The 144,179-nt window shown below is 40.6% G+C and overlaps 3 protein-coding genes across 3 annotated transcripts in view; 2 read left to right on the top strand and 1 right to left on the bottom strand.

The window, feature by feature from the left end:
* E2F8 (E2F transcription factor 8) overlaps positions 1-14,798 on the top strand; it is a 15,250-nt gene extending 452 nt beyond the window's left edge. Inside the window, exons 2-12 of the mRNA XM_040980002.1 lie at positions 1,362-1,643; positions 2,022-2,178; positions 4,029-4,343; positions 4,569-4,730; positions 6,173-6,310; positions 8,226-8,429; positions 8,720-8,801; positions 9,051-9,582; positions 13,059-13,191; positions 13,304-13,698; positions 14,055-14,798. Of these exons, the coding sequence (XP_040835936.1) occupies positions 1,362-1,643; positions 2,022-2,178; positions 4,029-4,343; positions 4,569-4,730; positions 6,173-6,310; positions 8,226-8,429; positions 8,720-8,801; positions 9,051-9,582; positions 13,059-13,191; positions 13,304-13,698; positions 14,055-14,237 (2,583 nt within the window). The 3' untranslated portion in view covers positions 14,238-14,798. The remainder of the gene's footprint in view (positions 1-1,361; positions 1,644-2,021; positions 2,179-4,028; positions 4,344-4,568; positions 4,731-6,172; positions 6,311-8,225; positions 8,430-8,719; positions 8,802-9,050; positions 9,583-13,058; positions 13,192-13,303; positions 13,699-14,054) is intronic.
* Positions 14,799-38,671: 23,873 nt separating this feature from the next.
* Positions 38,672-59,435, top strand: CSRP3 (cysteine and glycine rich protein 3). The gene is made up of 6 exons (XM_040980275.1): positions 38,672-38,783; positions 47,377-47,515; positions 51,661-51,829; positions 56,094-56,226; positions 57,632-57,725; positions 59,120-59,435. The coding sequence occupies exons 2-6, from the start codon at positions 47,404-47,406 to the stop codon at positions 59,194-59,196; spliced, it is 585 nt and encodes a 194-aa protein (XP_040836209.1). The 5' UTR covers positions 38,672-38,783; positions 47,377-47,403; the 3' UTR covers positions 59,197-59,435.
* A 6,216-nt stretch (positions 59,436-65,651) lies between these two features.
* ZDHHC13 (zinc finger DHHC-type palmitoyltransferase 13) lies at positions 65,652-117,379 on the bottom strand. Its single transcript, XM_040980001.1, has 17 exons — positions 117,303-117,379; positions 101,773-101,918; positions 99,229-99,351; positions 97,250-97,327; positions 96,015-96,159; positions 94,664-94,728; positions 92,965-93,127; positions 92,620-92,745; positions 89,470-89,603; positions 85,327-85,427; positions 79,901-80,025; positions 79,032-79,094; positions 78,251-78,344; positions 76,943-77,026; positions 72,970-73,127; positions 70,636-70,733; positions 65,652-66,219 (listed from the first exon to the last, which is right to left on the bottom strand). Exons 1-17 carry the CDS (start codon positions 117,327-117,329, stop codon positions 66,081-66,083), a joined length of 1,869 nt encoding a protein of 622 aa, XP_040835935.1. The 5' UTR covers positions 117,330-117,379; the 3' UTR covers positions 65,652-66,080.
* Positions 117,380-144,179: the final 26,800 nt, after the last annotated feature.

The raw sequence follows: 144,179 nt of genomic DNA, 5'->3' as shown, positions 1-144,179 counted from the left end.
ACTGGACAGGATCTGAGATTGGGTTTCTTTTCAAGGTAGTTTTCTCCGAAGTTGTCAGCTTTCTTTTAACTGTTGGGGCCTCAAAATGCTTTTCATGATGTAAACATTTTGTTGAAGTATAGAAAAATTCAGTGAGGCTGGGTAGATTGGTGTCCAACCTCTGATTGGTTTTTTAAAGGGTGAAATTATAGACATATGTTCTGAAAATTTAGATATTAGCCAAATATGATACTTACAGTTTCTCCTGGTAGTCTGAAGCACAGGACAGCGGCTGTAGGGAAAAAAAAGAAACCATCCTGGGGTCGGTGACCTGTTCAAGGATCCTCCATGAGCTGCATCACGCTGGTTCCCACAGAAGCCCAGGTCCGAGTGCCAAAGGATCTCTCTCAGTCTGGATGCTCTCTGCCTTAGAATAGGAATGAGGGATGCAATTAGAAACACTGCAAAATGGTCCCAGTGATGCACATTCCCAAAACGGTTTCACTCATGCCATTCCAAGGGCTTTCTTTAAAGCAGATACGGATAGGAGTGGGTGAGTTCCCTAGTGTCCAAGAGTGGAAGGAACATGGTCTCCGTGGACCCGCTAGGGCTTTATTCCTTTCCTGGAGGCCAGCTCTGCGACTCTGGCTAGCCCATTTCACTTCTCTGGGCCACATTTTCTCCGTGTGTGAAGTGAGAGGCTGGGTATTCAGAGATGAGACTGCTCTAGTAAGAGGGCCTGCTTCTAGGCACTCCGGTTAGTCTGATCGTATGCTAAGCCTCACCTTATCTCCTTGAGCCCCTGACTGTTGCACGTGAGTGGTGGTTTATTGAGCACCCAATGCACACAGCCACCGGGCAAGCTGGATAATGGTTTCTGCCCTGGAGGCCATTGCTTATTATAATGTCTGGACTAACAGTCACTTCTAAGCAGTTCAGGATCACTTGCATCAGGTCTGTTTGGGCTAGCTGGATGAAGGGTATATGGCAGCTCTGTACTATCTTTGCAATCCTTCTCTAAATCTAAAATTGTTTCAAAATAAAGTAAAAATTCATAACTAATTTGTTTTTTTAATTCTTATTTTCCATTTTACTCTTATAGGGCTTCCCTTCAATTTTTTTTTTTTTTTTAATTCTTACAACATGAGATGGAAACATTTGGGCCCAATTAGGTCTGGAATAGTTAAAAATATGGGGATATTAGTATTAGCACAAACAGTGTCAAACAGTATTGGAATGTACATAATAACATTATCTTTATAACCTCATTAGACATTTTTGTTCTTATCCATAGTCTATTTGTTGTATAATTTCTAGAGTTAAAAACTGATAAATCCTGTTTCACAATTGATTGTTTGGTTATTATTTGTCTTCTAAACCAGGAAAATCTCTTTTTTGAGCCACATAAAAGGGGATTAATGAAAACACCTCTGAAAGAATCCTCTACGGGAAATATCGTGCTGGCTGAGCTCCAGCCCGACTTCGGAGGCTCCTTGACTACGCCCACCAAGCCCAAGGAAGTCTCCCAGGGAGAGCCATGGACGCCAACAGCCAATCTGAAAATGCTTATCAGTGCTGTGAGCCCTGAGATCCGAAACAGAGATCAGAAAAGGGGGTTATTTGACAACAGAAGTGGATTACTTGAGGCCAAAGACTGTTTACATGTAAGTTTTCAGAAGACCAGGTAGAGACTGGAGGGAGGTGGCAGGGGTATGGAGGGACAGTTGATTGAGGCTTTTGTGGGTGCTCGCATTTAAAGCATCACCACCGTAAGCTGATAGCTAACCCCCACCAAATATAGCAAGGGGAATTCAGAACCTTCGAGTTATTTTTCATCTCAGACTTCCTCTCTCCCTGCACCGAGAAGTTTTATACCTGCTTTCTCCACCTTCCTCCCCACCCCACCCCTGTCCCCCCCCAAACCTTGCAGCTATAAGAGGCAAGATTGTATGTATGTGGGTAGACCACCAAATACAGATGACCAGCACAAATGGGTCACATTTTGTTCCTAAAGAAGGCATGCTTTACCTCTTCCTTTGTAGGAACATTTATATGGAGATGAGTATGAGAAATCCCAACCCAGTCGAAAAGAGAAAAGCTTAGGACTCCTGTGTCATAAATTCCTGGCACGCTATCCCAACTATCCCAACCCAGCTGTGAATAATGACATCTGTCTCGATGAAGTGGCTGAAGAACTTAGTAAGTACCACATTCCCTGAAATGGATCAGTTAAGACTTAACTCCTTCATACCAGTGCTCACCTAACCAGGGCTGTAATGACACAAATAAGGACATGTGGATATTATGCAGTCTCTGAAGTCCGCTTAATTTGTAAATAAAGATAAGTAATTTCTAATTGTGTAAATCTCAGGTGATAAAAAAGGTTTAGAAGGGAGGTTTCTCTCATAATAGATTGTTTCTGAAATGTCAAGGAAGGCAACATTGTTTTAACAACTAGTTTCACAAAGAGCCGCAATCCTGGGCCTCTCCTTAAGCAGCCAGGTTGCTGAGTGGCATCTCCACATGCTAAACTGAGGATCAGCTAAACTCTGTGGTGCAGACTGGAACATCCCTGGCCCTGAGCTACTGTTTCTGAGCTGAGTGGTTTGTGTTTTACCCCTCTTATACCATCCTTCTTCAACCTGAATCTAGTTACAGCTAAAGGCAGGGAGGGCAGTTAAGACAAATATGGGCCACCTTTGGAGTCATGGAATTGTCTTTCTTTTTTTTTTTTTAAGGATTTGTTTATTTGAAAGGCCCAGTTCACACAGAGAAAGGGAGAGGCAGAGAGAGATCTTTTGCCAGTGTCCCACCTTCCTCCCCACCCCACCCCTGTCCCCCTGGATCATAAGTAGAGCAGCTGGGGTGCAAAGCAATGCTCACACAGGATGCTGGTTATTACAGGTTGCAGCCTCATCCATTGCACTAGAATAATAGCCCTTAAAATTAGCTTGACCTAAAACTGAAGAGATGAGCTGAATAGGATAATGCATTTTAACACACAGCTGTCACCCTACAAAGAGAAGTTTTACCCTTCTTAGGATTATAAATATCAACTTTCATGTTTTAAGAATGTGCAATCTAAGCTCATCTACTTGACACACATATTTAATCCTTTAGCCAGGTAGGATATACTCTTATTTGCAGATATCTCTTGGTCACCTATTAGTGCCAGGCAATGTTATACATTAGCATACATCCAGAACAAAAGGGAGACATCTCTTCTCGTGGGAGTTCCATTCTAATAGGGTGGCAATACTGAACAAAGAGGGTAATGCATAAGTAATGAGCATTGTGTTAAGACAGTGTGCCGTGGAAATAAGAAAATGTGCAATGGGGTTACAAGCATGCTGGACTTTAAATTCAGGTGTGAGATCAGGCCTCACTGAGCTGTGCCCAAGTAGGAATGTGAAAGAAACAAACCCATGTGTGAAGTTGACATGGTGTGGAGTATCAGAAACCCAAGTTGAATAGAGTCAAGGAAGACACAGAATTACTGATACATTAATGGTAGCTAAAAAGTAGCTGAAATTAGAGATGCAGACCTGCATATATGTGAGGGCTTTCACAAAACCACGTGGTTTTTGCACTTTTCTGAAATCTTAGCACTTGGTACCTTTTGTAAAGCTGTTCTAGGAGGATGTATGTGTGTCTCTGTGTTGCAGGAGTTACACAGGAGTGGTTTAGAAAACATGGGATTTGGGATAGAAAAGGCTTGATTTTGCCACTTTTTGGCTCTGTTCCCTGGGATAAGTTACCTAGCTGGTCTGACTCTCTAGAGGGCAGATAAGAAGAGCCATCTCACAAGTTCAGGGTGAACAGTTCCTAAAGCTGTTTGGCACATGCTGGGTTTCATTATTTTTCATCTTCTTAATTCATGTTAAACCTTATTTGTATCTTTGGAGAGCAGGGTCAAGGCTGTGACCTTCTCAGTTTGTAGTGTGTATGCTGTTATAGAAAATTGAGTTCTATGATCCTCTAACACACTGAATTAATCTCCATCCCAAGCCTCTTAAAAAATCTGATGTCCAGTTGCATGACCTTTGTAGATGTGGAGCGACGACGAATTTACGATATTGTGAATGTTCTCGAGAGTTTACACATGGTGAGCCGCCTTGCCAAAAACCGGTACACTTGGCATGGGAGACATAATCTCAACAAAACCCTTGGGACTCTGAAGAGTGTCGGGGAGGAGAATAAGTACGCCGAGCAGATAATGATGATTAAAAAAAAAGAATATGAACAGGAGTTTGACTTCATTAAGAGTTACAGTATCGAGGATCATATCATCAAATCAAACTCGGGCCAAAACGGACACCCGGACATGTGTTTTGTGGAACTTCCTGGAGTGGAATTTCGGGCAGGTGAGAGATGGTGGGGAAAAGCCCCTACAGCCTGGCACTTCTCCTGGGTCTAAAACTAAGGTCTTGAGGTACAGAACATTGCCCTTGAGCTATTGAGGCCATTCCTGGTAAAACGGTGCAGTTGTCGGCTGTGTGATCAGGTGGTGATATTTTTAGCCTTGTTACTTTAGAAGTCATTTGTCCCTTCATGAATTTTAATTCCCTAATCCTCTTTCTTCTCCAAAGCCTCTGTGAACAGCCGCAAAGACAAGTCTTTAAGAGTGATGAGCCAGAAATTCGTGATGCTGTTTTTGGTGTCAACGCCTCAGATAGTGAGCCTGGAAATTGCTGCCAAGATTTTAATTGGGGAGGACCATGTAGAAGATTTGGATAAAAGCAAGTTCAAAAGTAAGTGTCATTGGGGCCCTGTTATTAAAATCTTAGTTGAGGCTGATTTCCGAATGCACCTACCACGCAAGCAGTTCTCTACTCTTGGTTTGTTATGTCCTCTTTTCCTGAAGCCAGGGTGGTCTGGACCTGGCGAACAAACAGAACTCAAAGATTTGTCTCGGTATCCTCATTCGCCTGACCCTGAGACTTCATCTGGTTGCCCCTTTCCACATGAGTAGAATCAGTTACTGTTTGACATTTAAATGAAAAGAAGAACATTGTGACGTGGGGCTGGGACCCATGTCTCATTCCACTGATACTGACACAAGAAAGAATAAATAACTCAGTCCCCTGAAGCAACCCGCAGGCTGCCATTCTGCCATTTAGAAGGAATGGCTTTGGCCGGATTCCCTGCTCTAAGTTCTGTAAGGACTGTAAACTCGGTTCCTGATCCAGGGCTGGAGCCTTGCAGCTATGCAGGACCAGATGTTGCAGGACCCACCAGGAACAGAAGGAGGAGAGAGGGAACAGGTGTAGAAAGTGGGGCTCAGCAGTTGAGAGGTCTGCTGCAGGTGAGCCTAGATGGGGCCACTTTTAGGAACTGTTTTGGGAACTCCTGCACCCACGTGCTTCCATCCTGGGAAGTTTTACTAGTCGCATAGAGGTGTGTCTGGGTTGACAGAATGAAGTAAAGGCTGGAATGCTGGCACGGGACCTGGGTGATCCCAGGAGGCATCCTGAGCCTCCTGATGAGTTGTCTACTTTTTTGAGTCTGTAGTTTGCAGCTGTCTCTGTTTAAGTGGTTTCTCACAGCCTTGGAGAAGTATTCCAGGAATTACGGATGTGTAATTTCTTGAATTCCCCAGGGATTTTAGAACTGCCCAGCCTGGCTATGGAGAGGAAGGGCTCAGTTTGTCAATTTGTGTTGTTAACGTGGAAGTAAACACAAACTTGTATAACAGTACGGAAGATTTTCAGCATCAAGGAATCTACCTTACATGGTCCATAAGACCAATATAAAGTTTTACACATTTTGTGAAGTATAGTGTTTTTGGTGTTTATGGTATAAACTCCATCTTGTTAAATTATAGGGAGCAAAAAAGCAACGCAGCTATCACTAATACTTTGTTTCTGTTCATAACATCGTGCATGTCATCATTAGGAAGCAGCTGGAATCTGTAGCATGGGTCTCAATAGCATCTTTCAAGTCACTGTTGCTTTTTCAGCATGTTTTATTGTCATCTCAAAATCCAGGACTAGCAGTAAATAAGTCTTTTAAATATTCAAAGCTATTTTATTTGTCATTTTAATTAAATCAGTAGCATAACTTAAAAGGAGTTACATTTCTCTGACATTGACGGTTAGGATACTCTTAGGATATGTCTGAAGTCCTTAGGAAGCAAAATCCTTTGATCTTTGATGATTCCCTTCAGTGGTGTGTGTGCTTTCTTTTTATCCAGCAAAAATCAGAAGATTATATGATATAGCTAATGTCCTGAGTAGCCTGGATCTTATCAAGAAGGTTCATGTTACAGAGGAAAGAGGTCGAAAGCCAGCTTTTAAATGGACAGGCCCGGAAATTAGTCCAAATACCAGCGGTATGTGTTTTTGCTTTTGTTGTAGTTGTTTTTAACTCTTTCCTTCTCTGCTTCATTATTTTGAACTGATGCACATTTGGAGATGTTCTCCCCTTCCCTCCGCCCTATGCCCCCCTCACAGAAGGGGCATAGAAAAATGGGTGGAAAGATAAAGAGTGCGGGTATAGAAAGTGGGCTACTTGCTACATCATCACCTGTGATCCGTAACCACCCCCAGGCTGTGTCCAGGAAGCAGAATCGCATAGGAAAGGACTGCAAACATAAGTTGTGATGCTGTTGTTATCCTGCTGCTCATTGTCCGGGCAGAGGACATCAAAGGTGTCCATGCTAGTCTCCAGGCAGGGATTCTGGTCCTCATCTCAACTTTGTGATGCTGGCATTGGGCACTCTACCAAGGATCTTCACCCAGATTGGTGGAAAATGGCAAGAATGTGGCCACAGAGGCAGAGGAACTTAGGTTCTGGCCTCAGCTGTGCTGCTTACTATCTGTGTGCCTTGGGCTTGTTGCTTCTTTGAAATTCTTCTCTGAAAAGCAGCGGCCGGCACCTTTGTAGGGTGGGTGTGGTTGTGATTTTGGATCTAATTTCCAAGAGGGAGAGTCTTGAGTGGAGGCTGTGAGGGCCATCCTACTCAGGCCTACGTGCTGCTGGCTGAGACCTTGACAAGATGTGAAATGCACAGCTTCTGCAGCACTCAGAAAAAGAAATGCCACACAAGTACACTGGAGCAGAGCATGGTACTGGCTGGAAGACCCCATCTGCCAACTGTGCCCCTTGAGTTGCATATTCATGGATTCAGATATATCCTTGGCTAGAGCTTTTTTTTTTTTTAATTTTTTTATATTTTTAAGATTTATTTATTGGAAAGTGAGATTTACAGGGAGAAGGAGATATAGAGAGAAAGATCTTCTGTTCGCTGGTTCACTTCCCAAGTGGTCACAAAGGCCAAAGTTGAGCTGATCTGGAGCCAGGAGCTTCTACTGGGCTTTGGGCCATCCTCCACTGCTTTCCCAGGCCACAAGCAGGGAGCTGGAAGGAAAAGTGGAGCAGCTGGAATTCAAACTGGTGCTCATGTGATCCCAGCAGATGCAAGGCGAGGACTTTAGTCACTAGGTTATCATGCAAGGCCCAGGAAATATTTTTTTTAAATTAATGTCTGCTGAACATGTATAGATTTTTTTAAATTGGAAAGGCAGATATATAGAGAGGAAGATCTTCCATCTGATGATTCACTCCCCAAGCGGCTGCAACGGCTGGAGCTGAGCCAATCCAAAGCCAGGAGCCAGGAGTTTCCTCCGGGTCTCCCATGTGGGTGCAGGGTCCCAAAGCTTTGGGCCTTCCTCTGCTGCTTTCCCAGGCCACAAGCAGGGAGCTGGGTGGGAAGCCTCTGGGATTAGAACTGGCGCCCATATGGGATCCTGGTGTGTTCAAGGCGAGGACTTTAATCACTACGCTATCATGTGTTTTTTTTCCCCTTGTCATTATTTCCTAAACAACTCAGTTTGTCATTTCTGCTGCATTTGCACAGCATTTACACTGTATGAGTTATTAGAAATAAGCTAGACAAATGATTTAAAGTGTGTGGAATGATGTGCATAATTTATACGCACATAGCTTGCTATTTTATCTAAAGAACATGGGCTCCCTCAAGTACTGCAGGGGTCCTGGAAGCATCCCTACAGGTACCACGGGCTGACTGCAGGGCACATTCAGACATGTTAAAATGGGAAATTCTTGTGTCTTAAGATTTGTTTAATGGATAAATAAGATGATCCCTACTAAGCAGCACCTGACACCTAGTCAGTGCTCTGTAACTATTGCTACACTATCCCTAAAAATGTCTTAGGATTGCACTTTTCTTTTCCTATCTCAAATGCAGCTGAGCCACCCCTGTCATGGTCCCTTTTCTGTTTCAGACCCTAGCCCCCTCATTCCTTTCACGCCCTCAGACTGGGACGTGAGGCGTACTGCAAAAGAGAGCTGTGCCAAAAACCTCTTCTCCACATGCGGCAAAACGAACTTTACCCGACACCCATCACTCATCAAGCTAGTGAAGACTATTGAGAGTGACCGCAGGAAGATCAATTCTGCTCCCAGTAGCCCTGTTAAGACTAACAAAGGTAGGTTGTTAGGCACAGCCAGGCTCTGCTGGGTGGTACTGCTTTTCACTGGAGGGTTGGCAACTTTCTTAGTCTCAGCAATCCTTGTGGGAGAAATGTTTTAATTTCCATCTGCCCAGATTCCCTTGAATGTGACTTAGGTATAAATTGAAGGACAGAAAGCAATTTTGTGGGGGTTGTCACTGAATTGCTATGTGACTTTGGGGTGCATGTTTTCTGTTCCTTTGACTTTCAAGAGACCCCATCTCCTCAGCTTTAACCAGTTCCCGCTTCCTCTTGTGTTCCAGCAGCCGAGAGTTCTCAAAATTCTGCACCCAACAAAATGGCTCAGCTCGCGGCTATTTGCAAAATGCAGTTAGAAGAGCAATCAAGGTAGGCTGGCACTGTGCTTTCATAACTGTATAAATTACTTTTGCATTGGGCTATTAGGATTAATTTATGCGAGAATAGGCACTAGTCTTGGGAACAGGAGAGATAATCTTTTCCATCTCCTGTTCAATCATTACAGAAACTATCTTGCCAGTTTATTAAAAGCTTGGCTTCAATGTGAGGCTTAAAGTAGTTAGGCATTACAGAGACGATGTATTTCCATTGTGTCATGTTTTAAATCTTATCTTTTAGCGAACCCAGAAAGAAAGTGAAAGTACAACTGGCAAGGTCAGGGCACTGCAAACCAGTGGCTCCTGCGGACACCCCTGTGAACGCTGAGTTGGAACTGACGGCACCATCCCTCATCCAACCTCTGGGTGTGGTGCCCCTGATCCCTAGCCCACTGTCATCAGCGCTGCCCGTAATCCTACCTCAGGCCCCTTCAGGTTCATCTTATGCCATCTACTTGCAACCTGCCCAAGCCCAGACCATGACACCACCCCAGGGCCTAAGCCCAACCATCTGCCCCACCCATTCTTCTAAAGCTTCTGCATCAAGAGACTCCACAGACACCACCACAGAAAAGGCAGCTGGCGATGCCACAAAGACCAGTGCATCCACCACTCCTGGAGGCTTGCTACCAGCCCCAGAGCGACAAGGGACAAAAAGCCGAAGCAGAGAGTCGGCTGGAGAAAGAGGCTCCAAGAGGGCAAGCGTGCCCGAGGACAGTGGTTCCAAAAAGAAATTTAAAGAGGAACTGAAAGGACTTGAAAATGTCTCCACAGTAAGTACAGCCTTAAATTGTGCAAAGCTTTAGCAATTCTTTTGCTGACTATTGGAGATCCATGATGGCTTGTGAAATCGACCAGAGTAAAGAGTGGATTCTCAGAAGACAAGGAGATTTACCTTAGCGTTTTAAAATCCAAACGAAGCACCAGAGAGCTCATGTCTTGGCCGGGATGACAATAGGAATGTTTTTCACCTTGGGAGGAAAGGATTACTTTTTTTAAAACACATGGGTGGTTGTCCCGTTTTTTTTCTCACTGGAATGGGAACACCTGTCACACAAGTGTTGATTTGCAAGCCGGTGTCACCCCTAATTAATAGATGCATGCATGGGCTTCCTGTAACTCCTGCTTTCTGAGTCATTACCTCATGTTCGCTTGATGTCATGGAAACTGCCCCTCTGTTGCCTGGCAGCTGGATGGTTTCCCCATTTGTAAGTTCAACAGAAAATTTAAACCACAACTTTTACTCCATGTAAATAGATCAAAGTGATGTTAGTGAATTGTAGATCTATTTGATGCACTGGTTTCTAAAGATTCTCCTATTCTATATCCTCCTTTCTTTCCCCGGATGGAAATTAGTTCAAGAAACAATTAATATGTGTTTGATGTATACCCACAAACCAGACCTCACAGGTATCAGTACCATCATGTATGAAAGATGGTATCATCAGATAAATATTACTAACATGGAAACAAGTTAATCTCTCATTTTGCTTCCCCACATCTTCCCTGCATCCATAAGGTATTTTTTTTCATCATTTTTTCCTGATGAGTTACTGTGCTGTGGATCACAGCTAACCCAACCCGTGGTGTCTTTGGTGGCGGCTGCTTTTGCGTGCTTGCCCCATGGCTGTATTAGCATTTTTGCAGGGTTAAGTTAATGTATTGCATGATGGTATACATAAAGGAGTTTGTGATCCTTTTAAGACGCCCTATGAGCTGAAGGGTATTACTTGTTACTGTTGTTATGAAAAAAGCTTTAGAGTGTCTCAAATCTTCCCTGAGGATAGTCTCATGGTAACCATTGAAAACATCTATTATCTGACATAGTATCACTTTGCACTTAACATACATGCTAGGGGGAGCTCACAAGGCTTTGGCTTGATTCCATTTTCTGGGAGGTCCATAATCTCTTTGGGCCAATGGGTATGATTTAATAGTGATCCCCTATTGCTCACTTAGTTATTCAGGATTAAGGTTTTCTGTGGATAGATTTTCCAAATCCTTTGCTTCTTTTCTTCCTCTCTATGGATGCATTTTGACCATTTCCTTTAGTGTGGACTGGGCAAAACAAAGAACATGAGAGAGTCCTGTGCTAATCCATTCAATAAATGCGTGTCGACAGTCTGCTTAAGGGTCAGAGGAGAGACAGGATGTGGATGAACAGCAGAATGCTGTGATAGGAAGAGCCATAAGAACACTGTCCAGACCAGATGACATTTAGGCTGAACGGAAGTATGGTGAATTCACTGCTTTTGCTAACTGAAACAAGATTGGCTTTATAGGTTAAAAGACTTTGTAATGAATGTAATTTGTTGAAAACTGAGAAATGATTGTTATTAGAGTACTGTAGGCTTTCCTGAAATCTTGAAAGTGTTAAACCAGCAATCAGATTAACTTGTACCCTAAGAGTGTGTGACTAAAGCAAGCAGAGAGTAGCTACTTGTAAAGCACCTAAAACATTCTCTATTCCTGCTGCTTTCAAGGCAACAATAATACCGGGCACTCAAAAGCAAAATTAAGATCTTGGGGTACAGTTTTAGCCTTGTGGGTTCTGAATTCGCTGGTTCCCGAAGAAAAGACTTAATAACTGATAGATCAAAGGACTGTTGTTTTGACAGTGGAGAAAAAAAAGATCAGAAGGAAGATAAAAGGAAGGTCTCTTAGTATATAAGAGCTGCTTTTGGCATCTGCCATTCCTGTGCAGGGGAAAGCTAAAACAGACCTTTCAAGCTGCTTAGCCACCCATGCAGATGCCTCCAATTTGATAAAGGACAGTGAATTAACAGGCATGGTGGGAGGTGCATGTTCCCAGCACTTTTTATGTTTACTAGAAAGGCAGATTTACAGAGAGGGGGATATTCCTCCACTGGTTGACTTCCCAAATGGTCACAGTGACTGGAGCCAGAAGCTTGTTTCAGGTCTCCCAAGCAGGTGCAGGACCCCAAGACTTTCGACCATCCTCTACTGTTTTCCCAGACCATTAAACAGGGAGTTGGATGGGAAGTGGAACAGCCAGGATATATGGGTCCTGCACCTATGTGTGATTCCAGCAAAGGGAGGTTTAGCCTACTGGGCCATTATGCCAGGCCTAACTCTGGCCTTTTCTACGTGCAGTGTAATATGATTGCCTAGAGCTCCTGCTCCACGGCACATGGCTCTCTACTGTGACTCATCACTTCTCTTTCTCATCTGTGATTTTTGAACTGTGGTGAACTGCATTTGCATATTCTAAGAATGCTTGGTGTCATTATGGCAAAGAGTATTAGAAAAAATACCGGGGGAAACTGTACTTGTTTAAGTTTTTATTGTGAAACAGAGGTCTGAAATCTTTCTGTACAGGGATAAAGAGCAAATATTATTGGCTTTATGGGCTATATATTCTCTTGCAGTTATTTGACCCTACTGTTTTAGCAGGAAAGCAGTTGCAGAAAACATAAAGGGATCAGCATGGCCATGTTTCAACAAAGCTTTATTGACCAAGCTAGGCCAAGGTTGGGGTTGGCTCATGGACCATAGTTTGGCTATTGCCTTCTTTAAATCAACATTTACTTGAAACATTTTCCTTAAATATTAATCCTTAATAGGCCACAAAATCAAGGTTGTCCGGTGGTCTGGAAAATGCTGCATGTGCATACCTCACTTGAAGATTTATCACAGCATCACTAAAATCTCTAGAAAATTCTCTTGCAAAAGCCACCCTTTTACCTCTGCTTAACATGGTCATTTCCCAAACACATTTAATCATGCATCAAGTGATACCTGTTTGCATCATGTAACTATGGTCCCTTAGAATATTCCTTGGGTAAAAACATTTCACATCATTCAAAAAACAAACAGCTAATAACATAGAGGGCCATGGTTGGTGTTCAAGCACATTAAACTTGCCTCTAGGAATTTGCACCAATCATCCATAACCAGGAAGTCTGAGAGCATGTGTCAGGGTGTCAGTGTCAGGGTGTCGAGCTGAGTGAATCATAAACCTAAGCAGGCTTGGTGGTTTTCGGACATCTGCCCAGATTACCGGTGGCATTGATCAAGTGGAGTGTCTATTCTCCAGGGCAAGCATTGGAATGGGTGGGAAGATACTGTTCTCTAAGAGCGAGATGGCTAGCCTGCCAGTGGCCTGTACCATCGGAAGCTCTGGTCCGAGATGAGACAACAAGCAAGGAATGTTAGTCCTGGAAGAGGCACATGGCCATTTTTATTCCTGTAGTATTTGTGTGTAAAATAAACCCTTCTTGTTTTCTAGACCTTGTTCCCATCAGGATACCTAATCCCTCTTACCCAGTGCTCATCCCTGGGGGCAGAGTCTATTTTGTCTAGTAAAGAAAACTCAGGTACACTTTCCCCAAACCATAGGATCTACAGCTCCCCAGTTGCCGGTGAGTATATGCAAAACACCATTCAAATGCAGGCTAGCCTAAGTTCACTTAGGCTTGCAAATTTCTCACAAATATGTTTGGGATTTTAAGATATCCCCCTTTTTCTTTCCAGGTGTTATTCCAGTGACATCATCTGAACTTACTGCTGTTAACTTTCCCTCTTTTCATGTAACACCTTTAAAGCTAATGGTCTCACCAACATCTGTGGCAGCCGTGCCTGTCGGGAATAGCCCGGCTCTTGCTTCGAACCACCCACTTCCTGTCCAGAATCCAAGCTCAGCCATTGTAAACTTTACCCTGCAACACCTGGGACTCATCTCCCCTAGTGTACAGGTATCGGCCAACCCTGGGCCTGGAACCATCCCTGTGTCTCCAAGAATAGAGGCTGTTAGTATCATACCAGAAAATGCAGGTACTCAACAAGGAAGGGCCAACAACTACGATTCACCAGTCCTGGGCCAGAGCCACCTGAATGGACAATCAGTTGCTGTGATAGGGACACAACAGGTGAGCTTTTCATCTCATACAATTTTTCCTTCAATGATTACATCTGAAGTATCTGTGTCATGGAAGCTCTCTTGTTTCCTTGCTTTGGAGAGGGAAAAGGGGGTCAAGTGTTCACCTTCCTTCCAGAACCCAGGAAGAATACCCAGCAAATCCATAATACTGGAGTATATGAGACTTTTTTTTGTCTTCACAAAAGTAGTGAGAATGTAGACTTGTCAAGACTTTGCCAGATGATCCCAGGATTTACCAATTTCCTTATATACAACTCATGAATCTTATATAATCTTGTAAATATCCTGACATTTGTATCCATGTGGGTTTGACTTACTTTTTCCCATTCATCTTTTCCCAACCAGCCTGTTCCTGTGACACCCAAAGGGTCACACTTAGTGACTGAAAATTTCTTCCGTACCCCAGGAGGACCAACCAAGCTGACGGGCTCCTCCTGCGTGGATTTTGATGGTGCTAATAAAACCTCCTTAGGAGCTCTCTTTATCCCTCAGCGAAAACTGGAAGTTTCTACAGAGGATGTCCACTAACTGACTGATGAATGCTGGCTTAGGCTGATTTTCTGAAGAGTTATTTAATACAGAAGATGTATACAGACTGATTTGGAGAACACTTTCTCTGAAAATACTGTAAAAGCATGGAAAGTTTACTCAATGTCAAGCAGATACTTGTTTTTCTACCTACATACAATTATGTACATCTGTGTGCACATGGTATAAACAATGCCATTTGCCTGTAGGGGTATATACAAACACACACACATATACATTTGTATAAAGCTAAGTTCATCCTTCAGTCCTATAAATGTTAAACTAAGATATATATTAACTTCTAGGGAGAAAACAAATGACTTTTTCAGCTGTGCCAATAATATTATGCAAGGTAACTGTATTAAAGTTTACATTCCCCTGAGTAAATGTGTTTGACACGGATAACACAGCATTCTTTTAAATTTTTTTGCACAAAGAAAGCTCTGTGTGATATATAATGTTGTATTTTTTAACAGGAGGGCTGTAGTTATGTTTTTTGTAATTTCTTTTAATTTGTTGTTGCAGTATGTCTTTTTGTAAAGTTTGCAACAATCCTCAATCAAGTCTGGAAAAATTATTTATAAAATGTATTTTTAATCATAAATTGTTCAAATTAAACTTTTTAAAAATGTATTTAACACTTTCGTTTGCCAGTTAGGGCACTGTTGGGGAGAAAATTAGAGTGTATCTATCTCATCTCAGAAGCCAGTCCTTGGGGAGGAGAATAAATTTATCTTGAGTGTCCTTAGCTATGCACAGTTTGCAGAACATTCCTGTGTCATTTTTGCCCTCCACTTTGCATGGCTTTCTCAAAGCTTTGAGATGCTTTGCTTGTCCAGGACACCCAGCTAACGTTCATATGCATTCTACATCGTAGGAGATTAGAAATGAAAGGCAGGAGCAGGGGTGCTCCCTTTCTTGGCCAGCACCACCTCTCTACGAGGCTGCTGTGCTCCAAAGGGGGAAGTGTGCAGCCAGCATGGTCCATCTCCAGGGACAGGAAAAAAGCAGTCAAGAGTGATTTTCTTGACACCCAGGAAACTGAACTACGACACTACACTCATGTGAGCTCAAGAAAAGGAATGAACTGCTAAAAGCAATGTATCCATCCCTTTCCATCCCTACCACTTGTTATGGGATGAATTGCACCTTGAGAGTAGACAAGTACTTTTCCTGGTCATGGTCTTAAAGGGCCATCACAGTCTATTTTCTACATGTTAACTCTATCTAGCACCATGTTACACCTATTAAGGACATGATCACTGCAGGCTGAAGTCACAACCACAAGCTGGTGCATGTAACGACTCAAAACAGCTTCTGGACAAGGTATTTTCAGTTAATGTATATAGCTGTGAGAGGTAGTGATAATTCATAAGAATTCAAACCTGTGTTGACAAGGTCAGTATTCAATATGTCTGTCCCCTTAACCATTTATTATTTCTCTGTGTTGAGAAACTTCAAACTCCCCTCTTCTAGTTGTTTATAAATCATTGTAACTTATTGGTGCTATGTAACTGTACTGTTGTACCTATTATCTGACCTTCTCCCCACCGCTGGCTCATTTCCTAGCCTCTAGTGATCACCATTCTACTCTGCTTGCATGAAATCAACAGTTTTAGGGCTTCATATATAAGTAAGAGTATCTGATGTTTGTCCTGCACCTGGTTGATTCCATTTAAAGTCTGCCCATTCCATTCAAGTTGCTGCAAATTAAGAATCTTGCCTTTTTTATAGGTGCATGGTATTCCTGTTGGATGATCTCCTTTCCATTGCCCATTTACATCCAGATGCATGCCTAGCAACTCTAGTAGGGCCAAGCAAGCCTTTCAGGGTAATCAGAAAATCATAAGGTCATTAAATTACATGCTTTGCATAACCAAGTGTAACTAAGAGGGCAGACTTTCACATTTACCCACAGACCTATTCTACTGAGAGCCTGATATAATCAATTTCTTCCAAAAAGCTTTTGTTTTCATTCTTATCCTACTTTGGAAGACGTGATTTACCTTTGGTATAGGAAATGGCCCTTTTCTTTAAGATGCTTGCAATATAGTTAAGAAAGACAACATTTATACATGAATAAAGCAAGCTGCCAAATGGTAGATCTAGGTACACTAGATATAGTGCTTAGAGGCTATCAGACTCAGTTGCATACCTATAGTTGTGAGAAGCATTAATACAGATTAACTCAGGAGGCTAGCTCCTTAAATTCCAATCCTCTGTAGAGCTCAACTAGAGTGGAGGAGGGCAGGGTTTCGTATTCCCTCATCAATTGTCTACAGATGGGGTACCTGCCAGGGGACTCACACCTATAGGAAGAGGTGAAGTGCATCAGATTTTGAGGCAGCTCTGGAGATGATCCCTCCCAATTCTGCCATCCTGACAGATTGCCCCATTGTCTCAGGATCACCACTTCCTGGTATTCAGGTCCTTGTGTGAGGTAAGATTGGAGATTGCTTCTAATCAGTGGGACATACCAGCGATGACATGGTGTACAGGATTATGTGGTTATGTTACTACATAAGATTGTGATGCCCAGCTTGCAGGAGTCACCTTTGCTAGCTTTGAAGAATCTGAGTAATCATATCAGGGGACCCAACATGCAAGGAACTGGAGGCAGCCTGGCAGAGAAGAAGGCAAATGACAGCCAACAACCAGCAAGGAACTGAAATCCCATATACAGCCAAAAAGAACTAAATTATGCAACAACCGTGCTGAGCTTGGAGCAGCTATTTCCACACTTGCCTCAGATGAGACTGCAGTCCCAAATGCTACCTTTATGGCAAGTTTATGAGACTAAGCATAGGATGCGCTCATGCCCATGCCCAGATGGCTGCCCCACAAGTGTCACAGCTATACTGTCAAGCAGCAATAGGTAATCTACAGCCTCTTATTTCACTGGTGTATACAAATATCTTCTTCCAGTTTGTCCTATTACTATTTGTTAGTTTTAAGACATCCAGAGTCTGGGACATCATAACACAGAGTCTTAAATGGAAGAAGCCCTTTCTATTTTTAAAGTCAGAAGAAATTTTAAAGATACTAGGTAGTAGCACAGCAATGGACAAAAGTTTTCTGCACAATGTGCAGTTTCTTTTTGAAAATTGCCTTCTTGCCTCAGCATAAAGTACTACCACATTTCCCACATTGGATGGAACACAGTGGGCTGTAATTAGGGGCTTGATTCATGTCCAGCAAAAACAGTGGACGTGGCATCCGGCCTAAGCCAGCTTCCATGGAGCTTGAGGTCCCATTTCAACCCAGTGCTGCATTCTCTGCATTCTGCTTATACCGCAAGACTGTTGATGGGGTCCCTGTTCATGGGCCTCAGGAAAGGCTATAGCACCTGCCCATGTTCAAACTTGATGTCTAGGCACTCCTGATGTTGTGGGTGTTTGCTATCCTTCCAATACATTTATTTTGCTTCATTTGACAATCATTTCTGTGAGTGGTATCCAAAGAACCCTTAAGAGATCATGGAAAGAAACCCAGAGCTGAATCCTTCCCATTCTCAAACCAGCTAGCCACCTGATTCCAGGACTTGGCAAAATTCAATAGAAGATAAAATGGAAAAGGCTTTTAGAAATGCTTATCAGAAAATGCAGATAACTTACCTGTGTTCCTGTGAATGGAAAGAGGCACTGCAATTACCTGGAAGGGAAATAGTTGAAATATGAACTCAAGAAACCTGGAACAAAAGACTTTACGAAAAATCTTTACAACAAGTTGCCTCAGCCTTGTCCCCGTCGAGTGATTTGTGTTTCTGTAAAAAAAGGATACGGGGATATTCAGAACTTAGAGCAAATAAGCTGTCTGAGCAATCCTGTTAATTATATAATAGCATGGCTTGACTGAGGATTCTTTACAACATTTATCACCGACTGGTAGCCTTTGAATCTTGAGGTCCTAAAATAAAGGAAAATCTTGAAAGGAAAGTGTCACCCATTTAGGCTGAGGAAAAGCAGTATCAACCTCCTAATCAGCTCTTACAGAAGAAATTCTTCATCTCAGTGTCCCAGTTGAGTGAACTCAGGTCAATGACTTGCTCAGATGAATCAACAGTTAAATGAGGACTTTTCATGATTAGAAAAAATTAAAGTAGGGAATATTTTTCACCATCCTTGAACAGCCAAGTAATCTGCTACATTTTTGCAAGCTTATATGTCTAATTATACTTTTTAGAATTGTTAGATTTATATAAAATGAGCAAATCTGATGCATTTCATAAAAATTATTTAACAGCATAATACTTGCCACCCTACTCTCCCCTCAGCCCATGCTCCTAACCTCCTTTCTCCTACCTGTCTTATTTTTCTTTTAATGTTTACAATGACATTATTTTCAGCTTCTTTTTGTAGTCATAATCTTAACCCTGCACTAAATAAAATAATTCAACAAGTACTAAAAAAACAAACAAACAAAAAACAAAAAGAAAACCTTTGTTCCTTAAGAATGTTCACAAGGGATGAAAATGTCCATTTTGCTCATACTGCACAAATCAGAGAAAGCATATGATATTCATCCTTTTGGGAATGGCTCATTTCACTGAGTGTAATGGTTTCCCATTTCATCCATTTTGTTGCAAAAACAATGAGAAAAATCGGGTTTCATTCTTTGTTTATAGTTGAGTAGCTGTCAATAGTGTATATATACATTTAAGTACCTATTTAATTTTAACCATATGTTTAGCATTGTGTTGCATAAAACAATGCTATGATACTACTTTAATAAAATATTTGCTGTGTGTCTGTCCTCTAGAAATTTACCATGCATGAAAATATTCTTATTTCAGAGATAAAGGATCAAAATACTTTCAGAATGATAGCTCCCTAAACACTAATATATCATTATAATTTAGAATGACAATATGACTCCCTAAACAATGTCTTTAAAAATCTATTTGAAAGAGCTACAAAGAGAGATGTAAAGACAGAAAAAAATATTTTTCATCTGCTAGTTTACTCCCCAAATGGCCACAACAGCCGGGACTGTTCTAGGCAAAGGTAGGAGCCAAGAACTTCTTTTTGGTTTTCCACATGGCTTCAGGGGCTCAAGCACGTGGACCATCTCCCATTGCTTCCAAGGCACATTAGCAGGGAGCTGGATCAAAAGTGAAGCAGCTGATAAGTGAATGAGTGCCCATAAGAGATTCTGCATTGCAGACAAACACTCAGCATACTATACCACAATGCCAGTTCTCACACAGAAATACTCCCAGAGGCTCTTGAAGGGGTGAGTATATATATCCCCCTAAGAATTAATAGAATAGGGCCCGGTGCGATGGCGCAAGTGGTTAAGGTCCTCGCCTTGCACACCTGGGATCCCATATGGGCACCGGTTCTATCCCAGCAGCCCCGCTTCCCTTCCAGCTCCCTGCCTGTGGCCCGGGAAAGCAGTCCAGGACAGCCCAAAGCCTGGGGACCCTGCACCCGCATGGGAGACCCGGATGAGGCTCCTGGCTTCGGATCGGCATAGTATCAGCCGTTGTGCTCACTTGGGGAGTGAATCATCGGACGGAAGATCTTCCTCTCTGTCTCTTCTCTCTGTATATCCGCCTTTCCAATAAAAAACAATAAAAAAAATAAATCTTTAAAAAAAAGAATACAATATTATGCTTTCAAATTTTATTTTTATGATTCTGTGCCTCCGTTCACTTCTACTTACTAAAAAAAAAAAAAAAAAAAAAAAAAAAGGATTCCAGAGGTATAAACAATTCCAAGTTAGTAGATTTCTGTCTAAGTTCTTCAGCAAAACTCCATTCCTCTTCTGTGGGGAGAAAGAGCATCCACTCTTTCCAACTGTTTCCTTTACCTGTCAGTGGTCTCTCTGTCCACATAAACCTAAGCCAGAGGGCACTGGGAATCTGGGACCATGATGGAATTTCAGGAATATTGACTATAAATAACACAAGCATATTCATTAGCAAGATGAAGCACTTAAACAAAAAGGGAATTTCCATAAGGAGCTATTCTGAGGAACAGAACAAAGCTTAGATGTGCTAGGGTACAGTAGGAATAGAAGACAAAAGGAATACTTTTTGTTTGACATCTACTATTATTGATACTTCTAAACAATATCAGCCCCATTTCAAGGACACTAACATTGGAAAGCTTAAGGAACAAGACCCATCCACACAGTAAATGTACAGATCAGCATGTGAGTGTATACATACACGCTGGTGACAAAACCCATGCTGATTCTCCCCCACAACACTTCAGAGCTCACTCATCTAAGAGCTGGGGCCCATATTCAGAGCCTAGCAAAACAGGTTGGTTCACGATTATTTGTGACAAAAGAGAAGACAGATACCCTAACATTAATCCTAAACTATCTGCTTGCAATGATTTCTTTTGTGTATCAAGGTATATAGTCCAGAACAAACTTTTTATGCTATAGCTGTAATTTTAAGTTGGCCAAAGGAACAGGTTGCACTAGATACTAGGTGGGTGAGAAATTACACAGCCACCACTGCTCCCTGGAAGCCATCCATTACAATTTGAATGGTCATGGACTCTATCTTGCATTTGTTCTTATTCACTTATTGTCTACTCTTCTGCCTGCTGATAGGTCCAATGATGAGTATCAGCTCAAGTCTGTCACCAAAAGTTTCCATGTGGACGCACAGAGGTAATAACTCTACTTCCACCTCCTTTGCAAGCCCTCTGTTGGAATGCCACCATTTGGTTTGCCTGGTTTATCTGGCAACTTGTCCTTTCAAACCACTTCTGTAGCGGCTCCCATAGTTACTTAAGGACTAGTTCCCTCAACAAAATCCCTTACTTTATTCATCAAAGCCTCCCAGTTTCCCAACCCTAACTATACAATTTTATGTGGCATTGTTGAGAGAAAATAGAGGAAAACGTTCCAAAAATAGCCAAGAGCCATCCACTTTTCAGTGCCCAGAGAATGGGATGTGTCAGCAAACTGTGGAGGATTTTAGTTGCCAGTATTTTCACAGCTGCAAATCTGGGAGCTGAAGCATTCCTTTTACAAACGAATTGCATGGAGCTCAGCCACCACTCGCTAGAGCTCTTTGACCCGGCATGGTTATGATGCCAACAAATTCCACATCCAAGATCTCATTTGACTCAGTTCCATGAGATGGAAAATGCACAGTCTAGGAGCCTGTCCTCTGGTCCCAGCTCTAGCTAAATAAAGTGTTGAACCTATTGGAGCTGGTGTCTATTTCTGCTATTAGAGAAGTGATTTTAAGGAGAACATATCTGAAAGTCCTTAAAAAACAAATTTTTATGAAAAATAACTACAAATCACACTAGTGATTCCTGGCACAAAAGCAGAAGCTGCATTCAACTAAAAGAATCCTATCCAATGTGTGAGCAAAGGTCAATCCTCGGGAGGAAAGCAGGCTTTTAATGAAACCACTAATCCTCAGATTTGAACACACATGATACTCCTCTTGGCTAAGACCACATGAAACGGATTTAGGAAAGGACTGCTGCTGTTATTGCAACAAGTTGTTACTTCCATGAAATTAATTCTACAGTTTGGGAGTCCATTCTATACTGGCATGGCTTATCCATTCTATTGTTTCTGGTTCTCTGAGTTTAAAAACGTGAGGGAAGCGAACAAGCTAACACTTTGTTATAGGAGGAGAATTAGGCATTCTGTACAGTACAGAGGCTCAGGATCTCAGGGTTGGAAGGACACTGGATGTAATTTAATCAAGGGCTTACAAACTCCCAACTTCAACCCTAACTTTGGACCAAACCAGTTGACAAACTGCTTAAATCAGAAACCCTGAAAGTAATTTCCATAGAGAAAGGCTTAAGTTGGGGCCCCTGAATCTATTTTCAAAGAAAATCTAGGTAATCCCAGTTTGTTGCCAAATTTGAAGAATAATAACTTAGGGTAACTTTCATGTAGTATTCATGATAGAACTTTTGGTGCTGGCCAGACAGAATTAGTGCATTGAAAGTTTTGTCTTGCATCTGGCGCAATGGCTCAGTGGCTAAATCCTCACCTTGCATGCGCTAGAATCCCATACAGGTACTGGTTCGTGTCCTGGCTGTTCTACTTCCCATCCAGCTCCCTGCTTGTATCCTGGGAAAGCAGTAGAGAACAGCCCAAAGCGTTGGGTCTCTGCGCCTGTGTGGGAGACCAACAAGAAACTCCTAGCTTCTGGTTTCAAATTGGCCCAGCTCCTGTCAATTCAGCCACTTAGGGAACAAATCAGTGGACAGAAGATCTTTCTGTCTCTCCTCTCTATAATCTGTCTTTCCAATAAAAATAAATCTTAAAAAAAGCTATGTCTTCCACAGATGATAATAAAAATCACTGGACAGAATGCAAGAACAACCATCTGAGAGAAGAGCAAATGCTATATCAGTGATCTTTCTGGGTTTTCTTCTCCTTTTCTTTCACTCCTTGCTCTCTTCCCCCCCCCCCTTTTTCTTCCTTACTTCCCTCAATTTCACAGCACCACCCTCCGTCCCTCTTTCTTTCCTCCCTCTGTCCTTTCCTCCCTTCATTCCTCCCTTCCTCCCTCCCTCCCTCCTTTCCTTCCTTCCTTCCTTCCTTCCTTCCTTCTTTTGCTCTTTCTCTGCTTTGATATTGGACGCACCACCTTAGAATGCAAGATGCAACTGAAATTGTGTATGAACCAAACCAGGTTGATTGCCTGCTAAAATAGACAAACAAAGGAAAATTAACACTCTCCAGAAATTTTTTTATTGTGCTCCAGAATCTTAGAATATTTAAAATTCCAAAACAGAACCTGAAACTACCTATATACAAAAAGGTCTATATCAGTGGTGGGGTGGGGGTGGAGATATGCCTATTTAGAGGGAGGGACAGCCCATAAATGTCAAACTCGAGGTTGCCCAGGTGTTAGAATTGCAAAAGATTCTAAAGTGATTATTATAGTCATGCTCCATAGGGGAAAAGCAAATGCCTTGCAATAAACAGAAATGCAGAAATTCTCACCAGAATTATACCAACTAATAAAAAGAACAAAATGGAAACTTTGGCCTCAAAAATACTGCACCTGGGATAAAAATAAATCATTGAGTGGGCTCACTAGCACAAACAAAAATGACCATTCTCCAGAGACTTTAGTAGGTTAAAAAGCCAATAGATAATGAGGCCAGCCCAGCAGCACAGTAGGTTGATGCTCTTCCTATAGTGCTGGCATCACATATGGGATGGACTGTGTCCTGGCTGCTCCACTTCTAATCCAGTTCCCTGCTAATGTGCCTCAGAAAGCAGTGAAGGAGACCTGGAAGAAGTTCCTGGCTCCTGAGTCTGGGTCATTTCAGCTCTGACTGTTATGGCACATGGGAAGAGGATCAGTGGATGGAAGGAAGATCTCTCTCTCTAATTCTACCTTTCAAGTAAAAATAAATAAATATTTTTAACAAATAAAAACAAAAATATTAATAGAGTTAAGTGAGTAAATAATAAAAACTATAAAAATAGCGCCATGTAACTGCAATCAATTAGAATTTTTTTTCTAGCAAAAGTAAGAAGACTTTATATTGGACAAAGTCTTACCAGAAAGTAGTGATATAATAGTTGTACATCCATACACACACATATACACAGTGAATCTCAAGCTATATCAGAAAAATCAACTCAATGTGGATGGCCTATCTAAATATAAAATATAAACACATGAAAGATTTCGATGAGAACATATAAAGAACTCTTAAAATCTCCCAACAAAACAATTAAATTTATAAGATTAACTAAGTATTTGATCAGTTGCTTTACTCAAGAAGACACATAGATGTCAAAAAGGCACATGTAAAGATGTTTAACATCATTATTTACCAGAAAAACACAAAATTACAATAAAATATCAGACACAGTTGCTATAATGAGAATGACCAAAATTTAAATAATAAACAAAAATTAACCAGACTGGGGCCCGGCGCGGGGGCGCAAGTGGTTAAGGTCCTGGCCTTACACACCCCGGGATCCCATATGGGTGCCGGTTATATCCCAGCAGCCCCACTTCCCTTCCAGCTCCCTGCCTGTGGCCCGGGAAAGCAGTCGAGGACAGCCCAAAGCTTTGGGACCCTGCACCCACGTGGGAGACCCAGAAGAGGCTCCTGGCTTCGGATCGGCATAGAATTGACCATTGAGCTCACTTGGGGAGTAAATCATCGGACGGAAGATCTTCCTCTCTGTCTCTCCTCCTCTCTGTATATCTGCCTTTCCAATAAAAAAAAATAATAATAAAAATAAATCTTTAAAAAAAAAATTAACCAGACCACATGGTGGTGAGGAGGCAGGGCAAGAAGAATGCTCATGAATTTGGCAGTTTCCTATAAAGTTACAGGACTAGCTAGCACACAACCCAGAAACTTCTCTCTGAGACACTTCAAAAATAGTTATCCATACACACAGACACAAGTGGACTAATAGCTACAATGTATCTATTTGTAATTTCCCTTAAATGGTAACAAATGAGGTAACAATACATTCATTTTCTTGGTATTCTCTGAGCTCCCCAGATCTGTGATTTCATGCCTGACACTAATTTTGAAACTTTCAGGCATTATTTCTTTAAATGTTTCTTCCTTTCCTTTCTCTCTCTCTGCTCCAGTAATCCCATCATTCATATTCACACCTTATATAAGCTCAGATTTATTGAATGTTCTATGGCCTTTATTTCACTTTGTAGCTTAGAAAGTTCCCGTCAACATAAGCTTACAATCATTGCTTCTTTCTTCAGAGAGATCCAGTTTCATTATAGACCTTTCAAAGGAGTTCTTCATTTTCTTACATAGTGGTTATTATTATTTTCTTAATCTCTAGCATTCCTTTTGGTTACCTGGAATTTGCATTTCCTTCTTACATTATTTATCTCTTCTTAGGTACTGTCCACTTTTTCTAGTAGAGTCTTCAGTATATTAGTTGTTTCAAATTTCCGAATACATAATTCCAACATCTGAATCCGATGTTGATGCTTTCGCTATCTTTTTAAACTATGCTTTTTGCTAACTGGCATGCCCTATAAATGTATGTTGTTGAAAAACAGGTATTATGTCTGGTTAAATTAACCTGATATTGGTTCCAATCAATATTCTTCCCCATTGTCTTTCTGCTCCTTTGAATGGTAATTCTTGGTAGTAAGTTGTCCTGTGATCTCAGCTTTTTGATGGCACCAGGAAGTTGCTGATTTCAGTTGGTTCTACTTTCAGTTGCTGGATTGCAGTGATGACTTCCAAGCTCTTGAAATAACTGGCTAGAAGGCAACAGTTTCTCAGATACTAATCGGCTGTTGAATCAGTGGATATCATGATGTATCCATATAGTAAAAGAGCTATTATCCACAAAAAAAGGGCAGACCATGAATGCACTGTATTAAGTGAAAGAAACTTGACTTGAAAATGTGTGTATTATCTGATTGCACTTACATGACACTGAGAAAAGCAAAACTGTAGGAACTGAGAACAAACTGATGGTTGCCAAAGAGTAGGAATGAGGTTGGATGTTACTTCAAAGGGGCAGCATCCAGGAATTTGGGGTATTGGTAGCAAAATTCTGTGTCTTGGGTATAGTGAGACAGAATCCATAAATTTGTATATTAAAGAGTATATGCATTATAGTGGGTTCCAAGAGCGACCTGACAGCCCCCTTAACAGGAGGTCATATGCACAGAGCAGAGGGGACCCCCAGTGGAGCAGGAGGACAGGAGCAGGCTTGTATCCCAACCCTGAAGACTCCCGGATCCTCAGCAAGGACAACAAGTATGGGCGCCAAGGAGACCACAGGGAATTGGAGTGCCTTCGCAGGGAGAGAACTCTGAGGTCATCCATTCCCTATCAGGTCTCCCATATTGGATGGAAGAAGCCCAGATCCTTCCTCACAGGATCTAATGTCATCAGAACAACAGCCAGGAGCCCTGAACACTCCTCAGAAACAGAAGAACAGTAAACTTCCTTTGGAACTAGGGAGGGGAGACCAATAAAGAAAGCTTGAAACAGACAGGAAACAGTCAGTTTGGACTCCCATATACCTAACTAGGTAGGACACAACGATTGGTTACTCCTCACTAAGGTATTGAAGATTTCTCTGCACACCCCTCCTAAAACTGTTCTGCTCCTCAATTGTTAACATATGGCTTGTTTGAGGTATAAACCTGTTTGGACTATCCTAAATTTCACATAGTTCAGTAGAAATCATGCTTGAATAATCTGCTAAATATATAAATGAAAATAGACATGAGACAGCTGAATAGTACCATATAACTATTTTAAGGTATATAGCAGCCAATTGTGTATAAACTATAATTGAGATGTCAATGAAGTAGCTACAGGATGTGGTTAAGAAATTGCATTTTCTGACATACTGGTCACTCAATATCATGTCAATTAATTTCATGATGTTGTAAATTGTTGTTGAAATTATATAGGGGCTTTTCATTGGAGGGGATGATATTCTGCCAGCCCTACTTTCAGACAAGGGATAGTTTCCCAATGAAACTATTGAATTTATGTGAACAATAAGATGTTGGATTCTCTGCATGGTCCATGCCTGCAGTGAAGGAATCATGACTAGTTCTGATCTGTACTACTGTAACAATATGGAGGAATTCAATGTGGGAGGAGGGTTTAGGGAGGGGTTGGGGGAATCCCAGAGCCTATGAAAACTGTGTCATAAAATGAAATAAATGTAGTTTTTTAAAAAGAGTATATGCATTTAAAAGCATTTTTAAAAGACTTGTTTATTTTTACTGGAAAGGAAGATTTACAGAGATAGAAAGATCTTCTATGCACTGGTTTACTCCTCAAGCAGCCGCAATAGCCAGAACTGAGCCAATCTGAAGCCAGAAGCTTCTTCTGGCTCTCCCAAGTGGGAGACCCAAGGCTTTGGGTCATCCTCTACTGTTTTCCCAGGCCACAAGCAGGGAACTGGATGGGAAGTGGAGCAGCCAGGACACAAACCAGCACCCATATGGGATCCTGGTACTTGTAAGGCAAGGATTTAGTCACTGAGTCAGTGCCGAGACCAAAAGTTTTTTTTTTTTTTTAATTGCTATTTCAACACTCCCATCTAAGTCTTAGTTCCTAGTTCTCATTTGAAGGTGTTCTGTTATCAGAAATTACTCATCCCAGAACCCTGATGCTACTGAGGGTTTCCCAGTATCTATACTAGGGATGGGTTCTAGGTTGTCAGCATATTAATCTTCTCAACATTCAGGCATACTCTTTATCATAATGAACTACAAAAATTGTTTCATATTTGACCCTTGCTCCAAAAGGAAAAAAGATGGTGCAAGTGTGGTGAGCTTATACTCTGCCTGAAGTGCTGGCATCCCAAAATGGCACCAGATCTAATCCTGGATGCTTCACTTTCAATCCAGCTTCCTTCTAATGGCCTGGGAAAGCAGGAGACATTGCCTAAACTCCATGGGCCCCTGTACCCACATGGGAGACCTGGACTAAGCTCCTGGTTCCTGGCTTCATAGAGTGGCTCACCTCCAACCATTGTGGCCATCTGGGGAGTTAACCAACAGATAGAAGATCTTTCATTCTTCCCTCTCTCTGTAATTCTTTCAAGTAAATTAAATAAATCTTTTAAGAAAACAAAAGGAGAAAATATGTACTCCTTTAATAAATAGCTCTAATATATTTTCCGTTTTATTATCTAAATTTTTTTAAAGATTTATTTTATTTTTATTGGAAAGGCAGATATACAGAGAGGAGAGACAGAGAGGAAGATCTTCTGTCTGATGATTCACTCCCCAAGTGAGCTCAATGGTCAATTCTATGCCGATCCGAAGCCAGGAGCCTCTTCCGGGTCTCCCACGCGGGTGCAGGGTCCCAAAGCTTTTGGGCTGTCCTCGACTGCTTTCCCAGGCCACAGGCAGGGAGCTGGAAGGGAAGTGGGGCTGCTGGGATATAACCGGCACCCATATGGGATCCCGGATGTGCAAAGTGAGGACCTTAACCACTGTGCCATCACGCCAGGCCCTATTATCTAAATTTTTTAAAGATTTATTTATTTTTATTAGAAAGGCAGAGGAACAGAGATAAGCAGAGACAGAGAGATCATTCTTCTGGTGTATCATTCCCCTCAAACAGCCAGAATGAGCCTATCTGAAACTAGGAGCTTCTTCTGGGTCCCCCACATGGGTACAAGCGCCAATGGACTTGGGTCATTCTCCATCACCATCGCAGGCCACAGCAGGGAGGTGGACTCAAAGTAAAGCAGCTAGCACTAGAACTGGTGTCCATATGGGATGCACGCCAGATGTGGAGATAAGCTTATTGCACCACCATGCCAGCCCCTATCTAAATTTTTAATGTATTTATTTTTATTTACTTGGAAGGCAGAAAGACAGAGACAGTCTAAGACAGATCTCCCATCTTGCTAGTTTATTCCCAAATTTAGTGAAATTTATATCATAATTTATGCCTTTATATATCCAGCAAAATATTCATAATGCAGTTTGTCTTTGAAAACTAAAGATATCACAGGACACTCTGGTCATTAAATTTTGTGTTCTATATATACTTGCTCTATAGCTTCCAGGAGTTCTTGGAGCTCACTTTTTAAAAACAACTTTCTAGAAAAAACCTATAGACTTGAAGCATTACCAAAAAGTCAACAATGACTCAATTCCTAGCACCAAATCTCCACATCCATAAAAAGATGCACAGCTGTTGCACCATATGCCTGGCTAGTTCCTAGCATTATGTCATCTTGGGACCAGAGCTCCCTGTTGCCCTGACCATTTTTTCCTTAAATACTCAAGAGACCAAGCCCTGGAACCTTCCAGGACAGGAAACTTGTCTCAGGTCTAGCCAGTCTTCTCAGGAAATGGAATTCATATTCACAGAACCGCTCAGTATCTACTAAGCCCACACTCTAGCTGACAGACATTACCAAAATAGTATGGAAACTCAGTTAAAAAAATTTCTCTCAAGAGCACTTCTGGAACATAAGTTGAAATCCCTTAGTCTATGATATTAGATATAACAAAAGTTGATTTAAGAAATACAGCTGAAGTCTGTCACCTCCAAGCCATGAAAATTTCAAATACACATTTCAAGTTATAACTTAAATTTAACAAGATGCTTTTTGCCTTTGAATGTGTTAATTTCTGAGACAAAGAAATGCAAATAAACAAGGCCTATTTCTGTAGGATAGACAGAAACTGGTAGATAAGTGAGATTTCTGCAAAAGCAATTTAAAAGAATTTCACTTGAATAGGTCTATAAAAAGTGGGAATAACAGCTTTGCAGAGTTCTACAAAGGAAATTGCAACCATCCTACAAAAGAGATCGTCAAAGTAATGAGATGACAAACCACAGACTATAATAAAATACATATCTAATAAAGAACTATTATCCAAAATAGACACAGAACTCACAACTCAACAATTAGAAAATGAAACATGTTAAAAAATAGTCCAAAGAGCTGAACAGACACTTGGGGGAAATGTGTAGAGTCAGCAAATAAACATGTAAGATTCTCAAAGTCATCTGTATTTAGGAAATTGCTAATTTAATTAAAATCATGAGACACCATGGTTCATCTATTAAAATAGTCCAAATATAAAAACACTGACAACACTAAATGTTGGTGAGCATATGGAGCAACACTTTTTGCTGATGGGATGATGGAAAGGCACAGGTATTTTGGAATAAGTTTGATAGTTATTTACAAAACCAAAACTAAATACAGTATACTTTGACGATAGCATCCAACAATAAAACTCCTTCATATTTATTCATTCAATTTTGTCTACACAAAAATTTACATCTGCATATAAATATAGCAGCTTCATTTATGAGTATTAAAACTTGGAGGCAAACAAGATACTCTTCCCTGGGTGAATGGATAAATAAACTGTGACCTCCAAAGACACTGAAATGTTAGTCAGCATTAAAAAGACATGACCTATCACACCGTGGAAAGACCTGAAGTAACTGTAGGTGCATGCTACTGAGAGGCCAATCAGAAAAGACAACATGCTGCATAATTATAATTGTATGACATTTTGAAAAAAGCAAACTATGGAGACAGTAAATAGATTAATAGTTACCAGGGGCTGGGAACAGAAACAGAGAGGACACAAAAAAATTTTAGGACATTGGAACTATTTTTAGGACACTGAAACATATCAAACTATATGTGTCATACTGTAATACTGGACATGTATCATTGTACATTTTCTGAAACCTACAGAGTTTAAAATGCTACAAACGAATCTAATATAAACTATGCACTCCATTTGTTAATGGTATGTCATGTAGGTTCATAGGATGTAGTAAGTATTCCACTTTGGTAATGGATATTGCACTGGGGGAGGTTCTACATGGGCAAGATACATAAGGGAACTCTGCCTTTGAGTCCAATTTTCTGTGAACTTAAAATTGTTCTAAAAATAAAGCTTATTTTCAAAAACAGGAATTATCAAATTAAAAATATTGGGAAGGATTACTTTTTCTTTTCTTTTAAAGATTTATTTTATTTTTATTGGAAAGTCAGATTTACAGAGAGAAGGAGTGACAGAGAGAAAGATCTTCCACCTGCTGGTTCACTCCCCAAGTGGCTGGAATGACCAGAGCTCAGCCAATCTGAAGCCAGGTACAAGGAACTTTCTCCAGGTTTCCCATCCTCTACTGCTTTCCCAGACCACAAGCAGGAAGCTGGAACGGAGGTGGAGTATCCAGTATCCAGGACACAAACCAGTGCCTTTATGGGATTCTGGCACATGCAAGGCGAGAATTTAGCCACTAGGTTACCACACTGGGTCTATGGTTACTTTTTCTTAGGCAAAGGATATTTGTCACAATAGCCAGTTATAGTTAGTAACATAGCAACAGATAGCACCCTGAAGCTTTCAGTTCTTTTTGATCCAAGTCATTTTGTAAAATTTCTTTCCTGAAAACCTGAATTCAACATCTAAGCATCCCCTCCCTCTTTAACCATCCTTAGGTGTGACTTAGACATCTTTTTCTCCCCTGAATAAGTATGAACCCCACAGATCAATCAATCTTTCTGAGGTGTCTTTCTTCTCCCATCGCTAGCCCTTCAAACTTCAAATGAATCCTCAGTTTAAAAGGTTCGTGGCTGTTGGTTTGTTTTTACTTTTGTTTTCATCTCCCTCCCATCTCCACATCAAGGGCTATTATCTCACTTCACAATGTGTCTTGCATCTTTGCCAATACCTTAATTTTAAGTAATCGTGCCATGGGATATTTTTATGTAATATGAAAATGCTTGCTCTTGCTGATAAAGGTCCATCAAATGAAAATGTAATTTAAGACTTCATTTTCCTAAGAAAATAATAATCCTCAAAGTATAGGTAATTCTCAGGAAACTTCCTTAGATGTCATTTTGTCCAGCATGAATATTCTGTAAATAATAAACTATAAACAAGTAACTTTACACATAGAGGTTAGGAGCAAAATTAAGACTAGGAACCCACAGCTCTCCATTCCAATCTAGTATTAGTTCCACTATTTTTGGCATAGCATAAACTTTTCAATAAAGCTAGTGAAAGGCTTTCAAACATTAAAAAAATGCATCCATTTTTTACTTTAGCATTTTAGATGGAGGAGGTATATACTTAGAAAAATATATATATATATTTTTTACAGAACCCATGCTTTATCTCTTGCTACTTATCTCAGATATGGTAGGAATTTAGCTCTATTAACAATAAAAAAAAAAGATCTCCCAAAATTGCTTAGCTCCATGAATGAATTCAATAAAAAAATTTCAAATGCTGATGATGTCAACACTAAGGACCCAAAGATGAGCAAGATACTCTCTTTATCCTTCAGGAGTTCATCATCTCACAAGCCAAAAAGATGTGTAAGCAACCAAAGATTCCTGTGGTAAGAAGAGTAACAAGTGTTTTAGAGGTTCAAGCTTAGAGTGACACACCCTACCTGGCAAAGGGTGGGAGTGCAAACCTTCACAGAACAGGCAGCATTTCAGCTGTTTGCTGAAGGATGGGGAAGATTCCACTGAGGGTAAGGAGGTGGAGGACATTCCAGGCAGAAGGCAGAGCATGAGCGAAGCAGAGAGGCATGAAAGTGCTGGCTATTTTTGGAGAACAGTGATTAGAGTTAAGAGGCTAGAAAAAAGCATAAAGGAAAGCAGGGCAGTGGAAGAAGAAGCTGGGAAGTTGATGTGGAGTAGGATGAACAATGCTGGATGGCAAGTCAACTTTCTTAACTTGTTCTCATAGTAATGTGGTACTAATGGCTGTAAGCTAAAGGAGTCATCATTTTCAAAGATGACCCAAGTGGCATATGGCAGAGAGAGGGAAGTAGGAAACTGAGGGAGAGTAAGCAACTGCTGAAAAAAATTCAGAAAGAACCAGGGTGATAAGATGAGCAGGGATGATAAAAAAAGGCTGAATTCAGCCGACATTGAAAAAACTATTGGGCCCAGCTCAGTGGCCTAGCGCCTAAAGTCCTGCCTTGAACACACCTGGATCCCATATGGACACCAGTTCTAATCCCCGCCACCCTGCTTCTCATCCAGCTCCCTGCTTGTAGCCTGTGAAAGCAGTTGAGGATGGCCCAAAGCCTTGGGACTCTGCACCTGTGTGGGAGACCTGGAGGTAGTTCCTGGCTCCTGGCTTTGGATAAGCACAGCACCCGCTATTGTGGCCACTTGGGGAGTGAATCATTGGATGGAAGATCTTTCTCTCTGTCTCTCCTCCTCTCTGTATATCTGACTTTCCAATAAAAATAAAATAAATCTTAAAAAAAAAAAACCTATTGCTGACATAGTCATGATGACTCTATTCAACCCATGAAAATACCTCTTGGGCCAACTGCATTGATCCATATCCATACCTGTGTGAGTTAATCTGTATTTGTCAATTCGCTGTCCCTGTGATAACCACTTCAGGGGCCTGTGCTTCGCCAAGAGGCTTTGTACCAGCTGAACAGCAAATGTAGGATCAGCCTCCACTGAGGGAGTATTTCTGTGGAACCCTGCTAATCTCTCAGGGCAAGATGAAGCTGAATGGGTAGTTTGGCTGTGCCAGTCTCAGATCTATAGTATCCGCTCTGCCAACTGCAGAGCACCAACTAGATCACCATAGCATTAGCTTTGGAGAAGAGAACCCCAGTCTGAGTCCTGACTTCTTCTGTTACTAGCTATGTGACCTAACCTCTCAAGCCAGGTTCCTCACCTGGAAAGGGGACACATGGAGAAAGAAATACAGACATAAGAGGAAAGAGAAACAAAGAGGAGAGAGTTGGCATCCTAGAGAAAATTAAATGCATGACAATGTTTTTAAGATGAGAAACACTATATAAGGAACACTATTACCATAACAATCAATTCAGAGCCATGAAAACAGATCAATTTTTAAAAATCTCAATGATTTCAATAACTGAGCTATTTTCATCAAGTCTCACTTCTTTGCAGTAAAGATGCAATGAAGAAAAAATTGCAATGAAGAAACATTGTATTTTTAAGGGCAAAAAAAATCTTGATGCATTTAGGTGCTACTTTATCCATTTTTGTGCCTTTCACAGATAAGACACGTAGCCGGGGCAACCTTTGAATGGAAGGTTAGAGTTAATTATCTTTTTGAAATAAGAACCAGTGACAAATGTCAGGCTACTGGTGCATAAAAATAGTGAAAAGCCCTAGTTCCAACAAGAATGTGGCTGACATTGAATACATTATGGCCCAATTATGTTTCTTTTCAGAATGGCTTGGATGAGCAGATGGAAGCTGATTCCCAAGCCTGCAAGTTCGTCCATAAAATATTCGTTCTTTCATGAGCATGGCTTTGAGCAGTCCTATCTAAAGCAGGGGGAGGGGAGTGGCAAACTAGGGAATTTTTGAAATATTATTATCAAATGAGAAAGCAGAATTAGGATTTTATTATCATTATTGTTATCTTTTTAGTGAATAGCTTTGGGTGTTTGCTAACATGTACTACTAGAATAATATAGTCATAATTCACAATAAATGTATATACACCTATAAATGTATGTATATGTGTATTGTTAAAAAATGCGCACTAAGGAAACCATGATTAAACAAATTTGGGGACCACTGCTGTACAGGGATTTTGGTATTAGAAGTGTGTTTGAATGTTCTGGATAGATTTATGAACTGTTTCCCAATGAGTTACTAACCTTTAGTCTCTCTAGGGAAACAAAGAGGAAGAAGCAATTGACCCAGGTCCCAGCATTCCCACTGACTCACTGTTGACTAACTGTGTGGTCTGGAAGGATTTACTTCACTTTCATGAGCTGCATTCACTATGTGTAGAGGCTAGAGTAACACTAGCTTCTTGACAAAATAATTGTGAGCATTAAACAAACACTTTAAGCTTGCTTTTCTTTCAGATTTTTTGTATAAGGGTAGTGTTTTGAAGTGTGTGTTTTTAAATCATCCTCAAGGCCTGCCTCGATTTCTTCTCTGGTCCCCCTGGTCTCCCTTGGTCTCCTCTGGTTTCCTGTTTCTAAATTCTTACTCATTTTTGGTAATAATGGAGAACAACAAGGCAGGAACAGCAGGTACAAGTCTGAGCATTATTATTTACTGGCCATAAAGTGAATGGTCCGTAAACATTGATCAAGCACCTTTCTATTTATCCAACACATGCTGAACACTATCCATTCCTCATAGCATTCCAAAAAAGAGTTTGGGGATGTCTGTATTATTCACATCTAACACAGTAGAGTGGTGCTTCCAATAGAACTTTCTGTGGTGATGACAGAAACCTTCTTGATAAAAGCAGTCCACTGTGTATCTGGCCACCACACATTGCCACGAAGCACCTAAAGGTGACTACTATGATTAAGAGACTGAACTTTAAGTTTTACGTTATTATAAGTAACTTCAATGTAAGTGGTCACATGTAGCTATTGGCTGCTGTATTGGACAACACAATTCAAGGATGTACCATAAAACTCCAGGAAGAGGTTGAAAAAGAAAGAAATCAGAAATAAAATTGAATATCAAAATAGGAGAGTCCATGAATAAATAAGTGATAAACTTTGAAGAATTCCAGCAAAAAAGCAGAACAATGTGTATTACTAGAGAAAGAAGCCATGAACACATGCAGAACAACACTGCTATAAGGTGAGCAATACTCTGTCATTCATACTTGGAGTAAGTTGACATCTGAAGTGGAAGAGACTATAGGTAGCTACTGTAGTAGAAGAGACTGAGTAAGAAAATGGACCTGGATCCAGTAACCTTCACTTTACAGTGTGGCTGTAGGCTAGCAAGGCAGTCTGGGAAACTCTTCAGAAATTCAACGATGCCCAGAGTTGCTGGGGTCACCCATACCCAGAAGACAAGACATCACAGCAAATCCTCCCCCAGCGCTGTGTGCCATACCAGTCCCACAATCACCATAGCAAACTAAAATTAACCCAAAGATATATCCATCAAGTGATAAATTCAGTTTCTCCCTTGGACCTGCAAAGCTGCAAATTCTAATTTTTGGGGGATTATCTATTGTTATTTCTCAGTTTATATAAAATGAGTAGATTTCACATTTCTCATGATACAGATTTGAAAGAGTAGATGATCCTCCCACAGGACAATCACTAACCAAGAATCAAAATACATCTGAAAAACTAGCATCATAAAGTAGAAACATCAGAGCCAATAAACAAAATAACTAATATCTAAGAAAACTGAATTAACAGAACAGAGGACTTTCCTCAAATTAGTGCAATATACTCAGAGAGATCAAGATGAAATAGCAATAAATAAAGTAAGGAGAGACAATAAAAACTTAATATCATAAGAATCATAAATATAATTATAAAAATCAGTAGATGAGATGAGTAGCAGGAAGCACTTGGGTGAAATGTAAATTAGTTCTATATTAGATTAAGCTAAGGAATTATTCTTGAATAAACATTCTAACTTCTACTTGGAGTTGCAGCAGAAGGAAAAAGCAATAGATTAATGAAAGAAATACCAAAAGTGAAATTTCCAACACTAGAAAGATATACAAGGGAGTATTAAAATTGACATGATGTGTTAAACTCCAAGCAAAATGAAATTTAAAAGACCCAAACTGAAGAAATTATTATACAATTTAAGAGAAAACTTAAAAGTTTCTAAAGGAACCAAATGGAGTTAATTTTAAAAAATGTAAAAAAAGATTGGCATCAGAACTGTCATCTACAAATTTCTTCAAGGTTTTTGCCAAAAATTATTTTGAATCCATATTCCTAAATGTAGTCAAAGTAGCATGCAGGTAGATGACACAATTAACACTGTTAAAAGCTGAATTATGTGTCTGGACATTGATATGTGGAGGTCCTAACCCTCCACAACTGAGAATCAAACTGCATGCGGAGATAAGACCTGAATCGGAGTAATTAAGGTAAGATGAGGGCTTTGAGTAGGCCTTAATCCAAAATGATCTGTGTCTTAATATAAGAAAATTAGGACATAGTGCATTAAGAGAAGGTTCTGTGAGACACAGGGTGAAGACAGCTATCTTCAAATTAAGGAGAGAAGTGTCAAAAAACAACCCTAACAACCATCATGATATTGGACTTGTAGCTTCCAAATTATGAAAAATAAGTTTCTGTGGTTTAATCACTTGGTGACATTTGTTATAGCAGCTCTGGCAAGCTAATCCAATGACATTTTAAATTCTGTGACAATTTGGTAAATTTGGAACATTCTCTATCACACACAAACATACACACCCAGGATAAGAAATGTAAGATGCCAAAAGTAAACACAACATGGTAGCTGGAAGAAGAAAGCAGTACAGTTTACAATATTCTTTAAATAACCACTAATTCATAATGAACAGAGCTAATTGCAGTGTGATTCTAAAATCCTAGATTTTCTAAGTCTTGTTGCTGACAGGGATGTAAACGCAAACCCAGTGGGAAGAAGGCAAAGTGGTGATAGGGAAAGCATACTATACATTTCAAGCAATGAAGCTTCTCCTCTCTTAGATATTGATGCTCCATTTTAGATATCTATAGAAAAAGGTATTTTGATTTAAAAAAACTCACAAAATTTGGAAGGTCTATATTCTAGAAGACCTCCAAAGTTTTTTTCTATTTTCAACTTTCCAGTATACTCATCACATGTCCTGTTGAAAACACAAACCAAGGATCCTGCATATGAGGCTGTGTGTCATAGCCATGTCTGTGAAATTACCACACCCTTCTTGACAGTGAAACAGCTCATAATTCAATCAATTGCTTCCTGTGCATATAACTGAAGGGCTAATATGACTGATTAAAAGGGCTGGGTTTCATAGATGTCCTTGCTGGGCTCTGCTTATACTGAATCTCAGCATCCAGGTCAACACACAGAAAATTCTTGAGCCTGAGGAACTGATGAGGCAAAGTAAATGCCTCAGTTTACTAAGGCATAACATGAAGAATTTCTCTTTAAATCTCTGAACATCCTCTCAGCTATTCAATTGTATAATTCAGATTTTTTTAAAAGATTTATTTATTTATTGGAAAGTCAGATATACAGAAAGGAGCAGAGAAAGAGAGGAAGGTCTTCCATCCAATGATTCACTCCCCAGGTGAGCGTAATGGCCAATGCTATGCCTATCCGAAGCCAGGATTCAGGAACTTCTTCGGGGTCTCCCACACGGGTGCAGGGTCCCAAAGCCTTGGGCCGTCCTCGACTGCTTTCCCAGGCCACAAGCAGGGAGCTGGATGGGAAGCGGAGCTGCCGGGATTAGAACCGGCGCCGATATGGGATCCTGGCATGTTCAAGGCGAGGACTTTAGCTGCTAGGCCACGCCCCGGGGCCCCAATTCAGATGTTTTTATGATGTTTGCTCAAAGCCAAATTGTGCACATTCCAGACAAAGGGAAATCATGCCTCCAAGGAAAAAGTGATTCTACAGGAATGTTTGCAGACTTGTCATAAATGTGAGGACATGATGATACCTATGACACTCAGGGTTTCAAATTCTCAAATAAGGAAAAATGATGAAAACAGCAACTCAAAACTTTTAAAAGAAAACATTTTATCACAGCGTAGGTGGAGTGACAGGCCCCTGATGCCTGGCTGATCTTTTTTCACCTATCTCCTTTGAAGAGATCATTTGAGTACCATTTCAGACCCCCATCACTCTTATTTTTAGCTCTGAGTTCTCTTCACGAGTATAGCAACCTACGTCTTAGAGTTCCAGTGCTCCCAGATATGGCTCATGATTCACTTTCAGGTACATTCACGATGACTTCCAGGGACATCAGTGTGGTGGGGACCTGGTGAAACAAGTTTTGATACAAAATTCTGCGTTCTTGATCCCATCCCTGCTGTTTGACCAGAAAGTATATTCTCCACAAGTGTATTCCTTGGTGTCTAAGGGAATTGGCAACGAAAACAACCCAAGAGATATTGTTCTCCTAGAGCCTCCCAGCTGGCGTGAGGGGGAACAAAACTCAGGGCTTTGGTCACAGGCTATTTTCAGCTGCTGATAGCAGTTGTGTTACTCATGTCTCATTCACCCTCTCTCCTCAGGCCCCCTCCTGCCCTTCCCTCTCCAAGCCAAGGCTGATGACAGCCTCCATATATTTAAAGAGGACAAGAGCCCCTCTCAACTCAGTTGAGCTCGTAGAGGCCGTACAGGCAGGTAAGTGGAAAGAAGCAGGAATCGGGTCTGGGGGACATGCTGGTTGGGTGGTAGACTGGACGGAAAAAGGGTTCTAGAGAGGGAGAATCTGATTTCCATTCCAGTTACTACCATACACCTAGGTTGTATGCAAGGAGACTCAAGTCATACTTAGTTCTGGTGTGGAACTGGCACTTGTTAAATTTTTTTCTAAAAAAGATGATTAATATTTGGGGGGCTCAATAGAAAATGACAAAAGAATGAGTAAAAGATAATTTTTGGTCTAAAATTACTTTCATGGTGGTATAATATTTCTTGTTGTCTTAGTTGGGAGATAGCTGGAAAGTAGAAGAAAATACTCGAAAAGTTCGCTGAAGCAATAGTTGACAAACCTGCCTTCTACTGCTGAGACTACCACATACTAGTAGAGAAGTGACTCTGAGAAAGTTCCTGCCTCTTAGCTCTTCAGTCTTTTCTGCAAAGATCAGTCAACATGTGGTGACATTTTTCTAAACTGGAAAGGAGTGGATGGTTACACAGATGTTGTAATAGATGCAACATCATGAAGATAGCATTGCTCAAATTAGGAGGAACTGTACTATTCAGAAGGTGTGGGTGAGATTGTATACCCCAAAGATATTCAGCAACAGAGTTTCTTTGAGTTATTCAGAGTTAACTAAGCTTGGACTAAAAAAAAAAATTGGTAGGATTTCCTTAAAAATCCATTCAAAGCTCTATTTAATGATAGGTTCATTCCCAGTTGGGTTTGGGGTAAATTCCAGTATATCCTGTAGCTTTCAGATATTTCTTAAATATCTCAGTGATTATCAAATGAACACAGGATTGAGATAGAGAAGGTATTTTAAGTAATGATCTGACTGCAAATGCTGCTAAAAGATCAAAGCTGCCACCTCTAATTTTTGCTCTGTCCCTGAACCAGGGTGGTGACTCTTCCAAGTGGGAGGAGCCAGATGACCAGTCCAAGGAAACTTGTCTCTCTGTGATCCAATTTAATGCACATTAATGTATATGTATTAGCCATCAGCTGTGTTGGTCCAGGGTGAGGTAGGGGGTTAAACTCTTTTGGGTGAGGTAGGCATGAATAGCGAGAAGGACCAGGAAATGGGGTGGTTTGCATCCTCAGCCTATGGTGAGGACTGAGTCTCAATTGTGTGTTCATAGACTTTATCACAATGTATGTGAAACAGACCTTTAACCCCCCCCCAAATATCTTCTGGCTTGGTTTTGACTCCATTCCAAACAACTCAGTTACTTGTGCTTGTTGGAAATGAGTCCTAGTTTTTGGGCAGGAGATGCAGAACCAGGCACAGGCATTCTAGAGAGCCAGAGGAAATGGGGGAGGAGAGGGGAGTGGGGGGAAGGATGGGAATGGGTGGGGAAAGTGAGGAGCAGCATTCAAAATGGCAAGTAGCCAAAAATCCTCTTGGAGGAAATGGATGTAGAAGCTTGTAGAATACATATTAGGGAACCCTTGGAACTCAGAAGGAAAAAGTAGCCACAGTACAGGCTGAGTTCTGATCCCAGTTCTGAATACTCCTTAACTTCTTTGAGTATGATTTGGACACCTGTTCCAAAGGGATTTGTGAGGACTGAAAGAGATAATGGGGAGAAATGGGCCTGGAAAATTTAATACGACTATTAAAATATGCAAGACCTTTGAGAAAAGGCATTGGGTTATACTCAATGGTTTGTGCAATGGTTTCTTGCTATACAGGGTGAGGCTAAAAGTCCAAAGTGAATAATGAGCTGGTCAGGAGTTAGAAGATTAATTTGTTTTACAAGCAATAGGACACAAGAGTAGGAACATGATACCCAGGAAATACTACTCCTGGAGGACTTCCAGTTACTAGCCTGGAGCTCAGATGTCTGGAAATACTGCATCAAGGGGCGGGCTTCATAGTCGAAGAGAAATGTGATGCTGGGAAATGTGAAAAACTACAATTATTCACACTGGAGAAGGAAAACAGAACAGTGAACAATAACAGTCTTGATTCCTACAGGCAATAGAAGCTTTTTGAGAGCATCACTATGCATCTTGTCCTGGGAAAGAGTTGACCATGACTCAGTAATTTCTTACCATTCCTGCAAGTGCAAAACAAGTGTTAGTTTATTTAATTGGCACAAAAGTCCTATAAAAAGTCATCCTTCAGAGGAAAAAACTGAAGTTGGAAGCAGCACAGTTATCACTAGGGTCACAAGTCTAGAAGGTGGCTGAGCCAAGAGGTAAACTGGGGTACCACGTGATCTATAAAAATAAAGCATGAAGCTCAAAATAGAACAAAGGACAAGTTTCCGAAGGTACAAGTTGGCCACACTTCAGACATTTCAGAAAAAGCATTAAATGATCACGTGGTAGAGCCTCAATTTAACAGGTGTGTCTATCCTGTCTGAATTTTAAAGTCATGAGAGCCAACACTGGAGTCTATTTACTTACGGGGAGTAAGCAGGCTACAGCTCTCAGACTTTACATAAGGGCCCCCTGTTGCGAACTTCATTTTTATACATGGGTGGAGAAGCTTAGGAAGAAGCAATTGGCCTTGGCCAGGAGTTGGAGGACATGACCTCCCCTGATCCTCACAGGTTACTTGTAAGGCTACTTCTTTTTCAAGCCCAGATGCTCAGCAAGAAGAGCCTGCCTAATCAGGACTGCCAAAGAGAGAAGTCCTGATTCCAAGGTTTAGGGCCTTGTCTCACATGTAGTCAGTATCACCAGGCACCCTAATCCAACCCAACTCCCTTGTGGACCTCATTTCTTGGGTGTGGCCCTTTCTCTCCAAAAGTTGAGGAACAGAGCTGGTTCATAGGCTGAAGCAACCCACCAGGAATAAAGAGCTGGGAGAAATTAGCTTGTTCTAAAAAACACGTTTGAAATTTAGGGGAAAAATAACAATAACAATAGAGGCAACTAAATTATTAAATACCCTCTGTATATTAAGCATTGGAATTTTGTATCTTAGCTATTGTTATTTCATTCAAGTTTAAAATAGGATTTGTAGACTAATCTTCTCATCCTGTCTCTACATGCGCACAGATACTGGGCTTAGGCAATTGAGCAACTTGTCTTAAGTGTAGAGGAGCTAATGCACTAGCCTGCAAAGAAATGGATGGATTATAACTATGAATAGTAGCTAACATTAAAGTAAAAATGCAATTTTGGGATCAGAGAGATGTAAATTCTGATCTTCCCATGTGAAGTTTAACAGGAAGTGTCTAGGGCAACTGATGTGATGACAAGCTCCATTTCTATCATTTGAAAAATATTTGTATTAAGAGCACTTGCCTTGGAAGGGTTGTTGTGAAGATAAAATGAGATTTGCCACAGTGTCTGGCTCAAGGGCTTAGCTCCAGGCATGTGAGCTTCAATTATGTGAGCACCAGGATTATGTCAGTAATGGTTAGAATACTCATTGAGACCCCATGTACGGGTTCCTATGTCCAGAACCCTTACCTAAGCTCATGTCAACCACTGCATTCACTATGTGGAGTCTGCATTTTTTAGAATGATTGAGATGAAAACACTGTTGTGATGTTGCATGAGGTCTGTAAGCAAAGTTATGGCTTACGATTTCCTCCCAGGTATTTCTGTGGGCCCCCTACAAAGAAAGAAAGAAACTTTCTGTTTTATGTATTCTACCCCCTTGTGCCCTGAGAAGAAGAAAAAGGAAGAGAAGGAGGATGAAAAAAAAAAAAAGAGAGAAAGGAGAAATAGAAGAAACAAAGGAAAGAAGGGAGAGAAAATGAAAGGATTTATACTAAATTGGGAAGAACATACTGCCAAAGATTTGTATTTTGGCTATTTTAAATATTTGGATGAGGGTCAGCATGATGGTTTAATTGACTAATCCTCTGCCTGCAACTGTAGGCATCTGATATGGGCACCAGTTCATGTCCTGGCTGCTCCACTTCCCATCCAGCTCCCTGCTTCTGACCTGGGAAAGCAGCAGAGGATGGCCCAAGGCTTTGGGACCCTGCACCCGTGTGGGATACCCCGAAGAAGTTCCTGAATCCTGGCTTCGGATGGGCTCAGCTTTCGCCATTGTGGCTTCTTGGGGAGTTAAGTGGTGGATAGAAGATCTTTCTGACTCCCCTTCTCTGTAAATCTGCCTTTCCAATAGAAATAAATAAATCTTTAAAAAGACAAGCTTTTGGATTAATGTGGGAACATTCAGAACCATGGTAGAGCTAATTAACTGTATTTTTCAGACAGTATTCTTCAGTTCAGAGATTTGACTGTACTTGAACTGATTTGCATTTTTACCTACAGTGAGATTGAAAAGACTATTACCCTCTTTTTAGAGAGGATACTCAAATTTATATGGAGAATAGTTTGCTCAGATCACACAGCTTTGAAGAGATAAGAAGAAACTAAAAATCCCAACTTCCTGTGTCTGACCCAACAATTTTCACACCCACCATAGCACATTCCTAGTGTAAAATCTCCCTTACCACTACTCCTTAAGAGGTCTACATGGAGTGGTCAGTCTCCCTCTCTCTTTCTCTCTCTCTCTTTCTCTCTTTCTCTGATTGACCTAAATCTGGGGTTCCATCTCTCCCAAGTGACATGGTGAGGTCCTATGTTATAGTCCAGCCTCAAAGATTCCAGCTCATTTCCTGCTTCTATCCTATCTCACAACTTGCCTGTCACAACACAGGCATCTCATGGATCAGTCCAGAGAGTATTGCCATGTGGTGTGATGCAGATGGTGACCCAGGTGATAAATGGGGTTAAGTGATGGGTAAATCTAAATTTGGAGTCCCCACCTTCACTGGCCCTTGCTAGTACCAGGCAACGTTGATAAACAAATGGCCCATCTCTTGGGACCTTGCCAGGGCAAACTTGCATTCCCAGCCTGGCTAGAGGAGTGTTGAGACACAGGAATTCCAGGGTAATCCAGGAGGCAGAAAAGGTTATGTAAGGAAGCCAAGACCTAAATGCACTTTCAATCATAGTGACTTAATTAGCACAATGGTGCTATTTGAACAATCTGAAATCAAATGGATATGAAAGGTGCGTCTTCAGAAAGCTTTACAAAACCAGTTTAAATTGATCATATTTCCATAACCTTTGCAGTAGTCTTAGGAGACACTATTGTTACCAGTTTTTGTTTATACAAGTTGAAGGTCATATAGCTAAGATTAGAATTCAAGTCTTGGGATTCAAGGTATATTAGATACCCCCTGCCTTGGCCTTGTATTTGAAGAAGGGATGTTTTCTGTGTTTAGCTTCCACAATTACATTCCTAGCTTTAGAAATAGAACTGAGCATCTGTTAATAGAGTACTTAAGAATTTCTATTTTGAATTTCCTGTTTTGATATATGTATGTCAGATATTTATGATCGCTTAAAAACAACTTGTGCTAAAATACATTAGCTTGTGAAGATGGTAATTCTGTAATCTTGCCTGCATTTAAAAAGTATCTTGTGTTGGCATTGCTGGGAAAAATACATACCCTCCCTAAGACATTCCCATCTCCTATTAACCTATAGAACCTGACAATGAAAGCTCCACTGAAGATTTCAAATGAGAACTTTGACCTAGGGTAGTTTTCATTGAAAATTTTCACATCATAAGTTTCAGTAGTCTCACTGTCACACTCTTGGATGAAATCTGTTACATTTCACCTGTACTTCATGTTATTTTGAAACTCATGATCAAAATGGATATCTGCAGAATTAGGTGATGCCACCCTTATTTAGAAAATGTATTATCTGTAATGAGAGAGTGATGGATCATAGAAAAAGAAGCTAAGAAATAGCACTACGTTTCTACTTTTTATGTGACTCCTTGGTTGTAAATGAGGCAGTCATGCAACCTTAAACATCTATTCCAACACTCACATTCTAGAGTTTAAATTGATTCTAAAGTAAACAGCATGAGCTCTTTGGGGAAAAATATCAAGGTTTCTATGCCTATGTGTTCTTTTCTGTGCTTGCAATGTCCTTACTCCTTTTATCCACATGGTGAACTCCTAGGTACCCTTTAAAACCTGAGTCTTTTGTGACTCCAAAGACTGATGGCTTTTATTCCAGTTTAAATGGGGCTAGTCATTCTCACACTGAAGTTGCCTTGGCACTTCTTTGAAGACTGTTCTGTGGTTCAAAGAATTCAGGTCCCTGCTTTACTATAATGGGGGCTTCTCAATGACAAGGCACACACATTTCTTATTTTTATGTTCCCTCACCCTTAATTCCTGAGACACAATAAGTAGAGAATGTATGATAAGTGAATGAATAACCAATGAATGTGGGCTATCAACACATCCAACTCAAAAATTCATGACGCTTACCAGTATAATAAATATCTTAAACTGTAGAAGTCAATTCACTCAATATTTTCTTCAAGAAATATTTTCTGGGGCCAGGCATGATGGTTCTGTGGCTAAATCCTTTTCTTGCAAGTGCTAGGATCCCACAGAGGCGCCAGTTCATGTCCTGGCGGCCCCACTTCCTATTCAGCTCCCTGCTTGTGGCCTGGGAAAGCACTGGAAGACGACCCAAAGCCTTGGGACCCTGTGCCTGTGTGGGAGACCTGGAGGAAGTTCCTGGCTCCTGGATTTAGATCTGCTCAGTTCCATTTGGAATGCCATTGCAGGCATTTGGGGAATGAATGTGTGGATGGAAGATCTTTTTCTCTGTCTCTCCTTCTCTCAGTAGATCTGCCTTTTATGCTAAAAATAAATTTTAAAAAAATTTCTGAAATTTTACTGATTAAAAAAACTGGCTTCCATGAGAGAAGAGAGTAGCATGTTCCTGACCAACCTTATAGATCTGGCAGTTTTTCTAAGCAAGAAAAGCTCTTTGTGAGTATATTTAGGTAGGAACATTTCTATCAGCTCCAGTATCAGGTTCAGTGGTCTGTTTGCTATTTACTTTCTGTTTCTTAGCAAAAACTGTTTTGAGATGAGACTGGATTACAACTAGAGCAGTTGGCCCAAGAGGGCTTAGAGTTAATCGTCAACTATTCCAAGGTGACTGGCTTCCCAGAAGAGAAGATGATCAGAAGCAGCCACTTGGAATGTCCTGATAGTAAGTGCTTGGTGTCACTGACAATAATGACACAGCAGCCTTCTTCAGAAACCACAGTATCCTACTGTAAAATTCAGCATTCTTGGGTGGTTGACAGGATTTCAGAAATTTTATTGAATATTCATGGTTTATTTCAGGTCTTCTTTGGGAAAACAGGAAATCTGAACACACACAGAAAGAAACACACACAGAAAGAAAATTTTCATTTTTAATCCTCTTCTTTGATGACTATCCCTGAAGTATAATCCTGTGTGGAGGGGATGGTGATAGCCCTAGGCTGTGCTGGCAGTTCCTTGCTGTAGTTCCTTACTGTAGAATAGAGAAGGACATATAAGTACTGTCATCTGGTTCCTGTCTATTATGAATGCTGTCAAGTCCCCTCCTGAACATCATGCCATTTGGTTTTCTAAACAATGGCAAGGAGAAGTACTAGTGTTTTTGTTGAATAGGTGGGAAAACAAATGCCAAGAGAAGTTATGTAGTTTATTTTGATACATGGAGCAAGTTGAAGGTAACTCTGAAAGTGGATGGCAGGGTTTTAGTCTAGACCTGGTATAGTACCAATATACACCTATTGCCTAGGTATAGATACTTTTAAACAGACATGCATGGCATAAGGAACAAATCTGAATAGGAGATTTTTATATATCATATAGCTGTTATCTACAAGGTAAGCGAAGGTGTTGTTATCCAGACTAATCTTTTAGCACAAGCATCTCCATTGCCTGAAATCATCCAGAAAAGCAAAATATTCTGCCTTTTCAAGATTTCTAAACCAGAATCTGTACCTAACAAGAGTTGAGGTGATTCCAGGAGCATTAAGCTAGATAAGAAGACAACACCATTTGATAAGCAATGCCTTCTTTTGATGGAATAATTTTTTAAACCTAATATGGAAAATAATTATATAAGCTAGTCACCAAAAAGACAAATAGCGTGTTTCCCTAATTTGCAGCTAAAATACAGAGTACAAAAAATATAATCTGAATTAGTGAAAATTTTGAGATTTAATTATTGCTTAAAGCCTTATCTATATGCTCTTCAAGGAGGGTTGCACCTGTGATTATGAACTGCAAGTATGTCATTGTAATAATTTTTAAAAAGTAAAGTAGAGAGCAGGGCAATTAGAAGTATGGGTGGCAGAGAGGGTAGAGTGGGAAGTATCATACACTTCTAAATCTGTATGTGTAAAACACATGAAATTTGCTCGCGGTACATAAATAAGAAAAGGATAGAAAAAGCTCAGATGGAAAATTAACTATACTTAATATTTGTACTTGTATATACATAAAATTATCCCACCCATTCCTTCTAACAGTCCTTTGGAACATATAACAGCAATGCAATTGAAATGTCACAAAAGAGGAAATGGAGTCCCAAAGTGGTACCTGAGTGTCTGAGCTTACTTAGTAACTCACTTGGGTATGATAGCTCACTGATGAGTGAATGAGTGAGTGAGTGAACTACCAAACTGGTTGGAGTCTGTTCTTCAGATCACTGTATTGCTACAAATTCATCCATTCGTGGACTATTTAAATTTATAGTATTTTCTTTACATCCTGTTAGACTTGACCTTGGTCAAACGTCTCCAAGATGCCAAACTTGGGTGGAGGAGCGAAATGTGGAGCCTGTGAGAAGACTGTCTACCACGCGGAGGAAATTCAGTGCAATGGAAGGAGTTTCCACAAGACCTGCTTCCACTGCAGTGAGTTGGGGGAGCATCATAGGTGGGGATGAGGACTCAGCACCACAGGAGATTTTGAGGTTCACATTTAATCAGAGATACTGCTGCCAGTGCTTCTCTGGCTGTACTCTAGCAGTTGGGAGTAGAGCTAGGGAGACTTCGTAGATGTAAACTGTTTGAGTCCCACGGAAGAAGTGATACTCTATCGAGTACCTTTTTTATATCATCTGCCCGGCTCAGAGGCCATTCCCCTGCTGCCTCAAATCAGGGCAAGCTGGTTTGTCACTGCACTCTCTGCTGAAAGGCGTGACCTAGTGGCGACATTTACAAAGTGTGACTTGGCTGAGAGGAGACGCCAGCACTTATCTGGAGCCAGGGTGGATTTGGCTCCCACTGCTTCCCTAACTAGCCAGCTGTCCCCAAAGCCAGCTGTGGCTGATCTTTCCTAAGAGAGGTCCTATGTCAGGCAGGGAAAAATGTGCCAGTTCTGACAGAGTCAGAAAGAATTGTGCATAGAGCCTGTGAATTTTTACCATCCCTGCCCAACATTTATTCACAAATGTCAAAACTGAGATTACCATCTTTCATCTCTAAGCCCAGGTTGTGTGCATTTGTAGCACAGCCTGGAATAGAACCTGTATGTTCAGACTCCCATGTCAGTGAGTGCTCTTTATCATAACTTCATTGGGCAGGGTTTCCTAATAGCCAGCTCCCTTTGGAGAAAAATTGGTTGTGGCTTTGAAATGGCAATTTCGTTTTTAACCTCTAGCATGTCTGGGTTAGGGGCCAGCTTTGCTCGATATTTTGCCTTCTTCCTTCCTGCCTAATCCCTCATCCCGCCTTCTTCCTTCCTGCCTAGTCCTTCATCCCGCCTTCTTCCTTCCTGCCTAGTTCCTCACCCCATCTGATTTTACCCCTACACCACCACAGCCCAGTGGCTGGAAGCCATACACACAAAATGGTTTCAAAGAGAATATCAAAATCTGAACTCCATCTATTAGTCAGAGAGGCACTGCAGCCTTAGGCCACCAGAAATAGTCTTGTCTTACCAGCTGCAGGAGTTTTCATTAACCCTTACTTCCCATAGCTAACATTAACACTGGAGAACTAGGCAGTGGTGAGGTGGGAGAGGCATTGCTCTGAGCGATTGGCTTGATGAACTTACCAATACTTAAATTTTAATTATGTGTAATTATCTTCAAGTAATCTTATACATACCTCAGATTCATCATTATTACAATGATCTAGAATTAATTGCTCAAGATAATTCATTCCATAACTCTCTGGCTTTTGTCCAAATATGGCCAGCATTCTTTAGAAAGAGCCCAAGTGAGGAATAGTGGGAAGACCACAAACTGGATTTAAAAAGGTCTAGGGGTTGAATTTGACCTCTGTCATGTACTAACTGCACAACATACAAATCATTTCACCGTGGTGAGACTCAATTTCTCCATCTAGAAATTGGAGATGAGCCTTCCTATTGCATAGGCAATACAAGGAGGAAATTATGTCTGGATCTGGAAGTTTAGCCTTCTAGGTTTTCATTATCTTTTGATTAACTTTGATCACTGAGAGGAGACAGGAAATGGTAAGGAAGTTTTCATGGTATAGGATTGTCTTGTCTTTCCTAGTAAGCAGGAAGAGACCCTGCTCAATAGAGCCATGGCTTGAGGCATTTGAGCATTTGCTACATCCCTTTAATATTTGATTAGAGCTTGCAGGTGAGATAGAGACAAAATGAAATTTCTACATTATCTATATTTCTATATTTCTTCTATATTATACTTCTATATTTCTATATTATAATAGTACAATTTCTATATTATTATCATATGAATTATTCTTCCTTCAGGCGTCCCTGAACTTCCTGGAAATACAGTTGAGAAAGGCAAGGTCTGCCTCAGCTTGCCTCCTGTCCCAAGCTCCCCTGACTTCTAGACAAATCTCCATAGTTAGCTTCCACACAAATCCTCTACACAAACACTGTCTAAAAGAAAAACAAGGGAAGCCATATGTATAACTTTGAAGTTTCTTGTGACCATAGTTTTAAAGGCATGAAAGTAAGAAGTGACATTAATTGTAAAGCATTTTACTTAAACCAATGTATCCAAAATCTTATAATTTTAAAGTATAATCAATATATGAATTATTAATGGGATGTGTTATATTTCTTTGGTGTCTGCACTGTTGGAAATCAGGAGCACATTTTGCCCTTGTAGTACTCCTGGCACTAGTGGGTTGGTATTGGTTAGGAGTTACAGGATCCAAGGCCAACTATGGATCTGCAAACTATTCTCACTGGGGAGATATCACTGATTTTCACCGGAACATGTATTCATTTACTCATTCATTTACTCACTCGTCTAATTAAGAAATTGTTTATAGGAGATGAACTGGCCCAGGTGTTGTGTGTTCTAGGGATACTAACCTCAAATAGCCTTGTCCTTAAGGAACTCCAAGTGGAGACCTTCACCAGGCTTGTAAGCAGTTCTTTCAGAGGGTGGTAATGGGCAGCACTGGGAGGCAGACGCCGCACAGATCTTCAGTGCTGCAATGTCTAGCATCGTCCCCACTGAAATCACGCTTTGCAAAGGAGATGGCCCTTGTGTTCAAAGCTTCCTGCAGTCTCTCACACTGCAGGGCATTCATGCAATCAGTTCGCTCCATAAAACTTTTTTTTCACAAAAATGTTTTAACACAGAAAATATTGACAGAACAGTTGAACTAACTCTCATATCCCTACCTCCTCAGCCCCACAACCATCACCCCTGACCTATTCTACCTCTTATACAACTTTATCTTCCTTCTCCACTTTGCATTTTAACATATTTCCTCTGTGGTATTTTAATAACAAAACACCATTTGAAGAAAGTATATTAGCCCCAACAATATGGGACTAGTTGTTAAAAGAGACAAATAAATGTCCGTGTATTATTCTGGAATAATAATAACAACAAAACAATAATAATAATGATATAACTTCACCAGCACTGTCATCAGAAGTCCTAAACATCATTATTGTAAAGCAAACAGCAAATATTAAGTTGTGGAAATCCTATGCATTTTTTTGAAGTTGCCCTAATTTATGCAGTTATTTCATGTTAAGTTACAACTTTCATGGGACAGCCTTCCATTTAGGTACAGAATAGGGCTGTGTCCCAAATGGTGCAAATGGAAGTGGAAGCGGAAGTGAGCTGCAATGGAATGCTGGTTCTCTTGTCTTCAAAATGGATGATGAGGAAGAGGCTGATGTGGAAGTTGTGGTAAAGGAACAACAAATAATTGTTCCCTGATTTTGTGTGAAATTGGGAAGAAGTAGCATTTTTAAATATTAAATAGCATAAGAAGACCTAACACTTTCATCTACTCCTTTACAGTTCTTCCATAAAAGAGATCTACTAATCTCTTTGGAAAAGTGGGGGATAGATGTTTTTGCATTTGGGGGTATTTGTTTTAGATAATAATATACACTGGCTAGGGTACTTGAACCGCAGCAGCCTAGGGAGTCCACGAGCCAAGACTGCCCCCTTGGCTGTCTCCCTTTTTAAAACTTGACACAAATTAGGGCCCAGAACGGTGGTCTAGTGGCTAAAGTCCTCGCCTTGAACATGCCAGGATCCCGTGTGGGAGACCTGGAGGAGGTTCCTGGCTCCTGGCTCTGGGTTGGCACAGCACCGGCCATTGCAGTCACTTGGGGAGGGAATCATCAGACAGAAGATCTTCCTCTCTGTCTCTCCTCGTCTCTGTATATCCAACTTTGTAATAAAAATATATAAATCTTTATATATATATAAATAATATATGTATATTTATATATATTAAAAATATATATATTTATATATATATATAAAACTTGACACAAATTAGCTTCAGTGGCATTGTCTGTAATTACCACAGTGCTCTACAAAAACCATGATGAGCAGAAACTGCCCAGTCTTGATTCCTATGCTGATGAAGTATGCCCCTCTCTTGCCTCATCAGCTCTTTGTCCTGGCCACCTCAGAACTGCTTTGGGATCTGTGCCTCAAGACAGATGAACTGGTTAAGAAAGCTGTGTTCTTGAGCCAGAGGCTCCATGTGCTGATCTCGGCCCAGGCACAGTGTTGTGGGTACAGGTTTGGGAGAATGATCTCAGCCTCATCTCCTTGCTTTCTTTTCCCTGACAGTGGCCTGCAGGAAGGCTCTCGACAGCACCACAGTGGCAGCTCATGAGTCGGAGATATACTGTAAGGTCTGCTATGGGCGCAGGTATGGGCCCAAGGGGATTGGGTATGGACAAGGAGCTGGCTGCCTCAGCACAGACACAGGCGAGCACCTCGGCCTCCAGTTCCAACAGTGAGTAAATGCCTGCTTCCTCCCTCCCTGCTAGTCTCTGATTATACGGACAGTTCATTTTGTTCCCATAGCAACATTTTGTGGAAGGGGGAGAATGGACTCTATTGTTGACTTTTCAACAATGGAAATCCTCAAAGTGACCAAGCATTAACAACGTGCTATCTCTCCAAAGACTCTCTTTAAATTATCTGCCTTTCTAAAGGCCAATTACTTTTACATCATGGCTCTTGGTTTGCATGTCAAGAGAAAACCTGGAATATACAGATGTTCCATTGTTTGACCCTTGAAAAACTACACGGTGTCTCTTTTCTTCTCCTTTGAGAGTTTCCGTGTAAATCACATAAATATGGCAGTGAGGTGATGGCCATTCTCTGTGCGCTTGTCAAGAATACATTTTTCCCTTGGGTTTTAAAATGACTAATGTCTTTCTTGCAAAAGGGATGGGTCTGCAGGGATGAGCTGAGCCTAAGCAGCAAACAACAAATTACAGCCATTCTGTGGGTTTTGCCCAGCTGCTTGTTGCCAATGAAGAGCCAGGGTTCCTCCATCACTTGCCCAGGGAAGCTGTGATATCACATTGGTCACCTTCATCTGCTCCCCCGGTGCCCACAATCTTGATGACCACATTGACCTTTAGCCTGGAACTGAGAATAGATAATTTGACCAGCATTGACTGCAGCTAGCATCCAGCCAGCTCATTCCAAGATGTGCTTCTGTAATGGGACTAGCCAGGAAGCCAAGCCCCACTGAGGAAGTGTCCCCTGCAAGGCATCCCCCAGGGAGAAATCAGATCATCTTGGAGTCTTGTCCCTTCAGGAGAGAGTAACCCAAGGCACAAGCTGGAAACGTGGAAGGACACGTGATCAGTTAGCGTCTGGAGAGAATTTGTCCCTGATAATTTCTTTTTTTTTTATATGCTTTTTTTTTTTTATGTTTTCCATATTGTTACCTTCATGTTTAAAAGGGGGGTATTAAGGGAGAAGGCCCACCCAATTTCCCACCCTCCCCAAGTCCCGGGTGTAGGGCATGCTCTGAGGTTCTTGCTCAAGTGGTTTTGATATTGGAACAGTTATGAATCGCTGTCAATCTTGCCACTCCAAGCACTATGAGGTCTTTGAAAAATCCACTGATTGACATAGTCCATCATAGCTGAGATGGTTGGTTGACCCGTTCTGTCTTCTCTCTTTTCTTCGTTAGGGTTCTGAGTCCAGCATTTAGATTAGGAAGATCTCCAAAGAAACTTCTTGTATGTGCTAACAAGTACAGGGCCAGGCACCGTCCATCGCTCCAATCAGCTGGTGGTTGTAATTGCTGGGTTGGTTCTGTTTTCACTCCCGAAATCCACTGGAACCAATGGGTGTTGCGGTCCAGCCTGGTTCTGCCCTGCACATACTTGGCCCTCACCTAAACCAGTGGGAGCTGCAGCCTAGTTGGAGCGACCCACAATAACCCCCACCAGGACCGCCCCTACCCTGGTTTGCCAGTAAGTGTAGCAGTAATCCAGTCTGTCCCACAACCCATTCCACCCCAGCCGCTGTTTAGTTTTATGTCCTCCCGTGGAAGTGGTAACCCAAGAGGGATGAGCCCACTATTACCCTCCCAGGCCTCTCCCACTCCCAGATTCCAGTTGATGCTGCCCAAACAAACCTCGCCCACTTTAATTCTGTTTGCACCAGTAGGAATAATCCGCCCAGCCCGGCTTTTCCCTGATCTAGTCCACATGAAGCGCACAGGTGTGGTAGCCCTGCCTAGTCTGGTCTGCCCCCATCCCAGCCCATGCTCTCCTGCGGAAGTAGCTATCCTGCAAAGGAACCCTCCCTTATTCCCCTGCTGGCTCTGCCTACTTCCTTTCTTGTTCTCAGGCTGGTTGGATGCTGCGGTCCCCTCTGGTACAGGCAACCTCACCTCGGCATTCCATATTGTGCACTAGTCTTTGTTGCGACCGAACCTGGGTCGACCCACACTGGTGCCTGGATTTGCCAGTGGATGACGTGGACAGATTCAGCCTGGTCTTGCCCCCATGTCTGCCAAGTGTATGCCAGTGGGTAGCTTTCCATGGCCTTTTCTGGGCTGTTTCCTATCATGTTTCTTGCGCTGACCTGCCGGGTCTGTGTCCTGCCAGAGGAGTTGCCCAGGCTCCTCCATCAGAACCTCTCCCAATGCCAGGTTACACGCTTACCAGTGGGTCCATGAGCCAACCCTACTCAGACCACCTCCTGTCATAGCAGGAACTGTGGCTTTTCCTGACTGGCCTTCCACCCAATCTGGTTCTTGCTGTTGGATGTTCCAGCCCAGCCATGGTTTGTCCATACCTACGTATGGCTCACACATGGCTCAGTAGGGGTTTGAGACCTTGCCTAGTCTATCACACATCTGCCCTGGTCCTCCAGAACACCATGGGGAGTCGGGGTCCAGCCCGGTTCGGTGCATCCGATCCCAGTCCACACTTGTACCAAGGGAGACTACAACTGTATCCAGATCAGAACGCAGCCCCCCTTCCAGGCCACGCGCCTCTTTGTGGGAACCTCAGCCCAGCTAGGGTTGTCCCCTTTGCTCCCCAATTGGGTCTGTTCCCAGCCATAGATCACTCGCATGCCAGTGGTGGCTCTGACTCAGCTTGGCACAGCTCCTCACCCGTCCCGACCTCTGCCTTAGACTGTGGCTTCGTGTCCCTGGCTCCCGCAGACCAGTAGGTACAAGAGCCTAGCTTGGAATGACCTTTGCTCCCTCATGGTTTCTAGTTTTACTTGTGGGCTAAGGTTTGCTCATTCGTACCAGATCTACTCTGTTCCCTACCAGTTGACACATTAGCCAGCCGTTGGAGCTACTTTTGCAGGACAAGCCCCAAGCCCAGGCTTCTGCATGGACTGGTATTTGGTGCCCAGCATTATTAGTGATTACAAGTTTTACAAAAGAAGAGTTACTGCCTGTTTCAGGTCCGAGAATCACAATGGGTTCAACCTGGAGCTAATTAAGCAGCGACTCAAAGAACCAAATACCCAGAGCTCCCCAGCCGGGTGGCCAGCAGGTGGAGTCTGGCACCAATGGCACACTGGCCGCCCGGGAACAGCTCACCATGTGCCCATGGCGGCCGTCCGGGATCCAGGCATGAGACACCCCGTCCTGAGACCCACCAGCTGCCGGGAGGCTGCTGGAGGTTTAAATTCCCAGGCCCAAGGTCGTGCCCCTCCCAAATCCCCTTCACCGCCCAATGAGGGCGGCGGGTGGGTGCTGGACCTGCCCAGTCCCAGAGGCCTCCCCCCTTGGTCTACTCACCCCAAAGGAAGCAGCCTCTGGAACCCAGCAGGCCCGGGAACGGCTCACCATGTTCCCATGGCGGCCGTCTGGGATCCAGGCATGAGACACCCCGTCCTGAGACCCACACCGTCCATGATAATTTCTGTGATCCCTGCCAGAGGCTTAGCTTAAACAAACAACAAAGATAATACCAACTGCATTCTCTAAACTCACCATTTAGGGTCTCCTTGTGATACAACCCAAAGAGAAACAGCAGTATGTCGACACAGGGCTTCATTCTAGCCTTAACAACCGTGAGCTGCCTAGCTTAGGGCAGGTATCATCTTGTTCTCCAGCCAGCCCTCCCTATTTTCTAGGATCAGTGGCTCAAGTGATGTAAGATACAAGGAAAAACCAAAATGTACAAGTATAAACATAAATTATAAATGCATATTAAAAGCTCAAGGCTACTTTTGTGCTTCCATTTTGGATACTATTGTCATGAGGACAGGTGACCTGTAATGAAGGTGACAGCTTGAATTGTGGTAAGAGTTACACTAGCTCATTGGATTGTGGCTTCTCAGGAGTTGATTAGCACTAACAGTCAAGATCTCATTTTACCCTGTAATTTGCACAAATCCATTTCAGAAAACAAACTGGTGGATGTCAATAAAGATCAGAGAAAACCAAATAAGCAAGCACAGCAATAGTGATACAGCAATAAAGATGATAATGCCAGAGGACATGTTTGGAACACTTGCTAAGTGTTAACATGGAAAGTAAAGATTTCAACCTGCTACAGCTCCTATTTATCTTCCTTACTGCACGTTGAGCAGGCTCTGTTCTTGGTGCTTTGCATTTGCCACTCAATGCTCTCACAACTCTGAGAAAGGCACTTTCTCACAGGAAACTGTACTTTCCAAATACGCAGGCTGAAAGAGAAGTGAAGTAGCCCACTCAAGGTCACACAATTCATGTTGATCACCAACAGTAATCTATATTTCATTTGCTTCTCTGTTTATACCAGGTCCCCAAAGGCAGCTCGCTCAGCAACAACTAGCAACCCTTCTAAGTTCACTGCAAAGTTTGGAGAGTCAGAAAAGTGCCCTCGATGCGGGAAGTCAGTTTATGCTGCTGAGAAAGTGATGGGAGGTGGCAAGGTGAGGCCTTCTGTATGACACAAACAGATTCATTCATATTTACCACCGCCAGTTGCAAGATGAGGGAACTGTGGGTGGGGGTGGACTGGACCCCGTCTTTGGCCCTAGCCCCCAGAATCACTTTAGAAATCACATACTACTACTTTTCTGGGTGATTACTCTCATGCATTAGTGCTTTGGAAAAGCTAGAACTTGGTGCAGTTCAAGTCAACCAGTGTTAACTACTAATGGAAGGCAGCCAGTTCAAAACTCTGTAGACACAAAGAGGCATGTGCCCCTGCCCTGTAATGTTTGTAATCCTTACAGAAAGGTCTCAGTCCTGAGACCCTGTCACTGCTATGTAACTCAGCCTGTTGCTGCCATCACCACTGACCATATGACAATTGTCTCACAGCAGTTGAAAATCAACAGTACAAACATCCTGTCTCTGAAAAGTCATCAAATGTATGAGACTGAGATGTATACTTATTCTGTAAGCTCTGGTTTCAGATCCAAAGCTAGGCTGTTCACCAAAGGAAAGGAAGGGATGCATATACCCAGAGAGAAAGTCATGTTGAAAAAAATCATGCTGCTGGGCCCAGCACGGTGGCGCAAGTGGTTAAGTCCTCGCCCGGGATCCCATATGGGCGCCGGTTCTAATCCCAAGGCTTTGGGAACCTGCACCCACGTGGGAGACCCGGAGGAGGCTCTTGGCTTCGGATCGGCATAGTATCGACCCGTTGCGCTCACTTGGGGAGTGAATCATCGGACAGAAGATCTTCCTCTCTGTCTCTCCTCTCTGTATATCTACCTTTCCAATAAAAAATAATAAAAATAAATCTTTAAAAGAAAAAAGAAAAAAATCATGCTGATTCTACATGAGGGAGAGAAGGGCCACAGAAGGGTCTACTTCAAATATAAGGGCAGGGTCTGCACCCAACACCACAGATATGCAGACATCTGAGCTCCTCCAGGTCCTACTTGATACATACAGATGTACATGAGGAAAAAGGTCTTTTGACAATCCAATTTATGCGGTTTTGTAGGCAGAATTAAATGGATTCAAGCAAGGTTACGTTATCTCATTATCTAGATAACTGCTTTACTTTTTTCCTTCTTTAATCTTATATTCAATATAAACCTTGCCCACTGATCCAAGCTCAAATCATTTTCTGCTATTTGTTCCTTGGGTCATTTTGGCTAGGCAAAGTCCATTCCCACTTAGTCTGTCTTGAAGGACTGCTTGTATAAGTCACCAAACTAAATCCATTTTTAGAGCTTTGAGGACTGGTGCCTGAGGCAAATCACAGGAAAAGTTAGGGATAGTTTAAAGTGGCAGTTGGTATACTGCTGGCTAGGGCCCTAGACATGGGAACAGAATATGTCACCCACCTCACAATAACATGCAACCCCTTTGTGCCCTCAGCCTTGGCACAAGACCTGTTTCCGCTGCGCCATCTGTGGGAAGAGTCTGGAGTCCACGAATGTCACTGACAAAGATGGGGAGCTTTATTGCAAAGGTGAGTGGTCTCAAAGACTTTATGTGTCCTGGGAGCATACACAGAGGCTTATCTGTGTCTGCTGGAAGCATGGCTTTTCAGCCATATTGGGTGTTTGAGATGGATAGCAAGATCACCTAAGGGAAAAGAATTTTCTTCGCCCATTTGTGGTTCTTGTTAGTAGAGCACCTGGTAGGACCTGGATACTAACTGGTTCTGGGCAGTGGGACACCTGGGCAGAGTTAGAAAGACAGAAACCAATGAGGCCTGGACAAATAGCATCAGAGTCTCTTCTAAAATCTAAGCATCCTTTGTCCACCTAAATGGCAGTTGGGGACACTTTGTGTGGGAAGAACTCATGTTTGACCACATGATACTTTAAGACATACCTACTTCACTCCTCCCTCCCTGCCCCCTTCTTTCTCACGCCATTTCTATTTCTGATACTGTATTTCTAATATTGTACATCACTTAGTGATCACATGAAAAGAACTGGTTTTCTTCTTTGTCCTCATAGCTGCGCCTTTACCTGCCTCCCTACTCTGTCTTTTGAAGGACTGGTGAGGATTAGCTCTTTCCTGACACTGCAAAAGAAAGGGATGCACTAGGTTTAGGGCAGTGCCCTTTCTGCCTCAGAGCTTCTCATGTTCTGTTGCTCATCATTGCCTAATGAAGGTTTCACAAGAATCTCTAAATGTGTACAGAAGGAGCATAGGGAGGAAAATAAAGGAGGTTAAGTGGGAGGAGATTATCAGGCAAAGCTTCTCCCACACCGAGACAGGATGGGAACTGACCCACTCTCTCGGCAGGTGATTGCCTTCTCCTGACAATAGAAAAGCCAAGTGTTCCCAGCATTCAGTAGACCATAAAGCTATTGCATGCTGCTGTGGCTAGCAGGAAGATCAACATGTAAAAAACAAGTGCATTTCAAAATGAAAGAAAAAGTAAACTATAGCAGAGGAACAGTCACAATGCAGTAGTCTATGAAGAAAGTAACCAGCATGGGTGAATGGGAAAGGTTCCTTAGAAGACATCATTCTTCTGGGGCTTAAAGAGCAAGTGTAGGTTTGGGAGAGCCATTCTAGGAAAGACACCTAAACTTGGACATCACAGTTCCCTCTAGGAATGGCAAATATGTAATATGTTTGTAAGGTAGCGAACAGGAGAAAGCAGGGGCTAGGGCTGGGGCTGGCAAAGTAGTTGGGATTATGTCAACTATCTGTGACTACAATAAATAGCAAAGAAGTGTGAGCAACTTTTATTAGGAAATGAAAGAGCAGAATGGTTCAATTCATTTCAAAGTTAATGTGGGTATAAATTTATCACAAGGATACCTATAGCAGGACAGACACAAGGACTTGAAGTGGTAATGTTAACTCAGTTGTTCTTTCTCCTCCTGTCTGTTTCTCATGCAGTTTGCTATGCGAAAAACTTCGGCCCCACAGGCATTGGGTTTGGAGGTCTCACACAGCAGGTGGAAAAGAAAGAGTGAAAAGGTGCCCCATTTCCCATGTTTGGCTCCAGCCTGAAGCATTTGCCAAGCAACCCTGCACAGAAAGGAGTCTTTCTCTAAACAACCTCTCAATTGTGGCTGGATGGGGTTTATCTTCAGAAGCCGTAATGATCCTCTTTGGAAGAAAATTATTTTAAATTTAATCTGCAACCAAGTGGTTTGTTATTTACAGTTTTTGAGTTAGGAAAGGCAATAAACAAATGATCGATGGTACCTTATATGTTTCTGGATCGTTTTTATTTTTTGGATAGAGGGAAATTCTCATAAAACACAGAGCTACTTGAAAAATTAGCTGCAGAGAATATGATGAAATTGGACATCAACTGGGAAAGGAGTGAAAAGGAAGAAACAATTGTCAGAGGAAGAGTCTTTGGAAACCATCAGCTGAGTGTGCCTCTGCTAACCAAGAAGAAAACAGGATTGGAATGGGACAGAGAACATGATAGAAATTTCAAAAAGGAAAATAAAAATGAGTAAAATCCAACTAATCTTTAGGCACTCTCTTCCACACAAACAGCAATTATACTCAAAGATCTGAAGTTTTCCAAATATGCATAGGAACCTCATTCCGTTACAATTTTTAATACTATTTTTTTATGAGTATACCTGGCTTTTCTGTAAGATGAAAAACTCTCCATCTTCACTTCCTAACTCCTTAGCCTAGCGAGCTCCCGTTAATCAAGTCACAGGTCAGATGTTATCTCTTCAAAGTTGTTTCTCAAATACCTGGGCACAATTAATCCGCTTCTGTGTATCCATGACTGACATATAAGTAGAACAGTACTTGCCTCACAGCATTAGAATTTTGAACCTCCATTTGCCACCTGGTTAAAATGAGGCATGCTTGCATTCAGTGTCCAACAAATAGTAGGCATTAATAAACATCTGAGTGAATGATGTGAAAAAAAATATGTAAACCAGACTAATGCAAATATGCCTAGAATTTAAACAAGGAGATCATTTCATACTTGAAGCTTAGAAAGAATGAAACAAAACAAAGAATGTATCATCCTTTACTGACATTTCTCCCTGGTTCTGGGCACACTACACTTCTACTGTTTCTGCAGACACATACTGAGTTCGATCAACAGAGTCTTGGCCTCCACAGCATTTCTGGGAGGTCTCCATCACTCCACATCTCAAGGTGCAAAAGGTTCAGTAGACACCAAGTCAAAGCAATAGTGACTCCACTGCTTGGGAAGCAACATGGGTCCCTACATGGAAAGACACTTGCTAATAGCTATATGCACTATGATGTAAGGAATATATAACTTTTATGTTAAGGCATTGAGATTAGAGGTTATTATCATGTTGGTTCCCTTGACCAATAACACCCGAGGTTATTCTGTGTATTGCAACCAAGTATTACCATCTCTCACAGTTTTGATGACCATCCTAAGTCATAGAGAGTATCCTCAAGATTCTGTCCCATACATATAAAAGTTCAAATTTATCATCCCCAATTTGATTGTACAAATATTTTAGAAAAGAGTAAACATACAGAAAGATAGCATGAAAGTCACACTCCCCTGATTCCAACAAACATGACTGGGTTTTCCTTGCCTTCAAAACAAAACCTTGTGGTGCTGAAGTTGTGGCTCAGCAAGCTAATCCTTTGCCTGCCATAGTGACATCCCATATGGATACTAGTTCTAGTCCTGGCTGTTCCACTTTCAATCCAAGCCCCTAATAGTCACCTGGGAAAACAGTGCAGGATGGCTCTAGTCCTTGAGCCCCTGTGTCTACATGGGAGAAGTGGAAGAAACTCCTGGCTCCTGGCTGCAGATTGGCTTAGCACCAGTTATTGTTGTAAATTTGGGAGTGAGCCAGTAGATGGAAACTCTCCCTCTTTTTCTCTGTAAATATTTTTAAATAAAAATAAATAAAATAAAATAATAAATAAATAAAAAATAAAAATATTTTTTTAAAAATCCTTGCTATTTTAATCCAAGCTACTGTCATCTCTCCTTTTTACAGATAACTTAAGACTAGATTTCACACAGTCCTCAGTCTAGCATCTTCCTAGGCTCCTCCTGTCCCTATACTCTGCCCCTCAACCATTACCAGCAACTGACGCCATTAAGTATCAATCTCTTGATCAAAAATTCTTTGGTCTTTCCTCAGTTTTACCTCTCAACTTTCCTTTAGCTCCCAACAACTCACTGCCTCCTTTCTAAAATTGGTTATTCTTCCCTTTGGATTCCATGATGATTCTCCTGACTCTTCTCCATGCCAATCATGCCAAGTTACATTTGCATTCTCCACCTCCCTAATTCCATATTCTCTCGTTCCTTCCCTTTACCTCTCAAACTATTTCCTTGCATTTGCTATCACCTTTTATCCGTTTTTTAAGAATTGGACTTTTTGAGTATAATTCTCTTCTGTGACAATCTCAAACAGCTGTGCAGACAACTCCCTTCCATGTCCTGGCCTTTTGTCAACTGCCTTCCACAATTTTCTACTCAACAATTTTAAGGAACTCAAACTCAATACACCCTAGTTGCCACCTCGACACAATACACCCTAGCTGTTACCCTGACATAATTGTCTTTGCCTCTGAGAGGAGCATTTCCGCCCTCTTATTCATTAGGTTCAACACTTCAGTCGTATTTGTCTCTTCTTTTTCTCCCCCACCCCAGTGAATGACTTGGTCTGCTCAGTTTCTTCTGTGCCACTGCCACTGTCCTAGTTCAGATGGCTATAACTTCTTGCCAAGATCACCATTAACCATTTTTCTTTTAACATTTTGTACCTGCCAGGTCTAACCATAGTCATTAAATAAACAAAATCCAAAAGTATATTAGATGGAATTGGCTAGACAGATGCCAACATCTTTGAAAAGTGCAGAGGGACACATTGTTTTACATGTGATGGTATCTGCAGGAAGCACTTCCCGTCCTGGGGCTGGGCAAACAGGAGGCTGTCATCATTCAGATGCTCAGAGTTGCACTCAGTCTCCTAGGGCAGGAATCAGGCTTTCAAGCGGGGAACTATCTAGCTTCGCTGCTGCAGCTAAGGTATATGATGAAGTAGGCTTTGGAATACAAAAAAAAAAAAAAAAAAAAGACATCAACTCCCTCTTACTACAGGGCCATTGCTGGGAGCAGCACTGAAGCAGTCAGCAAGTGGAATTTACTGGCAAAATGTAACAGGAGGCCAAGTGGCAGCAGACTGATAGCTTGCAGAATCCTAGCCCGGGAACACATGACACAAAGTGTTAACGGTGGATGCGATGTGTTTATTTTTTTAGGATTTATTTTTATACATGGTCCTAGCCCAGATGCATAGAAGTAATGAGATTTATTTATTATCTTTTTTTTTTTTTTTTTTTTTTGGAAAGGCAGACTTAGAGAGAGGAGACAGGGAGACAGAGAGATACCTTCTATCCACTGGTTCACTCCCCAGATGGCTGCAACGGCCAGATTTGAGCAGTTCTGAAGCCAGGAACTAGGAGCTTTTTCCAGGTCTCCCACACGAGGGCAGGATCCTGTCAATTTGGGCCACCTTTTGATGTTTTTCCAGGTCATAAGCAGGGAGCTGGGTTGGAAGTAAAGTAGGTGAGACACAAAATGGTGCTCATATGGGATGCTGGAGCAGATACAGGATTAGTTTGACATGCCACCATAGCAGTCCCTGGTGTTTGACTTCTTTGTAATCCACTCTCCATGAGACTTCTAAGTTAATAACCAACGTGTATTTGATTTACTATATCACAGTAGTTGTAAGCATTTCATGTTTGACATATTTGATCTTTATAACACTTGAATAGATATTTTCCACATAAGATAAATGAGGAAATTGAGGAAACAAACAAGGATGTTAAATCATTTTCCCAAAATGATGAAAGTAGTTTGTAATTGATAGATCCAGTACTCAAACTAAGGTTGTTTGGATCACTGTATGCCTGGAAAGTGGAAGAAAGCAGATCTCTTAGACATTACCCTGGGTATGTTGCTGCCTGAAGCTTTGGTCTTGCCAACTGTAACACTGTCAACAGTGTTGCTCTTAAGGCTTCCATTCTCAGGCAGCTGGCACTGGTCTGGCTTGGTCCTTCTCTTGCTGCTGTTGTCTCCTTATGACCTCCAGCATATGAACTTACTAGCTCCACACCTGCCTCTCAGGGCTTCAGCTTTTGGCCAACAGCTGCCTTGTGTACAGAATGTACCAGCAGAGTTTTCTTCTCAAAACACTGTTTTGAGCCTGGCACGGTAGCCTAGAGTCTTTGCCTCACATTTGCTCCAATCCCGTATGGGCTCCGGTTTGTATTCCGGTGGACCCACTTCCCATCCAGCTCCCTGCTTGTGACCTAGGAAAGCTGTCGAAGACGGCCCAAAGTTTTGCTACCCTGCACCCACATGGGAGACGGCGAGGAAGCCCCTGGCTCCTGATTTTCTCAGCTCCAGTCAGTGAGGCCATGTGGAGACTGAACCAGCAGACAGATCTCTCCTTCTCTAAATCTCCGTTCCCAATTTAAAAAAAATATTTTAAAATATCTAATTTCTATTTATACCATCCCCCAATCCTCCCTTTCCATATATTAACCAAGATCACCATTTTAAATATCCTAGGGACCCAGTTTATCATTATTCTTAATATACTTTAGGCTTTTCCATTGCCTTCAATTACAGTATCAATTGCTTACCACTTCAAATTTTTTATTTACAAACTACACATCATGGACCCTTTTAATGTTGTCACCATAAATACTTCTTGATCATACCATGAGTTTCTCCCCCACTTCCTAACTCCAATTGTATTTTGCCTGCACCCTCTCCTAATGGCACTGAATATTTCCTGCCATTCCTTAATTTCAACTTCAATTTTCAGCTTCCCCTCAAGTCTGCAAGCTCCCTGATGAGAATACCCAAACAGATAATTCAAGGCAAGATGTAACATGGTTCTCAGTAAATACTTCTGTAATCATTTAAGAATGAATAAAATGCACCTTCCAATCTCTATGTATCAATTAGAAGTGATGGGATATGGTGATTTGGAATGTCTATATTGGGGAATTTGAATTTTCCACAAGTGGACCCCTCACTTCCCTTGTGATTTTGATGTAAATGGTCTACTGAACATAATTACAGATCATAGGGATTGGTGAGAAAGGATGTATTCGGAAGAAGCACTTCAGCCCCCTAATTGAGAAACTGTCTTCAAACATAACAATTATGATCTTATCATGCCTTGTTTTAAAAATTTTGGGGTCACTGTTGTGGTGTAAAGGTTAAACTGCTGCTTGCAGTGCCAGCATCCCATATGAGTGCCAGTTGGGAGCCCCTGTTGTTCCACTTCCAATTCAGCTATCCGCGAATGGCCTGGGAAATGCAGAAGATGGCTCACTACCTGGGCTTCTGTCACCCACATGCGAGATTGGGGTAGAACTCCATGTTTATATCTGGCTCAGCACAGGCTGTTGTGGCCACTTGGTGAGGGCAATCAGCAGAAGCTATCTCTTCCACACTTTCTCTGTAACTCTTTCAAATAAGTACAGTTGTAAAATCTCTTTAATTCACTCAACAAACTAACTGAATTATTTAAGGCCATGTGTAAGGCAATGCTCTAGGTGATGAGGATTTAGAGTATTAACTCCACTGTTTGTGACCATGGAGAAGTACTTCTTTTATTTTTAGAAACTCAATTACTTTATTGAAAAGCAGAATAAATAGAGGCAGTGAGGGGAGGAGAAAGAGACAGAGAGACAGCTATCTTCTATCCACTGGTTCATTCCTCCAAATAGCCAGGACTGGGATAGGCTGAAATTAAGAACTTGAAATTCCATCAGAATCTCACACACAGCAGGCAGGGGTCTAAGCTTTCCCAGGCACATCATCACAAAGACCACAAGTGCAGCAGCTGGGACTAAGCAGCACTCATATGGGATGCTGATGTCACAGGCAGCAATTTAACCCACTGCACCACAAAGCTAGCCATTGGATTTAACTGCTTTTGGCTTTTGTTTCCTGATCTGTCAAGACTATAGGAGAAAAGTGAATGAACAGCTGAGGAAGTGAAAGGTCAGTGTGTTCAGAATACAAAGAGCAGGTTTTAGAGGGCATTCGGGCCTTACACATTAGAGTAAGAATTTTAGCTTTTAACCCAAGAACAATGGAAACTCAGGAAGGGATTTTACCATGCCCATGGGCAAATTTATACACTTACTGAGTTAGAATTTGTATTTCCTCTAGGAGAGCACAGATTAGTCATTACTATCATATCAGCCTAAAATTTTGGGAGGGTGTTAAATAAAAAACAGTAACTAATATTCATGACATCCTATGTTCAATTTTCTAAATAGGAGAGAAGGCTAAATTAGACCCTGCATATGGGTGCTGCTTATCAGTGTCATTAGTTAATGCATTATCAATATCTTTTTTTCAATTTAAGATTCTAGAAACTTTTAAGTGTCAGGAACTAAGTCAATTATAAAAACATTTATTATATGTGAAAGCAAAACCAGTACATCTATTTAAATATTTACACATATATAGACAGAACAAAGACAAATAACTTATCAAAAATTGCAAGTTCAAAGAGCAGTATCATTTTGAAGCAGCCAATACAGTACATGAAAATACTCCATTTTATCCATAATTAGTGAATATTGTCCTCAGAAAGGGTACGTTATATTTTCTTGTGAAAAATATAAAAGTTCTTCTCAGATGTCTGCCATGCTTGGGAACAGTTCATCCTTCTGAATCAGGTTTACACCTTTATTAGGAACTTCCTGTTCTGTTTGTTTTTTTCCAAATTTCTTTAAAAACCTCTGGTGTTCCCCTTTGAGTTTAGGTGAATTCTAAATCTGCATTTCAGTGCATCAACAACAAGAACAGATCGAAGCGAGAGTTCTCAGTTGCTTTTCTTCAGACTGAGCGCAGAACTTTCTCCTTGGCTGGGTGAAAGACCATAGTGTACTGTGATGTCCAATCTACCACAGAAGGCCTCACCAGGCCAAAGCAGCCACAACGAAAGAAATCTGCCAGGTTCTGTGTGAATCCAAGGCTGCCAAGAAAAGAAGAGAACATGTGTTACTTGCAGCTCCTGATGGGTATTTGTTTAAACCATGAATATGCACTGAAGATCTATCTCCATGGCGTCTTTGAAGTGCTTGAAGGAATTCACAGCTCAATCTTGACTGTTCTTGACTTAAGAGACCTTAAAACTGAAGCCTCATTCTGTTTGGACCTGACTATTTTGAGATCCTTGGCTTATGTCTGGCAACTGAGTTGGGCTTTATCACTTCATGCTGGATCCTTTATTTACTGGAGTGGTCACTGCCAAATTTCTTCTTTTGGATTCTGCTGCCACAGCTAAGACTGCCTCAAAGGGCACACAGCAGGGATGATATTGTGGAGCAGTGGGTTAAGCTGTTGCTTGTGATGACAGCCTCTAATACTGGTGTACTGGTTTGAGTCGAGATTGTCCTGTTCCAATCCAGCTTCCTGCTAATATGTCTGGGAAGGCAGTAGATAACGGCTAACATGCTTAGACCACTGTCACCCAAGTGGGAAACCTCATGGAGTCTGGTTCCTGGGTTGGATTAGCCTGGCCCAGCCCTGGGCCATTTGGGGAATGAACCAGCAGAAGGGAGCTCTCTTTGTATCTCCTAACTCTGCCTTTCAAATAAAACAAACAAATCTTTAATTTGAAAAAGGCCACAGAGACCAAAACAATTATGATCAATAGGATGCTCTCCTCACTCGCAAGCCCTCTTTCTTAGTAGTTCTCTAAATCAATGTTCCTGCCTCAACTATTTACAATTTATCTTACAAAGACTATCTAGTCTTCCCGGGCCGGTGGCGCTAGGGGCGTGGCTAGACCCAAGCCCGGGCCGGGAAGAGGGGCGGGGCTGACGCTCGGGGACGTGACCCCTGGCAACATGGCTGCTGCCAGGGTCCCCAGGCTCGGCCAAGTTCGTCTCCCGGAATGCAACCAGCAGTCTTCACGCCCACTCGGAAGGCTGCTTCGGGGCGGCCAGTGCGCCAGTTGGCGCCAGGCTTCGCCTGCTGACCGCCCGGCCAGGGAGCCCTGAGAAATTGGTTCTCTGTATGCTGCTCAAGATGGCTTCATGCTGAAGCTATAGCGTTTTGGGGACACCAAGCAACCCTAAAGATTTCCAACAGCTGTAAATCTCCCTCAGACGAATCTGCTGCTATCATGGTTTCACTCCATAAGTTCCGAATGATTGTAACTCCCAATATAATGGCAATTCCTTACGATACACAGTAACTGGGTGGGAACACAGAGAAATCTCTCATTTCCCTTGAAAAAGCTAGGAATCCACGTAGTGTAACCTGCAGGAACTAGATAAGTATATTAAAGTTGATAGATCCAGACCAGCATTAGACAACAGCAAAAGCTAAAATGACACACAGGGGAATTAGGAACGACCCAAACAGTCTATTAACAAGTGGTCATATGCACAGAATAGGGGAGAACCCCAGAGCGGAACAGAGGGACTGGAGGAGGCTTATCCCCCACCCATGAGGACTCCCGGACTCCCACCAAGGTCTATCAGAACGGACACAAGAACGTCAACGCAACTGCCAAAGAGAACAAGGGGATCTGGAATGCCTCCGAATGCTGTGAACCCAGAGGACAGACATCCCCCCTCTTTGGACCAACTACACGAGATGGAAGAAGCCCGAGTCCTTCCACATAGGAACCAACGACATCAGAACAACAATTAGGAACCACGATTGGTCATCAGAACCAGAAGATCAATAAACTTCTGGCGGGACAGTGGGGGAGGAATCCTCTCCAGTCCTTACCTAGTTTCAGCTCTGGGCCTCCACCCCCTATAAAGACCAACAAGGTTCCTCCTAAACCCCCCTCCCCCCCTACACACACACACACTTACACACACACTCATATACACACACTAATAGGATGAGATAACCAAAGAACAATAAAGATAGGTCATCAAGGACTCACTCATATACTATTAGATGGAACATAAAGAACAAGTACTCATTAACAAGGTATGCGAGATTTCCCTGCAACACCCCCCAAAATCGTTACACACCTCAATTGAGGAGGTGACATTGAAATAGTTGTAGAAGGTAATCAAGAACTTACATGTAATTTTTACATATTGTCTACTCAATACTATGTCAGACATCTAATGTTTGCCTGGATTTAACCTGTAATTTATGCTTGGTTGATTGTTACTTTTTGAACCTGTCACTGATACTGTCTAAACCCAGAGGTGTGGAAGAATTGAACTTTTTTTTTTAACATATTGTTCACTCAACACTATACCAATTAATCCCATAACATTGTATATCGACGCTGATGTTTTGTTGGGGGTTTTAACTGACCGGAACTTTACTCTGTTAGCTCTACCTTCAGACCAGAGAAGATCTCCCCAAAAGGCCACTGAACTTATCTGGACAATAAGACGCTGGACTTTATGCTAGGTACATGCTCACAATGAAGGAATTTCAACTGAACTTGAACTGTGGTTATGCAGCAAGATGGAGCAATCCACTATGGGAGGAGGGGTGTGGGAGGGGCGGGGAGACTCCCCAGTGCTTATAAAACTGTTTCACATAATACCATGTTAATAAAAAAAAAGACAGTAAAAAAAAAAAAAACCAAAAAACAAAGACTATCTAGTCTTTAAAAATATTATAAATTCATAGCATCTTATCTCCCCTCATCAAAACCTTTTATTCACATGCCCAGAAGCTCAGATCCAACACAGTGAATTTCCTGTTTCTGTACAGTGAATTTCTCAGGTTTTAGTTTCCCAAATTCATGTTTATAAACCTCGTGGCCCAAGCTACTCCTGGGTCTATTTTTCCCCGATCATGCCTGTGTGTATCTAGAACCTATGTTGTTTCACCTGCACCTCAGGTATTCTCTTTATCCTTCCAATTCCCACCAATTTTCAAAGCAGAGCCAGCACCCACATTCACACCGGAGCGTTCCTCATTGCGACTGTCTTCTGCATTGCTTGTTCTCCCTCAAATTCCAGATGTGCTATCATCTATTCCAGCTACAGGAGTGCATATTTTTATGCATATGCTGTATCTTTCGGTGCTGACCCGATGATCCAATGCCCTAGTGCATCTGTGCAGAAGGATGGCTGTGTTGCTGTCTGGATGACTGTGCTCTGCGTCAGGATGACTGCACTGTCAGTGCCAGACCAGCACTCCTCAGAAACCAGCTGCCTGGGAAGAGGGCTGGGAAGAGCTGATAAGGAGGCAGTGGAGAGACATGCTGGGAATGACAGGGCCCAGCTGACAAGCTAGCTACTGAGTAACAGCAACCTACAGCAAGACAAACAAGTACTATCTTATAGTTAGGGCAGGATTTTGGAAGCTAGATGCTAAGCAGCTCCTCGAGCTCATTCTGCTGTTGCCCGGCCAACAAGCCCCTCTCTCACAGTTTTGGCCTTCTACATAAGACTCCTTTCCTGGATGTGATCTTTGTATCTTCATCAAACCCTGACACAAGACAGCTAAAAATTCTACCTCCATCACAAGGTTTCATACTTCTGTGAGTAAATATTTCTCTAGATAAATCCCCAAGGAGGGAATTTTATTTTCACTTCCAGTCTAAAATAATCATCACAAGCTTTACACCACTCCCAAGGCTTCAGTCACATCTTCCCAATTAAGCCAAATCTTCACCCCTGAATACACACTGTATCACAGCCCAGTCTCCAATTCCCTTGTCTAACAGTATAACAGTTTCATCTGGTACTAAGAGTAAACTTTAAAATAGACTGCTCATGAGATATACAGTGAATGTTCAAATCCTTTAAGGGATATGGGCCACGTCTGCAGCACTCTTACTTAACCTTGAAGACCCTGATAGAGGTGGCAGGGAGATAAGCTTCACAGGCTGATCTTTCTGAACACAAGGTGACAGCCTTCCTTCAAACAGTCACTGTCAATTCAGGACAGGTTTTCTTACAACCAAAGCTCCAGGTGGAACTTAGCCAAACCTGAAAAACCAGCTTCTTTCTGACACAGGTGGGCATACTAAACAGAGCGTGATGCAAAACCAGGTTGGAAATCTTGGCAAAGCACAGAATCTAACGCTTCCTTCAGATAGCCTTGCGGCTGGCTTCCTCAATCACATGCTCAGTTATCTCACACTGACTCCAAACCAGTTACACAAAACCTTGTGACCATGCTGCCTGAGTGGACAGATTCTTTATCTTGGCAAAACTTCAAAGTCACTTACTGTTTGTGCTGAATCCAGCAGACCAAATCCTAAATTGTTACCACTTTGGGGCTCATGATCTTACAACTTAACCCTGTCAGTAAAGCTTATGAAAGGGCACTCACTTGCAACAAACACCAAGTTAGGTAAGAATGGTATGGTTATGAGCAGTGTCACTAGCTCGGGAAACCAGTGGCTAGGGATCTTCCACCACACTTAGTAGCTAGGAGAGATGTCGCTTACTTGTATGGTGTCTTCCGGAGGGACAAGGTCTGCTTCATGTGCCTGCTTTGCTTTAGCAGGCTTATTCTCTCATGGGAAGTCAGGCCCAGGAAAGCAATCTGAAAAGGGATATTCGAAAGTGCAAGAAAAAGACCATATTGCAACTCATCATCCTTAGCAACATCATCACATGACACCAGCAAACACTTATTACTCCCCAGAAGGGAGTGTAAGCTACACAGAAAGTTCATGAAGAAATGGAATTAAAACCTAAGTTTATTTTTGTGTAAAACATTTTGAAATTCATGCAGTTTTAAAATACTATTTCCCATGACAAGTTTTTTGAAGACCACTCACATACACCTATAATCTGGGCATCCCTTCTGCCTCCATCCCCATCATCAGATTTTTACTACCCACAAGGAAAGTGCTAAGCACTAACTTTCAACTGTGAAATAACAATTTTTTAAGCCAAGGTTTATGGTCATGTTTACATTAACACATTCCAGATGAATAAAAGGATGTAACTGAAATTAGTACAATTGTCTCAACTTGTATGTTCTTTACAACTCTTTGAAATGATCATGAAAATGACTAAAAAAAAAAAAAAGTTAATCTGAAGAACATTAAAATCCACTAATTTGGAAAAAACAAGATTTAAAGGGACTTTGAAATCAATAAATACCATAAATCTAGAGGAAAATTAAGATTTAAGGTGACTTTAAAACTTTCAAATAATTAAAATAACATCAAGTTTTGTTCCCACTAAACAGAGCTCATTACACTATCTTCACACTGTTTAAAGATTCAAGATAATATATTTAAATATTTAGTGAAGAGCTTTAGAGAGGCAGGACAACTGATCTAAAGCCACACAGCTTACCGAGGAAGAGCTGAGACTGATACCTTGGGAAGTATGAGAACAGAGCCCATGCTGTGGTCTACAGCCTCAGTTTGACTTACCATAGTTAAAACTGTATCTACCTAGAAAGCTCAGAAGTTGTAAACTTTCGAAGAGCCAGACTTTTTGTTAATTAGGAAAACAAACGCTCTGACTTCTTATTTTTTGAAAACTGTGTGAAATCCTTAGTTCATTTTCTTGCTAGAAAGAAAAAAAATATGTACCCTTCTTTTGACAGTTAAGAATATTATAGTCTCCCATACTATTTACTTGTTCTAAGAGAGCAGAAAAGAGGAGAAATTTAGAATTGACACTTGAAATCTTAGGTTCTACTTATAACTCCACCTCCACTGGGGTCTATGGACATTAAACAAAGAATAGTATCTCTGCTTGTGAGGAAACAGACAGGAAGTGCATTGGAAAATGTAAAGCACATATAAATATTAGGTGTTATAAATGATAGTATTAATTAGTCATTGATACTAATATCCATTTTCATTGCCTGAGTCTGTTGCTGCCTTAGGGTTGAAGAGATTCAGATAAATGTTCAAAGACCTGAAGTAATTGGATCAGGCTGATGACTGCTGCCTACTCTATGTGGACAGGCCAAAGCAAAGGTGAAGATTACATTAGGTCCTGGAGGAAGGAAGCGAGGAAGGGACAGACACTTCATAAAATACTGACAGTGACTACTGCCCCGAGGTTGAACTTTCTAATGGCCATGACCTTCTCCAAAAATGTAATTACCATGTCCACTGACCAGTGATGGATCTTTCTTTTTTCCCACACCTAAACTAAGGGAAAAAAACCATCTCACATCTACATGATGCTTTACACTTTGTATCACACTTTCACATACTCTAATGTAATTGCATGATGTAAAAATCCCAGAATGAGACAGTCTGAAGACCTGAGTTTCCAGGTCGGATTTTGCCACTCATGGGGTGAACCTGAGAAATTCACCTCCCTATATCTGTAAGTGTAAAACAAAGAGACCCCATTGGGTAATTCCTCCATCCATCTCTAACAATTTATTAATCTGTAGGCCATGCTTTGTCACAGACAAAGAAATGGAAATTAGGAGAGGTAAAATGACATGACCTTCAAAGAAAGAGACAGGCAGAACTAGAATTGGAGTGTTTTGATTTTCAATCAATGTCTTTCTACTTCACCACAACTAATTAAGTGTTCCTCAAGGGTGTTATATGAAGAGAAATAAATATCTGAAAGATAGACAATGGGATGCTGGACTGTCTGACTTTGTCTGTACTAGCAATGTCAGGGCACACTTAAATAGCAGACTGACAGACTTGCAACTCCTTATGAAGAAATGTGCTTTTGTGACAATATGGAAAAAATCAGTCGGTGGGCGGGAACTGAAGGGAGGGGAATCCCAGATTATACAGAACTGTATGATAAAATTCAAAAATTAAAATAAAAATTTAAAAAAATACCTGAAAGAGTTGATTTACTAATAAGAATGTTGACCACGAGAAATGGAAAGCTGCTAGCATGAAGATATATACAACCCAAGGAGAACAGGCAACAATCTGACTGAGGTAGGTCCATAGTCCATCTTCTTTGAATGTTGTGGCACAATGATTTGACCAATCTATAAATTTAAAAAGTGAAGAGGAACCCATTGTTAAAATGACAACAGACTAGAGAACACTCTTCTAGTAAATTTAACTGCAGAAGTTCTACTTAAAACAAGAAAGACACAATGGCACAGATCAGACTTCAACTTTCAAAATTCATTCTCTAAATACCAGATTGGGGAACGATGACTTGATGTTAACAAAAGCTATGATCACACCATACGAGCAGCTGACAATGAAGGACTGAAAGAAAAAGCTCTGTAATTCTTTCATTAAAACCAGCATCTTCAGCATAAAATGCCCTGACCAAAACTGTTCCAAGACTTGACAACTGAGAATGATTATTTTCTATGTTGTCCATGTTAAAGCAAGTTAAGCATCTATTACAAGACTGAACATAATTTTTTATTTAAAAGTTCAATGAAGAGGCCACTGTTTTGGTTACAAGATCTTGTAAGTACCAAGATACCAACAGAACAGAATCTAAGTGCATGCAAGACTGGGCATAGGTGTGTTTCTGCATTAGCACCAAAACTACTCCAACAGAAAGAGAAAGGTCGGTTAAAGGGACTTTACAAGAAAGATAAATGCAGGACAGAAATACAGAGCAATATTCGAACAGTTACTCCTCAGTTTCTCCTGTAAGAACTTTTACATGCTAATTAAAAGAGGGTTCTTCACTATTGACTCATTATTTTGACCCTCTATCCCATGCAACCCAGAGCGGTGGGCGACAGAATCACAGAAAAGAATCAACAGAAACAAGGAACCAAATTTCAAGGTTGTGTTAATTTAATGACTTTTGCAGGTACCATAATCATGCATAAATGATGAACCATATCTGAAATGAGAATCTTTTAACTTTGCATCTTGAAGCTTCATAAAGGTTTCTGACAATCTGAAAAGTAACTTTAGGTATTTCTGACAGCACCACTAAAAGGCCAGGACAAAAAGAAATGAATCTATAGTTTACTATTAGCTGTCTATCTTTGTCCTAAAAAGCACTTTTTTTTTCCTGACTCTCATCGGATTCCCAATCATTTTTCATGAACATATGCCAGAAGTATTCCAAGAACCATCATCACAGAGTTAATAAACAAGGTAACAGGTAAAGGGAAATTACATTCTCTTTAGAGCCTCTCATTAGGATGGCAAAAAAAGATGCATCCTATGCACCTGATATTTTAAAAATATCTAATTTCCTACAGCAAGTGGAGAAGATAGAAGTTGAGTAGGAAAGAATATCTTTCTTTCTGGTTATAGATTTTCCATACTTTCTCTTGGAAATCTTTTCAATAACACAGTATAATCTAAGACTAAAGTACTGATTCAAGATTTATTATGTAAAATTCAGCTGTAAATGGTCATGCACATTATCCTACACAATATAACACTCTGATTTATGTTAATATATTCTTATCAGGTAGTCAATGGCTAGTGAATGTGAACTTATACTGTTCCAAGACAATTGTTTTCATCTTTAGACAGTTCTGATAGCTGAGAAGTTCTTCTTGATACTGCTTTAAAACCTTTCTCTCTATAACTTCCAATACACTGATACTTTCTGAGTCACATCACAAAAAATGACAGGAATGGGAAGATCTACAGAGAGGCAGAAGTATTCTACTAAACTACACGAGGAAGGAGGCTTACAGTAGGACTCAAATGACAATAGCACTAATGGTAATTGAAGAAGGGATAACAGTGAGGCCTCATTTAAGAAAGGAGCATGACCTCATGTTTCCTGTTGGTGAAATAAGGACAAACGATACCATACACTCAATTAGTCTAAAGAATTACTCTTATTGTTAGAATACAAATGGACTAAATGCAACCAAATATGCTCAATTAGTCTATACAAGTGTAAGTCTATGTAAGGTTTCTAAGAAACAAAACATAACGTGAAAATTGGTTCAGAGCCAGGGAAAAGACAGAGAAGGTAAGAACTAATGTGTGTCATAAAAAAAAAGGCTGAATGTAATGGAAAAACGCTTTTATCCTTATCAATACAGTCTTATGCTGAACACAGACAGCAAACAAAAGGGACTATTTTTAGTGAGGAGTGAGAAGGCAGGAGACTAGTGGAGTAAAATTTGGCTCCTCTCCTGCAGGACCAATTCCAAGAAAAAAGTTGGCCCATGGGCCAACTCAGGTTTTCCAGGAATGAATGTTATTGTTGGGCCTTAAACAGGCAGCTGTCTCAACAAAAGGAAGCAATGTCATAAAATCCTTTATTTCTTATATTGTAAGATATACTCTGAGGTTTTGAAACTCCAGTGCTCAAGGTTACTCATGGCCTCTGACAATAACTGAGCTCAGTTCTGATAAATTGATTTGGGTGATGACAGATTCAGCTGCAAAAGCAGTTCCTAGTGCTTAGAAACACCCAAAGTGTCAGGTGGGAAAGGGTATTACAAGGAAACTGAGGCTTCACCATATCTTCTCCTTGGCAAAATAACCATTTCACACAGATACTAATAAACAATCGCTGAGCATAAACCCCCAAATGAAACAAAAACAAAGTCCATAGGGAAGGAAACTGATACTGGAGGATGAACACAAAAAGGAATTATCTTTCAACAAAGAGAGAAAGAGAAAGTGAGTCAGAGACAGAGACAGAGAGAACAAGAAAGGGCTCCCTAATTTTTAAATGGCCATGGTGGTCCAGGACTAGGCATGACTTAAGCCAGGAGTTCCTGAACTCAGTCCAGCTCTCCTACAGGGATGGAAGGAACCCAAGCTTCTGAGATGTTTCCTGCTGCCTCCCAGGGCAAACAATAGCAGGAAGTTGAGGTCAGGAGCTACAACTGGGTATTGAGCCCCGGTATTTCAATGTGGGGTGTGGGCATCTCAACCTCTAGATCACTTTCCCTTACACAAAATTTAAGCTAAGAGAACCAAAAAAGGGGTCAGGTGAGAAGGAGGAGATAGTGAAGGAGTAGCAGAGGGAGGCAGAAAGAGACAGACAGGCACTAGTGGGGCTGCTAAAAGGAAGAAGAATATATGAAAAATAATTAAGAAAAAATTTCCTAATATTTTTCTGATTCACAGATTTCAATCCCAGTACAAAAGGAGCACAGATATGAACAGAGGTGAATAGAAACAGGTCACAAATGACATGTTTGTGTTAAGCGTCTAAGCCTTCAACATGAACAGCTACAGCCCAAATAAAGAAACCGTGAGTACTATATGCTTTTCCAAACAGAACCTCGAAGATCTAAAGTATAGTCACACAGTTTTTAGTAGCTGAACAAATGTCATCTTTTCTACAATTCACTTCCTTGTTCTCAGTCATCACCTTGGAACAGCTATTTGTTGCTCCCTGTAGGAGACCCCTAGGCTTGCTTTAAAATAGCTACTCAAAGATACATCTTTTCCAAATTCTTTTTTCCAACCTTTTAATTGTTGCAGTTTTCCCATCAGGAATCTGACCTGACACTTCATTAAATTATAGGAGCTTTCTGAGCTGTCATCCTTTGTGTACTGTGACTGTTCAGCCCCAACCTTTCCACCACCCACCTTCCCTTCTTCCTTGTTTTTTTTCACCTGCCACCTCTTACTTTGCTCATAAGCAGCTGACCTTTCCTCTTCACTAAGAGACTCTGTACTTGTCCTGAGTGACTTTCTATTTTGAACGTCTCAGGTTCTCTCCCCAAGACTGAAAATGAACCTCTTAGGAGCATTTTCTGCAGCTTCCTGAGGCCAGAAGAGTCTTAGAGGTATCTGCTTCATTTTCCTTATGAGTTTGGCTTATGAATGAGGTTTTACAAGAAAAATGGAGAGTTGGGTGTGGGTACATGATCTTATTGTGAGGAAAACATATACTTACACACAAAAGATCCATATATAATCCAGTCACACACTACGGAAAGGAAAAGCAAGAAGAATATGTAATAGTGATGGTTGCCAAAACCTAAAACAAAGAGAAAGAACAAACTTAGTGCTACCTTACAATTATTCTCTAGGGAAGACTTTGGTAACCATAATGCTATCAAAAACCTTCACCAAAAATAAACCAGAACCCAAGTTGCTGCTTTGCTTCTGAAGACGAGTACACTCAAATCAAATAGTTCCGTAAATCATAGTTGGCTGCTTTTGTTTACTGAATATTCATTCAGTACTCATCTTAAAATGGCAATTCTTTGAACAGACCATAATTAACTAAGAAAATCTCTTGTCTGACCTAGTCAGTATTGGAGGGAGGGGAATGGGCAAGATTCTGCATCTTCTTCCTTTGATATGACACTTTTACACAATTTCTGAAGCATCAAAGTCAGAGAAGGGGAACAGAAACCAAATCTGAAAAGCAGGAAACGTACTCATTGTACATGACTGGACAAAGGGGTAATCAGCAGGGAGCAGAAGCAAAGGAAGCATGAAGGTGCCAGGAGGCTGAGACCCTTCAGTGCCATGTGCTGCTTTTCTTAAAGTGAGGGAGGGGAATGTTTCAATGGTAACACATGCTCCTTAGCTAAAACATCTGGTCCCACCTTCTCTGTAAGCAGCAAAGCACAAGTAAAAATATTGTTAAATACAGTGTGATAAAAACAAAGGCTTACTGCTATTACTTTCTCACTGCCAACTGTGCTGCCAGGCACATTTATCCTCTAACATCCATGGTGGGATTCAGTCCATAAAGCTTGGGACCCCATGACTCATCAGGCCACCTGTTCTCTAGGAACAGGAGAGAATATCAAAACACACCAAGGAAACATGAGTGAATGGAGGTACCCTGCTGGTCATTAGGACTACAAAAGTATATTCTCTCAAGAAGATCCACAACCACATGGCCATCATAAAAAAATATAGAATATATATGTTATTTGTAGTGGAAATACTACAGAAGTGATCTCAAACAAATAATTTCACCTTTTATACTTTCTCAGCTCAAAAATGGAGAGAATACCAACTTCATAGATAATGTTTAGGACCAAATTAGATAGTGAATGTCAAAGTATTTTAAAACCTCTGAAGATAAATAAAATGCAGTAATTGTCCCTATCAACATCAAAAAGTAATCTTCTAAGTCTTATTCCAGAGATCATTTTCAGAGAACGAACTCTCAATGGAGGCCTTAGATGACCCTGCACATGTAACATATGCTTCCCTACCCAGCAGCAATTGAAAAATTTCTCACCTATGCATCGCCCAGTCCACAGGCAGTGTTGATCATATCGAGCTACACAGGAATTGCACACATGGCAGTGGAGTGACCTTAATGGCTTCCGTATCTAAATGGGCAATTAAGAGAGGTCTCAGTGAAAACCACTTTCTTAAATTACAAGCAAAATTTTAAACCTAGGTCATAAAGGCATTGGCAGAAATAAGCTTAAACAGAGCGTCAATTCACCTAGAAGTTCAAGAATGCCTTATTAATATTTATTTCCAGGTGTCTACTCTGATTAGGCCATTAATGAAGATCTTAATTCCAGAGCAGAGCCATCCTGGTTAAGGAGAAAAGAAGCAGGTTGTAAGGCAGAACAAGCAATGGACTAAAAAAGAAGAACCCAAGTTATATTTAGGGCTCTGTCAGTCATCTGGGGGGAAGTCCCTGCTCCCTCAAGTCTTTAATTTCTCAAGTGTAAAACAAGAGGTTTCATTTAGTGGTTTCCTAGGTCACTAAGAGTCTCTGACTTGACATCTTTTCTAATACTACATAATATGGCCAAGAAAACCAAACACATTGTAGATAACTCACAGAGGTTTAACCATAAGCAACTTCAAAAGATGTTAAGTATCACTTGCCTATATATTTCAGGCAGAATATTGCTCTGACAGAATGCAAAAAAAAAAAAAAAAACCCATAAAACTAAAGATGCATAACTACATCATGAAGATTTGACAAATGCTTACACAAAGTAGTGTCACCAAGAATTTGTTTTCAGCATAAGAAAGGAAATTATACAGAAACGACTCACAAGACAGGAGGTACAAAATGTTCTGAAGTCCAGACAGCCACTTTCTGCAAGGGTGATGATATTCTGAAAGACATCAAATTTGACCTTGTGATTGCGTTTTATTGGAGATTGTATTATGTGTGGCTATTTCTCACAGCTCTTGTTACAACCTCAAGTAGCTAAAAAGGCAATTTGGAATGCATGTCACTAAGTCATTCTGTGCTAGAAATCACAGAGCTTTTCAGGGCTGTATTTTCAACTAACAGACAACAAATTAAACTTCATTAAAAACCACACCTCCTCCTGATGAATGGCAAACACCTCCCAGATACAATCTTCTAGAGAAAAAGAGAAATGCACTCATGTACACGTAAAGCAGAAAGAAATTAAAACCACTAGTCTCCATCAGCCTTGATGGTTACAAAACCAGCAGGTGAGTCCTGTGAGAACACGGTCTTTGGGTAACAAAGAGATCATGATCACACACTCCACCTTTCCCCACCCCCAAACACACACTTCCAAAGATTTGTGAGCAATGGAAAATGTGCCACATCCTCCTGCAGCTTTGTATTTGAGAAAGAAAAGGAACATTTCAGCAGGGAGGAAGGTATCCTCTGAGCCTGGCTAGTACTATTATATTATACATACATCATTTTTAAAAGACTATAGGTGGACCAAAGCCACCTAAATGTTATATAAACATATACGAACAATGTGTAACAGCAGAGAAACTTCATCCAGCTAGTTTAATTATTCCATATTTATGTTGCACTTATTAGGTGCCAGGTATTAGAGACGCACCCATGACAAAATCAATGGAGCTCTGTCTGAATGAATGTAGTCTTGTATTTTAAGATACTGGCATCGGTAGCACTTCAGAGAAAACTTACCACTTTCCTTTCTTCTTCAGAAGTCTTAGTGAAACCTGGATCGGTTGCCCAAGTCTTGTAGAAGAAGTACAAAAAGGCTAAAATGCTAAAAATGAAAATGAAATAGAAAGGGGTGCCTGCTAAATGTTAAAGCCAAGTTAAGGAATATTGTTAAGCTTCCACTAAGATCATAATTATAACATCAACAGAACTTACCACTGGGGTCTCAAAACTATCTTCTCTGCTTCTATCCCCATGTTCCTAAAGTACACACACCCCTTACCCCAAAGCTGCCTCAAGCCTATGATGTAATCCTGCAGGAATTTACTCCAAGTTGGCTAATAATTAATGCTTCCTCATTAGTTGAAACTCACATTAAATATTAATAGGAATAGATGGAATTTATGAGGAACATCCTAAAGACTAGAAAGCAATCAAGATTCAAATAAATTTATCCCTACTGGTATAATGGTTGGTTCTCCCGTGTATCTCTAGAAAAACATTCTCTGGTTATTCTAACATCATTGAAAGAAACAAACCCTGGTTCAGAGATTAAAACCAAAATTATTTCCTCACCTATAGGTAAATGCTTATTAGAATTTTCTGCTGTAAGTTTTAATAACTAATCCTTGTAGTTGCATTAGTGAGTTAATCAGGAAACAGAAACTAATCTCCCTGCAAATGATTACAAACCATATCCTATTTGAGAAAGGCAGACATTAGGAGACAGAATAAGACAAAAAGTATTTTAAGAAAAAAAAAAAGGAAAAAGGATAAATAACTACTTTTCAATTTTTCCCAAACTTTCTTGTGCTAAACTTCTCATACAAAAAGTAAAACTTTGTTCCAGAAAAAGAAAATTGAATGTGCAATTCTAACTCAATGAGCCAATGGAACCAATTGTCATTGCTCAGTTTATTATTGACACAGTAGCTGCCCTCCAAGGTGTTGCCAAAAGATTCCATGCCAAACACCAGAGTGGAAATGGCAGTCATAAACTAAACTAAACCCTAGCTATTCAAACGTGTTCACGGACTTGCAGCCAGGGCTTTGCTTGGCAGTGTGTTAGAAAAGCAGAACTCCATGCTCTACTCCAGGTTTACAGAACCAGTCTCTGTATTTTAATACTTGCACATTGATGTTGAGAAGTGCTATAACTCATAAAGACTAATAGAGCTACCTCTGGTCAGACAGGCAGAAACAAATTCTGTTTAGCTTATCTGTATGAAGGCCTATCTTCAAGAGAGTCCAAAGAACGGTGTAACTGAGTTTTAACAAATTAAGTGTTCTAGAACAGATTAAAATGAACACCACCAAAGAGTACACAGGGCCAAGATTTCTGCTGAAGAATCATATGCTTTTTCTGCAAAGTTGTGATCACCAGACACTTCAAACATGCATTCTGGTGACCCTGTACACTGAGCTGACCATTCTGGATTCCTATTCTGAATAACTTACAAAACATCCTTAGGGAATCACTGGATTGGCCTTGTCTAAGTAAAATGACATTTCTTAGGTGGCTCACTGAGCTCAAACGCTCCTCATTTCCTCTCATTTCCTTCTAAAACCACACTTTGGGAAGTCCAGGTCCTAACTGCCTTTAGAATCCTGCTTCCCTTCTCCGTCTCCTTCTAAGTATGTCTTTTCTGTCTCCCTAGAGACAAGAATTCTCACTTTCCCAAATTTAAGAAAGAAATTTTAGGGCACCATGACCTTAGACAGCTATTATTTATGGGCCTGTCAGCCTCCTCAGCCTCCTCTGTAGTCTGGTCAGCCTTTTGCAATTAAAGTCTCTTCATACAGAGCTAAGAGTTACCAATCTATAGCCTCCATCTATTGTTTTCCATTCACTGATCTTTTCAATCCCCGCCATACCTCTCCTTAGCACTCATTTACATAAGCTTGTTATTTTATTCAACCAAAACAACTACTCTCTGCAGGGCACTGCCTCCAAGGGTAGACTTCCAAACACTGGGACCAGGAGGAAGTAATCAGGCTATTCATACTAGAGTTTTCTGGTCCTATCGTTTTGTTTATGATCTTGTCATTAAGTCTTTTATATTTTTATTTTGAATTTTTGAATTATGTGGTACAATTTCATATAGACTGTGATTTCCTCCCCCCCAAAGTCATTAAATCTTTTAAAAGAGAATCCAAAAGCAGAGTAAATACATTTCAGGTGTGTACTGACCAAGTGAAACTGCTGTTGTCCTTTACCTCAACATTCAAATGCTCATAATACTATTTCTAAATATGTGGGCTTCTTGGACAATTGCATTAGTAGCCACATTGGGCATTTAATTTAAGTTCCCATTTTTTTTCACTTTTTTACAATGCTTTGCGTTCTACAGCTGATTCCCTGAAGTACAGGACTTAAAGTTATTTATTGCTCTTGCTCTTAAAATGAATTCACAAATACAACAAATAGTGTTTCTTGCCTGTCTTAATGTTACCTCCAAATTCATGGGTAAGGTTCTATTTTCTTTCATTCAATTCTCCTCATAAAAGCCATATACTTATATTACTTGCTGAACACATAAGTAAAAGGTATCAAAGAAACAATCACCTGAGGAGCTGACAAAGAGCTGCCCTCAAACTCATTTCAACACAACGCCTTTCATGATTTAATTTATAAGACTAATAATGAAGAGTTAGGTACTGTTTATAAGATGCCAACTATAGATACGAGCCAGTTTTGTAAAGATACAGTCAAGGCCTGACGTGATGGCTCAAATGGCTAATCTTTTTTTTCTCTCTCTCTTTTTTTTATAATTATATTTTGACAATCTTTACATAGTTGATTAGGGTAAATCAAATGGCTAATCTTCTGCCTGCAAGTGCTGCCATCCCATATGGGTGCCATTTAGTGTCCTGGCTACTCCACTTCCCATCCAGCTCCCTGCTTACAGCCTGGGAAAGCAGTGGAGGATGGCCCAAATCCTTGGGACCATTTACTTGCATGAGTGACCTGGAGGACACTCTTAGGTCCTGAGTTTGGATCAGTTCAGCTCTGGGAGAGTGAACTGACAGATATCTTTCTGTCTCTCCTTCTCTCTGTAAATTTGCCTTTCCAATAAAAATAATAAATACATCTTGAAAAGTAAAAATATCATAGTCACTCCTATCTAGTCAATAGTGCTACCCCCAAAGCAAAAGCACTGAGCCTCAGTGAAAATTAAATAATTCATCAATGACACATAGCTAGTAAGAAAAGCTAAACTCAAGATGAACCTGCCTGATTCTAAAAATCCCACTCTTACTGCAAATACCCCAGTCCCTTTTCCCATATCAGTCAGTAGCCCCAGGAGCGTAAGTTCCATTCAATCTAGACAGGGCAACCAGAAATGAAGACAGTCTAACCAGAAAGAATGGGACTCTGCAGTGCAGCAGCTCAATTCATCTACAGAGCAGTTCTAACAGCGTTTAACAATGAGCTTGAAATACTATTCTGATGGTCAAGTATGCCACCTACTGACTCACATGCTCTCAAAACCAGCAGCTTCACATGGGTGCCTAAATGCACTGGATTTACATTGTACTAATAAGTAAAATATTCCATTGGGTCAGTTTCAACATCTGAAGCTTCTGTTTAGTTCTAGAAATCAATTTTTTAATATAATAGTGTCTTAACAATCAACAAGCTGTTTGTAGTTAAGCTTAACATTTATTTGATATTTTCAAACAATAGAGTTACATTTTAAAAAAATTTTTGACATTGCAAATTCTAAATAGCTCAAAAGGGAACTTTCTTATTTTGTATGCAAAATGTAAGCAATTGCAGTTGTTCAGACTTTACAAAGTCATCAGGGGGGCTGGTGTTTAGCTTAGCAGTTTAGATGGCCAAATCCCACATGGCCCGTACCCGAGTTTGCCACTTAGGTTTGGCTCCCCACTACCTTCTTGCCAAGGTACAACCTGGGAGGCAGCAGTAAAAGGAGCTCTTTTAAATTACGTTGTTTCTATTTCTCTCCCTCCCTCTTTGTTTCTGCCTCTCAAATAAATACTTTAAAAAATTTAAGTCAATCAGAAAACATAATTTTAACACCTTGTTTTACTCCACTGCCACATAGGTTAATAAGTAAAAAACATCAGCTATCCCTTCTTAGTAGCATGTCAATCATCCTAGAATTTATGATCTTTGGGTCTCTGCAAGTGATTCTGGTGGAAACTGTACTGGTTGCTTGATGCACTCAATGCTTACTTAGAAGTTAATAGATTTTTTTCTCCTAATAATACCGTCTAAGCCTTCAGTAAGTTACCTGAATAAGGCCAGTGCGTTAAAATCTATCAAAAAGCCAGTAATTATGAGACAAAACTGAGGGACAGTACAGTCAAATGACCTCCACAACATATACCCCATTCACTTAAAAGCAACTGAAAAAGAGATACTACTTGGAAATGAAGAACAGTATTAAAGCAAAAACATGATGCAACAAACTCAGAGAACTCAGTCTCCATTCCCCCGGATTCCCGAGGAAAAGAACCCCAGAGGTCAGAATATGAACTCTCACAAACACTGTTTTCTTTTTTTTAAAAATGCCTTTAACCAGCTGAACAATAAAAGGTAGTTAAAGAAGCATGTTAAAGATACATTTCTATCCACATTTCTTTTTCCCAATTCTGTAAGAAAAGCAGGGCTTTAATGCTTTTCTAGGGTTCTTGGGAGGGGAGAAGGACATCTAGAAAGAGATGGGAAGACTGAAAATCCCTCCCATTTAACTTGAGTCACAGATATAACCCAGTAAGTATCTACCTCTCCATGTCCAGGTAGCTGGCCTTGGCTAACTGAAAGAGGACAATACATTCCTGGCTGGTCTTGGGTCTGGCCCTTATCCTCTAGTGACAAATCACTCCTAAAGTGAGCTGCATTTTCCCCACAAGTTTCTACTCAACAGGTCATGTAAGAATTCTGTGGATACTGATTATTTTTTTGAAATGACCAGGTTAAAGTAGCACACAAAATATGGTAAAACATACATTAGGAGTACTACTTATCAAAGTTTTGTTTCACATACATTTTGAGTGGCAAGATAAATTAATTTTACTGTGGCCTGAGAATCACTGCCATTTCACTGTTACTGAGGAAGTCATCTTTCCCCCATGATGTTAAAAGGCCAGGTAGTATCCAGCATATTTATCAATCAAAACTACTGACCAAGCTGAAAAGGCCACTCAATCCTGAAGAAATTTCAGATCAATTCAACAAATTACTGTGGGTTCAAATAAGACAAAAAGCTGTCTCTTATGAGCAACACACTAAACACAAACTGTGCTCAGATTCTTTACAAAATCAAGTAATTTTTAAAACTAAACATCAACTAAACTTATTAAATGAATGCAAATGTTGTTTGTATTCCTTGGATCTCTTCTAATACTTAAATTCCCAATAATAGCATTACCACTTTTTTAAAAGGCAAAATGAGTCTATGTTTAAGGTTAAAGGATATCAGGAAAGAACAAGTTGAACCACGTCATAAATATCCAAAAAATGGAACTTAGGAGAAAGACTGTCGGTAAGTACACAAGGTTTTTATATCCGACCAGGAACCTAAAAGAAAACACAAACATAAGGTATTAGTAAACATCTGAATGTGACTTATATTAATTTTAGTTCTAAACTCTGCTAAATAATAACAGCAATAGTTCTCACTTACTAAATGCTTTATACACATCACTTTCTTTTTATGTGTAGAGGAGTATAATTACATTTTATTTGATTTCTGTCCATCGATCAATGAATAGACAACTCTGTTTATCTGGGATAAGTAGACAAATGTGTGACTTCTAGAGGCACGCAATAATAATACTAATAATAAAGAACTACAAAATAAACTTCATTAGTACATACACCAATAAAAAGGCTTCACAGAAAAATTGGGTCTCCTTTTTAGCATGCCTATCAAAAACCAATTTTTTTTTTATTTTTATGGTTCAATTCCATAGGGTCTGGGATTTCCCTACCCCCTCCCCATATACATCACTTTTCTTTTTTAAAAGATTTACTTTTTAAAATTTTTTAAATTAGAAAGGCAGATAGAGAGGAGACACAGAGAGAAAGATCTTCCATATGCTGGTTCAATCGCCCACACAGCCACAACAGCCAGACCTGAACCGATACAAAACCAAGAGCCAGGAGCTTCTTCCTGGTCTCCCATAGGATATAGGGTCCCAGGGCCTCAGACCATCCTCAATTGCCTTCCCAGGCCACAAGCAAGGAGCTAGAGGGGAAGTGAGCAGCTGGGATTAGAACCATTGGCCATATGGGATCCTGGCTGATGCAAGGCAAGGATTTAGCCACTAAGCTATCATGCCAGGCTCCATATACATTAATTTCATTGTGGCAATAAATATGTACCATCATCATCCCATTTTACACGTAAGAACACTGAAGTAATGACAACCCTAAAGAAATAGGTGTTCTAGTTCTAACTTTCACATGCCACTCACAGTACCTGAATTTTTTAGATTTATTTATTTGAATGATAGAGTTACAGAGAGAAAGAAAGAGATATTTTATCCAGCGGTTCATTCTTGAAATGGCCACAACAACCAGGTCTGGGCTAGGCTGAAGCCAGCGGCTTCTTCTAAGGTGTCCACCTGACTACATGGTCTCAAGAATGTGGGACATCTTCTGTTACTTTCTCAGGCACAATTATAGGAATCTGGATAGGAAATGGAACACCCAGGACTTGAACCAGTGCCCAAATGGGAAGCTAGAGTCATATGTAGTGGTTTAATCAAAAAAATCACAACACTGGATCCCATAAAAACTTATTCATGAAATTTTATATTTCTATTGAGACACATAGGTGATTTTTGGCATACATTTCTAAATATTCCAAAATGCAAAAATGTGGAGATTTTACCCTCACCTTTAACCAGCTTTCTCCCAGAAGTTAGCAATAAATTTGTGAAACACATAGACACATGCAACCTGAAGGACTTTAAACCAGCCTGCAACTAGTCGGAGAAGTAGATACAACACAAGAAACAGGCATAAAGGTTGAAAGTGCCACTGGTCTCAGCAACATTAGCAATCCTACTTGGGTAACAAGCAACTTGAAGCCCATATATAACTTACTCAGAATGTTTAGTACTTGCAGTTTCAAAAGGAAAAAAAAAACTGTGAACACTGAATATTATCATATGCATGAATACAGTTTACTTGGAAGTATTTTTAAATTTATACCAGGAAATGATTGTGATGGTTGATGGTGGGTGCTAAGTATTTTTTCAAAAGCCACTGGGATCATAACCATAACTACAATTAAAATTGTGTTCAGAAGAGCTAGCGATTGTAAATTTGAGGCACTCAGCATGCTTCCAGAATAGGCCAAATGAGCCACTGAAACTGCCAGGAGAGGGCAAAAGCAGCATTCGATCTTTTTAACGAGGTAGTGCAGTGAACCACCTCGTTTGTAAGAGCCCGTTAGTACTACCTGCTTATTGACAGGCATCACATGGCAGCCTCAATCAACAGGAACTGCTTCTGAAACCTAACAAGAGCACAATTTTGTAGCTACATACCCACATGACATTGAAAAAATGAGAAAAAAAGCAGTATAGTCACAGCTGCCACTGCCATTGACTAACATGTGAACAGTGCCCGTATGCCAAGCATTGAATATGAAGCCCTCAACTGTCATGAAAACAAGATTTCATGTAACTTTTTCTCATAATTTTTGTCTCAATTAAATATCAACAACAAAAATCCCACAAAGTATCAGGCTCTCCTGTTCCAGGTGAGCAGGTTCTACATTCCCTTGCTCCCTGCCTAGAGGGAGAAAATTGAGGGCACTTCACTTACAGCTGATTTAGAGATTCAGTCAATCCAATTAATGGAAAATTAATGTATATCCCTAAATTACAAGTTTTCTGAATTAGGTATTACTCTATCTTGCAGAGATTTGAGCTTTTACCTTGCATTTAAATTCTAACACATTACTCATTAATTATCCTGTTTCTGGTTGACCACACACAGATTCCTCTAATACTCCGTTCCATCTCTTACAACAAAAACAGCACCTCCTTATTGCAGAAAACATTGGCAAGCAAAAGGAGAGTCAGAAATACTCATAATCACACCCTGCAGATAGCAACTCTTCATTTTCTTTGAGATCCTTTTCCATCAATCAGCATCATTAAATTTCTTTTTTCCCTCAGTGAAAGCAAATGTGTAACAGCAGAGACAATCTCCCTGCTTTTATGGGCCTCACATTGCAGAAAACAATGAGTAAAGTATGAGTAAAATCAAACAGTGATACAGCACAATCAGTCAGGCACGGCCTCACTAGGGAAGTGACATCTGAACTGGCCCGAATGATATCTCAACAGCCATGCATAGATAAGGTATCAGAGCGCTTCAGACAAGAGCCAAGAAGGAATGAGCTTGTTGTGTTCCAGGGAAACAAACCGTGAAAGGCAGAGAGGGGGAAGAGACTGGGTTAGCCAGGAGGCAATGAAACACATCATACCTCACATGCAACAAGTCCGGATTTCAGTTTGAGCAAAGGAATAATTTAAGTAGAGAGCTTTCAGGAGCTAAAGAAGATAGAAACTGACCCACCTGAAAGAACACCCTGATCACCAAGTGGGAATGATCCTACAGAGATAAGAGCTAAAATGGCCAGTTTACTTATGAGAATTAGTCTAGGTTGCCAATGTGAAAATGGAAAAGCAGACCAACTACAAGCAGAAAAAGATGTCCTGGGCAATCGGCTGGATGTGGGAACTGAAAGGGGAAGAATCAATGAGGATCTTAATCTAAAGATGAGATTCACAGGCACAGAAGGAACCAGATGCCACTTTACTGAGATGGGGAAGAGACAGAGCTGAGACTGGGATGTCACAGACCGAGTGTCAGCCATTGCTCAAAGCATTTAGATGTATTTGTCAGTAGGCAAACAACTATCACAGTTATACTTATTTCACACATGAAAAAGCGGAGGCAGAGAAATAAAATAAGGTCAGGCTGCTACATGGTTAAAGCTTGACTAAAATCCAGGCAGCTGATTCTGAACCATTAACTATATGTGAAATTCATTAAGTATTTTCCTGAAAAAATTGAATCAAACTACACTTGCTATTTTATAAATTGTCACAATTTAACCAGGCTGTTGTAACCGAGTATCACAGGGAGCAAAAATGATTAACTTTCAATTTAGATTTAGAAAGGAAAGAACAATTTTTGAAAAGAAAAAGTTGCAAAAATGTAGCAAGTAGCAAAATGGTTTCTCATCCAAGTACTAACCAGGCTTGACATTGCTTATCTTCCCCATTCAGGGTGATATAGCAAGTAGCAAAATGGTTACAAAAATGTCCTCATTATTCATCAAAACTAACAATTCAAAAAGTGGGAGAGTATGTATTTTTTCAACGACTGTCAATTCAATCAAATTATAGTTGAACACCTTGCTTTCAGCCAAAGAATAGGCTACCACCACCTCCTCCCACAAACTCCAAGGATGTTGTTCTATGCTAAATAATACTTATAGCTCAATAAAGATCTGTGATTTTAGCTAATCAGCAACAGAAATAAACAATTAAACTGGAAATGCAATAACAATACTTGCAGAGATTAATATACACACCTTGGAAACAAAGATGTCAGAAAAAACAATGTTACTAGAAGACATCCTTTTAAAAGCCATGAGTCTGAACTGTGATCCAATATGTATCCAACAGTCCACATGGTTATCACAGAAAGCATCAGCATCAGGAACAGCTATCAAGAAATTCAGAATTTTAGAAGTTCAAGAAGTCACTTTCTAAGTACCTAACAACCATTAGCTTACAACAACAAATATTTCCTAAAGATACAGTAAAAAGTAAAAACAGCAAAATTAATAAATTTTTTCTTCAAAGTTGCCAACTGGTGATTCTCAGGTTTGAGAAAATATACATCCTGCAAATCTTCTTATAAAAGTTGCATGTTTTACAAAAGGTTGTAAAGACATATTGTTTTATTTTTCTTTCAAAAGTTTTAATGATAGCTGAAATGAAAAATAGATTATTTCAAATATCATTTTATATCAGAAAGCAAGCTAAAAGGACCACATCAAAACCAGTGTACCCAAGACTCATGAGCGAATGGATATAGGAACCCCACTCGGGTGTCAAAGAAGGCTGGAAGAAACAGGTCCAGAGAGACATGCTTACTCCACAGTGTCAGAACCGTAAATACCCGTGGACACCCAAGAGAAATGCAGGAGGGAACCAAACAACACTCAGTTCTATCTTTCCAGAAGACTTGAGATTTGCCAGCACATACGTGGTAAAGTCATGGGCACATAACTGTGTAGGTAGAAAGGGACAGAATCTTGCTCAATTTTTAAGGTTAGGGTGAAAATCTAAATCCCCAAAGGTAACTAGGAAAGAATGATCAGAGGCAAAATGAGAACCTGGAGAAAGAGGTTTTTGAGAACCCAGAGAAGAGATTTCCAAAAATTGGGTAGTCTGTGTCACATGAACATTAAACAGTAAATAAACTATGTTCTTAGGATAAACTATTGACTCAGGTCTATTTTGGCAAATAAATTTTGCCATTTGTGTGATGTAGTTCTTTAGTGACAAGATCTGACACCTGAAAGCAAGCAGCACTTTTTTTATCAGCACAGGAAAAACTTTTTTGTCCTTTACTTTCCATTATTCTCTCTTATCTGGGGATGGAGAATTTCAAATGACATCCAATCCTTAAAATGCTTCCAATTCAAGTTTTTTGATGACAGAAAACAAGCAAGTCTAGATTTCAAAAAAGTAAACTCAAGAGGTTGGTACAATGGTTCAGTTGGCTAATCCTTCCCCTTCAAATGCTGGGATCACATGTGGATGCTGCTTCCCTTCCAGTTCCCCATTTGTGGCTGCAGAAAGCAGCAGAGAATGATCCAAGGCCCCGGGACCCTGTACCCATATGGAAGACCCAGATCAAAAGCTCTTGGCTTTTGGCTTCAGTTCAGCTTAGCTCCGACCTTTGCGGCCATTTGGGAAGTGAGCTAATGGATGGAAGATCTTTCTTCTTCTCTGTAAGTTCGCCTTTCCAATGAAAATAGATATTTAAAAACACAAAAGGTAATTTTAGAACCTACACAATCTCAGGTTAGAAGTAAAAGTCTAAATCCTACATCTGACACTCATCCTTGAGCTTTACAATTCATTCAACCAATTCTTGAGGGCATTCTGCATGCAAAGCATTGTTCTAAACATGCAGGGTATATCAGAAAATTAAAGTCCTCCTGTCATGCAGCTTAAATTCTAGCTGGAGAAGACAGATAAACATATAAAGCCAATTTTGTAGTACATAAAATTTATATCAATTTAGATCACACAGAGTTTTGCAGGCCAGGGTGGGGACATCATTTAGTATGAAGAGCAGTAAGAAAACACCCCAGAAGTTGTAGCAGATCAATGTCTGGATTTGATTTGCAATTAAAAGATCCATCTGCAGGGCCAAAATGGCACTGGTCTCTGAAATAGTAAGGCAGGGTCAGAAACTGGATGTAAAATGAAGACAGAACCAATCAATGTATCTACCTAACAAAGTATGACACAGAAAATGCAAAGATGAGCAGAAAGTGAGAGTTGTCATTTATTGAGATTCTGATGCTTAGGCAGGGGGAGGGGGTGTTCAGTTTCTGATGTTACATTGGAGATGCTACTAGACTCTGACCAGGATGAGTCTGGAAAGGTATAGGACAGAAAGATGCACTTGGAAGATGTCAATATGTAAATGATATTAAGGGAATAGAGAGAAAAAAGGTTCAAGGACAAAACCTTAGGACCTGTCACCTGTTAAAGACTGGGGCAGGAAGGTGTGGGGCAGTGGAGGAGTTGACAGAGGCTAGACTAAGAAAATACATTTCTCTCCACATATGCAAAGTAGATGGAGCACTGATAATCATCCTGTAATCTGGAGACTGTTAAGTTAGATTCTGAAAATGCAATTACTTATCTTTATTAGTTATAATGATCTTCCATTTGTGGAAATAGTAAATAGTGAGATTAATTTAATTTTCCATTTTAAAAATCTAAATTATATGTATAGCTTAGCTTTTGTTAGCCATTCAGGAGAACAAACTAAACTTCCTAACTTTTAATATTCAGTTCACTTTAGAGCATAAAAGAATTCTACTCAGAACTGCTAAGTTAAAAAATGAGTAAAATCTGGATTTCAATCCTCAAAAACTACAGATGTTCTAAATATTTATGAAGCAACTTCAGATGTCTGAAATATGCAATGGTGTCATCTTCAAAATTTAATTTCTTATGGTTCAAACAAAGCATTCTGAATATTATTTTCTTTTTGAGAAAAAGTATTATTTTCTTTTTGAGAAAAAGTATTAGGGGAGGGGAGGGATGAACTACCATGACTATAAAGCTATCTTAGAAAAAAATAAATAAAGCAAGCTTCATTGAGGAAGAAGCTAAGTAAAATTACAAAATACCTTGCAACATGCGCTTTTTCTTTTGCTTCTGTAAGATCTAAGCAATCAACATTTCAATTAAGTAATTAAATAAGTAATAAAAGTACATCCTCCTATTCATAAAGTTACATGCAGATTTAAAGCTCATCTTGCTGGGAACCTACAACAAGTACTGATGAAAATAAAGTGTCAGTTCTGAGTTGTAGGATACATGTGAAAGATACGAAGTACAGACAGAATACAACATCAAGCCAACTGTCAAGGAACAAAAACAAATTAACATTCTAATATTCCACAGTACGAGTTCCCTATGAGAAGTACCTCACATTTCTGCAGCCACCTCCAGACTCTGAACTTTTGTTTGGCTCTCATTTTGGCTTCTGTTTTCAGCATGTGAATAATGAGTCGATTCTTGTTTTGCAGAGCCACATCAAGAGGTGTTTCTCCCTTAAGATGAAAGAAAATGTTCAGTTACCTAATACATACATATTTGGTACTAACCTTTCTTTTTTTTAATTCACCAAAATCACAGACTCAACTCTTTTATCCAAAAGGCACCTAGTTATTATTGTTTGTATCTATTTTTGTGGTAACTGCAGATAAATACATAACCTTTATGTTAACTTATCACTCTTCTAACTAAAGAAGAGAAATAACTGGTCATACCTTAACATTTCGGATATCCAAACTGGAACCAGCTTCCAAAAGTTTATCAACTGCATTCACATTTCCTGATGCAACTGCCCAGTGAAGTGGAGTATTCTGGTGGATTTTGTCAACCACACTGAGTGAAGGGTTGAATTTTAACAGAAATCCAGTGGGTTCTGGGCTGTTTCAAAATAATAAGATGCCAAGAGGTATTAATAGGAGTGATTATTTGAAGAGTAAATAAAAATAATAAACCTCTTAGGATTGTGAACCAATTAAGCAATCATGAAGTGTTGTGAACAGCAGGGAGGGTTTTTTTGTGCAGAGTTCTATTTTAGTTACAAGACTAATGTGAAAAAAAAAAGAAATACATCTATTAAGAACTTGTCTATGTTACAGTCAATGTAATTTTAACATCAATACAGTACAATAGCTGCTTCTGTGTTAAAATACTTTTATTTTCCTATTTATTAATTTTTTGAAACTGGATGTTTACTTTGGCTAATATTAAATGTTTAAAAGTTTATCTAATTATAGATGATATACATGTTTTTGAGGAAAAAAAAACAAGCTAACTTGACACACTATTCAATTATTAGCATATGGAGTCAAGCATACTGCAAGTGAAGAAAAGCTGCAGTATGCATCTCTACTTGTAAATGAAAAATGGAGTCCCAATGACTCTGCTAAATATATTTTGACAATAAGATGCTGGACATTGCACTATTGTCTAAACCTGCAACGTCATGCATGGTACACTTACATAGAATGATGGAGTTGTGACTGTTGTTGAAAGATTATACTACTCTAATAAAATAGGGTGAAACAGTGGGCTAGGGGAGATGGGGAAAGCCTTGAGTCTAAGGAACTGTATCATGAAAAATAAAAACGTAAAAAAAAGAAAATTCTGAACTAGAAAACAGAAGTCAAGAAACTATTTTTGCTTTATCTGCAACATACTCCTTTTCTTTATGTCTGCAAGATTATTTAATAAAATATTCTGTTTTAATTATTCTATCAAGCCCTTTAGAGACTATATTTTCCATCAGAATTAATGGGAAAAATGCTTTTAAACAAAATTCTACCCTCATCCCATCACTCCACACACAAAAAGGAAACAGCATCAGAACTAAGTTATCAGAAGAAACATGCTAAGTAAAAGCAAGTAGGAAGTTTAGGAGAACATTAGACACAAACTGACAAAGGAAAATTATAACACTTTCTCATATTTGCATAAATGAACACCAGGAATTGGACTACAACTATAATTGATTAAAGATACTTACAAAATAAGCACACAAGAAAATTTAAATATGTAAATGCCTTATGTGAAATACACTCTTCATAGAGCAGTTATATTCAACATATTCAGATCACTAAATAATGATGTCAGGCAGTCTTAAAATTATCATTTTCCTGAAAAGATTTATCACTTACATTTTAAATTATTTAAGTTACTATACATAAGTATATGCTAATGAATTGCTAACTGTTACATAAGGAAATTTTTTTAATCGGTATTCAAACTATTGGGTATCTTCATGGTACCCATTTAACTAAACCTACCTTACAAGTCTATATCACAATCATAAGGTGAAAAATATTATTTTCTTGAGAATGTACTATTATGTTACATAGACTGAAATACTTAAAATCATACATAGATAAGGTATTGTTGGAGTCAAGAATCAGAATGAGGCAATTCCACTGGACTCACCCAATTACTTTGTGAGCTGATAACATGAGAGGTGTCTGTCCATTGACATCTGTCATATTCACGCTCTATTCAAACAGAAGAATCAATTAGCCTAACTGTAAACACATACGTTTTCTTCTCCTGACAGAAATACATTCAATGCTACCAGTGTGTCTACCACAAGAGCTCACGTATTACGTGAATAAAAGAATGTTCTGCTTCAAATCAGAGTAAAAGTACAAGGATTTTAACAAGGTAATTTAAAGGGAAAATCCGAACATATGATTAAAGGATGTGAACATAAGGCAGCTAGATGCAACCATCAGATGTAAGAGATGCAGAGAGCATGCAAGACCTAGCTAGATCTTAACTGACACATTAACTCACACCATCTCTCCTTACACACAGCCAACCTGTTCTAGCTAACACTTCTAGTAGTAGTATACTCCCCTGCCTTCTGATAACAGTTGAGATTTTGGATTTACATTAAATTTCAAGTTGTAATACATGGATAGTTATTTTCTGTTTTTCTGAATTAGAGAAAAAAATCCTAATTCCGTTGGTTTTTCTTTTAGTAAAACAGATCTAGATTTGAGATACACTATAAAGGCTCAAACCAAGCCAAGGAAAAAGAATTTGAACTATCAAAGATTCTTCTGGCCCCTGGAAAAATAAAACTTGAAAAGGAGCCCAAAGAGAAACAGAAATGATTCTTCATTAAACATCATTCCAAGAGGTTATTATTACTCTACTACAATTGGCTAAGTCTGAAGGTACTTGTTTAATGAGAGCACTATCCTTCCAATAGCATTTGTGTAAATATGTTTCCACTGGGGCTGCAGGCATTCAACTAACATTATCAACTACTTTGTTTCCAGAAAGTCTATTCCAGGCAAGTATAGCTAACAGTGAAACTTCCACTGCCAATAACCTATAATTTAACCTGCGCCTCTTAAGGCAAGTCATTTTTTGTGAATTACTTTAGAGAACAATAAGAAGTACACATTCAAACTGACCTCTCATTCGGGCTCAAATAATGAGAGCAAATGATGGGTTAATTTGGTGATCTGACCACTATTTCTAGGAGTAAAGTATAGGTTTTGAAGGCATGTTTTTGAAAAACAATTACTAGCTTCATCAGAAAAACAAGTTACAGAAAAATTTATTATATGTTACTGAGCTAACTGACCTCTATTTCATCTCCAAAGAGCTGGAAAAGTAGTGTTTAAGAGCTAAACTTACTAAGGCTAATCTCTTAATATCTGGATACTCATTAACTTCCACTTTAAAAATGAAGGTAAATTACCACAAATAATCTTCCCAATCTCTCAGATTATAACAGCTGAGTATAAAACGCATTACAAAAGCATACCTGTCCCTTTGAGATGAGATAAGCTATAATTGGCATGTGTTGAAATAAAACTGCCAGATGAATACTGCTGAAGCCTTCTCCATCAATGAGAGCAGGATCTGCACCATGCTGAATTAATAATATAACCATAGGTAAATGTCCTTGTCTGTAAATAGAAGACAAAAATACACTATATTCTATATAGATGAAGAAAAATAAGCAGGGAAAAATTGATATCCCTATGACACAAGCAATTTTGATTAGATATAAAGAAAATTTCCAACAGTAGAATTTTTGAAGCATATCAGGCTGTCATACTTAGGTGCTCCAAACTTAAAACTATGAGGACAGTTCTTCTTGAAAGTCAAGTGATAAACCTGTTGACCTCCCAATGTACTTTAGCATTATACTGCTACCATGTGTTAATAACAAATTTATATGACTAATGCTAACAAGAAAAGCTTTAAAACCACTTAGATTTCACTGCTGCTATTCAAAAATCATGAGTCAGGTATGTGGAAGTACAATACTTACACAGTATGGATAATATTATTATGAACTATATATTTTAAACTTTAATACAGTAGGCGCTATCTTTCATTAGCAAAAAAGAAATTAACACTAGATTCTTCAAAATTTCTGGCTAAGATGCAAAGATTCAATTTCTTGCTTTACATAAGCAATTATCCATTTTACTTTAGGTTTATGTCAACTCTACAAACAATAGAATGGACCTAACATAAAAGGAGAAACTGCTTAGTATCCTGATTTATCAGCTTCAGCTTTAGAAAGCCAATTTATAAGAGAAAAGAGGACGGTGTACCAGCAATATAAATGTTCTATAAGGTGACCAACTAAAACATTCCTGTTAATCTTGCATTCACCTCCAATAAGAGTTAATCTATTAGACTCCAAAATATATGGAGGTGCACTTTACATTTACTAAAGAGGGATAAAATTTAAAATAAAACTACATAAGTCTCTAAATGGGTATGTATCATTCATTATTTCATCTAACCAAATGAAAGATTATAATTAGCAAAAATAATCTACAATACATATATTTGAGTTTAACAATCACAGTGGGACTCTAAATTAAACAAGTAAAAATATCCTTTCTATAACCTCCTTAAATTACAGGTTCTTTATAAATAAAATGGAATAAAAGGGGAAAAAAGATCTTCAAGTTGTCTATACTTGTCATTTCCAACATGATGGTCACTCACCCCAAGTGTCTATTTAGTCTTAAATCTTACCGGATGGCCCAGTGAAGAGGAGTTGAATTTAAATCTCCACCCAACTGATCTACAACAGCACCTCTTGAAATATAAAATCTGTTAAGAATGGATACAAAAGAAAGTAAGATTTGAAACTTCATACTGATAAAAAACAATCTTTTCTTTCTTCTAATATATAAAGAAACTGCATCAATATATATTTAATACATACATTGCTTCTAATATATAAAGAAGAAATTGTATCAACACTCCCTATTACACAGCAGTGTCAAAGCAATCTGTATGCAACATTCTTAGCATGTCAATAATTACTCTTGCTATACTAAAATAATTTATATTCCAAAGCTTTAGGATCACATATTCTCTTTTTTCTTTTTTTTAATTCATTTCATTTTATGACACCATTTCATAGGCTCTGGGATTCCCCCAACCCCTCCCCATGCCCTCCCCCCATGGTGGATTCCTTCACATTGTTGCAATATTACAGATCAAATGCAATCATGATTCTTTCTTCGCAAACATACAACAAGCATACAGTCCAGCAGCTTATTGTCCAGATAAATTCAACAGTTTCTTAGGGAGACCATCTCTGGTCTGAACGCAGAGCTGGCACAGTATGATCCCATCCAATGAAAAGCCAAAATATAACATCAACAATATTTCATTTCCTAATATAAATTATTCAGACACACATATATAAATGCATATTGTACTTGCCAATACAACAGTACAACAACGGGTAGGCATAATTTACAACATTATGGAGTTAATTGACATGGTATTGAGTGACGAATAAATCACATATTCTCTTAACATGGAAGAGGACAGCTGAAATGATGAAACTTACAATGATTAAAACATAGAAGTACCATGTAAGAATGAATTCTAAAAGTAGTATAAAATATTCACTTAAAATTAATTTTTAAAAGTTAGATATTTTGAATGATTTACTGTTTCTGGGGTACATATGTGATGCATATATTGAGTGAACCCATTGCTCAGTAAGATAGACTTTCAGGTCAGTGAAGTAGTGAAGCAAGTTGGTCCTCATTCCATATAAGTGGCCAGTTTGAGTTCTGGCTGCTCCACTGCCTATCCAGCTCCCTACTGATGGTCTAGAAAAGTATTAGTGGATAGCCCAAGGGGTAGTTCCCTGAACCCATGGGAGAGACCTGAAGGAAGCTTCTGGATCCCAGCTTCAGATCAGTCCAGCTCTAGCTGTTGTAGTCACTTGAGGAGTGAACCAGTGGATAGAAAATCTCTCTCTTTCTCTCCTTCTCTTTGTAACTTTGACTTTGAGGTTAAAAAAAAAAATCTTTCAAAACAAAAGAAATTTTTTTCGATGATTTACAGAAACTAATCTCATTAACTTCAAAATTCTTCATATATGCCTAAAACATATGCCAGTCTTTTTCTACAAAATTTCTCTTGCTTGTTTGTTAGAATAATTTAAACATTAGTAAATTTAAATGTTTTAAACTGCAAGAATTTAAAATATATCATTTCCTAATATAAATTATTCAGACACACACATACAAATGCATATTGTACTTGTCAATACAACAGTACAACAACGGGTAGGCAATAGTGCTTAATGAAGGGAAATCATATATGCCCACTAAAACTGTGCTCCCTGTTTAAATTTTTTTTTAAAGAATAAATTCCCTACTAATCTATTCTTCTTGGCATTACAAGGTAAGACATCTTAGTAGAACCCAATGTTTTACTATCCCAAGAAAATTGTTACATGTTTTCTTTTTTAAAAGTGTTCACTTTCACTTTCTGATTTTATTTTGGGTTTTATCTTCAATTTCTCTTTTAGGGCCAATGAGGGCCCTACCTTAGCGTTCCTTATGGTCATCCTTTACTCTTGCTATTGTGCATTGCACAGTTCCAGTCCATTTACAATAATGGTTCAATTCTCATACTTGTACCTAAAGAAAAGGACAGATGAAGGAATGCGCTAGAATTACAAGCACACGTAGATTTCATTTTACCTTACAAGATCCAGTCTGTTGTTAATAGCAGCCCAATGAAGGAGGGAAACATTCTCTTTGTCTGGTTGCCTGACGTCATATCCTGCATCTACTAACTCTTTACATCGTTCAAAAATCCCATACCTTAAATAAGAAAAAAAAAAGGGGGGGGGATTTGGAATTAATATTGTTACATACTTTCAAATTTCAAAATGTCTTCCTTTATCCATGTGTCTTCTTTACTCAAACTTTCTTTCTGCCAACACAGAGACAACAATGCAGCTATCCCTCATTATCCATGGGGGAACAGTTTCGATGCCCTCTAAAGGCACCAAAACCCACATATGTGTAACTGCCTTATGTAAAATGGCACAATATTGCCTATAACCTGCACATATCTTCCCACACACTATGGGACTGGACCTACAGAGGGGAGCCTAAGAATACAAACACATGCTCAAAGAGGACATAGTGCAAAGTTAAACAACAAAAGCAAACTTGGCTTACTGATGGATGAGATATTTATCTGGAACGGTTGAACTTGATTTTCTTAAATAAACTTTTACACTGATGTATGGCAGTTAAGTTTCATTTGATCTTCTACCATGTCAAAGGAACAGAGAGTGCTAATTCTTGTCTAAAGTTTTATCCCTGAATCAAACCAAGCCCACACAATAACCTCACAGTAAGAGAGAAAAACTAAAAGCAAACATGAAACAGGAAGCATTCAAGAACAAAAACTATGGACATGACATAAGAGGAGCAAAGAAAAAATGATTAGCTTTTCCCAAAGGAGATTAACTAGGACACACAGGCTATATTTTTTACCCGAAGATCAACAAAAAAAAAAAAAAAAGAAAAGCATTTCTAGCACAGGGAACAGCATACACAAAAATCAGAGACATGGAACTGCAGGAATATTCAGAGAAATATAAACAGGTTAGCTCTGCTAAAAGTACGAAGTCTAAGACCAGGACTGGTGAGAGACATGGCTGGAAGAGGCAGTCAAAGACCATATGACCTTCCACACCATCCTTTTAAATTCAGACTTTGTGTATATTCAATGGGAAACCAAGAGTCTTGAAGAGGAAACCACTCAGATCACATCAATAGCATTATGGAAACTCTAGAACAGGATGAGGACACAGAGAAACCAATTTGGAAATGACTGCAATAAACACAGGTAAGAGACAGTGAGAGCCTGAAGTAAGAGACAGGCAATAGGAATGAAAAGAGGATGGAATTCCTAATGTTGTAACAAATTTTTATGTCACTCATTAGCAATATTTCTAAGAGAAACACAAATTCTTAACAGGCCACTTAGCAGTTGTTTTGAAAATTACTTAAAAGGGTTTGAAAGTTTACACAGGTCCTAGATGGTCAAAAATCAATATCTATTTAAAGCAGTGGTTATCAGGGCCTCCAGAATTCATAAATACTTCAATAACTGTGAGTATAGTTTAAACTAACATATCTATCACACTAAAATATGCTAAAGCCCGATAGGTTAACTAATTAAACAGCTTTGCTTTTGACAGACTCAGGTCAAGTTAGTCATCAGTTCCTTTCACGCTGATTTCAAGAGGGACATGATTTATATTTGACAGGGAAACTCACAGGCAGGCTTTTTATTTGACTACTAAGAAGTGAGCCACTTAGTATGTGTAATAGACAAAATACTTCAAAATACATTCGATGGCAAGATGGAGTAAATGTTCATCATTAATGAAATCGTTAATGATGAAAATGTAAATAAATGTGATATCTACATATGAAAAACTTTAAGATTTATTTTATTTTTATTGGAAAATCAGACACACAGAGAAGATCATCTTCCATGTGCTGATTCAGTCCCCAAGTGGCCACAACGGCCGGGGCTGCACCGATCCAAAGCCAGGAGCCTGGAGTCTTTTCCAAATCTCTGACTGCTTTCCCAAGCCACAATCAGGGAGCTGGATGGGAAGCAGAGCTGCAGGGATTAGAACTCATGCCCATATAGGATCCTGGCACGTGCAAGGTGAAAACTTTAGCTGCTGGCTATCGCATCAGCCCCTACATATGAAAAATCTTTAGGAAAAGTTAAAATGTGACTCACTTTTAGTGCAAGCAAAATAACCCATTATGTTTTCAGTGCTCAGAAAACATACTTCCACCTTACTGTATTTTTTTCCATTGCATCCTGGACAAGCACACAGGAAAAAAATCAATTAAAAATAGCCATAAAATACGAATTCCACTATTTTGTTAGGTTATAGTACATTTTAAATTCAAATTCAGTGACTTCTTTTAGACTCATTTTAACCCATTCATTCAACAGAGATTTATCAGGTGTGTGTTTACAATATAGGAACTGTGCAAAACTCTGGAACAATAAACAGGAGGAAGATATGCTTACACACAAAAACACTTCTTATAATGTAATGGGAGAGCTTGGTACATAAACATGCTCTAATGCTGTATGACAAATAATTCCCAGCAAAGAATAAGTAAGACAAACCAGCTGAATGCTGTGAATTTAATATACATTATTATAATCCGACAAAACAAAGCATTTGAAAGACTTACTGAGTTGCTTTTACAATGTCACAGTTACTACAGTCCTCTATAAGAGGAAGAATCTCTCTCGCCTTCACAAGTTCTTTGTTTTCCTGCGTGCAGGTGCCATGTCGGCCAAATCCTGGAGGGTGGGAACTGTGGCTGTGATTCCTGCACTGAAGAGTAAGAGTAATATTCAATTACATAATGACAAATTTATTACTAGCAACTATATATAAACAATATACACATATACATATAGTCACATATAATAAGATTTTCTGGAATTTCAGAGGTATACCCTATAAAAGATTTTTCTCCTTTCTTCACTCTGTTCATGAGAAAGGATGCTTAAGATTAGAAAACCCCAAATTTCATAAAATACAGGTCATCTGAAGAGGAACAAGTAGACCTTGCTTCCTATAATGGTTACGGGAATTTAGCAACTGATATGGTAGGAAGCTTGCCAGGCCCCCGCTTTGGCGAACTTGCACAAACCCTAAGTCTACCTCCCAAGCTCTTGCACAGTCCCTTCCCTTGAATACTGGCCAAATCTGTAACCAACTTCTATTCAGTGGGACACAGGACAGATAACCAGAGAACTGCTCCCAGGATTACAATTATAGGACTGTGTCCTTTCAGGCTACAGCCATATCTTCCATGAAGTGAGGGGCCTGTGAGAGGGTTAAGGGTCAAGGGGCTGTAAGTAGGCTCTAGACAGCCAATGAGAACATGAAATCCTTGATCACACAGCCATCAAGAACTGAAATCTGCCAACAATCATAGCAGTTTGGAAGAGAACCCTGAGATGCAGACTGGAAACCATTCCACAGTGAGGTTAGCCTTGTGAGGCCCTTAGCAGAGAACATAGGTGGGCTCTGCCTGGACGCTTGACTAACAATAACCATAAAATAAGAAACACATTATTTTAAGCCACTCAATGTGTGGTAGGTTGTTACTTAGCAAATGAGTATCTAATATAGAAATGACTACAAGGTTCATGAGAGTAAAAACAGCTATAGCCAAGACCATCTCATTGGTTCAGCCATCACCTGTTACACTCAGATCACTCTTCAGAAGGAGCAGCAAACAGCAGGCTAAAACAATTTCTCTTTAAACAGAATATTTTCTCACATTTGCTAGATTCAAATTGATTGTTTCATACCTCAAGAACTGAGCTTAGATTTTAGTAAACCCAATGCAGGACTCTCCATTGTTACTCTGAAAGAATCCACACTCAAGTTACCTTAAGACGAACTGTCCATTGTGTGGATTTTGAAGATATTTGTTTCTTCTTTTCACCACCATGGACTTTTGGATTCATTATCAGTTCTAAGGCAGACAATCTGCCAATTTGGACTCTCCTCAACAACTCTGCTGAAACACTGGGTGGACAAGCAAGGACAAACAGAAAGCTGGAATCCTCAGCACAAATAATTACTTCAACCTCCTAGAAGACTCAGTTTTACTTTCAGTGTAAGATGTGGGATACTCAAAGTCTCTCAGTTTCCTAAAAGCATAAATGTATCACCTTATATCATATATATATATGTATATATATAAAACATGTATCATTTCTTTGAAAAAGGCCAGACTTTGTTATTTCACATGTTTATACACACACATATGTATAACAAAAGAAAAAGAATGCAAATGTTTATTTTCTAGCAACTGAAAACATTTACTGGACAGGTATTTGGCCTAGCAGTTAAGGTGTTGGGTTCTACACTGGAATGCCTGGATTCGCTTTCTGGACCTAGCTCCTGATACAAGGTTCCTGCCAATGCAGACCCTAGGAGAAAGTGATGACAGTTTATATTTGGGCTTCTGTTACCCACATAACATGTAAGATCTGCTTTGAGTGTCTGGTTCCTGGCTTTGGTCAGCTCAGTCCAGGTCTGGCTGTTCTTGGCACTTTAAGTGAACCAGCAGATGGGAACTCACTAAAATATATTGAAATGGCTGTTCTCATGAATATGACAATGTTCCAGAGTGTCCATCTTAATACTAGCATATTTTCCACTAATGGCTGTGGAAAATATACTAATATTAAGCTTTTTCTTACTAGGTTTACATAACTCAGAAGGACACATTCCCATATAGCTCTGATTAGGATGAGTCAGGTATGGAAGAAAGTGTTTCAGTCTTTTCTTTCTCCTGTATCTGCAGTGGAGGAGGGAGAGAGGGCTGCTCCTTGTTGTCAAACTACATCAGCACGCAGGGATGGGGGGCAGTCCTTTGATGCCTTAGAGACCCCAGTGTGGGGAAGAGTGTTTTGAGGATGTTTCTTGAGTGTTTTTGATAATTCTGAAAAGTTGGTTTCATTGTTCCAGGGTAAGACAATCTTTCTAAGGCTTATTGGTTGACTAGGTCCACCTTAGTGCACCCACAGATTCAGGAACATGCGCAAAGCTTGGATAGAGTTATCCAACCTGTTCTACTTTCCATCTGCTGACGAGGCAGGGGACATCCCCTGCTGGCTATCATGTCCTCCATGTGCATCTAGGCATGCTATAATGCACAGGCATCAGTAACTGAGGAGGCCCAGTTCCTATACATGTACTCTAAGGTTGGACAACATATCCTGTGATTTTCCCTGTTCAGGGTCTGAGTTCAGTGATCCAGTGGTTTTGGGAGTTCTGCAAGAAACCTCATTTTGGGTGACCTCAGACTTAAGTCTTATTTACACCAATCAGTGCAGGGTTAGATTTGGTCTATCGCCTGACCCAGCCAATGCACATAAGGGTGGATGCAGCTGCCTGGTCAGTTCTACCTTATGGGAACCAATGGGTGCTGCAGGCCAGCCTTGTCTTTTGTTGCAGTCTGGTCGACACACACACTAGTGGGTGTTGCAGCCTAGTCAGGGCAACCCCCAATAATCTCCACTAGGACTGACCCTAGCCCTGATTTTAGCACATGCCAGCTCTGTTGCACCCCAGCCTGACCCAGAACACATTCTATCTAGCTCTTGTGCACACCTAAGGATACTGCGGCTTAGCTGACCTGTCCCCATATCTGATCTTGACCTACGCTGATAGGTGTTGTTGCCTTGCCCAGCCTGGCCTAACCCAAGCCCTGGTTCTTGTACTCAGCAGCAGTAGGTAGGTACAGCCTACCAGGGGAGTGCCTTCAGTTCCCCTGCCAGGCCTGCTCCCAGCCCCCAAACTTGCACCAGCCATAGATCTTGTGACTGCTGGGAGTACTACATGACTCTCACCCAGTCCTGGCTCTTGCTAGCTGGCACTGTGGCTGAGCAGTACCCATTCTGGCTCTCATGCATGCTAAGGTGGGCAGCAGCCTAGCCTAACCTGGCCCACCCCCAGTCTCAGCCCTCACACTCATTTGTGGAAGCAGCCTCCCTGCAGACGAGTCCCACAGGCTACCCTACTAAGCCTGCTCCTAGCCCTTGGTCTTGTGCATGCCAATGGGTGTTTGGCTCAGTCTGAGATGGCCAGTCTCCAGTCTCAGCATTCACCAGTAGGTGCAGTAGGTGCTACAGCCTGGCCCAGCCCAGCTATCTACCAGTCTTGACTCTTGCAAGCAGATGCAGCAGCCTAGACCAGTCTGGCCCACTTCCAGCACAAGCCCTCATATGAACTGGCAGATGTTGTGGTCCAACAGGACCCAACCTGTACCCTGCCCTGACTCTCACTCCTGTCTGTGTGCTGTGGATGCAAAACCTATCCTGCCCCAGACCCAGTCCACAAATATGCCTACAGAGAAAGAGAGACAGAAAGATCTTCCTACAGCTGGCCACTCCCCAAATGGCCACAACAGCTGGAGCCGAGCCAATCTGAAGCCAGGAGCCAGCAGCCAGCAGCCAGCAGCTTCCTCTGGGTCTCCCATGTGGCACATGGCCCCAAGATTTTTGGCCATTCTCTACTGCTTTCCCAGGCCACAATGAGGAGCTGGAAGGGAAGTGGAGCTGCCAGGACAGGAACCCATTTACGATCCTGAATTTGCAGGGAGAGGATTAGCCAAATGAACCATTGTGACAGATCCAAAAATCTGTTTTCTGACAACCAAAAGCTGAGATAATTATCAGCAGACCTATACTACAAGATAAAGGAAGTTCTTCAGGCTAAAGGAAGGAAAGAGACTGAAATTTGGATTAAAACAAAAGGGCAAAGAGTCTAAAACCATGTGCGCTAACTATATGTTCCATGTGTTCTCACCATATGTTCCAACATATGTGTACATGTAACACATTTTGCATTTTTTAAATTTCTCCAAAACAGCAGAGAAATGAAAGAACAATGTCAGAGATGTAAGAGATGCTGTAACAGTATTTGAATGTGCTTCAGTCAAAGGTGCATACTGTTAAGGCATCTCTAAACAAAGATGACACAGAGGGCTATGTATTAAGCCAACTATAAATAAAAATATATATCTGTAAAGATTTATTTATTTTTATTGGAAAGGCAGATACATAGAGAGGAGGAGAGACAAAGAGGAAGATCTTCGTCCGATGATTCACTCCCCAAGTGGCCAGAGCAGCAAGAGCTGAGTTTGATCCAGAGTCCGGAGCTGCTTCCAGGTCTCCCACATGGGTGCAGGATCCCAGGGTTCTGGGCCTTTGCCAATTGCTTTCCCAGGCCACAATCTGGGAGGTGGACAGGAAACAGGATTGCTGGAACATGAACTGGCACCCACATGGGATGCCAGTGCATAAAAGGTGATGACCACACCAGGCCGTAGAGAAAATATTTTTAAAGTAATAAGCACAAAAGACAAGAAATGCCTACAAAGAATGGAGAAGAAAAAGAAAGCACTGCAACACTGTAATAATTATTTTAAACACAAATGGCTTTAAAAATCCCAACTAAAGTCAGAGATTGTTGGACTACATGAAAAAACAAGCTATATGCTTTGTTACTATATGCTTAGGCAACTTCCCTAAACATAAAAATACATACAGCTTAAAATAACAATAAAATGACAGGCCACAAAGAAACGCTAAGAATAAGAAATGCAGTGACTAATTAATATAAGACAAAGTAGACATTAGCACAAGAAACACTGCCAGGGAAAAAGAAGAACATTTCATAGTATTAGAAATGCTGATTCAGAAAGAAGACCTAATAATGTTAAACTTGTATAAACTCAAAGGAGCTCTTAAATTCATGAAGCCAAAGTGATGAAAATGGAAAGAAAATGCAAAGATTCACAATGACTGTTAGAGATTTCAATACTTTTTTTCAGTAACTGATAAAATGATGAACAGAAAAAAAAAAAAAAAAAAGGCAAGCAATCAGAAGAGGAGAGAGGTGGCTTAACAGCGCACCAACCACCAGCTCGTAGAGTTGCTGGTCTGACAGATGTTGTATTTTGTATATCTCTAGTAGTTAATGAAGTCAAACACATTTTCATATGCTTAACTGCAATCCAGATGTCTTGTGTGGTGAAGTGTCTAAGATTTCTCCCTACTTTTAATTGGGCTCTTGTATTTTAGCTGTTAGGTTTTGAGAGTTTTTCTATATGCACTGACAGTCACTTCCAGGGCACACAACTCCATGGTACCCCGGCTATATTTTCAGTGGTTTCTGCATTCTAGTGTTCCTGAATCCTTAAATAGTTGCTCCTTAAATTCAGTCTAGGTATCAGAGCTGCATGAATTGGAAGAGAAAGGTGTATTTACCTTACTCAGAAAGAGAATCAAACACGCTCTTTTGAAATAATCTCCCTCTCACTCACTCACACAGCCAAAAAAAAAAAAAAAAAGTAGGAGGTTGAGTTAAAATACAAGTGGAACATCAGAATTTTTTTCATTACATCTCAAAAATTATAATCATATCTAAAAAAAAGAAAATGAAAAGCTAGAGTTGAACTAAGCAATTCTAGAATTCCAGAAGTAAGAAAATTATAACAAAGACTGAGGAATCACTCTGCCTTTTTAAAATCAAAACAATCTTGACTAGAATTCTAAAATTATTAAATGATACACGATGATCTTAAACATTCAGCAATCCAGAAGTGAATAAATGGTAAAAACTCTAAACTTATTTTCCAACATTGTACCGTCACAGATAACCATGATTACCACACTGGTGCACCCTTCATCACATGCATGAGTATATAATTTATCATATATTCTACACTGACACAGCCATAGTCTTAAAATCAGCTTAATAAATAAATGGATTACCTTATTATTCAACTTGCTTTTCTCACCTATCACACACAGACCGGCATGTCAAGTAGCTGAATATTATTAAGCGGGTCTAGCATCATCTACTCAACTGTTCCCCTTACTGTTAGAAGTGATAGCTAGCCTTTCAAATATAACAATTCCACAGTTAACATGCTATCCATTCTATTTGTACAGAACTAATTCTCAAAAGTATAACTGGGTTAAAAAAGTATGTATTATAGGGTCCTGTTACGGAGTGCAGTCAGTAATGGCCAGCACCTATTGACAGTGGGCAAATGAAATGTGGATGGGTCCTAACAGCAATAGAATGTTAATTCCATCCTCAGCCAAGCCCCCCCCCCACCTGAGACTCACCTACCATCTAAGAGTGGACGGAACTGCATTGTGTAACCACTTCCCTCACAAGCCCCTTTCAAAGGCCAGTGAAGCAGCTGCTCACTCTCTTTCTGGTTGGGTGCTTCCATTGCTTTGGCACCTAGACTCTTGCTGGCTCAGGACAGGTAATCCCCCAAGCATGGTCCCTGTGTACCGCACTTAGATGGGACAATGGATATAACAATGTTATTTCTGGTTTGTGTACTATCACGACTTCTAGGAGAGGTGAGGCCTAGCAGTGATGGGATGTGGGCAGAGAAGCCAGGGAAAGGTGAATGTCTGCAACTTTGTAGGTGTGTCCAGGTTATCTGTTGCATGTCTGTTAGGATAATTTATATCTTTGGGGGAAGCTGGGACATAGGTCTTCAGCTTAACGAATGGACTTAAGGGTAATGACCATTTGTTCCTCTTGGGATTATGCTGGTTGGATTGCCATATGGACTTGTGATTTGCTATTTCTAGTATGCTGTATTATCACCAAGCTTGGTTAATTTAATAAAGTCTCCTTAATAAACCTTAGACATGTCTCGTGTGTTCTTGCTCACACCTTGTAACAGTCCAACTGTGTGGTGCAGTGGGTTAAGCTATTACTTAGGGTCCCACTTTTCCATAAACGTTAGATGAGCTGCACCACTTCCCATACAGCCCCATGCTAATGCAATGGGAAAGAACTGGAAGATTGCTTTGGTCTGGACCATCCCTAGCCATTGTGACCATTTAGGGAATGATGCTGCAGAGATGGAACATGTACCTCTCTCCCTCTTTATAATTCTTTCAACTAAATGAACAAATACTGCATTTCTTCCCCAATTCCCTACCAATCTGTCCCAAACTGGGTATTACCAATTTTTTCCAATCTTGTTAAACTGATGGCTAAACAATGACATGTTTTTTATTTGCACACCTCTAGTTGTTAGAGTCTGAGTGTTTTGTTGTTATGTATATTGGCTCTCTATATTTTCTATTTTGTGAACTGCCTTTTCATAGCCTGGTCATTTTTCCAGTGGACTGTATTCACCTACTTCTATTTAAGCATCAGGGAAGTCACCCTTTTGCATGCTAATTTGTCATAATAGAAAATGGATTCACTCTGAAGATACAAATTTGTTGCCCTCAAAAAATTATCTGAGGGGAAACAGAAACAGAGAGATCTTGCATTTGCTGGCTCACTCTCCCAACGTCTGCCAACAGCCAAGCCTAGATTAAAGAGCGGGGACGCAATCCAAGTGTCCTGTATTGGTGACAGGGACTCAACCACCTGAGCAGTTGCTGCTGCCTCCTAGGGCTGGCCCTGGGAGGAATCTTTTGCTTTGTACAGTGCCTTGAATATTAAGGAAATCAAATTCATTTTTTCACGTGTTGAGGAGGATCACATGTTTCCATGTAAAGAACATCCACAATTAAGAGCAAGTATATATTTAGCAAGAATTCATACACTGTACAAAGCATTATGCTGATGGCAGAGCAGATGTGGTGACTACTCCTCAGGAGCTCAAGGCTACAGGAGAATCAAGGCAGAGATTTATAAAGAATTAAGAGAATGTAATGCATGATTAAATGGCAAAAGCAAGTAATGAGACAAAAAAACATGCCTATGTCATTACTTTTTACTCAAATCCAGATAAAAGTAAAACCTAAAAATGACTATAGCAATAAAATGACATGATTTCAAGTCAGCTGTCTCAGAGGATAGAACATGCCCATAGAACCACCTCATATGCAAAGACTCAGTAGATAATGGAAGATGTTAAACCTTCTATTATCATGACCTTTATCTATTAAAAAAAATAGCAAAATCTGCAAATTCAAGTTGTTAAAACTAAGGGCAGACTCACTGATTTGTTTGTCACGCAGGTCACTTCTTATACTCTGTTTATGAGGTAACCTGGAGACAGCATAAAAGTTGTAAAACTAGTAGAACCAACAGTGGGGCCTGCGGCACACTACTGCTTACATTAGGTTATGTAATTTCAATATTTGACTATCTAATTTTAACCAAATTATTGCTCCCAAAATAAGTAAGTGGTTTAAGCCAATTTCCAGACCCAGACACATACACACACACACACACACACACACACACACACACACACGGATTCAGGAAAAAGACACAAGTGAACAAGAAAATGGCAGAGCTGACAGCACTATTTGTACCATGTATGCTATGTCTATGGAGGCATCAACAGACAATCTAATCAGATCTCAAAAGTCAGTCCCCCTCTAAAAAAACTGAAGAAATGTTATCAAAAAGGTTGATTTGAAGCAGACTTCAATTCAATACCTTTATTTCAAATCTTGCCATGAGTGCACAGTGAGTTGTTCATTAATGAATATGGAAACAGACTGTCAAATGCTTCAATAACATGAATCACAATATGGATGCAGAGAGCATGTTCAGAAGGAAATTGCAATCTTTGTTTGCTATGGGGTTGAAGGAGAGAAAGAAAAGGAAGGATGAGGGCATATGACCCTCAGCCTGAAAAGGCAGAGAAGAAGAGACCATATCCCTGCCTTTTCAGATTGTTTCAGCCTAGGCCCTTCTGACTGCAACACTCTCAGAGGTGTTCTTGAAAACAGATTTTTGGGTATTATCGTGTGGTCTATGACTGCGGTTCATCATCTACCTATTTTGGGTTCATTTCCATATTTGTAAAACGGAAAGATAGATCAATATGCCTGTGTAGTTCTTCCTCACTCCCATAAAAAATGATCCTCACAGCCATTACAGAAACAAAAGCTGACTCGTGCTCTGGTAAAGCATTCTCTGCGTGAACAAACACCCTGTATGGACAGGGAAGCCTAACTGCTACAGTGCTGCCTATGACACTGAGGCAGCAGAACAAACTAAGCAGATAAAAGGTAAAAACACCTACTATGTACCAGTCATGCTGTTAGGTAATTAGGGATAAAATATAAGACAGGATTCCTATCAATTCATTAATGCATCAGATATTTACTAAATGCCTACTATGTGCCAGGTCATAATCTATTTTTCATGATACCTTTTCATAGGCACAGGGACTTCCCCTTCTATACTCTCCATCCCTCCCACTGCTCTCCCCCATATTACTACAATAGTATAATCATTGAACAAGTCACAAGTCCATCATTCTTCTTTCGAAGTATATCATGACATTGTACTCATAGACAAAAGCAAAAAGTTCAGCCTTCTATTGTCAACATATTTAACAGTTCCATTGGCAGTCCATCTTCATTTCTGAGTATGTTAGTCTCCATTACACATTTTTCAAGATTATGTATATATATGTTTTCCTATATATTCATTGATCTTGTATTTTACATCATATTTAGGTCTTGTATTTAGATCTTGTATTTTAGATCATATTTAGCTGATATTTTAGATGCAAGAAAATGAGAATGAGCACAAGGTACAGTATTCCTGGATTTTAAGGAGCTTGTACTCTGCTTAGAGACAGACACCCTTCCTCACCTTCAGCACACCACAGGGACTATTCCTCTGGCATGGACTGAAGCAGCGTGAGTGGACTTCACGGGACAGCAAACAATCCATCATGATGGCTATCATGACTAGGCCAACTGAGTGGTCTAGGATGAAAAAGCTACGACATTAGGAACCCAGACAGATGGCTTTCTTGCTACTGACTGCGGATATTTGGGAAGTAGGTAAATCTTTCTGTCTCAATTTCCTTCATCTCTTTGTCATGATCCCTCCAAAAATGTTATCAAAACTAGGAATTCGCTACTCAGATAAATGCAGAACTGCACATACAAGCTGACTCTTGCATATAATTTTAAAATTTCCACTGGTGCCCTGAAGCTCATCCATATGCCAGTTTAGGAATTTCTGAACACATAATTCACTGAATAGCCTTTTAGTTGCCCAATATTATAGGATTCAGTTCCATTTTACCTTCTCTGTCCACTTAGGATTTCAGCAGGAAACTTCTTCAGAGGGGTGAGCCTTGTGGCATGGTGGGTTAAGCCACTGACAATGATGCCAGCATCCCATGTGGATGTCAATTTAAAACCTGGGCACTCCACTTCTCATCCAGCTACCTGATAAAAGACGTTCCAAGTGCTTGGGCCACTGCACGCATGTGGGAGGTCCAAAAGGACCTTCAAAAAGTCTGGAGATGCAAGATTTCTCTTTTCCTGTGTAACTGCCTTTCAAATAAATAATGGAAAAAAATCCTTGAATAAGGAAACAAATGTTTCTTGACTTAATAAAGATACATAGGTCACTGTTGAACTATCAAAACTGCTTGAGCAGGACCCTCAGAGCATGCCTCACATCGGGGACCTGGGATAGGTGGGAGGCTGGGTGGGGCTTTTCCCTTTGTTTCTCCCCTGACCACAGATACAGGGGGAAAAAATGGTATTAGTATGGAAACAATGGTATTACCCACTTTCCTGTAGCCCTTGACCCTTTGTACCCTAATCAACTAAGTAAGATCATTTAAAAAAACAAAATTTTTTAAAAAGGACACACAGGTCAAAAGAAAGGGAGAAAGCGAAGGAGAAAAAGGGAAACGGATATCAGGAGACATGACACTGACTAAATATTCTCGGGGGAGGCAGGGCAGAACAAAATTTTTATGGAAATTATATTAAGAGACATATGGACACACCTGTGGAGAGTTTTACAACAGTCTATCAAGAGGAGCAGCCCAGGTCCTTCTTGTCTTAACTCTGAGACTCCTTCACTAACAGAACATTGCAGGAGTAACGCTGTGCTCATTCATAGGCCCAGGTCTTACAAATCAGCAGCTTCCTCCTTTTCTCTCTGGAGACAACTTGTTCTTAGAACCAAGGTATCAGGCCATGTGATGGTCATATGTAAATGTTCCTGCTCAAAATTTCAACTGCCAGGCCAGTGAGTGAAAACACCCCTACCCCTCAATGCTGTTGAGCTACTCCCAGCTTCGGATGCCCTAATGGCAGTGGGCCTGAAACAAACTAAGCTTGCCCTGGCCTGCCCAGACTCCCACAATATAGAAGCCACAAGCACGACAACAGCTATCTTACACCACAATGTTTTGAGTCGGTTCACGATACTGAATCCATCCTTGGAACATCTTTCAGCTGTGATAATGTTTCATTTCTTTTAAATGGAAATATTATGGGTAAAATTATTTTTTTAAATAGTACATACTAGTACTGAAAAGGACATTAGATTCAGAAAACTATGCTTGCACTCTAATAAGAACCCCTATTTTGGGAGGTTATTAGATAGAACAATGAATGAGAGAGTGTGTGAAAAAGCTGACACATGGTCATTAGGGGTTCTCTTAACATTAAGAGAAACAGCAGAGTTCAGTTTCCAAATTCATTCTAAGACAAGTGTTTTCATCAGTGTTAGGACCTGCTCCACATGCACATCACACAGCAGTGAACCTAAGACATCAACAGGACCAGTAAGTATGTTAGCTGGTATTGAGTAAATGCTAAGGTGAAACAAATGAAGTTCATTTAACAAATAAAGTTTTGGGGTCTTTTTTTTTTAATTATAGGATCTTAACTTTAAAAAATATTTATTTATTTGGAAGAGTTTCAGGTTTAGGGGGAGATCTTCCATTTGCTGGTTCACTTACTAGATGGCTACAGTAGCCACTGCTGGGTCAGACCAAAGCCAGGAGCCAGGAACTACATCTGGGCCTCCCCTGGGGGTTGCAGGATGTCAACAGTTGCATTTGCTGCTTTCCCCAGGCAGTTAGCAGAGAGCTGGATTGAAAGTAAAGCAGCCAGAACATGAACCAGCACCCCCATGGGATACTGACTTGAAGACAGCAACTTTACCCACAGTACCACAAGGCCTGCCCCATAATGATTTTTGAATATGTCCTAGGAGTTAAGGTATCCTTTGACCTTCTGACAATAAATTAGTGGGTAAAACAGGAAAAAAAATGCGGATGTTGTTGAATTTTTAAAAAATAATTATTCATGGGCCCGGCGCAGTGGCGCAGTGGTTAAGGTCCTCACCTAGCACACCCGGGATCCCATATGGGCGCAGGTTCTATCCCAGCAGCCCCGCTTCCCTTCCAGCTCCCTGCCTGTGGCCCGGGAAGGCAGTCGAGGACAGCCCAAAGCTTTGGGACCCTGCACCCGCGTGGGAGACCCGGAAGAGGATCCTGGCTTCGGATCGGCATAGCATTGGCCGTTGCACTCACTTGGGGAGTGAATCATTGGAGGGAAGATCTTCCTCTCTGTCTCTTCTCTCTGTATATCTGCCTTTCCAATAAAAAAATAATAAAAATTAAAAAAAATCTTAAAAAAAGAAAAAAATTATTCATTTAACTTAAAAGTCAGCATTAGGGAGAGAAAGGGAGAGGCAGAGAATCTTCCATCCATTGGCTCGCTCCGCAAATGGGAGCAACATTCAGAGCTTGCCTGGTTTGATACTGAGAGCCAGAAGCTTCTTCCAGGTGTTCCATGGATACAGGGACCCAAGGCTCCGGGCCATCTTCCACTACCATTACCAGGAAGCTCAATGGGTAGTGGAGCAACTGGGGCTAGAATCAGCACCCAAGTGGAATGCTAACACAGCAAGTGGTGGATTTAGCTTGGTATACCACCATGCCAACTGCTGAATTTGGCTTTTGATGGCAGGTTCATCATTGTTAGGATTTTGCCAAACCCCATCAGTTTCTTTCTGACTTTACCTTTTTGAATGCTTTCTTACTTGATCCATCAGCCCAGCTACAGTGGTCTTAGGAGTCTGTACTCAATGTTTGGCGTGGCTGATATGTTTTCGTTGTGAACCTACATAAATTATTCCCCTACATCTGAGATCTGGACCCAGATATCACTGCAGTGTGACATTCTGTGACTCTGCATTTTAAATTGCAAGCATTCTGTTTTTCAGTATTACCAGTAATAGTCCTTTGCTCTCTTCTTGCTTTATACTTCAGGCCTTGTGGTACTGTGGGTAAAGTTGCTGTCTTCAAGTCAGTATCCCATGGGGGTGCTGGTTCATGTTCTGGCTGCTTTACTTTCAATCCAGCTCTCTGCTAACTGCCTGGGGAAAGCAGCAAATGCAACTGTTGACATCCTGCAACCCCCAGGGGAGGCCCAGATGTAGTTCCTGGCTCCTGGCTTTGGCCTGACCCAGCAGTGGCTACTGTAGCCATCTAGTAAGTGAACCAGCAAATGGAAGATCTCCCCCTAAACCTGAAACTCTTCCAAATAAATAAATATTTTTTAAAGTTAAGATGCTATAATTAAAAAAAAAGACCCCAAAACTTCATTTGTTAAATGAACAAATGAGGTCCTAATTTTATCACTTAGCAGCTATAAGTCTTATACCCAGTGACTCCAGTCTCTTCTCTCAAGAACCCCATGTGGTCCATGACTTAAGATAGCCTGACATAATCTTGACTTTACAGTGATGTGATAGTGATGATGGTCAGTAGAAACAAAATTTTGAATTTAAGCTTTCCCAAAGGAATGACACCAGGAGGACACTCTTGTGATGCTAGGCGTGGCATCCAGCCACAGCTCAGTTAAAAACTGATAATCCTGTTGCAATGACATCCTCATCACTCAGCAATTAATTTTAGCTAAAGGCTTCAAGCATTTTTCAGGCCCAGTGTATTTTCAGCTGTGACACATTAATGAAGGGCACCCACACCAGTATGGGTATCTGCACAGGGTCCTAGAACCAAACCTTTTACCCTGCAGAGACAGGAAGTACCTTCTGTAACCTTCTCTCTCCACTTCATAGGAGCATAGTGAGAATCAAGAAAGCCACAACATTCAGCTGAGATTTTCAGGTTACTGAAAAAACTAGTAATGGTGATTGTTAACAACCACAGATCCCCACCTGCCCCACTACCATGCACTCTGAATTATTCTCTCCCGCCAAGTGCGGTGGAACTGGGGCACAGCTGTCTTCCCTTCAGTGTGAGGTAGTGCACCTGAGGCCCTTGAAGGCTTTTGCAATAGAGTAATTATGACATGATACTTAGTCCTATTAGTTTTCCTTGAGGCTCTGAGAAAAAGAACAACACACAGTTTCCACGGGAAGATTCTATACTCAGCTTCTAGTTTACCAGAAAACCATTTTTTCTTCTTTGCTTAAAAGGTACAACACACAGTAAGAACACTTTTATTACTTCCCCCACACAACTGGTGTCACTTAAGCCTTCACTGGAAAAGTGAAAGCCAGAGGAACACTCCCAAGACTGAAGAACCTTTTGGGAGTCCAAGTACTTCAATCATTTCAAACTACTTGAAGATCAATGAGCTAACCCATTCACACCAGCAACAGCCTCCGATTTTTTTTTTTTTTTTTTTTGTTAGTCTGTACATGGGGATGAATTCTCTCTCAAGAATGCTTTGATTCTGGGGTAAAATAATGCACACACACGCACCTGGTATGCCCCCAAGTGCTCACTACAACTGGCTGAATTTGGAAATGTTTCATTTATTCAACAAATATGAAGTGGTCATCCAGTCAGCACTCTAGCCACTGGGAAAAGCCCTTATGGAAAAATTCTTATGGACAAAATTCTTCTCTTCCAGCTAACATTCTCATTTCTCCTCTCTCTCCCTCGCTCGCTCTCTCTTTCACAGAAACACACACAGCTTCTGTTTTCGTATCTAGTATCTACTTTTAATTCCTCCACCACAGAACAGAGTCCTTTGAAGGCCATCACAAACCTCCCCTTCCACCAGGCCAAACAAACAGCTAGGATGTGAGAGAGCTACACCAGGGATGTGTGGGGCAAGGACGGCAGCCAAGACGCCTGGACCGAGAAAGACGCGCTCAGACTCCATACCAAGGTCAAGTCTGGCTAGTTGTAAGCAGGTGTATCACCTGACAGGTCTCCTAGGAACAGCTCCCTCCCCGAGAGGCCCCCACAGCCTGCCCTGCCGGGCACCAGTCCCAGGGGGCGCCCTGGCCTGGGCACGGAGGACCCTCCGCTGGTCGGCCTCGGCTTCCCAGCGTCGGCCACGGAGTGTGCAGGCGCCCCCCCACGCACCCTGGCCCGGGCGCCCGCCGCCCGCCGCCCTCGACGTCCCCTCGGCTCCTCACAGCCGAAGCCACACTCACCTGTGAGTTCAGTCCCGGTCCTTCCATCTCGTCGGCAGCCGACTTGGCAAACTGGCGGCCGCGGCACGCCTGCCAGCCCGCCCAGGGCCGCCTCTACTCTCACTTCCTGCTCGCGCCTCCTCCGCCTCCGCCGCCTCGGCCCCAGCGCACGCTCCGCGCCGTCAATCGTCGCAGTGAGCCAATCCCCGAGCACCTTCGGCAGGAGGCGGGCCTTTCTCGCCGCCTGGGTGGGTCGTGGGGGAAGTGCCAGCCGGAGGCCCCGCCCCCGGCCCGCCCCGCAGTGCGCTCACGCACCGCAGCCCCGACTCTGAAGTGTAGCTAGCTTCTGTCTGGCTCCAGGTCACGGCGAGAACACGCTCTGACAGAACAAGGCGGTTGTGTCAACATCAGCAACCGTCTACTGAGAGCACGTGTGGACTGGGCAACTGAGCAGCTACATAGCCTTGCAAAATGTGTTAGCCCGTTGGGTTCATGGGTGTAAGAGAGAAAAAAAAAAAAAAACAGAATTATTAGGATGGTTGAGAAGGATTTATAAAGCCACTGAGTCCAGTGCTTGGCGAAACGTGTTATCTGCTAAACCATGTGGCACTCTCTGGGTTATCTTGTTCAGAATTCTCTGATGCTCCGGCCCTGTACACAAGTTTCACAGCATAGACTAGATGGACATTTGACAAAGTCTTTACTTGAAAGGCCTTGAAAAGCCTCACAGCATTTGTTACACTGCTAGAGGAGCTAACAGGTAAGCCTTGCAAAGTCTGAAACTCTATGAAGCAAGAATAAATTTTGTAGTCGGGGCTCTATAGCCTCAGTCCCTAGGAAAACAGTGAAACTTTACTGTTAATTGTTGTTTTTTGTCTGTTTGTTTGTTTGTTTTTTCTTTGGCCAAATAAAACCAGGTTAAGAATTGAAAAGGTTAATTGGGAAACAAAAGATGGAAAATGTTACGATATCATGATACAAGTAATATTAGCCTTAAAGTGTCTAGAAATCCAATGAAATTCTAGGTTTTCAATACAAATATGTTGTTATTTTATTGCTCTGGACTGTTGGGCTCAACAGTCCTGCTTGCATGGAAGCCCAAGCTCTTTGAGGATAAGAACCATGTTGTGTTTGTCTTTGAGCAGCAGTGCGACGTGGCAAGTGCTCAGCACACTGTGTAGAGCAGATGGGTGGATGTTCAGGAAGCCATCAACCTCCATAAAAACAAGGACAAATTGCTGTGATGTTGCTGTGCAAGCAACTTCTTTTAAGGAGCAGAGGAAAGAGTAATTAATTCAGAGAGACTAGAATGAGGCATTTAGGCAAGGTTTTACCGGGAAGGAAATGTTTGGGTGTGGCGACGTTGCTTGGCTAAGCAGAGCTCCGATGATCCATCACCTACTGTGTGTCAGCCTCTATGAAGGTGTTTTGCAACCATTATGTCTCACCCACAAGCTGAGTATTGTTTACCCCCATCTCTCCAAAGAAGAAACAGGTACATCTTATCATTGTTTTAACCAAAGTTGTTTGGGTCTTCTATTTTCAAGGATGGATTTAGATGTTATTAAACTTAATAGAGGCTTGAAATCTGTTAAGCTGTAATGATATCGTAATACATTGGAACCTTCTGGAACTAACAAATCCTAACACCTTATTGTTTAGGATGGCTCCTGATTCCCTTCTTTTCATTTGTTGTCTGCCTCCAATAAGCTGTGTTAGATCCATGTCTATTGCCAGTATGAAAGCAAATCCAATTATAACTCTAAGTGGCACCCTTCATTCTCAGATTGGAAAATACCTTGGGCTTTTAGATATACTCCAGTAGAATAGCATAATTTCATAAGTATGCTTCTGGCTTCTGTAACTGACTGCCTGGCCTGAACCCTGGGTCCAGTAATTAGTGACTATGTGTCTGGGCAAGTTACTAAGTCTTTTTGTACTTCAGTGTCCTCATTTGTGAAGATGGGACATTAGCAATGCTTGCTTCACAGTGCTGTTGAGGAATTGGATTGAGCTAATGTATGTAAAATACATGGAGTAGGACCTTCAAATAGTAAGCATTATATATGGGCTATCTATCTGTATATCTTTGGGCATGGGTGTGGGAGAGATTGAATGGATCAATCCTTGCAAAAGGCCAGAGATTCAGCCTGAATTGGAGTCAGGCATTGCCAGCTCTTTCTGTGTGTATTAACTTCCTAGGATTGCCATAACAAAACACTGCAGACCAGGTGTCCTAAACAATAGAAACATATTTGTTGTACTTCTAGAGGTTAGAATTCCCAAGTTCAAGATTAAGGTATTAGCAGGGGTGATTTCATCAGAGGCCTTTGTCTTTGGATTATAAGTGGTCATCTTCACCCTTCAGCTTCCCATGAGCCATCTTTTTTCTGCATGTGCATCTTAACTTCCTATTCTTGTAAGGACACCAGTTAAGTTGTATTAGAGCCCCCCCAAACCTGCACTTGACCCCATTTGAGCTCTGTTACCTTTTTGAGGACCCTATTGCCAAATACAGTCATGTTTGGAGATACCGGATCTTAGGACTTCAGGGTATAGATTTCAGCAGGAAAAAAAATCAGCTTTCACTCTGTTGTGTTTCTCTCTGTGGCAGCTTCCTTATTTGTAAACTTGGAATGAGGATACAAGCTGGAAATGCCAATATCAGTTTTGGTGGTCTAATTTTTCTAGCTAAGACAAAGCCTTGCCTTTGCAATCTCCTTGAGAGCTTTTTGATTTCTTTTGGGTGACATACTTTCTTATTCTCCAAATACATTTTGAATGTATGAACAAGCCTGAAAGATTTGTTCCATGGTTAAAGGGGCTTAGCATGTAGCAGCAAAAGAAAGATTTTAATCAAATGGGCCTAAAAAGTCTTATTTCTCCTAGTCAATTGCCTTCCCTTTCCATGACTATGGACTCAGGCATATTGCTCTCTGTGTTTCCATCATATTTGAGATACATTTCTGACACATGTGAAAATCTAAAAGAAAGTGCTTGTTGAAACAAATGATCAAATAAATAAGTATAGTTGGAAAAAATGGTTCATAAGGTGACAGCAGAAGTGATTGGACTCCATAAATCACTTCAACAATGCCTAATAATTCTTGGATTAACAGAATCCATATTAAATTGTGCTGACCCTGGCAGTCACAATGTGGGTGGTAACTGACTTTATGATCCTCCCTTTTATTCTTCCACACCTATGGATCTTTAATAAAGACTTATTTCTTTTTATTTGGAAGTTACAGTTAGAAAGAGAGAGAGGTCAGAGAGACAGACACAGAGAGAGAAATAGCTCAATCTTCCATCCACTGGTTCACTCTCCAAATGACCGCGATGGCTGGGCCGGGCCAAAGGCAAGGAGACAAGAACTTCTTCTGTGTCTCTCACGTGGTTTCAAGGATTTAGGTACTTGGACCATATTTCCCTACTTTTCCAGCTGCATTAGCTGAAAGCTGGTTTAGAGTTGGAGCAGCCAGCACTTGAACCAGCACCCATAAGGGATGCTGGAATTGCAGGTAGAAGTTCAAGACACTAGGCAACAATACCAATGCCTTAATTCAGATTCTTAAAGGAGAGAATTCATTTAGCAATTACTTATTCTGAGGTTTGGGAAGCTCTTAGACACTTGCTTACCTTGACCACTCAACTGTGATGGAGCAGCCTGTTTTTGCTAATCATCAAGGGATTTATCAAGGTCAGTGGATGGCAATGTGTTGCCAAGACAAGGGCCTGCACTGCCTGAAATTCCATGGATTAAATTTTCATTTGATGTTACAAGAAAATACGTTCAGGAAGGGCTCCACAACAAAATATCAAACTGATGACTTAAGCCAGTAGGAATTAATTTCTTCATTATCCTGGAGGCTGAAAATCCAAGATCAAGCTGCCAGCATGGTTGTGCTCTCTCTCTGGGTTCTGCCAAAAGAGCCTTGCTAGCTCTTTCCTAGCCAACAGCTGCTGGCTGTCCTCGCCATTCCTCAGCCTCCAGGCAGTTATTCCATCCCTACTTTTTCATGACTTTTTCCCTAAATATTTGTCGAAGTGTTCAAATTTTCCTTTTCCCTCAAGGACAAAGAACATTGAATTAAGGGCCCGCATATCTATTATGAGCTCAATTTGAATATCTCTCCAAAAACCTGATTTCCAAATATAGTCACAGCCAGAGCTGCCAGTGTTATAACTTGCACATATCTTTTAGGGAGATACAATGCAACCGATAGCAGAGGATAAGAAATGTAAGAAGAATTTGCGATGTGTATTCTTTGCAAGGTCCTGAGAAAAGAGCAGCTTCAAAGCAGGGAAGGCCAGAGCTGTAAACTCCAGTAATTTTGAGACTAAAGGGAGAGTTCAGGGTGGGACAACGAGGGACTTTGGACATGAACAAAGCTGTGGGACTAAGGGAATAGAAAATGAAAGCATTAGGAGTGGGAGAATATACGCTGTACTTCCATGTTTGTGAAGGAGCCCCTGGAAAGAGTCTCAGGAGTACAGAGCAAACTCTGCTGAACTTTTAGGACAGTGTCTAATAAATAACCGGTAGTCAGGATGAAATAGAAAGGAGAAGGAGAAATGTTTGTCCACACCTGTGCAAAGACTCCCGGAGTTCCTGGGCCTGCAGTGACTGTCATCCTATCTGTCCCATGGCATTCTGGCATGGTGCTTGTCTCACTGTAGCACAGCTTCCTTTTGCCTCGTCTGCCTTTCCCTCCAGGCTGTGTTGGCAAGTGAAGCATCTTTTCTGTTCATCACGATGCCGCCGGAGCCTTCACACAGTAAACACTCAATAAGTACTTGATGTGGGAAGGGATATGAATTTTCAGAAACTGATCCTTAGATCATGGTTGGGGAGAATGCATTGTTAGTCCATTGGCTATAATATCAGTGAGTCACATGACTCACTTTCAGAGTCTACACGTGTCCTATTCCTCTTAGAGTTGCTTCAGGAACAGGTCACCTGTCTCCTTTGCTATGTGGATTAGGAGGAAGCCTGTGGCACAGGTGCCAACATCAGCCATGTCAGAATCACAAATGTCTCCAGGCTGTAGAGGCTCCATATAACCCCACCAAGTAAATCTCTCCAGGCTGACATGTCCCTGGGATGGGGAGGATCAGAGAGAAGAATCAAGACACTGTGTTGCTGGGTGACCTGAATACAGGGCACTAGAGACCAGGCCTCTGGCTGTGATCAGAGCTGGGCCACACCTCAGGCCCACAGAAGACCTGAGGCAAGAGCTCAGCTTTCCCAGACTGGGTTTCCATGAGCCTAACCAACAGTCACAGGTTGGTGATGGAGATATATTGGACAAATAAAGGCTTGCTGAACAGGAGTTAGGGTTTTACAAGGCTTATTACTGGCTGCCTGGCCTGTGGCAAGGCAGAACTCCTCGAAGTCTTAGTTTCCTTACCTGAAAAATGGAACTTTGGACACAGAACACCTGAGTAGAAGTTTGGAAAGGGGTACAAAAGTAACCCTTGTGGAGTTCCTCATGTGCTTCAGATGAAGGGTGCTCCCAAGTGCAAGGCCGAATTGGTTTGGGCCCAGTGTGTGACATCAGTGGTCACCCACAAGAGATTGTCAGCCTGGTTAAAAACAGACCAACTTCTGTCTCAGAAATGGAGAAGTTCCTCACCCATCTCTGAGTTCAGAATCTGAGATGATGGACCACAAGGAGTGCCAAGGATGATAGTGGGAGCAAGCTCCAAGAAGCTTCCCAGGGCCCAGGAACTTTGCCCTCTTCTCAGACTTCGCCTCATTCCCCATCTGGGTCCTTCCCTTTATGCATTCTTACATACAGTCTGCAGCAGAGTATAAAAGTCAGTAAAATTATTTTGAAACATGCCTGCTCTTGTTAACTGGATAAAAGTGCAAATATTTCAAAAATGATAAACATGAGACTAAAAACTTTGGAAAAACCTGAGGAAGTTTAAAACAGTTTAAGATGCACAAAATTTGTATAACACCCCTGTGATATATCTTAATTGTCTGATTTTTTTTTCACTGATATGTCATCATGCTTTACTTTTTGATCAATTCATCGTCTAGTGTTAATCCAGAATCTTGGGTCAATTTGAAAGGATTCTAGAAAATGGGATGTGCAGAAAGTGAGGAGTAGTTTCTTGGGCACAGAATCTTTAAAAATCTTTTACTTAGTCTGTTCCTTGAGTCAGGTTCCTCACTTTCCTACAAGTATAAAAGCCTCTGTCACTATCTCCCTGAATTGACACAGTAATGGGTCAGCTTAGTCCTGTTTCAGAGTCATGAGGCCACAAACATACCAGTCAATTGTCTCTGCTACATCTCAGCCCATCAGAAATGACAAAGGATGGTGACAGCGTTAAATGTGCTATCCTCCTGGTTACACATTCCCTATTCCTCCAACCATTCCTGAATTGATATAGAGACAAAGTGGGGGAAATCTTGTAGATGGGGCTAATGTGGCCTGGCCTGGACAGGGGGACAGAAAGGGAATTGGAGCTGAAAAGGAAAAGGTCAGTTACAGGAGGCCAAAGAGGGTGCTATAAAGTAAGGATGAGAATGTCGGTTTCCTAGTGGCTAACATTGTGAAGACCCAATTGTATCCTGTGTGTGATGGGGCTTTGTAGCTCATGATCTGCTGTGCTCCCAGCACTGCTGATGTTTAATCATATTGAATTATGACTATTTTCTCAATGTGTCCATTTTCCCCCTGAAAATTGTGATGGGAGAAAATACTGTTTATGTCTGCCCAGCTCCTGTCTTCCACTAAGAAGCTCCTGCAGGCACCATCAGTGTCTGTGTCCTTCCTTGTCGGAGCCACAGAGCTTGGTGTGGGAACCAATTCTAACCTATCGGGTACTCCATCCCTTTGTCCACAGGGAGGGGCATGTGGCCAAGCAGGTCTAATTAGATTCTTTCCACATAATTAGAAATATGGATGCTAGAAAGGCAAGTTTTTAATTGCGAGTCTAAAAATACATGCTCGGGGCTACTACTCATTTATTTAACAAATATTTATTGAGGGTCTATCAGGGTTGAGAGGGTCTATGTATGAGAACATTCACGTCTCTAGATATTTTAAAAAGATGGACTTTAGCGCGGAAAAGTGTTGAAAGGCATAAAAGGGCAAAAAAGAAAAGAACTTGGAATTTACCTAGAGTTTAGTAACTTCTGTAGGATACTGTCATCCCTAAGACTTGGGGAACAAAAGAATAGAAGTGGTGGCCCTGGATCCAGAATTTTGAAGGAAGGAAGGTTTCCCAAATGTGACCATAGTGGGGTCGGAGGGCTGCTTAGGCTCTGAAGAAATAGTTCCATTTGCAGGTGCCAGAAAAGCCAAATACACACACACACACACACACACACACACACACACACACACACACACCCTTGTTGCCTCCATGCTGGCAGGAGGAAAGCTAACAGAAGCATGAATCAGGAAAATAGGCTTGTCCTCCAAGTCTTTGGAGTACTTTGTTGGCGTTAGCAGAAGTCTGATGATTGTGTATCTAGAATTTGAGCTTTGCTAAGTTCACAGCAGAACAAAGCAGAATAGGGAGGGGGCTGACGGCAATCAGGCACAAGACCAGTCCATTGTGCAATGTGGTCTGTCTAGTTCTATGGACAAGAATACAGCAGAAAGCAAAAAGGACAAAACCTAATCTCCACTAACTTACTTCTAAGGGGGAAATACATACAATAAAAAGGAAAGACAGTAAAAGAAGCAAGGTAGTACAAAAGAAACCAAGTGCCAGGTGGTGCAAGTGCAGGTTCTTAGAAGTTGAACATGGGATTAATGTACAAGTGGTTCATTAAGAAAGTGTTCTTAACTATAAGGAAGTGAGGAAATGTGATGGCTAATTTCATGGTAACTGACTGAAATATGGTGACCAGCTGCTTAGTCCAACATAGTCTAAATGATGTTATAAAGACATTTTTCATGATTTGAAAAACATTTAAAATCAGTTGATTTTTAAGAAGATTACCTTACTTGGCGTAGGTCAACCTCATCCAGTCAGCTGAAGTCCAGAGCAAAGATGGGTTTTCCAAAGAAAAATCAATTCTTTCTCTGGACAACCACATAGAAATTCCAGTTGTTCAACACAGCACTGAAGTATCTTCTTTCCTTAATTTAGCTTCAACTATGCTAACTTGTTCTGCAGCTTTAGGACTTGCTAACTGCAATGTATCAATCACTATTTAAAATTGATGAAACGCATTTATGTATCAATCTATTCATCCATCCAGTTGGTTCTGATTCTTTGGAGAATACTGATAACAGGAAAGGAGAAGCAGAGCAAAGATGTTTTTTCAGACCAAGGGTAGTCTCAGCTTCATGCCATAGGGGAGCCCTGGGGTGAAAGATAGGGTTTCAGAGTGTGCCCCAACTTAGGTAAAGCAGTTGGACTATGACTATCTGCATTAGCCAGTCCTCAATGTAATCCTTCAGAGGAGATTTTGAGTATGAATTACACACATGTTTCAATTATCAGGAGCTTCCATTTTCTCTATTTTTTGAATCCTTGGTCTTTAAATTCCAGAGGCTCACAGATAATCCTGGGAAGATAGCAAGAATAAAGTGGAATTCTTTCATCATCCGTTGACAAATCATAAGGTGTTTCTCAATTCGAAAACTAGTTGTGGGTCTTGAGGGATTTGAGGATTGATTTATAGACTTATAAGGTCAATTTTAGCTTTCAGGTTGACTAAATTACCATGTGACTTAAAAAAATATGAGTGTTTGGCTTCTTTGAACTTTACTCTTGGATACCTGTCAGGGCAGTAACTAACTCTATTGTAACCCAGTTCTCCCACTCACACCCTGAAATTTTACCCTTTACTACCAGGTAAATCTACTTCCTCTGGAAGCTTCCCTATTTTCTAGGAAGTTAGGCACTTCCTTGTCTCTTCTCCTTGAGGTATATTTATACCCCTTCACTATAACATTATTGCATTAATGAACTTTTGGCTTTGTAGGTGACCAACCATCCCAGTTTTCCTGAGACTAAGGGGTGCAAGAGAGTCGATCACCATACTTTTCTTTGTGTCACTGACAGTGAGTCCCTGATAATATGGAATCACATTCTATTCAACCTGATGAATGCACTTAGTTTTTTTAAGATTTATTTTATTTTTATTAGAAATGCAGATATACAGAGCATAGGAGAGACAGAGAGGAAGATCTTCTGTCCGAAGATTCACTCCCCAAGTGGCCGCAATGGTTGGAGCTGTGCTGATCCAAAACCAGGAACCAGGAGTCTCTTCTAGGTCTCCCATGTGGGTGCAGAGTCCCAAGGCTTTGGGCTATCTTCGACTGCCTTTCCCAGGCCACAAGCAGAAGACTGGATGGTAAGCTAGGTCACAGGGATACAAACCGACGCCCATATGGGATCTCAGGCACAGGCAAGGCGAGGACCTAAGCCACTAGACTATCAGGTTAGGTCCATGTACTTACAGTTTTTATTTTAATGTTTCAAAGCTAAAATGTAATAGTTAATTTTTCTCACTGAAGAACTCACTTAGGTATATACTCTCAAAAGTCATACCAACAGAGATAAAAATGCTGATGTCTCCAACTCCGGGCCTGCTAATAAGTGCTGTCAGAAAATGGATGACAGCATCACAATGGTGTTCCCTTGCTGAGATTCACCTCCCAACCCGCACTGACGATTTGACTGTGTGAGAGCTTTCCTCAGCAGGGGTTCAGAATCTACCTGGCAAAGACTTCATCAGCTGTGATTCCTCATGACTCACCTGTGTCAACATTATTTTCAGGACTTGGCAGGTGCTGAAATAAACCGTTCCACATCAGAACAGTACCCACCCACTTGCTGATTAAAGGGTACATTTACTTAAGGTGAAAGATTTTGATGTTGCTGTTATATCACTTGGGGTGCATGAAGCTAGGGCTCAGGGAGATTGCCTCATGATTATTATAAATAAAGACATAAATGACTTGAGATTATGTTAGAGCAGAGAAGATACAGATCAACAGAAGGGCTACTGTAGTGCTGTTCATTCACCAATGTTCTAAATCTTGTTTCTCAAAGGTAATTGGTAAGGCATAATAAGCTAGATGAGTATACTTTAAGTGGTGCATTCCCCTTAACAAGAAAAGTGCACCACAGTTGGGTTCTCAATTTCAACCAATACATGCCTAACACAGACCATCTTGACTAAGCAAGTACATCTAGCAGGCAGTGTAGTAAATAGGTCTAGAAGTAATGTTTCTACTACACCAAATTCACTCTTGTCCACTGAACTTTGGGGTCCTTACTTGTGAAATGGAGTGAGGAAGGGTTGGGTTAAATATCTCCTGAAATTTTTTGCAGCCAATAGAGCATGAAGGACCATTAGCATCAAGCACATGTAGTATGGTGAGAACTTTTATGGATGCTCTCCTGACAACAGCTTTTCTGCTAGTTCTGTGTTTTCTGTGTCTCCTGACAGCAGGTGTTTCCTCCTGAGTGTGATGTGTGTGGAATGTTAAAAAACAAACTAGTGTGTTAACTCAGTCTAATATTTGCATTGTGATTGTTTATGACAGCTGTGCTCTGAATCCTCAGATTTTAACATTCTGAGCCCCTCCAAGTCGTATTTCATAGTGCCTCTCTAACACTCATTCATCCATGAGCAAGATTTCATTAAGAATTTCATTTCTCATAATGGATTTTCCCTTCTAACTCAAGCTCCATAGGTAATGAGCTGAGATTACATGATTTATTGCTTTCAGGTCGCTGGCCTTGGACTGTTCTATCTGGTTACTAATTTTATGGCGGTTCTGCTTCCTTACCAGCTTCTTTCAAAGGGAGAAAACAATGCAGCCCTTACACCTTCAAAACAACAACAAAAAATAAAAAATGTAAAAGCCAGAAATGTAACCCTTTGCAGGATGAGGAGGAAAAGCCTTTCTTTTAGAATGAAAAGGCTTATATTTATTCAAAAGCTGTTGTGCTATCCATTGGCTATTGAAAATGGACTGAAAGGAACAGCAAAGAAATTACAATCCAATAGGAATTGGAGCAGACTGACTAAAGCTTAATTAGTATCCATGTAAACATCTTTTTGTAGTAAATATCTAAACACAGGCTTATTTTGTTTTTGAGATTTGGTATATTTATTATCTTTCTAGTACACATATCATTTCAACGTAAGTTTATAATGTGTAAGAGGCAAATGGACAGTCTTCATTTTTTATTGATTACATTGCATAATGTGACACAGTATTATAGGTACTCAAATTCCCCCCACCCGTTTCCAAACCCTCTCCCATGATGGATTCCTCCACCTTGTTGCATTACCACAGTTCAAATTCAGTTCAGATTCTTTCATTGCAAGCATCTACCAAGTGTAAAGTCCAGCATCTTATTGTCCAGATAAGTTCAACGGTTTCTTGGGGAGACCATCTCTGGTCTGAAGGTAGAGCCGGCACAGTATTATCTCGATCAGTTAAAAGCCCGACATTACATCAGTAACAATTTGACATGGTATTGAGTAACCAATGTGTTAAAAGAGAGAAAAAAAAAAAGAATGCAAGTTCTGAACCACATCCTGTGACTTCTACATTGACATTTTAAGTATTAGTTTATATACACCTGGGTTCTATACACCTTAAGATGGCTACTGATTGCTATTCAGCTGTCTCATGTCTATTTTAATTTTAGTATTTAGCAGTTTATAGCGTTGAAGCATGATTTTGCTGAACCTGGCTGTTTTTCGGGTAGTCTAACTCTATAACTCTAACAAGACACATGTCAACAGTTTAGGTAAACAGTTTTAGGAGGGGTGTGCAGAAAAATCTTCAATACCCCAATGAGGAGTAACTAATCTATATATCTCACCCAGTGAGTTATAAGTGCATCCCTGCTGACTGTTTCCTGTTCTAGGATTTCCTTGTTGTTCTCTGTCTATCTATTCTAGTATTTTTGTTTATTTGTTTGTTTTGAGGGGTTTCTGGAGCTATCCTGATGGTCATTATGAGAGAGAGCAGGGACCCAAAATTGGAACCAGGCAAGGACCAGAGAAAGCTCCTCTCCCTAGTCCCGAAGGAAGTTTACTGTTCTGTTTTTGCGGACTGCTTAATGCTCCTGGTTGTCGTTCTGATGACCTTGGATCCTGAAAGACAGGGTTTGGGTTTCTTCCATCCCATGTGGGAGATCCAAATGGGGGTGGGTGACCTCAGAGTTCTCAGCCTCCGAAGGCACTCCATTTCCCTGTGGTCTCCTTGGCAGTTGGGATGTAGTCCTTGGTGCTCGAACTGATAGTCCTTGGTGTGGCTCAGTGAATCTTCAGGGTTGGGATACAAGCCTCCTCCTGTCTGCCTGCTCTGCTCTGGGGTCCCTGCTTGCTCTGTAAACACAGGCTTATTAAGCATTAGATTTTGCTTAAGCATATTTACTTATAAGACAAGTCTTTCCTAATGGCAGTGGAATGGAAAAACACAGCAAGTGTTTTGTGTGTGTGTGTATACAGTTCAGAAAGACTGGGAAGGAAGAAAAGGGAAATAATACTTAATGGGCATGTACAGTTCATGTAGATCTCATAACACATTGCCACAAAGTTGTTGTCTTTTCTTTTTTAAAAGATTTATTATTTTTTTTTAATTGGAAAGGCAGACATACAGAGAGGTGGAGAGACAGAGAGGAAGATCTTTCATCCAATGATTCAATCCCCAAGTGACTGCAATGGCTGGAGCTGAGCCAATCTGAAGCCAAAGCTTCTTCCGTGTCTCCCATGAAGGTGCAGGGTCCTAAGGCTCTGAGCCATCTTCAATTGCTTTCCCAGGCCACAAGCAGGGAACTGGATGGGAAGCAAAGCTACCAGGATTAGAACCAGTGCCCATAGGGGATCCTGAAGCGTGCAAGGCGAGGACTTTAGCTGTTTGGCACTGTGCTGGGCCCACAAAGTTGTTTTCTTATGAAGCATAAATTCGTTGTCTTATAGTTCCAGGGGCCAAAAGTTTGACAGCAGTATCCCTGGGCCAAAGACAAGGTATTAGCAAAGCTGTGTGCCCTCCAAATTCCTCATGTCTTCCAACCAAGGGGTGGCTATACTTGGTTTCTAGAAACTTCTCCATGTCCCTCTGCTTCATGTTCTGCATGTGTGAAATCTGTAAGTCTACATGGGATCTTTTGGGCAAACCAAGAAAACCCCTTCATCCTCACCTCCATTTTTGGATCATTTGTGAAAAATCCATCTATTTTATTTTCCTGTATAAGATACTTTAACACTCACAGAGTCCAAGATTAAGACAGATGCTTTTTGGTGAACATTTCTCAGTCTACTCCTCAGAGTCTTTCCTCTGTGCCACTTCCTGATCTATATCTATAAACTTGTGCTCATCTTATAAGTTTTCTATGGGGAATGGCCAACATGCTGGAAGAAGAATTTCTGGGGGCCTGGCACATATGGGATCCTGGTGTGTTCAAGGCGAGAACTTTAACCGCTAGGCTAATGTGCCGGGTCTGCCATCACTATTTTTAAATATGGGCAAGATGAAGAGACCTGGCATTGAAAACAGAGTTGACTTTCAGAGGGAACATTTCTTGAAAAGAGATATCATGAGCTTTTCATTTCCTGATGAGGAAGTGGACAGGACTCTCACTCTGTTCCCTCTCTGCAGCAGTATTAGGGTGGCCCTATGCGTTGATAGGGGGAATACATTTGGGTGCAAATTATCAAAGGCATGATCCTAAGTACCTGGAGCTGGAGACTGATACATTGGTTCACAGGAGAGTGCAAACTCAACCAAGCCTTCAGGAACCCAGGCTGTTTCTTTTTGTTCCACTATCTTTCATGTGTTTACCTTCATTTTCTAGCCTATACATTCATGATTTTTTAAATGGCTATTGAACTTGTAGGTTTTCTTATATTTCAGGTAGTAAGGGAAAAGGTAAATTTTGGTGGCATGGAATTTTGCCTCTGTTCTCTCTATATATGTTTTACATTTTATTGGCCAGAATTGGAGCACTTTGCTGTTCTTGAGACAAAGGTGAATGAGTGTACTCTCACTGGCTTTGAAAAACTAAGACACTTCCCTTAAAGCTAGGGCAAGGGCCAATTGCTTTGGTAATATGTGGTCTCTAGTCATTACCTGTCAAGATTGAAGAAAGGGAAATAGGAAGGTTATAGGAAAGGCAAGGAACACTATACATGCCTAACTTCAAGAAACTGAAACTTTTTTGTTTGTTTTTGTTTACAAAAAGGGAAGGATGACATTCTCTGACTAGGAACTATGAGAGATCCTGTCTTGTTTGCCTGCTCATTGCCATCAGATTCAGAAAAGAGGTACTGGTGAGAGCAGGAGAAAGACTGGCAGAAAAGGCAAGGATCACTTGTTCAGATTCTGGTTAAGTGATAACATTCTGGTTTAAGTGACTGGGAGCCAGATAAGGATAAATAATCCTGGGGTTTGCAGACCTTTGGAGATCACCACTGATGTAGCAGAGAACCGGTTAGATTTCAGAAACTCCAGTTTGAATTAAGACCATATACTCAAAGATGTTATGGTTTGTGAAAGAAGACATGGAAAGGTTCTATTCTTGGGCTAACTTCTTTGTGTCCTACAGACCTATTTTCATATGGTTTCCAACATAGCTTTAACCACCATCTAGTGAACATACTGCCTTGCATATTAGTGAACCATTCTCTTCCTGTTTCCTTCAGATTTTACCACGGTCACCAACATTTTTCTGGACTCAGTCTGATAGAATTCTGGAGTGAGGTAAGGTGTCTGTTTTCCAAGTGTGAAGCAGAGACCCCAACTGTGGTGTAAGCATAGACTTGTTCCGGTTGTATACAAGAGAAAGGCAAAGTTAGCTTCCTCTCACACAAAGGCAACAGATCCTCATTGAGAGCCCACCAAAACTTGTGCAGCTGTAATGCAAGGCAGATTGAAATAAATGTTCTAATGGAGAATAACGTTATTTAAAGACACTGAGATAAAAGAGGTTAAATGGCTCACTTGAATATCACAGAACCTGTGGATATCAGAACCACCTATTGTGGTCAAGTTGTATAAGGGCTCATCTTTTTTTATCCCACATAACAATGAAATACCAAGAAAAAAAATAGTCGGCCAGCCCTCCTTCTTCTCTACCAGGTTTTTCTGTATCTGATGGTTTTAACTCCTGGTACCACTTTTGTGGGCACATTTTCCATTTCTATCAGTAACCTCAACTTATCCTTTACATTTTTTTCTCTAAGAGACATAGAAATTAGATGAGGAGAGGAGCAGTTATAGGGTCAAATGAAAAGTGTAGGGATCATATTACTGAAGGTATGTACACTTTCACACATGTTTTGATGAATTGGTAGCAATATATACCAAAAGTCTTAATAATAGTGGATATCCCTTTTTTCTACCTCCTCCATGGATATCCTTCAGTGCCATGAATATGCCACTAAAATTTTATCTTGAGTAAATGAACAAATATATAAAAATGCAGAAAAAATTAAAAATATAGTGGTATCTAGCAAGTAAAGGTAAAATAAGACAGTATGTTCATGCAACAGGAGATTATGCAATTTTTCTAAGTGATGATGCCAGTCTATATTTATTATGTAAATAAATATCATGCCAAACAAAATGCGGGCTGTATTTATACTGTGATCCTATCTCTTGTAAATACATCATATCTGGATGTACATGTTTTTGTGCACAATGTGAGCGCTCCTAACTGGCCTCCTACCACTTAGTTGACTCACTTGTTGAGTCAATCCACCCTCTTGTTTTGGAAAGCCTCAGGGGTTCCAGATAGAAGGCTGTGTGACTTTGATTTCTGCTCCCACCAAGTTTGTGTATTTAGGAGGAGTTGGCTTGGTAGCTTTTCTGATGCCAGTTTCCTTGTTCTTTTGACTTGGAAAGCCAAAAGAACAAATTTGACTATACAAATTTAAACATATGACTGAAAACATACAAAAGACCTATTATGAAAACTAAGTGATATGATTGAAGAATTCAACAACTATTGTGCTGAGAGAAAGTAATAGAAATATAAAGAATGACAAAATCAAAAATTAAAGTTTCTCCTTTCAGGATGCTTCACAAATATTTTTAAATTCTCTTTCTTCTTCTGAGAGACTACAACTAAATTAGGAGAGAAAATATGAAGTCTTCTTAAAAAAGACAGAGGGTGACACTCTTGGCAGATTGGCAGCTACAGAAAAGATTACATTAAAATATTGATGAATTTAAGACTTTTTGTTTAAATATTTCTTATTTCAACTATTTTTTTTGCTTGTTTCATTAAATATTGATCTCAATATTACCAGAAATAATACAGGTGCATAAAAGGGAGAAGATAATGTGATATATCTAGATGTTACGGTGGGACTTCATTATATAAAAAAATAAAAATAAAAGCATTTGTTGCTTTAATAACCAGAAAGCACTAAAACCCATCACTATTTTGGAAAAGAAAAAGGGAGAGAGAGCGTTTAGGATTAAGAGAACCATGTAGTAGTTCCTTCGGGGACTTTGCAGATATCCTGCCTGTCTTCCTTGATGATTGGCATGGCTGGATTACCTCATCGTCAGACTACATCCTGAGAGTGACAATGGGTTAGCATCTTGGTTCTGCCCCATCCTGAGCGTCAGGTGACGTCAGCATTCAGACATCCCAGCACAGGTAATTACCATGCAAAGAGGATGTGGGCATTCTCAGGTGACAGCACATCTCAGGTGAGATGACACATCAGTCAGATAAGGATCAGGGCAAAAAATGGAAGAGAGCAAGTCTGGGTACATCAGTCAAGTTGTTAGGTTCTTTTGCCTACCCCTCCTCAAAATATCCACTTTTTAAAAATTTCATTTATTTATTTATTTGGTACAGAAATAGTCACTATCTCATATCCTAGATCACTATCCAAATGCCTGCCAAGGCCCAAACCAGGAACTGGAAGCCTGGCACTTAATACAGATCCACTATGCAGGTGTCTGGGATGCTTGAGCCATTGCTGTTGCCTTCCAGGGTCTACATTAGCTGGAAGTCAGAGTGAAGTTGAATATTGCACTGAGGTACTTGGATATGGTGTGGGAAGAGATCTTAAACTCTAAGTTAAATGTCTACACCCACTCTGCTTTTTAATGTTTTTGTTTGTTTGATTGTTTTTTTTTAGTAATTGTGTGATCCCAAGATAGAGCGATGATGATATATGGAAGCCCCACATATCCATCACCTAGTTACCCAGAGTGTTGCATATCTACAATGAATCACCAATTGATTGATATATCATAACTTCACTGGTCACAGCATGTAATCATTTGTTTTGTGTGTTTTTTACATATGCAAGTAATTGTAGTCTGTGTAACTACCATTACCAACACAGGGCTGTCACCACAAGGGAGCTCTCTAGTGCTGCCCATATGTACTCATCCCCTCTTCCGTCTTTCACCATTGGCAACTGTTTATCTCTTATATAGATATATGTATCTATTCTTTCATTTTACTGTTTTATAATTTAATTCATTTTACATCTTTTTGAGATTAACTTTTTTAGCTCAAAGTATCTTTCAACAGTGCTTTTGTACCCATCATTAATTTCTTTCTATTGATGAGTAGTATTCCATGGTAAGGAGTACCACAGTTTCTTTAACTTTCATTCATTGAAGGAGTGTTAGGTTGTGTTCTATTTGGGCCATTACAGACAAATCAGCTATGAACATGAGTCTACAGAGTTTTGTGTTAACATCACTTTTCATTACCTGAATTCAATGTCAAGCATAGTTTTTGTAGGATCGATTGTTATATGTATCTTTACCAAAGAAATTGGCAATTTTCCAGACTGTACTATTATACAGGTCCACAAAGAACGTTTACAACTCCCAGTTTCTCTGTGTCTCTGCCAGAATTCTGTCAGTATTTTTTAGTTTGATATTCTGGTAGGTATATAATAGTATCTAAAATCTACATTTCCCTCATAATTAATGATTACTGTTTATTTGTCCTCCTCTCCTATCATTTTGTAGTGACATGTCAAATTTTTGGGGTCTGATTTCTAAATGGAAATTTTGTTGAGTTCAGAGTTTTTTTTTAATTCTGAAAATATATAATAATATATAATTTGTAAAATATGTAATTTGTACATATTTTATTTGAATTGGTTCTTTTCAGTTAATTCACTTCAGTGTGCTTTCATAGAAAACAAGTTTCTAATTCTATGAAAGCACAATTAATTCATTTTTCTCAGATTGTGGTTTAGCTATCACATTTAAAAGCTCCTGTCTTAACTTTAGGTTGTAAATGTTTTCTCATTTACTTTCTTCTGTAAGTTTTGTGACCTTACAGTTTATAATTAGACGTCTGATCTATTTCTAGTTCGTGTATAAGGCATGAGGGACAAGTCATCGTTCGTTTTACTGATTACTGATGTTCTGTGCATTTGTTCCTGCCAAATGCAATACAGACAGAAAGTTCTACAGGAGTCACAGAAGGAAGATAATACACAGTCTGTCCAACCCCCTGCATAAAATTAATTACCCTCCCATGTGTATCCAGAACGAGCTTGATGCTATAGAAACCAAACAGACCAGTGAGTCCTTCTGTAATCATGTTACACAACCAAATACTGTCCATATTGAATCCTGAGGAAACTCTTGCTGCCCCTTGCATCACAACCTTGAGTGACATTCTATTTGAAGTGGAAAGTGAAGATTGGAAATTCCTGATACATTATGAGATATTATTAAGGAGAGGAAAAGGTCTGTCTTACAAAGTCATGGTCCCAGAGGTAGAAGGCGCACAAAGCAGCCTCTGCTGTGAAAAGCAATCTTTCATTCAACAAAATGTATTGGGTATCTGCTGCTTCTCAGAAACGAGGCAATGACAATGAGAGGAAAAACAGACTTGGTCCCTGTTCTCTAAAGGGGGAGGAGTGGCAGAGTTCACATAATTACATGGACATGTAACAACTGTTTGCCAGAAGCCAGGGATATCTGTTAAGGACACGGGGAATCTAGGGATGCTTCTGGAAAGGTCTAACACGGAATCTGAGACCCAACAGATGTACAGCAGGAAGGCAGAGTGGAGTAGATGGGCTAAGGAAACAAGAATCTCTCAGAGTGGGGGAGCAAGCAGGGCATGCAAAAGCCCACTTCTGTGTGAGATGGTGTGGAATGGAATCTCAAGTGGTGGGTGTTACTGATGTGTTAGATGCCCCCAAGAAAATGTGTGAGTTGAGGCTGGTTGAGTCAGGATGTGAAGGACTTGGGATGTTACACAAAAGAACGTGTCCATTTTAAGTGTATATCATGGATCCACTGGAAGATCTTGAGTAGAATTAAAGAGTTCTAAATGCGTAGTTTAGAAGTCTTACTCTGGCAAAGAGGCAGATCAGTGGGAATCTAGGCAACATACTAGGACTTTGGTTAGGAGACTGTACCCTGAGATGAAGAAATCTGAGTTGGGGAATGATCTGGGGAGAAAGCTGAATTGGGTCTACACTGGAGTGGAATCTGAGCTTTAAGGAGAAAGAGAATAAATATTTAGGGGCACTATTGTAGGAGCCATTGAGTTTGGAACCTTTGCTTGGAAATTTCTAGTGAGGATAAGTCAGTGTATTCCTTCTGTTTGCAAGCATTCCATATTTGGTAGTTCCACTTGAGCACAGCAGCTTTGCTTCCTGGCACTCCATTGCCTTGGCCTAGCTTTGCCTCTGAAGGACCACACAGAGCTGTACAACCTTTGCCAATCCATCACAGTCCACAGACAGTCTTAAAGAGCTGTGTCACATTTTTTCAGCTGTATTTTCTCCAACTCATTCATCCTGATTTTTACAGCCACTTTCCATTTCACTTGGCTTCCAGAAGTCCTTCAATCCCCTCTTTTCATTTTATCATGTGGTGTCCAACCTCTGAATAGTTTGACCTATAAGAAATTAGTATCACCTCCTAAGCCTAGAATACCATCTGTAGTACACACACTTCTGCCATTTTTGTGGAAACTATCTCTCTTCCCTGATCATTTGAACCTACTAAAATCCTAAGGTGAGATCTGTTGTCACGCTGGGCATTGGAGTCAGGACTGGTTTGACAAGGCCCTCAATGACTCAATGTACAAGAGTATAGAAGCTAAGTCTGAGAGCTTGTGATCCAGACTCAGCATGAAATAGATTTCTTCCCTTTCTCCTCTAGTGAGAGTCAGGGTACCAGCAACTATACATTGATTACTGCTGGGTGTGTGTCTTGTGGTCAGTGAGTTAGTACCCAGGTGTGGCCCTTGTGTTTCAAGAAGTGGACAACTCATTTTGAGAGAGGTTATAAAAGGAGTAGTCAGTGGAGACCCTTTGTAGAGAAGGGGCCTGAGCTAGGATCTTGATGGACAGGGACAGTATCAACAGGTGAGAAATTTAGGGTAATGCTGAAGTCTGAGTATCCAGTATGGACCAAGGAAAGGAAAATAGGACACTGCAATCAGAGCTAGACTTGGCATAGGTAAGCATTGAGAGAAAATATTGCATAGATAGACTAGAACCTCTAGCTGTACAGCCCAGACACTTCAGGAGCTCACAAAGCAGAGGGAGAGATGATTGAAGTGGTGGATTGTTTTCAGGATCTGGTGAAGCTGGTTTCCCACACTTTCCTGACTCCATTATATTCAAGGAAGATAAGACCCTTTCATGATATGGTCCTGGGAATCCAAACAGGCACCTGGCTAGTGTAGCTTTGGCTCACATTCAGGTGAACTTTACAGTAACCTTTGTTGGGAGTGTTGCAGACCGGGACAAGAAAAAAGTATTCAAATGAGTGATTGTGGAAGCACTTTTAATAGTACCTATAAAATTTGGAATCTGGAAGCAGATTTAAAGCGTGATATTTGGAGCCCATGTTTACAAAGTATTAAGAATTTCAAGGTGGCAACATAAGCACACAGTCCTTTTAAATTCCTGTGCTTACAGGTCACGCACTAATGAGGTTGTGCCCTAGCAGGGGGTAAAGATGAGGGCAGATTTTTATCCAAATGCATATAGTGGGTTAGAAGGAGGCTTCCAAAATCAGGAGGATAATGATAATTTCTATCTATACCTTGGGCAGGTGGAAGTTCAGTACCTTAGAGATTGTTGATTTCATGAAGAAAAATAGAGGAGGGGCAGGAAATGTGAGCTCCAATTATGATTAGTTTTCTGGTTCAGGTTAAGTGCTCAGTGTTGTTTGCTTTCCTCTGCATAAGAAAAGCCCAATTCTAGGATTTATACTACATGTCCTCTTGCTGGAGTATCTCAAGGAATATACCATTGCCAGTGATAACTCCTTAACTGTAAAAACAAAACAAAACAAAAAAACAAACAATCAAAAAAAAAAAAACCAACTTGGTGAAATGTACTTTGTTTCCCAGATCAAACACCAGGTACTTTTTTTTTTTTAATCTATCTGTTCTTTGAAGAGACTATCAAGTCTTTTAGCTGTTTAATCATCTCTCTATAGTCCACGGGTAACTGACTCACTGTGCCTCAACTTCCTCCTCCATTAAGTGTGGTATTTCTAAGGACTTTTTAATTTCTCATTTCTGTTTTTGTTCTGTGATGAAGCTATTCCCTTACTTAACATCACAAGAGTTGGAACTTATCTAATTCTGATAAGGCTGAGCATGGTAAGTGATACAGTTCTGCATCTCCAGTTCTTGGCACCATGTCTCACACTCAATTGAGAATCAAATGTGCAGCCCTGTTAATGAATGGATAAGGTCTCTGAGAGGAGAGGCTTAACAAACAAGCCAAGGAAGTAAAAACAGAGAAGTAGCTGGAAACAAACTCCAAAGGAGAGAATTACGACGAGACAAAAGCATTTCATAATTAGGGGATCTTTGGTGACCTCTGAGGCAAGTCAGACTGCCAAACATTGAGAAATTAATGTATCATAAATAAGTACAAACAGAGGTGAGTTGACACTTGGTGAACAAAAGAGAAAGATGCTACTAGACAAGTGGGAAAAATCAAGAGAAGAATCATTGTTTATGTGTTTGTTTTTTTATAAGAAAAGGAGATCCAAACTATTTAACTTAGATGTGAACAAAGAAAAGGTTTGGGATTTGGGAAAGAAGAGGAAGTACAAATGATGTATTTACATCTTGAAGTCAGGAGAGCAAGGAGATAAGGAGCATGATACTTGCAGACTCTCCTCTTAACCCCCTACAAGGGAGTGGGGGGAAGATGAATTTTAGGGTTTCCTCCCAACAATTGTGATCACCATGCATATGCATCCTTGTCATGCTATAGAGTCCTCAAGCAGATGATGGCAATGTAGAACATCTTGGAAATATGGCCAGTTACACCAGTAACTCATCAGAGAGGAAATGAGCATTTTGAGAGATGCTCCACCTGTTTTGGAATGCCCAAATGAAAGAGTGACATAGAGGGAACAACATCAGATGGAAGCCAGGAGTTTATGTTCACTCATTCTTTGAAGTTCTTCATATTCTCCTGAGTACATCCCTTCTTTCAAGTTGCACTTTCCGTTGGAAATATAGGATGTGGAAGTAGTGGTGGTTTATTTCAGTGTGCCCTGACTTGTGAGTGCTACAGAGCCATCCTGAAAGAACCTGACCTCATCTCCGTGTTCCTGGCTCACTGCAGGCTTAAGGTAGCCATCCAGTACAAGGAGAACAACTGGTATTGTAAGGGTAGAGCTAATGAGCTCTCACTGGTAATTCTTATGTCATTGGAGAGCTCACAGTGTTGGTATTAGCTCCAACAGGAAGAGCCACATGCTTCTCAATGAACTTCTGGACACTCCTGCCTGGGTTGTGGCATCAGCATGACTGACTCATGCTGGCAAAGGAAGGCTCATGCATGGTTACATCCTGATGACACTAACGCAGGATGGTACTCTCTTGGTGAACTGAGATTCTGACTGAGGCCTGAGTTCATAACTTGGTTTTCTCTTCATCAAGCTGCCTACATACAATTAAAGGAAGGCATGTAACATCTTCTGTTATGAAATATATCATGAACTCATTCATCAACACTTTGAAAATGTATATTAAACAATTTTGTTATACTTTTAATACATGTAGATTGGATGAACGAGTGGTTGGATGGCTGGCTGGATGAGAATGGCCACTATGAGGTTACTTGACATGAAACGGGCAGTCCAGAATATGGACCACAATATTCCTCACCAGTTAGGAATATGAATAAAGATTTTTTTTTTCAGTTACAATTGGCGTTAACTCAAATCAAAGTGGTTTATGAGGGAATAAAACAAGAAATCTACTGAGCACTGAACCCGACATTTTATCAATATTATATGCCAAATTAGAGATTTTTGTTCCAAGATACAACTCATGAAACCCTTTGGCAGATACGTGGAAAAGAGACTCTTGCATCGAATAAACATGCCACTGCTTGCATCCACCCACCTAAACAAGGAAGGGTTTGCAAATGTCTGTCTTGCAACTCTGCTTAGCCTTCAGGCTTAGTCTTTCCTGAGCCATGGACCAGGCTCACCACTGGTAACACAGGCCTTGGATTCTTCTAGTTTTGCAACTGCAGAGCAAGCAGAAATTCTAGAAAAGTCCTCAGGAGGACTCGTACAGCTTGGATCATCTGTTCACCCCTGAACAGGTCCTGTGGCCAAGAGGATTCAGTGCTGGATCTGCCATGAGCCACTGACAAATCCAGAAGTGATGCTCTCTGCAATGAAGTCCGTTCACTGAGGATGAGGATGGGCTGACAGTACCAGAACAGAAGGAATGGACACTGGGCAGGTGAAGGTCTCAGATGGCCCCTTCCTGTGTGGTAGAAAACAGTTCTGTACCACTTGGATTCTCTCTGTCCTCCCTAGTCCCAGACCATTCTCACTTCACAGGCCTCTTGTGATGTGGAAAAGTGTTGGACAAAGTAGAAGGAAGTTCTTTTCCTTTATCCTTTATTTAACACCTGACTTGGCATTCCCCGATGTTAAGTCTCCATCCTTCTTCAATTTGTGGTCAGTGCTGTGTCACTTCTCCTGCCATCCAACTTGACAATCAATTTATCTAGAGCAGAAAAGGTGCCCACACCTTTGCCAGCCCAACAAGAAATACTGGGATGAGTGAAACCTTCTCCCTCCATACAGGGGACAGGGGACATTCACTGAGTCAGGGACAAACATTCTTCCTGCATTGTTCTCTAATTGCTCACTCTGCCCAGACTTAATCTCCCAGAAAGAACTGCCAGCTCCTCATGGGCAAGGCTGTGTGTCATCTTTCTCTAATGTTACCCAACTCTTTCCAGGACCTTTCAGCCTGGATGAAGCACTGTGGGACCAGAGTCCTAGTCCCTAGCTCCCAAACATCTTGTTAAAGATCCCAGCAGCCAGGGCATTCTTCTTCTTGGCTCTCTTACTACAGCAGCCTTGCTTCTCATATTGTTCCACTCCAGGATTCTCAGCCGCCCACTATTTAACATCTCATCTTTAGCTTAGCCATAACTTCTATCTTTGGTTTCTGCAGTCACTGGAGCTGAGTGGCCTCTGGCTGTTGAGGAAAGAAATAGGTTGGGGGAAAGAATAAAGAATGAGCAGTTCTTCTGTCCTCCTGGAGTTCCCAGACCAGAGGGAAAGACTATTGGCTCCTCATGCTGCATTGGAAGGAAGTGTTAAGCTTTTTGGGCTCCATAGTGATCCCCTCTGCTCCCTCTTTGGAACAAAGAAGACAGAAACTTCATATCAGTACTCTAGTTGTCTTGGGGGAAAATGTAGGAAGGAAGGGGAAGAGTGGCCCCAGACTCACTGGGCCTCTTCCCACCTTGACGGCATAGGGTGGTCACCGGCTTCGTGCTGGGAACCCTAACCTCAGCTTCAGTCATTCACTTAGCTGGCTGACTGGGGTCTCCTGGGAGGTTCCTGTATGTGTCCAAATCGGCAATAGATACACTCTGAAACTCTTGCTCACTTGCATCCTTCATATCACTTAGTCCAGTAGATACACACACTTGTATGTGTCCAAATCTTAGTCCAGGCCAGATGCTAGAGACCAACTCAGTGGACAGCTGATGAGTCCATCTGAAATAAAAGGGAGCTAGTGGAATGTAGCTGGGCCACACTGGATGCATGTCTCCTGGGCTATTACAGACTGAAGGAACGTTTTCTGATCCGCCGGCTTTTCACTGGATGGCCTGTTCAGTCTCCAGAGGTAAATATTTTCCTGACATGTTTCTGTTCTTTTCTTTGAACTCCCAGGATCTCAGCCCCTTGCACTCTCTCCATAACATCTTGTTTCTAATATTAAATCAATCTGTCTTTCATATTCACTTGGAGAGGGGGTGGGGCACAGCTAATGAATGTTTGAGAAGTCCTTTGAGATCTTGGATGAAAGGCACCTTATAAAATACAATTAAAAGTAATAGGGGTAATTACTAGCTGGGTTGGTCCTGGTAGGATAATTAGAGAGCTTTCCTCTGGCAGATTCTGAACTCTTGCAGACACACAGGGATTCACAACTGATTTGCTTTCTCCATTCCAGGATCTCACACCAGAGCTGTTTCTGAGATTCACCACACATCACACCGGGCTGAGGCTGAAAAGGATCTTTGGAATGGTCTGTCTGTTCTCCTCGGAACACAGATGAAGCCGCTGAGGTCCAGAGAGGCGATGTGATATTTTCAAAGTTACACAGTAATTCTGGCAAGCCACAGGTCTGGAGGCCCCACTCCTGGGTGCCCCAGTTGAGGAGCTCCTGTCAGTATTCCTGGAATACTGCATGCAATCCAATCTCTGTATACCAGTGCCTTCCACTGCACCATAAAGGGGTGGTATAGAGTCAAACAGAGTTGAATTCAAGTCCTAGCTATAATGTAAATACAACTGCAGGTAGGCCTCAGTTTCTCCACGTGTTGGCGGTCAGTGAGTGATGTATAGGAGCACACAGCATGAGTTCAATTGGTGCTGCTTGAATGAGTGCAGTCCTGACAGCTCTACTTTTTGACCTCCAGTCTTTGCCCTACACAACTGTGTTCAATCCGGATGTATCCACTGAGCACCTATTACATGTTGAACTCTATCCTGAGCCCTTCGATAGCACCTGATTGAATCATCACCCTACCCCCCTAAAGGTCAGCTATGTGCAGTAGAGGTTCCGGTTGACTAGGTAGCTTGCACAAGGCCACACAACTGAAGAGAACAGACTTGCATATGTGCTCTTGGTCACCACAAACTTGGGAAGAGAGGCACATACATTGTTATAACTGGATTAGGGTCCTACAAGGAGACTGTGCTGTGTTCCAGGAAGGAAAAATGGAGAGGGTCAGGGGATAGCTTTGGGCCAAGATGAGCCACAGGAGCTTTTTTTTTTTTGCCTTCATGGCCATTAAAATTAACCTTTTTCCAAACACAAGGGGACTTGGAAAAGTTCATGGAAAATGTAATTACAAATAAGTTTATATTTATGCAATAATAATTGAAATTGATGCAAAACGTGACAAAGTTTTTACTACAACATCCTAACCTCACCACCACCTGATAAGCAGGATGCCACCTCCAACATTATCTCTTAGCTGGGCTCCTTTGATACCTGGCAGGTCAGGGACAAAATCCATTGCTTTCTTCAGAATCCCAGATCAGAACACTCAGATCACTCAGCTGAAGTGAACATTTTAGAGGACCAACCCTTTGAAATCCAATTTTGTGTTTTTATCCTAATGGTTTCATTTATTTTAGGTTTGATTTTTTTTTTCCCCAAGCTGAGACCAAAGCTGGAAAGTTGCCCTACTTTTATGAGTATGGAAGAAAGCAGGCCTGTGGGAAAGGCCATGGGATGAGGTGGTAAAAGAATGAAGATGCTCTAGGTCCCGAAGGTGTTCATCATTCTCAATTGCTTTCCTCGCTAAGCAAGAGTTTTAAAATCCACCAGAGAAACTGGGAATGCCTGCTCCTGCATCACCCGCTCAGAGGGCATGACCCGGTCATCCTGTCCGCTGAGCTCCCAGGCTGCCCATGAGAA

The sequence above is a fragment of the Ochotona curzoniae genome, unplaced genomic scaffold, assembly GCF_017591425.1.
Source record: "Ochotona curzoniae isolate NIBS_2020 unplaced genomic scaffold, NIBS_Ocur_1.0 contig_3432, whole genome shotgun sequence".
Taxonomy (NCBI): Eukaryota; Metazoa; Chordata; class Mammalia; order Lagomorpha; family Ochotonidae; genus Ochotona; species Ochotona curzoniae.
This window is presented reverse-complemented; position numbering and strand designations above follow the sequence as displayed.

Excerpts from the sequence above, each read along its gene's own strand:
- CSRP3 (XM_040980275.1), top strand. The coding sequence starts at position 47,404 with ATGCCAAACTTGGGTGGAGGAGCGAAATGTGGAGCCTGTGAGAAGACT. Across the intron at positions 51,830-56,093 it reads CTCGGCCTCCAGTTCCAACA|GTCCCCAAAGGCAGCTCGCT; the intron begins GTGAGTAAATGC and ends TGTTTATACCAG. Across the intron at positions 56,227-57,631 it reads AAGTGATGGGAGGTGGCAAG|CCTTGGCACAAGACCTGTTT; the intron begins GTGAGGCCTTCT and ends TTGTGCCCTCAG.
- ZDHHC13 (XM_040980001.1), bottom strand. The coding sequence starts at position 117,329 with ATGGAAGGACCGGGACTGAACTCACAG. Across the intron at positions 92,746-92,964 it reads TGGATATCCGAAATGTTAAG|GGAGAAACACCTCTTGATGT; the intron begins GTATGACCAGTT and ends TTTCATCTTAAG. Across the intron at positions 79,095-79,900 it reads CTGAAGAAGAAAGGAAAGTG|AATATCATCACCCTTGCAGA; the intron begins GTAAGTTTTCTC and ends GATGTCTTTCAG.